The sequence below is a fragment of the Bos grunniens genome, chromosome 8 (genome assembly GCF_055505025.1).
Source record: "Bos grunniens cultivar Pamir isolate PY7600 chromosome 8, Bosgru_T2T1.0, whole genome shotgun sequence".
In the NCBI taxonomy this organism is placed as follows: domain Eukaryota; kingdom Metazoa; phylum Chordata; class Mammalia; order Artiodactyla; family Bovidae; genus Bos; species Bos grunniens.
This window is the reverse complement of record NC_141172.1, coordinates 74,530,775-74,667,937: the sequence shown is the minus strand read 5'-3', so window position 1 is coordinate 74,667,937 and position 137,163 is coordinate 74,530,775. Positions and strand designations below refer to the sequence as shown.

At 46.2% G+C, this 137,163-nt stretch overlaps 1 protein-coding gene and 1 long non-coding RNA gene across 3 annotated transcripts; one reads left to right on the top strand and one right to left on the bottom strand.

Annotated features, from left to right (window-relative positions):
• Positions 1-32,332: 32,332 nt before the first annotated feature.
• On the bottom strand, positions 32,333-71,684 carry LOC147367441 (uncharacterized). Of its 2 annotated transcripts, none has more exons than XR_015170095.1 (5): positions 71,495-71,684; positions 67,543-67,697; positions 57,941-58,083; positions 53,869-53,959; positions 32,333-32,821 (listed from the first exon to the last, which is right to left on the bottom strand). It is a non-coding gene; the product is annotated as an uncharacterized LOC147367441 (long non-coding RNA). The 2 variants fall into 2 exon arrangements; XR_015170094.1 differs by lacking the exon at positions 32,333-32,821 and adding an exon at positions 44,154-44,295.
• A 179-nt stretch (positions 71,685-71,863) lies between these two features.
• On the top strand, positions 71,864-127,565 carry B4GALT1 (beta-1,4-galactosyltransferase 1). Its single transcript, XM_086416585.1, has 6 exons — positions 71,864-72,485; positions 101,327-101,562; positions 113,721-113,908; positions 120,992-121,114; positions 124,108-124,212; positions 124,702-127,565. The coding sequence occupies exons 1-6, from the start codon at positions 72,062-72,064 to the stop codon at positions 124,832-124,834; spliced, it is 1,209 nt and encodes a 402-aa protein (XP_086272711.1). The 5' UTR covers positions 71,864-72,061; the 3' UTR covers positions 124,835-127,565.
• The last annotated feature ends 9,598 nt before the right edge of the window (positions 127,566-137,163 follow it).

Sequence of the window (137,163 nt, the reverse complement as noted above, 5' to 3'; positions counted from 1 at the left end):
TTGCAGCAAGAGGGGGCTACACTTTGTTGCAGAGGGCTGGCTCAAGGTGCAAGGGTTTCAGTAGTTGAGGCTCTCAGGCTCTAGAGCACAGGTTCAGTAGTTGTGGCACACAGGCTTAGTTGCTCCACAGCATGTGGAATCTTCCTGGAGCAGGCATTGAACCAGGGAAGTCCATAAACTTTTTTTTGGAACTTACTGACCTGTATTGAAAAGGAACTGTGGACAAAGATTCACCACAAATAATCTGAACAAGTGAGAAAATATAGTTAATATTGCTGAAACTTACTAAAAAAAGTTCCAGGACATACAGCCATAAGCTTTTAAATTAAAGGAACTACTTTACAACTCACAACTCTGTGAGTTGTTTTATTTGTACGTCTCCTTGCAAAGTGTGTAGTGCTCTTTGTGATGTTGTTTAAATTTACAAAATAGTACTGTTACTAAGATTTGGATGTCCAAATTGATAATCTTGGATTTTCTTCTACTGAATAAATTTCTCCTGATTCTTTGTGGTAAGAGAGCTGAATTTATGTAACATCCTAAAGGTTTATTACAGGTGATGTCCTAGGAAAACTCTGAAGGTTTCTCAGCTGTGTCTCTGTTGACATTTTGGGCCTGATAATTCTTTGTTGTAGGGAGCTGTCCTGTGCATTATAGAATGTTGGACAGTGTCCCTGGCCACTGCCCACTAGATGCCAGTAACATCCCTTCTCCCTGGTTGTGACAACCAAAAATGCTTCCAAATGTTGTCACATGTCCAATGACGGGGGCAAAAACACCTCCAGTAGAGAACCACTGATTTGTGGTAAACAAACTCTGGAATTCACTTGGGACCCTTTTACTAGACTCTCCCTTCCTTTTTGTCAGTTTATTTCAACCCTAACCTCAACTATGGGCTTCCAAGTGGCTGGGTGGTAAAGAATCTGCCTGCCAAGCAAGAGAGGCAGTTTCGATCCCTGGGCCAGGAAGATCCCTGAAGAAGAAAATGTCAACCCACTTCAGTATTCTTGCCTGGAAAATCCCATGGACAGAGGATTCTGGCGGGTTGCAGTCCATGGGATCACAAAAAGAGTCGGACAGGACTTAGCAACAAAGAACAACAATCATCTCAGCTACAGACATGTATTACACGGTCCTTTTAAAAATGTCCACCTCCACTTTCCAACTGGAATAAAGCTCTGCCTGGAGAAATGTACCAGAACTTTTAGTCTCTTAGTGGACTGAACACCAGGCAGTCTTCTCTAGGTTTCCTGGCCTCCCTCTCTCAGACACTACAGTGCACCAGAGGAGGAGGAAGGAGTCAGAATTCTCCTGTGTTCCCTTCCCTGAGGAATCCAGAGGAGCAGGAAGAACCCCACAGTGGCTGACAAGATCTTGAGTCTGGTGACACCAGTCTGCAAAGGGAACAGAAAAGTGGTGTCTGTTTTTTCAATTCTCACCTCCACTCCCCACATCTCTCTAGATCTCCTTTGAAACTTAATTTTTATTTACAGTCCTTGGATGAGCACCCGGAGTGATGACTGTCACCTATATTTCTCAGAACTATAAAATAAGTCTCTGGAAAGTTCTCTGTGGTCAAATAAGTGAGGGCAACACTGCCTATTGAAGCTCTCTCTCGGACACTAGCAATGACCGTCAGTTTATTAAAGGTTTTGAAAAGCTCTTCAGAAGTGTGTGTATGTATGCTCCTCTGTCCATTACTGTTTGAGAAGCACTGTCTTGAAATGAGCGCACTCTCTGACAGGCATGTAAACAAAACCAAATGCAGTTCTGTGTGTGTCTCAGCCAAAGAGCTGACCCAGCCGCCTCCAGGCCAGGCCAGTCAGACAGAACAGGAAGGGAAGGCTGGCGGAGGAAGCAAGTGGCTTCTCTCCTCTCCTCACCCAGCAAGGGCTGACTCAGCAGGTCAGGCTGCAGGCATGTCATCCAGGAGTGAGGACAGGTAATGAGGCCGTACCTGGGGGTCCTTCCTGCCTGGATATCTGCCATGACTGGGAGGCATAATGGGTCTGACTGGGAGGAAGGGAAAGAGCAAGGTTTGGAGGGGAAGCAGATACTTCCCATTGCCCTCCCAGAGACACCGTCTCTGCTCTGGACCAGACAAATGGCCAGCCAGAGAGCCCAGGATTCAGGGCTCTGTATGGAGAACTTTCAGCTTCTTCCTCTTGATCCTCAACATTGCTTAATGGAGGAGATACAGGGAGGGTTCACTGCAGCCTGACCCATAAACAAGCAAAGAAGTTTCAGGGCGAGTGCACCTAGATGCTGAGCAGGTGGCCTAGTTTTGAAATCTCTTTCCTTCTGCAGGTCGTGCGCATGTCTGGGTGTCGCCCTGGGCCCTGGTGAGGTGAGCTCTGTGGGCTGCAGTGAGACTGCGGGCAGGCCGGGTGAGGGCCTGGGGGAGCTCCTCCCACAGACTAGGCTTGTGATGGGTGGAGGGTTAACTAGACCAGATGGCGGTTAACTAAGGCAGAGGAAACTGAAAATCACAACACTGACAACCACAATGAAGGGTAGCAGAATATGCTACCCCAAAATGAATGCTTTGATAAATTGAGTATTTTGAATTGTAAGCACTTGAGAAATAGCAAAACAAGGAGAGGCTTTCTCTGAACTCTCCTTATTGCCTAAAGATAGATCTTCCAGGAACTTCTTTGGCAGTCCCATGGTTAAGACGCTGCCTTCTAATGCGGGGGTATGGCTTTGATCCCCGGTCAGGGAGCTAAGATCCCACATGCCTTGGGGCCAAAAAACCAAAACATAAAAAACAAAAACAAAACCAGACATAATATTGTAACAAAGTCAATAAAGACTTTTAAGAACGGTTCTCAGGGTTCTCTAGTTGTGGTGTGATGCCCTCTCTTGTTTTGGAGTCTGGGCTCTAGGCATGAGGGATCCTCTTGGACCAGGGATCGAACCCATGTCTCCTGCACTGACAGGTAGAATTTTTACCACTTAGATCACCAGGGAAACCCCAAGACTACTTGCTATTCTACCTAAATACTCCAAAGGTGAGTCAGGCAGCAATAGACCAAGATTGGACATGGAGGTAGCATTTGAAGCAGAGGGAAGGGCCCACACAATGCCCCAAAGGCCCAAAAGGTCCTGGGTGGGAAGAGGGGTCAACTTACATGTCTTCATTCAGTCCTGATGAAGCTGGCCCTATTGTGTTTTCCACTCTCCAGGACACCATTGGGCTTCCCTGGTGGCTCAGATGGTAAAGAATCTGACTGCAATGCAGGAATCCTGGGTTTGATCCCTGGGTTGGGAAAATCCCCTAGAGGAGGGCATGGCAACCCACTCCAGTATTCTTGCCTGGAGAATCCCATGGACAGAGGACCTTGGCAGGCTACAGTCCATGGGGTCACGAAGAGTCAGACACAACTGAACACACACACACATACACGTGCATATATGTACATGTTTCACATAGCTGAGATCATACTGGCTATGAGTTTCTTGCCTTCCTTTTTCACTTGGCAGTACATTATAAGCTCTTACTCGCTTGCTGTGATCATCATTAATATTCCATCCTACCCTTTTATAATTTAGTTAGCCACATCCCTGTAGTGGTTACAGATTTATATCACACTTCAATTGGGAATATATAGAAAATTTGATTATAGAAATGCGATTTCTATACTTTTTGTATGGAGAATCCCAGGGACGGGGAAGCCTGGTGGGCTGCCGTCTATGGGGTCACACAGAGCCAGACACGACTGAAGCGACTTAGCAGCAGCAGCAGATCTCGTCTCCTGCACTACTTCCTACATGCTTAATAGGCAAAATTAGCAATGATTCTAACTAAAGAATAATCTGAAGAAATAATTTGAATAGCCTGCCTTTAAGGCTTTCATCCTTCTATGTGATCCCATTTTGCATGTCAGAAACCTCAGTCTTTCTCTTTGCGTCCTTCTTTCTCTCTCTCTTTTTTTGGCCATATCATATAGCTTGTGGGATTTTAGTTCCCCAACCAGGGATTGAACCCAGGCCCCTGGCTGTGAAAGTGCAGCGTCCTAACCACTGGGGAATCCCCATTCTGCATCTTTTCTATAACAAATTCTAACTCCTGCTTCTTTTATCTTCTCGTGGATATAGAATCAGCCAGGGTCTCAGCAGAAAACTGATAGCTTACTCAAGGCAGACACTCGAGAGTTTCATGGAGGGACTATCTAGAAAGGTGCCAGCAAGGCTAGTTTAACACATAAGAAATGGTGAAGCACCCAGACCAGAGATGTGCGAGGGTATTAACACCCTTAGTCCTGAAGGAGCAACAGCAAAATCTGAAGCTTGGAGAGGTGGAAGGATACTGCCATAGCCTCCCTATGGTCTGGCTGAGAGGGACTTAGGGGAGTAAATACTCTGACATCTCTCTCCAGCTGCCTTCTACCTGTTTCCAGTGCCTCCCATTAACCTGACTGAATGGGAAGACAGGGAACAGGTATTCTGCACAGGTCAACCTCCCAGTGCAGAGGGTGTGGCATACAGCGAACAATGGATTTGAAGGGGCAAATGAACGATAACTATCCTGCATGATTTGCGCCAAAGAGGAAAACACAAAAGTGTAAACAAGCACATTAATACTTTCCAGATCATATCTATTATTGGACTTCCAAGTTGCTTCTTATTTTCACTTTTATAAATAATGTTGTCTCAAACAGGGACATCTCTCAAACTCTAAATCTTCTACTGAAGTTAATATATGATGAGAAGAGGTGCAGTCTCTCTCAGAGTCAGACTCTATTGTTAAGTCTTTCTTGCTCAATATATATATATATTTTTGTGTGTGTGTGTGTGTGTGGGAGATGGGGGGTGCCCACAAGGCTTATGGAATCTTAGTTCCCTAACCAGTGATTGAACCTGGGGTCCTCAGCAGTGAGAACAGAGTCCTCGTTAAGAATTCCCAAGTTAAGTCTCTTTTGTTTATAAGCTACAGAAACACACTAGAGCTAGATTAAAGTGAAAAAATAAAAGAGGTGCTTCCCTAATGGTCCAGTAGTTAAGAATCTGCCTTGCAATGCAAGGGACACCAGCTTGATCCCTGGTCTGGAAAGATCTCACATGCCTCAGAGCGATCAAGCCCGGGGGCTACAACTACTGAGTCAGTACTCTAGAGCCTGCAAGCTCCAACCAGAGAAAGCCGGCATAGCAACGGAAACCCACTCCAGACAACAGATAAATCTTTTGAAAAAAAAGTGGAAAAAAAGGGCAACCTTAATTATCAGGACTATTAGGATACTAGGGAGTCTTTGGAGGTCCAGTGGACTTCAGGAGTAAAGGAACAGCAGCTCCAAAGAGCAGCCGCTCTGCCTAGGGCTGAGGGATTGCATCTGAGGCAGCCCCCACTCCCATCCCACGCTCAAAGCTGAGATCCAGACTTTGTAGGTCCAGACTATGTGGAGCTGGGTTCATGGGATGGTAGAGATGTCACTATGGTGCTGTAATGGCAGAATGTGCTGGAAATCCACCCTCTAGAGTGCTTGGATTGCATTCACGGGGGTCCCACCTCTACAAAACCGCCTGCAGCAGTAGCGCCAGAGGAAGCTGGGGCATTTGGATGATGCTGGCCACTAGGTGCTGTAGGAGCTGGATGCCAAAGAAACCATCTGTCCTGCAGGAAGCTGATATAGGAGAAGTTGCTTGCATTGCAGGTGCTGGATACCAGAGAAACAGTCTAGGTTGTAGGAACCAGGCGCTGCTTGCCACAGGGGCATGCTGAGCAGAGCACACCGCAATCAGGAAGGAAAATTCCCTCCCACAGTGTCTCTCCAGTGCCCTCTACTGGACAAAGACAAAGTTTAACACCCATCAACTGGCAGGGGAAAATAATTGAGATGATCCACTACATTTTTGCAGCACAGACAATGAAGATTCAATTTGAAGTTGAGAGACAATAGATTGAGAAGTAGCACGATCCCAGGTCCATATACCCAGAGGAGGAAAGATGACTGGTCTAGCCAGTGCTACCCCTGGGTTGGTCAGTCACCTGTGCTGAAAATGGAACTGCATTCATAAAAAGAGAAGCAATAAGCATGGACAGGCAGGTGCAAGAAAGCTAACTGATCACCAAGCAGCCTTGGCTCTCCAGGGAAGAGAAACACCCATCTCAGTTGCTAGAGAAATTGCCTGTCCAACACATCAGGGACATTCCATCAAGCCTCACCACGGTTTGAAAAGATACTCCTCAAGACTACCCGTTTTATTTTATTCAAACATGCAGCTCACCAAGAAACCTGATGTCTCTTCCTGCCTAACCAAAACCAGATGAGAGATAGACTTGAGTGGTGGCTACATATTCTGCTGTTTGAAAAGGGATATCATCCACCATAATCTAATAAATCAGTGTTTGATGTTAACAGCATGGGTGTCATTAGAGAAAGTTGACAGACCAAGATTCTGCTTTCATGTGGTACAGTAAGAAGTCAGATTCTCACCCTGAGGAGCTAAGAACCAGGTTTTGGACTCAAGGGACTCAAACAGGGTGTTCTCCTGAAGGACCTGCAGCCTACACCCTAGACGACATCACTGCTAGCACATTCCCCAAAGAGAAACCCTGCAGAACATATAATTGTGTATGGATAAGTCATATTCTATTAATATAAATACCCAACCAACAATCATTCTTTAGTTCCTGGACTTTTGGGCTGTTTCCAGTCTTTCACTAATATGTGTAACCCAGGGATAAATATCCTTATATTCAGTGTTCTTTTTGCTATTATTGTTTTGTTTATTATTATTTATTTTTGTATTTCAAGTGATTCCTTTAGGATAGATAGTCAGAATTGGAAATAAATTTGTATCAAATCACATCCTCCTCTTTTGGGAGGGATAGTATGAATGTTTTACAGACACTTGAGACTTACATACTGCCCAATGATTTCAGAAATGTACCAAATACAGTCCCACCAGAGGCCATTTCAGGACATCCTGACTTGGAGGATTACATTTTGAAATGTGTGTATCTGTGTGCACGCATACGTAAGAAATCTTGCTTTCTTCACGCTTTTTTAGTTATTATTGGGGTTGGATATTCATCCCACATTTGTCCTCTTTTGAGAGCATTCTGTTCAAGTCATTCACAATTGAAAAGTATTTTATTTTATCTTGGGGGAATTTCATGTCCCAGATTCTCCATCCTGTCCTCTTTTCCCACCTGTAAATCCTTTGGAAATTTCCCTCTGAATTCAAGTTCCTTTGGCATAGGAGGATGTGCTTGGGTGGCTAAGAGCTTCTTTGGGGCTGGAAACAAGTGTATGGAAGTCTGAAGTCTGCAGAGCCTGCTGAACTTTCATCCCCAGTTGGAGAGTTTTCAAAGGGAAGGAACTGGTCTCTATGTAATCTTCTTTTCACTTTCCATTTTTAAGCACTCCAGAGGGGCCCTGGGTGATTTTTCTTCTTCCTGCAAATTGAATCTCTAAATAAACTATATCCCTCTTAGGAGCCTAAGACATATTTAGAGGAAATGTGTCATTTGGAGTGCTTTTTTGTGAAGTCATGTGAGGAATTATCAGAGCAAGAATGTCCTCACCACCTTCTGAGCTCTGCACCTTCTTTGGCACAGAGGCAGGAGGAAAACTTTCTCTTCTTCCTCCTCCTGCTCCTTTTCCTCTCTGAGCCTGACACAGAGAACATGGCCTGCCCTGACTGCACACAGGTGGGGAGTAAGTGGCAAGCCTAAGATAGTCGTGTTGAAGTAAGAGTGGCATGTGTGGGAGTGTGAGAGGTGATGTAATTCATTCACATGGGGAGTGAGGCTGAGCAATGATATTTAAGGGAGCTTTGGGGAGGAGGGGTCATTTGTGGTCACCTTAAATGATAAATAGGGTTTGGAAATATGGTAAAAGAGTCAACTAAGTTTCTATCAGTTTCTACTCTGGCTTCACTGGTACCACCAGGAAGCTGGTTCTCTGTGTTGGTGCCAGAGACAGTTATCCATTCATCCACCCACCATCCATCCATTATTCGTCCAGCCATGCACGCATGCATACATCATCTTACATTTTATTCATTCATTTATTCTTTCTTCCAATGCTCCTTCCGTCCTTCCATCCATTCTTTTTTTTTTTTTTTTTAATGTTGCTCATTTTGAAAGTCTTTATTGAATTTGTTACAATATTGCTTGTTTTGTTTTTGGCCATGAGGCATGTGGTGTCTTAGCTCCCTGACCAGAGATTGAACCCACACTCCCTGCATTGCAAGGTGAAGTCTTAACCACTGGACCACCAGGGAAGTCCCTTTCTGTTCCTTCTTAGGTTATCTATCAAGGCCCTACTCTCTGCAGCATGCTGAAGGCACAAATATTAAGAAAGATGTTAGCTTTCAAGGAGAACATAGTCTAGTATTTAGCTGGACAACTTAAAAATAGATCATAATATTGTACTATAAGTCCATGCTATAGGAGTTTGTTTAAAATACACCTGTATACATCCCTTTTCCCTGTAAAGCCTTACCAGACCATTCAGTCTAAAATAGGTTCTTGTATACATACCAGCCCAGGGGAACTACCAGGAAGGTGGTATTTCTCAGGACGAGGTTCATCCATTGCACTCTGGGTATGTTGATTGTTGAGATTTCCACAAACGTGATGTTACCAAATCCAAGCTTGGTTTACTTGCCCCTTGACAGGCCAATTAACCGAGAGGCTGGCTGACTGAGAAGATGGCAAACTGATGTCTCAAAATAACCATCTTGTTGGATCTGGATACCAGGTTCTTTTATAGGACAGAGAGGAGGAGGAATTGAGGAAGTGAAAATCATTATCTTGTAGATATCTCCTGGAATGGCCACTCTTACTTCAACACAACTGTGTTAGGCTTGCCACTTACTCACCACCTGTTTGCACTCAGGGCAGGCCATGTTCTTTGTGTCAGACTCAGAGAGGAAAAGGAGGGGATGTGGAGCAGGGTTTCCTGAGGCAGGTCACTATGTATGATTACAATAAAAAAAGCGTTGAAAAACAAAGTTTAAAGTCAAACAAACAGGGACTTCCCTGGTAGTCCAGTGGCTAAAATTGCACACTCCTGATGCAGGGGGCCAGAGTTCGATCCCTGGTCAGGGAACTAGAGCCCACATATCACAACTAAAGATTCTACATGCCATAATAAAGATCGAAGATCTCAAGTGCCCCAATGAAGACTCAGCACAGCCAAATAAATAAATAAAAATATATTTTTTTAAAGTCAAAGAAACAGATCCATTATGGAGTCAGAATTGGTTCTTCTCTGCAACACTGGGAAACCCAGTTGCATAATTTGTGATAGTGATCTCAGGTGGCCTTGGCCTGCAGAGGCTTGAAGCAGGGTGTTCCGGCCAGAGATTAAGGATGAGTCTCAGCAGTGAGAGCGCCACATTCTAGGCACTAGACCCGTGGTCATTGACAAGGCCTTGGTTCCTCGGTTTTGCAGAAAAGAATTCCCACAAAGATGAAAAGTAGTGAGGCAAGCAAAGTGTTTATCAGGAGGAAAAGAGTACAGTACATGTGGATAGACACACGGGGTGAGGGGGGACTCAGAGAGAAAGTCGTGGCCTCGTTGTAGTTTGAATCACGTTTATGGGGCATGTGTTTCAGGTTTCCTTTGCCCAATCATTCTGATTTGCCTGGTTCTGAGTCCATATTTGGTACTTCTCAGGATGCAACCCACTCCAGTGTTCTTGCCTGGAGAATCCCAGGGACGGGGGAGCCTGGTGGGCTGCCGTCTATGGGGTCGCACAGAGTCGGACACGACTGAAGGGACTTAGCAGCAGCAGGATTCTCTCATGTGTGTGTCTGTGTGTGTACTTCTCTCAGCCAAGATGGATTCCACCCAACAGGCCTTTGGGTAGATTAGGTGTCACTCCCCTTTTGATAGGAGAAGGCAATGGCAACCCACTCCAGTACTCTTGCCTGAAAAATCCCATGGACTGAGGAGCCTGGTAGGCTATAGTCCATTGGATCGCGAAGAGTTGGACACGACTGAGTGACTTCACTTTCAATTTTCACTTTCATGCATTGGAGAAGGAAATGGCAACCCACTCCAGTGTTCTTGCCTGGAGAATCCCAGGGACGGGGGAGCCTGGTGGGCTGCTGTCTATGGGGTTGCACAGAGTTGGACACGACTGAAGCAACTTAGCAGCAGTAGCCCCTTTTGATGTTCAAGGAGCTTTCTAGCGGTGAAGGTTTCCTTGACTTCAAGAATGAGAAATATGTGGTCTCTTATCTTCTATCTGGGCAGGGCCCAGCCTCCCCTCTGGATTGTCCTGCTACTGATATTTTGGAATTTCTGTCCACAGGGAATGAACTCAAATTGCTTTCCCTGGGGAGGGTGGTGGTGGTGGTGGGGGATCTACCTCCTGTCTCAGTAGTGGGGCAGCTGCAAGAAGAGTAGATCCCTGCACCAAAGCTCCAAAACCTTCAAGTTAAAGGGACTATAACTGGATTCATTCCTATATTCAGCACAAAAGTCTCAACAACACCTTTCTCTCTCAAGGCTGTGACCTTGAAACAGCTCCCACTGTGGGAAAGTAGGCCCAGCGAACATGCCAAAGATAGAGGGTGGGGGAGAAGCCTGCCACTGCTTTGGGTCCAGCTGGAAGGTCAATCAGGGGTCATGCCCTCTCCATTCCTCCTCCAACTCCACTCCAGACCAGTATAGAGGCAGAAACTCTGGAATCAGCAGTCTGTGCTTTAACAGGCCTTCTGGGTGATTCTGATGCATGCTGAAGTTTTCAAATACTGTACCAAAGTGATAAATGGACATTCTCATCTATCTTGGACATCTATGCACAGAGACAAGAGGAATTATGTCTGGACTGGGAAATTCGTCATGGAGACAGTGACAGTTTATAGGAAGCCCCAGGCTAGATAAGCGAAAAGCAATTCAGGCAAAGTACTGTGTAGCCAAAGGCACACAGGCATGGATTAGCCTGGCCTTTGGAGGGATCTACCAGTCTATTCTGTGGGATGGTCCCTGGCAAGGCAGGGAGATGAGCATGCAGAGGCAGGGAGGGGCCTTGAATATCATGTTTCAAGCGGTGAGGTAACACAGTACCCATTTCCCCTCTCCACGGCTGTCCAGACTGGCCTGAGTCAGACTTTGGTGGACCCATTTCCCGTCCCTGCCTGCCTTTCTCCTCGCTCTTCTCCCAATTCTCTCACCTCCTCCCTTCCCCTGGGGGTGGGACGACGGTCGGGTTTCCAGGCCAACCCCACCTCCCTCTCCTCCCCCATCCGGCCAACTCGCTGATGTCAGCCAGGCCGGGCGTGTCTGGCTTGCGGCTTTGGAGGCTGGCCTGGCTGGGCCTCCCGGCTTTGGGGGAAAAGCCAGGGTGAGGGTCTGTGGGCAGGGTGCTGGGCAGGGTGCCGCGCAGGCGCACCTGCTGAAGGACGCAGCGGGGCTTTCAGAGCTGAAGAGAAAGAGTGCCTACCTCTGGAGACACCTTGTTTCCGAGGGAGGGGTCTATGATGTCAGTGTCGGTTGCTCAAGACCCAGGCTGGCGTCACTCAGCACCACAGCCTGGGGAATTGGCTCCCAGACTGCGCCCTCTTCTCCCTGACCTACGGAGCTAGTGACTCACATCGGGTCTGGTCTCCTAAGCCCTCAACACAAGATACCTGAAGGTGATGAAGGGTGATAACAGCTTCCTAAGAATCGGTACTGTTTACCGAGCACTTAGATTGCTGGCAATGAGTCACCTACTCCTTGTAGTTCTCAACTTTATGCCAACCAGTGCCAGTTTCTTATAATACTTTTAAGTGTCACTCAGCATTCATAGATAATGTAACCAACCTACCTGGCAGTTTCCTAATATTAAACCATAAAATGCCACAATTACTGTAAGTGAAAGTGTGAAAGTGTAAGTGTTAAGTTACTTATTTGTGTCCAACCCTTTGCAACCCCATGGACTATAGCCCATCAGCCCCTATGTGTGCCATGGAATTCTCCAGGCAAAAATACTGGAGTGGGTAGCCATTATCTTCTCCAGGGGCTCTTCCTGACCCAGAGATCGAACCCAGGTCTCCTGCATTGTAGTCAGATTCTTTACCATCTGAGCCACCGGTGAAAGTCGCACAGTCATGTCCGACTCTTTACGACCCCATGGACTATACATGGGAGAAGGCAATGGCGCCCCGCTCCAGTACTCTTGCCTGGAAAATCCCATGGACGAAGGAGCCTGGTAGGCTGCAGTCCATGGGGTTGCTAAGAGTCGGACACAACTGAGCGACTTCACTTTCACTTTTCACTTTCATGCATTGGAGGAGGAAATGGCAACCCACTCCAGTGTTCTTGCCTGGAGAATCCCAGGGATGGCAGGGCCTGGTGGGCTGCCGTCTATGGGGTCGCACAGAGTCGGACACAACTGAAGTGACTTAGCAGCAGCAGTAGCAGCAGCAGGACTATACATACAGTCCATGGAATTCTCTAGGCTAGAACAGAGTGGGTAGCCTTTCCCTTCTCCAGGGGATCTTCCCAAACCAGGGATCAAACCTAGATCTCCTGCATTGCAGGCAGATTCTTTACCAGCTGAGCCACAAGGAAGCCCTTACGAGAACTGCCAAGAAGGAAAAAAAGTTTTTCTTCTACCCTTCTCAGCTCTTCTGACTAGTCTGAAAGTTAAATTTACATGAGACAGACTAACAGGAAAAAATCAAATGTAATCACTTAGGTTCAAGAAATCCACATTAACATGAGAGATTCCAAAGACACACAAAAATAGCATATATAAGTCATTCTGGGCTAAAGAGAAGGGGGCGCTGCCCAGGACTTCAAAGGGAAGGAAGGCAATTTATAGAAGATGAAAAAAGAGCAAATGTTTAGTAAACAAATGTTTGCTGGGCCATGTAGAAACAATACTCACAGAAAACTAGTCAATCTAATCACACTAGGACCACAGCCTTATCTAACTCAATGAAACTAAGCCATGCCCGTGGGGCAACCCAAGATGGGCGGGTCATGGTGGAGAGATCTGACAGAATGTGGTCCACTGGAGAAGGGAATGGCAAACCACTTCAATATTCTTGCCTTGAGAACCCCATGAACAGTATGAAAAGGCAAAATCATAGGATACTGAAAGAAAAACTCCCCAGGTCAGTAGGTACCCAATATGCTACTGGAGATCAGTGGAGAAATAACTCCAGAAAGAATGAAGGGATGGAGCCAAAGCAAAAACAATACCCAGCTGTGGATGTGACTGGTGATAGAAGCAAGGTCCGATGCTGTAAAGAGCAATATTGCATAGGAACCTGGAATGTCAGGTCCATGAATCAAGGCAAATTGGAAGTGGTCAAACAAGAGATGGCAAGAGTGAATGTTGACATTCTAGGAATCAGCGAACTGAAATGGACGGAAATGGGTGAATTTAACTCAGACGACCATTATATCTACTACTTCGGGCAGGAATCCCTCGGAAGAAATGGAGTGGCCATCATGGTCAACAAAAGAGTCCGAAATGCAGTACTTGGATGCAGTCTCAAAAATGACAGAATGATCTCTGTTCATTTCCAAGGCAAACCATTCAATATTACAGTAATCCAAGTCTATGCCCCAACCAGTAATGCTGAAGAAGCTGAAGTTGAATGGTTCTATGAAGACCTACAAGACCTTTTAGAACTAACACCCAAAAAAGATGTCCTTTTCATTATAGGGTACTGGAATGCAAAAGTAGGAAGTCAAGAAACACCTGAAGTAACAGGCAAATTTGGCCTTGGAATACGGAATGAAGCAGGGCAAAGACTAATAGAATTTTGCCAAGAAAATGCACTGGTCATAACAAACACCCTCTTCCAACAACACAAGAGAAGACTCTATACATGGACATCACCAGATGGTCAACACCGAAATCAGATTGATTATATTCTTTGCAGCCAAAGATGGAGAAGCACTATACAGTCAGCAAAAACAAGACCAGGAGCTGACTGTGGCTCAGACCATGAACTCCTTATTACCAAATTCAGACTTAAATTGAAGAAAGTAGGGAAAACCACTAGACCATTCAGGTATGACCTAAATCAAATCCCTTATGATTATACAGTGGAAGTGAGAAATAGATTTAAGGGCCTAGATCTGATAGATAGAGTCCCTGATGAGCTATGGAATGAGGTTTGTGACATTTACAGGAGACAGGGATCAAGACCATCCCCATGGAAAAGAAATGCAAAAAAGCAAAATGGCTGTCTGGGGAGGCCTTACAAATAGCTGTGAAAAGAAGAGAAGCGAAAAGCAAAGGAGAAAAGGAAAGATATAAACATCTGAATGCAGAGTTCCAAAGAATAGCAAGAAGAGATAAGAAAGCCTTCTTCAGTGATCAATGCAAAGAAATAGAGGAAAACAACAGAATGGGAAAGACGAGAGATCTCTTCAAGAAAATCAGAGATACCAAGGGAACATTTCATGCAAAGATGGGCTCGATAAAGGACAGAAATGGTATGGACCTAACAGAAGCAGAAGATATTAAGAAGAGGTGGCAAGAATACACAGAAGAACTGTACAAAAAAGATCTTTCATGTCCCAGATAATCACGATGGTGTGATCACTGACCTAGAGCCAGACATCCTGGAATGTGAAGTCAAGTGGGCCTTAGAAAGCATCACTACGAGCAAAGCTAGTGGAGGTGATAGAATTCCAGTGGAGCTATTCCAAATCCTGAAAGATGATGCTGTGCAAGTGCTGCACTCAATATGCCAGCAAATTTGGAAAACTCAGCAGTGGCCACAGGACTGGAAAAGATCAGTTTGCATTCCAATCCCAAAGAAAGGCAATGCCAAAGAATGCTCAAACTACTGCACAATTGCACTCATCTCACACGCTAGTAAAGTAATGCTCAAAATTCTCCAAGGCAGGCTTCAGCAATATGTGAACCGTGAACTTCCTGACGTTCAAGCTGGTTTTAGAAAAGGCAGAGGAACCAGAGATCAAATTGCCAACATCCGCTGGATCATGGAAAAAGCAAGAGAGTTCCAGAAAAACATCTATTTCTGCTTTATTGACTATGCCAAAGCCTTTGACTGTGTGGATCACAATACACTGTGGAAAATTCTGAAAGAGGTGGGAATACCAGACCACCTGATCTGCCTCTTGAGAAATTTGTATGCAGGTCAGGAAGCAACAGTTAGAACTGGACATGGAACAACAGACTGGTTCCAAATAGGAAAAGGAGTTCATCAAGGCTGTATATTGTCACCCTGTTTATTTAACTTCTATGCAGAATACATCATGAGAAACGCTGGGCTGGAAGAAACACAAGCTGGAATCAAGATTGCCGGGAGAAATTATCAATAACCTCAGATATGCAGATGACACCACCCTCATGGCAGAAAGTGAAGAGGAACCAAAAAGCCTCTTGATGAAGGTGAAAGTGGAGAGTGAAAAAGTTGGCTTAAAGCTCAACATTCAGAAAACGAAGATCATGGCATCCCATCACGTCATGGGAAATAGATGGGGAAACAGTGGAAACAGTGTCAGACTTTATTTTTCTGGGCTCCAAAATCACTACAGATGGTGACTGCAGCCATGAAATTAAAAGACGCTTACTTCTTGGAAGGACAGTTATGACCAACCTAGATAGCATATTCAAAAGCAGAGACATTACTTTGCCAACAAAGGTTCGTCTAGTCAAGGCTATGTGAGAGTTGGACTGTGAAGAAGGCTGAGTGCCAAAGAATTGATGCTTTTGAACTGTGGTGTTGGAGAAGACTCTTGAGAGTCCCCTGGACTGCAAGGAGATTCAACCAGTCCATTCTAAAGGAGATCAGCCCTGGGATTTCTTTGGAAGGAATGATGCTAAAGCTGAAACTCCAGTACTTTGGCCACCTCATGCGAAGAGTTGACTCATTGGAAAAGACTCTGATGCTGGGAGGGATTGGGGGCAGGAGGAGAAGGGGACGACAGAGGATGAGATGGCTGGATGGCATCACTGACTTGATGGACGTGAGTCTCAGTGAACTCCGGGAGTTGGTGATGGACAGGGAGGCCTGGTATGCTGCGATTCATGGGGTGGTAAAGAGTCGGACATGACTGAGCGACTGATCTGATCTGATCTGTAGAAACAATGGGACACAGAGAAGAAGAATTTTAACAGATTTTGCCAGTTTCCACCCCAAGTACCACACCTAGTTTGTATTATAATGTAGATATATCTCTGGTGGTAGTTCCCTTCCTGGAGAAGGCTCTCTCTCTGAATTCTTTTTAGACAGTTAGCAGGGAGGTGAAAAGAAAACACTTCTCAAATCTTTTGTTTCTTCCTCTTGGCAAAGAGACATATTCTGGGGTGGCAAATTTTGCTCCCCTACAGAACATATTACAGGGTTGTGAGAACATATAAGCTGAGAACTGAAGGATGGGGCAGGAGTTGGGTAGAAAACAGGGGAATTAGCATGTCGAGGAGGGAAAGCGTCCCAGGCAGGAAGAAGAGTGTTGAGTGATGACAACACCCTCATGAAGCAGCATCCTCTGGAACAAAGGAAAGCTCCTTTCCTAAAGCAAAGCTCCAGCTGAGTTAGACCAGCGGAGGAGCCTAGTATCTAACCTCCCCACATTTTGGGCCCTAGCTATTACATTAGAAAGAAGCTCTTTCCTTTCCCTGAAAGCAGCCTACCAGGGACCATTCCTTCCTGTCCAGACTCTTCTACTCCTTACTGAACTATTGCATGGGGAGAAACACAAAACAGTTCCAAGAAGGCTTGACACTGAATATGATCTGTATATGCATTCTTCCCTTTCATTCATGCCCCTTTTGGCAAGGAATGTAACTTTTATCCTAATAGCCTTTATGCCACCTTCCTTACTCCCATGTTGGGGGCAGCATGTATCTGGGTAACAAAAACACTTTCCCAACCTTCCTTGCAAATGGGAATGGCTAATGAGAAGTCCTAGTTCTAACTGTTGCTTCCTGACCTGCATACAGATTTCTCAAGAGGCAGACCAGGTGGTCTGGTATTCCCATCTCTTTCAGAATTTTCCACAGTTTATTGTGATCCACACAGTCAAAGGCTTTGGCATAGTCAATAAAGCAGAAATAGATGTTTTTCTGGAACTCTCTTGCTTTTTCCATGATCCAGCGGATGTTGGCAATTTGATCTCTGGTTCCTCTGCCTTTTCTAAAACCAGCTTGAACGTCAGGAAGTTCACGGTTCACATATTGCTGAAGCCTGCCTTGGAGAATTTTGAGCATTACTTTACTAGCGTGTGAGATGAGTGCAATTGTGCAGTAGTTTGGGCATTCTTTGGCATTGCCTTTCTTTGGGATTGGAATGCAAACTGATCTTTTCCAGTCCTGTGGCCACTGCTGAGTTTTCCAAATTTGCTGGCATATTGAGTGCAGCACTTGCACAGCATCATCTTTCAGGATTTGGAATAGCTCCACTGGAATTCTATCACCTCCACTAGCTTTGCTCGTAGTGATGCTTTCTAAGGCCCACTTGACTTCACATTCCAGGATGTCTGGCTCTAGGTCAGTGATCACACCATCGTGATTATCTGGGACATGAAAGATCTTTTTTGTACAGTTCTTCTGTGTATTCTTGCCACCTCTTCTTAATATCTTCTGCTTCTGTTAGGTCCATACCATTTCTGTCCTTTATCGAGCCCATCTTTGCATGAAATGTTCCCTTGGTATCTCTGATTTTCTTGAAGAGATCTCTCGTCTTTCCCATTCTGTTGTTTTCCTCTATTTCTTTGCATTGATCACTGAAGAAGGCTTTCTTATCTCTTCTTGCTATTCTTTGGAACTCTGCATTCAGATGTTTATATCTTTCTTTTTCTCCTTTGCTTTTTGCTTCTCTTCTTTTCACAGCTATTTGTAAGGCCTCCCCAGACAGCCATTTTGCTTTTTTGCATTTCTTTTCCATGGGGATGGTCTTGATCCCTGTCTCCTGTACAATGTCACAAACCTCATTCCATAGCTCATCAGGGACTCTATCTATCAGATCTAGGCCCTTAAATCTATTTCTCACTTCCACTGTATAATCATAAGGGATTTGATTTAGGTCATACCTGAATGGTCTAGTGGTTTTCCCTACTTTCTTCAATTTAAGTCTGAATTTGGTAATAAGGAGTTCATGGTCTGAGCCACAGTCAGCTCCTGGTCTTGTTTTTGCTGACTGTATAGAGCTTCTCCATCTTTGGCTGCAAAGAATATAATCAATCTGATTTCGGTGTTGACCATCTGGTGATGTCCATGTGTAGAGTCTTCTCTTGTGTTGTTGGAAGAGGGTGTTTGCTATGACCAGTGCATTTTCTTGGCAAAATTCTATTAGTCTTTGCCCTGCTTCATTCCGTATTCCAAGGCCAAATTTGCCTATTACTCCAGGTGTTTCTATCCCATGGACGAAGGAGCCTGGTAGGCTGCAGTCCATGGGGTCGCTGGGAGTCGGACATGACTGAGTGACTTCACTTTCACTTTTCACTTTCATGCATTGGAGAAGGAAATGGCAACCCACTCCAGTGTTCTTGCCTGGAGAATCCCAGGGATGGGGGAGCCTGGTGGGCTGCCGTCTACGATGTCGCACAGATTCCAGCACGACTGAAGTGACTTAGCAGTAGCCAGGTGTTTCTTGACTTCCTACTTTTGCATTCCAGTCTACTTTTTGCATACATGTCAAGGCTGTATATCGTCACCCTGCTTATTTAACTTCTATGCAGAGTACATCATGAGAAACGCTGGACTGGAAGAAACACAAGCTGGAATCAAGATTGCTGGGAGAAATTATCAATAACCTCAGATATGCAGATGACACCATCTTTATGGCAGAAAGTGAAGAGGAACTAAAAAGCCTCTTGATGAAAGTGAAAGAGGAGAGTGAAAAAGTTGGTTTAAAACTCAACATTCAGAAAACGAAGATCATGGCATCCGGTCCCATCACTTCATGGGAAATAGGTGGGGAAACAGTGGAAACAGTGTCAGACTTTATTTTTTTTGGCTCCAAAATCACTGCAGATGGTGACTGCAGCCATGAAATTAAAAGATGCTTACTCCTTGGAAGGAAAGTTATGACCAACCTAGATAGCATATTCAAAAGCAGAGACATTACCTTGCCAACAAAGGTCTGGCTAGTCAAGGCTATCGTTTTTCCTGTGGTCATGTATGACTGTGAAGAAGGCTGAGCACCGAAGAATTGATGCTTTTGAACTGTGGTGTTGGAGAAGACTCTTGAGAGTCCCTTGGACTGCAAGGAGATCCAACCAGTCCATTCTGAAGGAGATCAGCCCTGGGATTTCTTTGGAAGGAATGATGCTAAAGCTGAAACTCCAGTACTTTGGCCACCTCATGTGAAGAGTTGACTCATTGGAAAAGACTCTGATGCTGGGAGGGATTGGGGGCAGGAGGAGAAGGGGACAACAGAGGACGAGATGGCTGGATGGCATCACTGACTTGATGGACGTGAGTCTGAGTGAACTCCGGGAATTGGTGTTGGATAGGGAGGCCTGGTGTGCTGTGATTCACGGGGTTGTAAAGAGTTGGACACGACTGAGCGACTGAACTGAACTGAATGAGAAGTCAGTGGAAGTGACTGGGTGGGGTTTTGAGAAAGCTATTCAAAGGAGTAAACTTAGCAAGGTCTCCTTTTCACTTTCTCCCTATTCTTCCTTCTTTGTCCCTTGGACATGAATTTGATGGGTGGAGCTCTGCCTGGAGTCATTTTTCATGCATGAGGTGATCTTGAAGATTGATGTCATGTACCAAGGATGGCAGAGCAGATGACCAATTTCAGCTTCTGAGACCTTCTATAGTCCCCATACCAGCTTGACCTGCCTGAAGACAGTTTATCATGTAAGAGGAAAATAAGTCCCTATCTTATATGCGTGCCTGCATGCTCAATTGTGTTCTACTCTTTGCAACCCTATGGATTGTAGCCAGCCAAGCTCCTATGTCTATAGGATTTTCCAGAAAGAATACTGGGAGTATATTGCCATTCCCTCCTCCAGGGGATCTTCCTGACCCAGGGATTGAACACAAGTCTCCTGTGTCTCCTGCACTGGCAAGCAGACTCTTTACCACTGAGCCACCTGGGAATACATCTTACATAGGCCATTGCTGTTTTGAATCTCTTACCAGGGACTGGACAAAACTCTTCGTTGGTATAACTCTGAAAGCACTCTCATAATTCAATTTTTCTCCACTAAATAGTTCTCAAGTCATCCATTCATTTATTCACTCAAGCACTCTCTGATTGAAAATAACCCCATATTCTAGAATCAGATGAGATTTATGTAGGTATAAATGTGAGCATATGTGTGCTCAGTTGTGTCCACTCTTAGCGACCCTATGGACTTTAGCCCATCAGGCTTCTATGTCCATGGGATTCTCCAGGCAAGAATACTGCAGTGGATTGCCATTTTTCTCCTTCAGGGGATCTTCCTGACCCAGGGATCGAATTTGCATCTCCTGCATCTTCCGAATTGCAGGCGGATTCTTTACCACTGAACCAACTGGGAATACACCATGTGGATATAAAAGGGCATTGTAAATACCAAAGCATCAAACATACATTAGATTGTGTTGTTAAATATTTTATTTAATATTGTGATTTGTTGTTGCTCAATTAAGGAGATTCTAGTGTATAGCAATTTGGAGACTGCTGCACACTAATTCTAGTGTGTAGCAATTTGCTAGAGGGAAATTCCCATTGTTAAGTGATGGGAAACGCCCATTAAGTGGTGTGAAATTTAGTGCTATTTCATGTTGTAAAAAGAAGCAATTCAGTAGCTCGGTCGTGTCCAACTCTTTGTAACCCCATGAACTGCAGCACGCCAGGCTTCCCTGTCCATCACCAACTCCCAGAACTTGCTCAAACTCATGTCCGTCAATTCACTGATGCCATCCAACCATTTCATCTTCTGCCGTCCCCTTCTCCTCCTGCCTTTAATCTTTCCCAGCATCAGGGTCTTTTCCAATGAGTCAGTTCTTCCCATCAGGTGGCCAAAGTATCAGAGCTTCAGCTTCAGCATCAGTCCTTCCAATAAATATTCAGGACTGATTTCCTTTAGGATTACTGGTTTGATCTTGCAGTCCAAGAGACTCTCAAGAATCTTCTCCAACACCACAGTTCACAAACATCAATTCTTCAGTGCTCAGCTTTTTTTATGGTCCAGTTCTCACATCCATATATGACTACTGGAAAAACCATAGCTTTGACTAGATGGACTTCTGTTGGCAAAATAATGTCTCTGCTTTTTAATATGCTGTCTAGGTTGGTCATAGCTTTGCTTCCAAGGAGCAAGCGTCTTTTAATTTCATGGCTGCAGTCACCATCTGGAGTGATTTTGGAGCCCAAGAAAATAAAGTCTGTCACTGTTTCCTTTGTTTCCCCATCTATTTGCCATGAAGTGATGGGACCAGATGCCATGATTTTCATTTTTTGAATGTTCAGTTTTAAGCCAACTCTTTCACGCTCCTCTTTCACTTTCATCAAGAGGCTCTTAAGTTCCTCTTCGCTTTCTTCTATAAGAGTGGTGTCACCTGCATATCTGAGGTTATTGATATTTCTCCTGGAAATCTTGATTCCAGCTTGTGGTTCATCCAGCCCAGCATTTTGCATGATGTACTCTGCATGTAAGTTAAATATACAGCCTTGACATATTCCTTTTCCTATTTGGAACCAGTCTGTTGTTCCACGCCAGTTATAAGTGTTGCTTCTTGACCTGCATACAGATTTCTCAGGAGGCAGGTAAGGTAGTCTAGTATTCCCACCTCTTAAATAATTTTCCAGTTTGTTGCGATCCACACAGTCAAAGGATTTGGCATAGTCAATAAAACAGAAGTAGATGTTTTTCTGGAATTCTCTTGCTTTTTCTATGATCCAACGGATGTTGGCAATTTGATCTCTTACAGTCCATGGAATTCTCCAGGCCAGAATACTGGAGTGGGTAGCCTTTCCCTTCTCCAGGGGATTTTCCCAACCCAGGAATCAAACCCAGGACTCCTGCATTGCAGGCAGATTCTTTACCAGCTGAGCCACCAGGGAAGCCCATAAAAAAAGCAAGGGGAAACTTAATGCAAGTGCTTCTCCCACCTTAAATTGCACAAGAAATACTTGAGAATCTTATTAAAATGCTGATTCAGACTCCGAAGGGCTTGGGGTGAGGCATGAGATTCTGCATTTCTCATAAGCTCCTGATGAGGCCACTTACTGCCCTGGACCTTTGAATAGCAGCGACCTGGGAGATCTTTCGGAGAAGGCAATGGCACCCCACTCCAGTACTCTTGCCTGGAAAATCCCATGGATGGAGGAGCCTGGTGGGCTGCAGTCTATGGGGTCGCTAGAGTCAGACACGACTGAGCGACTTCACATTCACTTTTCACTTTCACGCTTTGGAGAAGAAAATGGCAACCCACTCCAGGTTCTTGCCTGGAGAATCCCAGGGACAGGAGGCCTGGTGGCCTGCCGTCTATGGGGTCGCACAGAGTTGGACACGACTGAAGCGACTTAGCAGCAGCAGCAGAGAGATCGTTGGGCTTCCCAGGTGGCACTAATGGTAAAAAAAAAAACAAAAAACCTGGGTGCCAATGTGGGAGATGCAAGAAACATGGGTTTGATTCCTGGGTTGGGAAGATACCCTGGAGGAGGGCGTGGTAACCCACTCCAGTGTTCTTGCCTGGAGAATCCCATGGACATAGAGTCACAAAGAGTCGGACACGACAGAAGCAACTTAGCACACACGCAGATCTTTCTCCGTGCTAGGGAAAGAAATGATGAGAGAGGAGAAAGGAAAGATGAGAGCAGAGAGGAGAGCATTTCAGAAAATGGGGAACAGGTTCTTTCAGAGGCTTTATTTTCAAGCAGATTGGTAACTTAATAAAAGATAGGAACTATGCAGACCTTATTTCACTGAAGTCTTAAAACCATGTATAAAAGGAATTCTAATTCTTAATTTGCAGTTAAGAAAGCAGGAAGCTCAGAGAAGTTAAGGGATGTGATCAAAGCCACACAGCAGGTAGTGGCAGGGATGGGATTGCCAGAGAGGTTTTTCAGAGGCCAGAGCCCAGGTTTCTTTCCAGGCCCTGTGCTAAAATTCCAGGGTGGGGGAGCGGGTTTCTTCCTTTTGCTAAATTCTTTCTCCTCACCCAGAGAAGAGGAGAGGAGGACACTGCTGCCCTAGGGAACCAGTCCCCCAGTATTTATACATTTGGCTTGGCTCTAATCTATCTGAAAGGCTTTTTTGGCAGCTAAGCTGTGTATTTTTTGAATACTGGGGTCTTGGTAGTGGGAAGAGGGGTGGGGTGAGGGTCCGGTGGGATGTTTGTAAGTTTCCACTTCATAAGCCTGGTCTCCTTTCTGGAGGCTGCCATGGTCCAGAGCAGCAGGAATAAGTCCTGGGAGGAGGAGGAGGAGGCCACAGAGGTGAGAGCAAACCCTCCTCTGGTTCTGACCCGTGAGACCCTTGATTTCTTCCTGGGTACCTTTGAGGGACGAATAAACCTGACAACTTAGCCAAGCAATCAGCAAGCCAGCAAATGCCAGGCCCCAGTGAGGAGCTTTGTGTCCTCCCAAGAGAGGAGATAAATGGGCAGTTTGTGTCCCCATAAAGGTCCCACCATGCAGTGTGGAACTCCTGTCATAGGCTCCCCCTCACACTGCTGTCCCCCAGGACTTGGGTATAAATCCCAGCCACTTCCTTCTACAGTTTCCCATAGCGACTAGCCTTTGTCTAATTTCACCACCGTGGGGGGCTGGGGAGGGTTTCCTGCACAATAAATCTTTCACCAGCACAGTGGTTTTATCATTGGAGAGGACAATGCTAAAAGAAGAGTGGGACTTCCCTGGTGGTGCAGTGGATAAGAATCTGTGTGCCAGTGCTGGAGACACAGGTTCAATCCCCGGTCGGGAAAGATTTCCACATGCCAAGAAGCAACTAAGCCCATGTGCAGAAACTACTGAAGCCCAATGCCCTAGCCTGTGCTCCGCAACAAGAGAAGCCACCACAGAGAGAAGCCCAAGCACTGCAATGAAGCATAATAGCCCTTGCTTGCTGTAACTAGAGAAAGCCTGCACAAAGCAATGAAGACCCAACACAGCCAAATAAATTAATAAAATTGAAAAAAAAAAAAAAAAAGAAGAGCGGATGTAAGTGGCTAATGTATGATGAAAAGGAAGGCCTCAAGGTGACAAGAAAAGGATAAGCCTGGGATGACAGAGCAGAGTTGAGGAGGGGTGGATGGAGAGTCATGGAGGCATGCCAGGAACGTCCACCTAAGGTCTGATTGCAGAAGAGTGTGGAAGAGCTTCCAGTGAGAAGAAAAACCAGGACATATAGTGTGGGTTCCTCTCCTCTTGAAGACAAGCAGTTGTCTGCCTGGACATTAGCTCCACAGATGTGCCAAGGACGTTGGATGCACTGCTGTCAGGTCTGGAATCCAGCCTTCTGGGTGCAGAGGGGACAGTCTTCTCATTGCAGGACACCCAGAGGCACCCTAGTGTGGAGTGTCTGAAGGGGAAGCATCTACTCTTGCTGAGCTCAAACCATCCTCCATTATTCCTTTAGGGATGTTTCCTCCTTCCAGGCTCCCTGTCAATGCTCATTTCTGAGACAGCATCAGCATCTCCAGAGCAGTGAAGGTCTGTTAGGCTGCAACACTGAGCGGCAGTGGAGATCCCAGATTACCCTCACTCTGGCTGGTCTAGTCCTAGAAACAGAGGAAGGCCAGGAAAACCCTCCCCGGAGCCCCTGGCCTCTGCTGTCTCCTGGTCACCACCACCTTTGGGGCCAGGCTACTCAACATGGTTGACAATGCTTGCTGCCTCCACTTTCTTGGTTCTCATTCTTCCAGCACCCTACAGTGTAGCTTCTGTCCCACCCCACCCCACCCCACTGCAACTGCTCCTACCAATGGCATCAGCAATCTGGGGCCAAATCCAGGGGCCACTTCCCAGTTCTTAGTTTTTCTTTGACTTCTCATTTACTTGATTACAATCATTTCTGCTTGAGAAATCTCAGCTCTAGGGCTTCCTAATTAGGGATCCATGAGTCCCTAGATTGTCTTTAGGAAGAAACAATGTGCAGTCCCTACAATTTTTACACAAAGTTTGTACACAACTGCATTTTTTTAGGGAGGATGGCCCAGGGCATTCATTGAATTCTCAAAAATGATCAACGATCTGCCAAAATGTTAAGAACCAGTGGCCTTGAAATCTGTAGTGGTTAGAACTAGGTTCTGCCGGGAGTGATCCAAGATAGCAAAGATCAATTTGATCTTCTTGCAAACAGAGTCAGTCATCAGAGTTGGAGGAGTGACTCTTCCTAGCTCTGCCAACACCAGGTGTAATAGTCCAAGGTGGTGCTCCAAACAGCATGTTGGAGGGAGGGACAAAGAACATCATAAAGGACATGCATCTGCTATCTCTCAAAGAGTCCCAGGAGCTGCTGTATGATCCTTTCACTTTTGTATTATTGGCCCAAACTTAATTACATGAGTCATATTTATCTGTAGAGAGGCTGGGAAATGTTATTCTGAGCAGTCTCTTGCCATGGATGAAGGGGAGAAAAGATATTGAGGGGCAGATATCAGCCCCTGTCAGAGCTTCTGTGACATCACCAGTGGTTGATACTGTGGACTGATTCACACATCAAAGCTGGGAAGCCACACTGCCTAGACTCCCTTAAAGCTGGCATTCCAAATGTGATTTAGGAATTACCAATTAAATGGACTTGCACAAGACTTGAATCTGGAACCAAGCTAAGGGGGGAGAAGGAGCCAGTGAGGTATCAATTTTGCAGAAGTGGATGATGCAAACTTGTTTCATGATCACCATCTTCCTGGGTCAGCAGCTTCCTGTCATGGCTTATTTCTTGATCTTGAAGACAGAGGCATGGTGATCCTGAGGGCTTACAGTCATCTCTGGAAGCTCCATTTAAGTCTACTCTTCCAGGTCCTCCACCAGCAATATTGTGAGCTGAAGCATCTCAAATTTCAATGTTCATATTGGCCTGAGGATTCAGCTAAAGGGTAGAGTCTGATTCAGTAGATTTGGAGTGAGATCTCAGATTCTGCATTCCTAACAAGCTCCTACGTAATGTCTGATGGTTAGGATGAATTTTTTTTTTTTTTTTTTGGCTGCAGGATTTTTAACTCCTGACTAGGGATTGAAACCAGGCCCTCAGCAGTGAAAGCGAGGAATCCTAACCACTGGACTGCCAGGGAACTAGGACGGACTTTTAGTAGCTCAGTCCGAACGTGTCTTCTGATAACCTACATCTAATCATAAATTCCTTTCTTCTTTGTCTGCTGAATGATGGTTTCTGATTCTCCTAATTCTGTGGCTGATTCTTCCTTGTCTCTTTTAGGGGGTTTTCTTGCTGTGTTATTGATATTTCTCCCGGCAATCTTGATTCCGGTTTGTGTTTCTTCCAGTCCAGCGTTTCTCATGAGGTACTCTGCATAGAAGTTAAATAAACAGGGTGACAATATACAGCCTTGATGAACTCCTTTTCCTATTTGGAACCAGTCTGTTGTTCCATGTCCAGTTCTAACTGTTGCTTCCTGACCTGCATACACATTTCTCAAGAGGCAGCTCAGGTGGTCTGGTATTCCCATCTCTTTCAGAATTTTCCACAGTTTATTGTGATCCACACAGTCAAAGGCTTTGGCATAGTCAATAAAGCAGAAATAGATGTTTTTCTGGAACTCTCTTGCCAACAAAGGTTCGTCTAGTCAAGGCTATGGTTTTTCCTGTGGTCATGTATGGATGTGAGAGTTGGACTGTGAAGAAGGCTGAGCACTGAAGAATTGATGCTTTTGAACTGTGGTGTTGGAGAAGACTCTTGAGAGTCCCTTGGACTGCAAGGAGATCCAACCAGTCCATTCTGAAGGAGATCAGCCCTGGGATTTCTTTGGAAGGAATGATGCTAAAGCTGAAACTCCAGTACTTTGGCCACCTCATGCGAAGAGTTGACTCATTGGAAAGACTCTGATGCTGGGAGGGATTGGGGGCAGGAGGAGAAGGGGACGACAGAGGATGAGATGGCTGGATGGCATCACTGACTCGATGGATGTGAGTCTGAGTGAACTCCAGGAGTTGGTGATGGACAGGGAGGCCTGGCATGCTGCGATTCATGGGGTCGCAAAGAGTCGGACATGACTGAGCGACTGATCTGATCTGATCTGATCTTGCTGTGTTTGCCCCTTTATATTGGTGTTTCCCAAGACTCTGGCTTAGAGAGCATCCTACAAACTCCTCCTGCATGATCCCCTTCATTCTCCAGACTTCAATGAATATCTGTATGTTCTCAAATCTTTATTTCCAATTTGTACTCTCCCCTGAGTCCAGATTCCAGTACCCACAGCTTACCAAAATTGAGTTCTACAGACAAATAGGACATGAAAGAAAGCCTTTATGGTCAAATAAGTTTGGGAAATACTGGGTTAAATAAAATGAAATTGACCATTTTGCTGAGGTGCTCCTAGAACAGTTAATGTGCTAAAAGGCATTGCAAACATATAAGAGGAGGTATGGCAACCCACTCCAGTGTTCTTGCCTGGAGAATCCCAGGGATGGGGGAGCCTGGTAGGCTGCCATCTATGGGGTCACACAGAGTCAGACACGACTGAAGCAACTTAGCAGCAGCAGCACGTAATACTCTGTATTACTTAAACTTATTTGACGTCTGTATAGGACATAATCAGTACATTTCCTCAGATTCTCCCAGTCCTGCCTGAGCCCTGAACACCTGACTTTCGCTTTTCCCTAACTATTTTACTGTAGCCAATAGTGTAGTTCTGTGGCCAACCAACCGCTCCTCCTTGCGTCTTGCATTATTTTGCATCCCACCCCTCTTCCCTTTTATATCATTCTTGAGGCTTTGGGTTTGCGCCTTCATAAAAAAGCCTGAGCATATAATCTTTGCCTCAAGTTCTGTTTTCTAGGGAACTTGGGCCAGTACAACCTGCAACAGAGCCCCACCCTTTTTCTTAGAATATTAATATCTCCCAGAACTTGGGTTCCTAGAACATACTTTGGAAATTCAAGTTGGTTATCTTTCCCTGTATATCTGCAGGCCCCTGAGACTCAGCATGTCCTAGTCTGAATCAGTCTGTTTTCCTTTATATCTGTTTCTCGTGGTCTTTTCTGTCTTAGTGACTGCACCACATTTGCCCACCATGCAAGTAACCTGGGTGTTGTTCTTGAGTTCTTTTCCTCTTCCATCCAATCTGTTCACCCTCTCTTGCTTCCTCCTTTCTTCTTCTCATCTGGCTAATGAATGATTATTTGTCCTTTTAAAGAATTATTCATTTATGTATTTTTGGCTGTGCTGGGTCTTCATTTCTGTGTACAGGCTTTCTCTAGTTGCAGAGATCGGGGGCTACTCTTCCATTGAAGTGTGCCAGCTCCTCATTGCAGTGGCTTCTCTTGTTGCAGAGCACAAACCATAGAGGGTGAGGGCTTCAGTAGTTGTAGAGCTTAGTTTCCCCAAGGCATGTGGAATCTTCCGGAACCAGGGATGGAAACTGTGTCCCTTGCATAACCATTGGACCACCAGGAAGTCCAACAATTACTCCTTGTTCTTAAAGAGACAGTGTAGGTACCATCTTCTTACCCTGTCTCCTCAGTCTGGTGGGGTCTGGGTGTTCTCAGAAGTTCTCAGAAGCCTCTGAAATTGTCTCTCTTACAGCACTTATCACACTGTATGGTAATTGATCTTTAAAAAATGAATCTGTCTCCGCCCACCACCATCTTTGGTATCTTATTCAATTCTTAATCCTTAGCACCTAGGATAGAGAATTTACTGACTTACTGATAGATGGGAGTGGGTGAGGACTTCCCCGGTGGCTCAGCAGTAAAGAATCTGCCTGCAATGCAGGATTTGTGGGTTTGATCCCTGAGCTGGGAAGATCCCCTGGAGGGCACAGCAACCCACTCCAGTATTCTTGCTTGGAGAATCCCAAGGACAGAGGAGTCTGGCAGGCCACAGTTCATAGGGTCGCAAAGAGTTGGACACAACTGAAGCAACTTAGCACATACACATGCGTGGGAGTGGATGAGGCAGGAGGGAGAAAGAGAACTCCAATTTGTAAGCCTTCCAAAGGAAGAAAAATAATTTCCCCTCTACCTTTCTGAGTTCTTTGCTTAGATCTCTGCAGTAAAACACAGATTAACAAGAGAAAAGCAAAGAGAAGTCTACTAACATGTATACCTTGTGCATATATGGGCGATGTCCAAGGAAAAATGAGTAACTCTCTGAGTTGGCTTAGAATTCAGGATTAAATACCATCTTAGTAGAGAAAGAAGAGTGAGGATGTTAGGACTCTCTGCTGCTGCTGCTGCTGCGTGGCTCAGTCGTGTCAGACTCTTAGTGACCCCATGGACTGCAGCCTACCAGGCTCCTCCATCCATGGGATTTTCCAAGCAAGAGTACTGGAATGGGGTGCCATTGTCTTCTCCATTTAGGACTCTCAGGGAAGAGAAAATGATTTTTAGGAAAGATGAATGGGTTCTTCAAAGACTAGATGGAAGATATGATAGTTTGTGACCAAGTTTGTCTGCGTGTTGTGTCAACTTCTAGCCTCTTCTCCTGTGATAAGTCAATCTCCCTGGGTTAATGATGCCTCTAGGGAGGATATTTATGATAAATGAGTTCCTTTAGGAGGATCTATCTTTAGGCAGATAAGTGGGGTTCAGAGAAAGCTCTACCTGCATCTGCCACTTTTCAAGTGCCTACAGCTCCAAACAGTTAGTACACCAAAGCAGCATATTTTGGAATGGCATGTCTTGAACTCCTGGAGAAGGCAATGGCACCGCACTCCAGTACTGTTGCCCGGAAAATCCCATGGACGGAGGAGCCTGGTAGGCTGCAGTCCATGGGGTCGCTAAAAGTTAGACACGACTGAGTAACTTCACTTTCACTTTCCACTTTCATGCATTGGAGAAGGAAATGGCAACCCACTCCAGTGTTCTTGCCTGGAGAATCCCATGGACGGAGAAGCCTGGTAGGCTGCAGTCCATGGGGTCGCACAGAGTCGGACACGACTGAAGCGACTTGGCAGCAGTCTTGAACTCCTGCAGTCATCTAATGAGGTGGCATATTCTGCTACCCTCATGACCCACCTTTGAAAATTCCCCAAGTTTCATGGTCTAGAAGCTGAGTTGGTAGATCTCACTGAACCAGTCTCTTAATCTTGAGAATAGGTCAGTGAAACAATTGTGTCTCATTCCAGGAAGTGATATTGCAGGTGGGATCCTACCAAAGTTAGAATGTATATGGTACAAGTAAGCAGGTATTTGATAAGAGGCATTTCTTTGGAACCAAAACAAATAATGGTTGGAACACACTGTAAGTCAGTTTCTGAGTCCAGAGGGCAGTCTTGAGAAGATTTCTATATATTGGGCTGGAAGCACCTTTTGAAGTTTAATATTAATATTTTTGATGATGTCATTGGGTGTTCTGGTGAACTTTCTGAGCGACCTAGACAGCAACAGACATGAAGGTTGTCCATACATGATCTGTTGTGATGATTTCTCTGAGGTTTATATCAAGTCATCCAGCTTCAGCTTCCAGGGCTTTGGGAAAAGGGCAGGTTTGTTTTTAGGAATTTCAGAGGGGTGAAAGAAAATTGCAAGCATTAGTTTGGAGAATTTTAGTCAGATATTAGAGAAAACTAGAATTTAAGATCCAGTCCAGTTTGCTAGAACCTCATATCCACAAAGATGTGTTATAATTTTCTACTGAAATAATCTTTTGCTGTACAATCACTCCCATTTCTAGAAAATATAATCACAGAAAAGCAAATTTGTTCACAAAACAAGTTTGGGCTCACAAAACTTGACCTGATTATTTACATAAGAGCAGCAAGAATAACAATTGACCATGTAGATGCTTTTAAAATCTGCTTTGTTGGAACTTTCATAAGGAATCTCAGATTGGACTTTTAAAAGACTTTCAAGGCTAGGAAGCCAAACCAAGAACTCATTGTCAGAGTTCACATGCATATCTATACATTTGGGTTAATTCCTCTCTGCTCAAAGTCCCCCCAAAAATCCTGGGACTGGTAGGAAGTGATCTTCCTTACTCACTTGGTAAGGCTGGAAAACCTCAAGTCAAGGAACCAGGAAGTTTCTTAGAAGGGGCTTAATAAGCATTGGCTCTGTAAAGTCAAGCTTACTTCCTTAAAGCTGTCTGGTCATATCTCATTCTACATACATCATTCTCCAATTTGATATCCTAGTCAAGCCTTAGTAATATAACTGTTTCCAACTCTGTCCTGTCACAAGAAGAACAGATTCTTCTCCAACTTAGGCAAATAGCTATGTTGCTGTGAAAATAAGAATACACATTAAGAGTATGAATTCTGGAGGGATCACATAGGGAGAAAAGATAAATGCTTCAATTCTGTTTATGAAGGTATACTATACCAACTGCAGTAAGTCATAGATAGCTTAAGAGAAAAAAGCTTTCTTTTTTTTTTTAATTTAATTTTATTTTTAAACTTTACAATATTGTATTGGTTTTGCCATATAGAAAAACGAATCTGCCACAAGTATACATGTGTTCCCCATCTTGAACCCTCCTCCCACCTCCCTCCCCATACCATCCCTCTGGTCCCAGTGTACCAGCCCCAAGCATCCAGTATCGTGCATCGAACCTGGACTGGCGACTCATTTCATATATGATATTATACATGTTTCAATGCCATTCTCCCAAATCATCCTACCCTCTCCCTCTCCCACAAAGTCCAAAAGACTGTTCTATACATCAGTGTCTCTTTTGCTGTCTCGTATACAGGGTTATTGTTACCATCTTTCTAAATTCCATATATATGTGTTAGTATACTGTATTGGTGTTTTTCTTTCTGGCTTACTTCACTCTGTGTAATAGGCTCCAGTTTCATCCACCTCATTAGAACTGATTCAAATGCATTCTTTTTAATGGCTGAGTAATACTCCATTGTGTATATGTACCACAGCTTTCTTATCCATTCATCTGCTGATGGACATCTAGGTTGCTTCCATGTCCTGGCTATTATAAACAGTGCTGTGATGAACATTGGGGTACACATGTCTCTTTCAATTCTGGTTTCCTCGGTGTGTATGCTCAGCAGTGGGATTGCTGGGTCATAAGGCAGTTCTATTCCCAGTTTTTTAAGGAATCTCCACACTGTTCTCCATAGTGGCTGTACTAGTTTGCATTCCCACCAACAGTGTAAGAGGGTTCCCTTTTCTCCACACCCTCTCCAGCATTTATTGCTTGTAGACTTTTGGATCGTAGCCATTCTGACTGGCGTGAAATGGTACCTCATAGTGGTTTTGATTTGCATTTCTCTGATAATGAGTGATGTTGAGCATCTTTTCATGTGTTTGTTAGCCATCTGTATGCCTTCTTTGGAGAAATGTCTATTTAGTTCTTTGGCCCATTTTTTGATTGGGTCATTTATTTTTCTGGAATTGAGCTGTAGGAGTTGCTTGTATATTTTTGAGATTAGTTGTTTGTCAGTTGCTTCATTTGCTATTATTTTTCTCCCATTCTGAAGTCTGTCTTTTCACCTTGCTTATAGTTTCCTTTGTTGTGCAGAAGCTTTTAAGTTTAATTAGGTCCATTTGTTTATTTTTGCTTTTATTTCCAATATTCTGGGAGGTGGGTCATAGAGGATCCTGCTGTGATGTATGTCGGAGAGTGTTTTACCTAAGTTCTCCTCTAGGAGTTTTATAGTTTCTGGTCTTACGTTTAGATCTTTAATCCATTTTGAGTTTATTTTTGTGTATGATGTTAGAAAGTGTTCTAGTTTCATTCTTTTGCAAGTGGTTGACCAGTTTTCCCAGCACCACTTGTTAAAGAGATTGTCTTTAATCCATTGTATATTCCTGCCTCCTTCAAAGATAAGGCGTCCATATGTGCGTGGATTAAAAGCTTTCTTAAATCTAGAAAACAAAGCATGAAAGAACTAGCAAAATTTCAAACAAAAAGTAATACAAACTGTAGGTGTGCTCATCAGTTTATTCAGTTCCGTATGATTAAATCTTATTTTGCTTGATCTTGAGCTACTAGTTTTATGAATCATTCTGTTTTTCCATTACAGCTTTGGAAATTCTTACCCAGTTTAATGATATGATCTTAAAGTTATTGGAAACTGATATCTTATCAGATATCAGAGTCCTTTCCATGAATCTGAAGACAAAGAGTTTTTGCATCATAGGTACTTGCAAAAGCTTTCAGGAAACAGCAGAGTAAAACAATAACTGTCTGTGACTGACAAAACGACCATGGTTAAAAACTTGATGAAAGTTCATTTAAGCACAACTGACAAGGAAATTTGGTTATTTCTGTGTTGTACAACAGTTTAGGATAATAACTAGAATTATGACTGATAACATTGTATGAGGATGTATCAGATTCTAGGAATTTCATATACTTTCTGGAACACACACTAATAATATACATCCTTACAAATATAACAGGAAGGTTAAACGTTACTTCCTTAAAAAAAGAGAAGAACTCTATTTTTTATTGGCATATAGCCAATTAACAATGTTGTGAGTTTCAGATGAACAGTAAAAGGATACATATACACGTATCCTGCTGCTGCTGCTAAGTCACTTCAGTCATGTCCGACTCTGTGCGACCCCATAGACGGCAGCCCACCAGGCTCCCCCGTCCCTGGGATTCTCCAGGCAAGAACACTGGAGTGGGTTGCCATTTCCTTCTCCAATGCATGTGTTAATTCTAAGTCGCTTCAGTTGTGTCTGACTGTATGACCTTATGGACAGCACCCCACTAGGCTCTTCTGACCATGGGATTCTCCAGGCAAGAATACTAGAGTGGGTTGCCATTTCCTTCTCCATTCTCCCCCAAATTCCCCTCCCATCTAGACTGCCACATAACACTGAGCAGAGAGCTTCTATGTGCTATACTATACAATAGGTCCTTATTGGTTATCTATTTTAAATATAGCAGTGTGTACATGTCCATCCCAGACTCCCTAGCTATCCCTTCACCCCATCTTCCCCCCCAGCCATCATAAGTTCATTATCTAAGACTGTGAGTCTCTTTCAGAGTTAAACATTACTTTTTACTTGACAATATTTCCCATGTAAATTAACATTGGGTATAAGCCTAATTAGCTTAACATCTGTCTTTTTATAAGGAGAGAGAACAATCTTTTGAAAAGTTCCAGCCCCAGCCCTTTAGTTGTTAAGTCACTCAGTCGTGCCTGACTCTTTGTAACCCCACAGACTGCAGAACGCCAGGCTTCTCTGTCCTTCACTATCTCTCAGAGTTTGCTTAAACTCATGTTCATTGAGTTGGTGACGCCATCCTACCAGCTCACCCTCTGTTGTCCCCTTCTCCTCCTGCCTTTAATCTTTCCCAGCATCAGGGTCTTTTCTAATGACTTGGCTCTTCACATCTGGTGGACAAAGTATTGGAGCTTCAGCTTCACCACCTGTCCTTCCAATGAATATTCAGGGCTGATTTCCTTTAGGATTGATTGGTTTGATTTCCTTGCAGTCCAAGGAACTCTCAAGAGTCTTCTCTAGCATCACAGTTCAAAGGCATTGATTCTTTGGCACTCAGCCTTTTTTATTGTCCTGCTCTCACATCTGTACATGTACTACAGGAAAAACCATAGCTTTGACTATATGGACCTTTGTTGGCAAAGTAATGTCTGTGCTTTTCAATACACTGACTAGGTCTGTCATAGTTTTTCTTCTAAGGAGTAAGCATCTTTTAATTTCATAGTAGCAGTTACTGTCCGTAGTGATTTTGGAGCCCAAGAAAATTAAGTCACTGTTTCCATCGTTTCTCCATCTACTTGCAATGGAGTGATGGAACCCGATGCCATGATCTTAGTTTTTTGAATGTTGAGTTTTAAGCCAGCTTTTTTACTTTCTTCTTTCACCTTCATCGAGAGGCTCTTTAATTCCTCTTCACTTTCTGCCATTAGGGTGGTGTCATTTGTGTATGTGAAGTTATTGATATTTCTCCCTGCAATCTTGATTCTAGATTGTGCTTCACCCAGTCCAGCATTTCACATGATGTACTCTGCATATAAGTTAAATAATCAGGGGCCCTCTGGGAAATCCCAAAGTTAGTTCAAGGTCAAAAAGACTTCATTTAGAATTTGATTTTTGGTAAGTTTTCCAAACTTTTTAAGAGATTAAAAAGAGGCAGCAAGAATACACAGAGAAACTGTACAAAAATGACCCAGATAATCATGATGGTGTGGTCACTCACCTAGAGCCAGACATCCTGTAATCTGAAGTCAAGTGGGTCTTAGAAAGCATTACTACAAACAAGGCTAGTGCACTGGAAAAGGTCAGTTTTCATTCCAATCCCAAAGAAGGGCAGTGCCAAAGAACGTACAAGCTACTATACAGTTGCACTCATTTCACTGGCTAGTAATATTATGCTCAAAATCCTTCAAGCTAGACTTCAGCAGCATGTGAACCGAGAACTTCCAGATGTGCAGGCTGAGTTTAGAAAAGGGAGAGGAACCAGAGATCAAATTGCCAACATCTGTTGGATCATAGAGAAAGCAAGGGAATTTCTGAAAAACATCTAATTACGCATCATTGACTAACTAAAGCATTTGGTTGTGTGGATCACAACAAACTGTGGAAAATTCTTAATGAGATGGGACTACCAGGCCACCTTACCTGCCTCTGAGAAACCTGTATGTAGGTCAAGAAGCAACAGTTAGATGGAACAACAGACTGGTTCCAAATTGGAAAAGGAGTATTTCCCAATACAAGGCTGCATTTTAACTTATATGCAGAGTACATCATGCAAAATGCTGGGCTGGATGAATCACAAGCTAGAATCAATATTGCTGGGAGAAATATCAACAACCTCAGATATGCAGATGATACCATTCTAATGGCAGAAAACGAAGAGGAACTAAAGAGCCTCTTGATGAAGGTGAAAGAGGAGAGTGAAAAAGCTAACTTAAAACTCAAAATTTAAAAAACTAAGATCATGGCATCCAGTTTCATCACTTCATGGCAAATAGATGGGGAAAAAGTCAAAACAGTGACATATTTTATTTCCTTGGGCTTCAAAATCACTGCATATGGTGACAGCAGCCATGAAATTAAAAGACACTTGCTCCTTGGAAGGAGAGCTATGACCAACCTAGACAGCATATTAAAAAGCAAAGACCTCACTTTAATGACGAAAGTCTGTATAGTCAAAGCTATGGTTTTTCCAGGAGTCATATATAGATGTGAGAGTTGGACCATAAAGAAGGCTGAGCACTGAAGAACTGATAACTTTGAATTGTGGAGAAGACTCTTGGGTCCCCTGGACTGCAAGGAGATCAAAGCAGTCAATCCTAAAGGAAATCTACACTAAATATTCATTGAAAGGATTGGTGCTGAAGTTGAAGTTCCAATACTTTGGATTTGAAGAGCTGACTCATTGGAAAAGACCCTGATGGTGGGAAAGATTGAAGGCAAAAGAAGAAGAGGGCAGCAGAAAATGAGATGGTTAGATAGCATTACCAACTTAGTGGACATGAATTTGAGCCAACTCTGGGAGACAGTGAAGGACAGGGAAGCCTGATGTGCTGAAGTTCAAGGGTTGCAAAAAGTCAGACACGACTTAGTGACTGAATTACAAAAATAAGTTTTTCAAAAATATCAAAAGATTTCAGAACACTTGGTTAAACAGTAGCATAGGTCACTGTGAAATAACACTTAGTTATCCATTTAACCAAAATGACAAAGCTCTCAAAGGCAAATATGGAAATTACATAGTAGTAAAAAGAAATTTAGCTCTTTCAACATAGAAGATTTGCTTTTCTTTTCCTTTTACTTGTGTTGAGGCATAGCTGATTTACAATATTATGTAAATTTCATGTGTACAACATAGTAATTCACAAATTTTAAAGGTTATACTCCATTTACAATTATTTTAAAATATTGGCCATATTTCCTATGCTATACGATGTATCGTTGTAACTTTTACATATAGTAGTTTGTACCTCTTAACCCTCTACCCCTATCATGTTCTGTCCCCCTTTCCCTAACCCCACTGGTTTGGTCTCTAATGTGTGAGCCTGTTTCTTTTTTTGTTGTATTCAGTAGTTTATTTTTTAGATTCCACAAATAAGTGATAACACAGTAACTGGAGAAGACTTATTTCCTTAAGTAATCAAAGATCTGATAAAACAACATGAATCATAAGAAATTATTTCCTTAACAATGTTCACACATAATTACAGCAGTGTTAATTATATTGATTATGTTGTGCATTACATCTCTAGTATTTGTTTCTCTTATAATTGGAAGTTTATACCTTCTGATTGAAAGTCAAGTAGCTCAGTTGTGTCCGACTCTTTGCAATCCCGTGGACTGTAGCCTACCAGGCTCCTCCCTCCATGGGATTCTCCAGGCAAGAATACTGGAGTGGGTTGCCATTTCCATCTCCAGGGGATCTTCCCAAACCAGGGATCGAAACTGGGTCTCCTGCATTGCAGGCAGACACTAACCTCTGAGCCACCAGGGAAGCATACCTTCTGATTACTTTCCTCCAATTCCACCTCTCCCCTTTGTCCTTTATTCTTGTCTTTCTCATTCTGGAACAACCAGCTATTCTATTTTAGGACAAAATCACTCTCATTTTTTTCTTAACAAAAATATGTCTCCATACCTCATACTTTTTATTACTTAAAATCATACCCTACATGCCTTGTATACTTGGCATAGTTTTTTTCCTACTGCTTTTAATAATATGCATTAGAATTTTTAACTCTTAGAGACCTTAATTTCTAGTAAAAACTAAGAAAAGCAATTGGATCTGTCACACCAACACTCTAGAGGTGGCGAACTTGTGACTATGTCATTTCATAATATCCAGAATCATAGGCTTCCACGTTGTACACTTTTTAATGGAGCAAAAGGATGCTTACTACTAGAACCAATTTTTTTTCTCTCTATAATTAGAGACCAAAAGTGAGCAAAATTAGACTTTCTTGTTTTCTATCTGTAAAAATCAAGCATTTTATTTATATAGCAAGAAAGCACTCATTTATTCTCTATTTCAATAGCATACTTGAGATTTAAAATCATGTTTGGCAGTGTACTGCAGGATGCTATAAAAGACTTCATCCATATTGCTTTGGATTTCTTGACATCTTGTTGTATGTTTTCCATCATCCATTGCAACAGTTAGTTCAGCTTCCTTAACCTGAACTGGACACTTTAAGGATGTAAAAGCTACATTTATGTTTAGCAAAGTTTCAGAATATTATTTAGAAATTATCTAGATAGTCAGTGGACATTTCAAGGGACCAAAAAGATTTTGGAAACTATTATAAACTACTTTATATTTTATAAAACATAATTGTTGAAAAGTTCATTTATAATTTATTTTTAAAAATTTATTTATTTAAAAAATTTTTGGCTGTGCTGGGTCTTTGTTGCTGCATGATGGCTTTCTCTAGTTTCAATGAGCAGGGTCTACTCTTCGGTGTGTTGCGCCAGGCTTCTCATTGCGGTAACTTCTGTTGTTGCGGAGCACGGGCGCTAGGTGCCTGGGCTTCAGAAGTTACGGCACATGGGCTTAGTAGCTGGGGCTTCTGGGCTCTAGAGCGTGGGCTCCGTGGTTGTGGTGCATGGTCTTAGTTGCTCCGAGGCATGTGGAATCTTTCCAGGCCAGGGATCAAACCTGTGTCCCCTGCACTGGCAAGCAGATTCTTATCTACTGTACCAAGGAAGTCTGAAAAGTTCATTTATAAACTTTATTTCATCTACATTTAGTTAATTCCTTTGTTCTTAACAATTATGTTTGGATAAGTGGTGACAATTTCATGAGATATTATACAAGTTAAATTATTTTAAATTATGTTTCTTCCTGACTAGTAAACCCAGGTAGAACAAAAGTTGTATATATGTATAATATCTGATACTAACAACCCTGAAGACATGCCTATTTTTGTTTCACTAAACCAGTGATATTCTTATTTGCCAAAGATTACCTGTCACGTGAGCTTGAAAAACATTGGGGTTAGTTTCTATATTTCTCTGAGAGAATACTTAATTTATATAAGTATTTATTTTCCTTTAAGCCAATTAAATACAGTTCTTTTACAAATTGGGGCTGCCCTGGTGGCTCAGTGGTAAAGAATCTGCCTGCCAATGCAGGAGATGTGGGTTTGATCCCTGGGTTGGGAAGATACCCTGCAGGAGGACATGGCGATTCACTCCAGTATTCTTGCCTGGGAAATCCCAGGGACAGAGAAGCCTCATGGGCTATAGTCCATAGGGTTGCAAAGAGTGGGATGCAACTTACTGACTAAGCAGTATAGGCATACATAAACACACAGATCAGATCAGATCAGATCAGTCGCTCAGTCATGTCCGACTCTTTGCGACCGAATGAATCGCAGCACGCCAGGCCTCCCTGTCCATCACCAACTCCCGGAGTTCACTCAGACTCACATCCATCGAGTCAGTGATGCCATCCAGCCATCTCATCCTCTGTCGTCCCTTTCTCCTCCTGCCCCCAATCCCTCCCAGCATCAGAGTCTTTTCCAATGAGTCAACTCTTCACATGAGGTGGCCAAAGTACTGGAGTTTCAGCTTTAGCATCATTCCTTCCAAAGAAATCCCAGGGCTGATCTCCTTCAGAATGGACTGGTTGGATCTCCTTGCAGTCCAAGGGACTCTCAAGAGTCTTCTCCAACACCACAGTTCAAAAGCATCAATTCTTCAGTGCTCAGCCTTCTTCACAGTCCAACTCTCACATCCATACATGACCACAGGAAAAACCATAGCCTTGACTAGACGAACCTTTGTTGGCAAAGTAACATCTCTGCTTTTGAATATGCTATCTACTACTACTACTAAGTCACTTCAGTCGTGTCCGACTCTGTGCGACCCCATAGACAGCAGCCCACCAGGCTCCCCCGTTCCTGGGATTCTCCAGGCAAGAACACTGGAGTGGGTTGCCATTTCCTTCACCAATGCATGAAAGTGAAGAGTGAAAGTGAAGTCGCTCAGTTGTGTCCGACTCTTAGCGACCCCATGGACTGCAGCCTACCAGGCTCCTCCATCCATGGGATTCTCCAGGCAAGAGTACTGGAGTGGGGTGCCATTGCCTTCTCCATGCTATCTAGGTTGGTCATAACTTTCCTTCCAAGGAGTAAGCGTCTTTTAATTTCATGGCTGCAGTCACCATCTGCAGTGATTTTGGAGCCCAGAAAAATAAAGTCTGACATTGTTTCCACTGTTTCCCCATCTATTTCCCATGAAGTGATGGGATGCCATGATCTTCGTTTTCTGAATGTTGAGCTTTAAGCTAACTTTTTCACTCTCCACTTTCACCTTCATCAAGAGGCTTTTTAGTTTCTCTTCACTTTCTGCCATAAGGGTGTTGTCATCTGCATATCTGAGGTTATCAATATTTCTCCCGGCAATCTTGATTCCAGCTTGTGTTTCTTCCAGTCCAGCGTTTCTCATGATGTATTCTGCATAGAAGTTAAATAAACAGGGTGACAATATACAGCCTTGACGTACTCCTTTTCCTATTTGGAACCCGTCTGTTGTTCCATGTCCAGTTCTAACTGTTGCTTCCTGACCTGCATACAAATTTCTCAAGAGGCAGCTCAGGTGGTCTGGTATTCCCATCTCTTTCAGAATTTTCCACAGTTTATTGTGATCCGCACAGTCAAAGGCTTTGGTATAGTCAATAAAGCAGAAATAGATGTTTTTCTGGAACTCTCTTGCTTTTTCCATGATCCAGCGGATGTTGGCAATTTGATCTCTGGTTCCTCTGCCTTTTCTAAAACCAGCTTGAACATCAGGAAGTTCACGGTTCACATATTGCTGAAGCCTGCCTTGGAGAATTTTGAGCATTACTTTACTAGCGTGTGAGATGAGTGCAATTGTGCAGTAGTTTGAGCATTCTTTGGCATTGCCTTTCTTTGGGATTGGAATGCAAACTGATCTTTTCCAGTCCTGTGGCCACTGCTGAGTTTTCCAAATTTGCTGGCATATTGAGTGCAGCACTTGCACAGCATCATCTTTCAGGATTTGGAATAGCTCCACTGGAATTCTATCACCTCCACTAGCTTTGCTCGTAGTGATGCTTTCTAAGGCCCACTTGACTTCACATTCCAGGATGTCTGGCTTTAGGTCAGTGATCACACCATCGTGATTATCTGGGTCGTGAAGATCTTTTTTGTACAGTTCTTCTGTGTATTCTTGCCATCTCTTCTTAATATCTTCTGCTTCTGTTAGGTCCATACCATTTCTGTCCTTTATCGAGCCCATCTTTGCATGAAATGTTCCTTTGGTATCTCTGATTTTCTTGAAGAGATCTCTAGTCTTCCCATTCTGTTGTCTTCCTCTATTTCTTTGCATTGATTGCTGAAGAAGGCTTTCTTATCTCTTCTTGCTATTCTTTGGAACTCTGCATTCAGATGTTTATATCTTTCCTTTTCTCCGTTGCTTTTCGCTTCTCTTTTCACAGCTATTTGTAAGGCCTCCCCAGACAGCCATTTTGCTTTTTTTGCATTTCTTTTCCATGGGGATGGTCTTGATCCCTGTCTCCTGGACAATGTTACAAACCTCATTCCATAGTTCATCAGGCACTCTATCTATCAGATCTAGGCCCTTAAATCTATTTCTCACATCCACTGTATAATCATAAGGGATTTGATTTAGGTCATACCTGAATGGTATAGTGGTTTTCCCTACTTTCTTCAATTTAAGTCTGAATTTGGCAATAAGGAGTTCATGGTCTGAGCCACAGTCAGCTCCTGGTCTTGTTTTTGCTGACTGTATAGAGCTTCTCCATCTTTGGCTGAAAAGAATATAATCAGTCTGATTTCGGTGTGGACCATGTGGTGATGTCCATGTATAGAGTCTTCTCTTGTGTTGTTGGAAGAGGGTGTTTGTTATGACCAGTGCATTTTCTTGGCAAAACTCTATTAGTCTTTGCCCTGCTTCATTCCATATTCCAAGGCCAAATTTGCCTGTTACTCCAGGTGTTTCTTGACTTCCTCCTTTTGCATTCCAGTCCCCTACACAAGACAAACACAAACTGAAATCTTACAGCTTTTATTTAAAAATTTTAGCCATATGTTAGGTATATTAATTCACAAAAGAATAGTTGGATCCAAATTGTGTTTCTGGCAGATTAATAGGTTGATTACCCACTACTTGGCTAAGGTTTTCACTTGTATTCAAGGAGAAGACTTTTAAGAGATTTCACTTTCTCAGATTCCAAAAGCTCCTAGTTCCTTTTCCGTAGTTGCTTTGAGGGGTGTTTGAACCCCTTGAAAGCCCCTGATGTGGGGTAAGGGACCTTAAGTTCAAGGGTCTGTAGGGAGTTGAGGGGCCAAAGTGGGAAGAAAAAAGTCTGGTAGGGTGGACAGAAGGCTGGAGGAGGTAGGAGTTGATGGGGCTTTGTATAGGATTCAAGGGAGCTGAACGGAAAATGCAAGGTGGCAAAAGGAGGAAGGAGGAGCAGAGAACATGGAAAGGAAAGGGTCTTAGAGGAGTCAGTTTGGTGAGATCCTAAGTTTTCCCAATGAAGTTTCAAATTATCTGCAGTAAAATCATGCTGACAAAAAGGAAGTGGAGGGATTTCCCTGGTGGCCCACTGGCTCAGAATCTGCTACCAGTGCAGAAGACACAGGTTCAACCCCTGGTTCGGGTACTAAGATCCCAAGTGCTGCAAGTCAACTAAGTCCACATGTCACAACTACTGAGCCCATGTACCACAACTACTGAGCCCATGTACCGCAACTACTGAGCCCATGTACCACAACTACCGAAGCCTGTGCACCTAGAGCCTGTGCTCTGCAACCAGAGGAGCCACTGAAATGAGAAGCCTGCGCACTGCAACTAGAGAGTAGCCCCTGCTCTTTGAAACTGGAGAAAGCTGGCACACAGCAATGAAGAGCCAGTGCAGCCAAAAATAAATAAAGAAATAAATAAAAATTTAATTAAAAAAAAAGGAAGTGGACAAAATTGGTGGAGAATGTAATCAGCACAGCTTTGAGAAGAGGGTTTCAGTTGACTGGAAAGTCCCGGGAGGAACACTGTCAAATAGAGAGGACAGAGAAGTCTTAAAACAAACAAACAAACAAACTTCTTTAAAGTCTGAATATCAGCTTCCAATTAGGAAGGGCATCTTCGGACCATTGTTTAGTCGCTAAGGCGTGTCTGACTCTTTGCGACCCCATGGACTGTAGCCCACCAGGCTCTTCTGTCCATGGGATTGATTTCCCAGGCAAGAGTTGCCATTTCCTTCTCTAGGGGATCTTCCCTACCCAGGGACTGAACCCACATCTCATGCCTTGGCAGGTGGATTCCTTTACCACTGAGCCACCTGGGAAGCACCTTCTAACCATAGAGTTCTTTTTTAAAAAATTCTTTCAATATCTTATTTTATCATATTTCAGCAAGTACAAACAGTAAATATTTCTGGCAATATTGAGTTGCTTTTTAAAAATTATCTCTTTGCCTTTTCTTTCAAACCAAGGTATAACTACCAAGTGACTTGAAACCAGACCTTTCATGACTTCACTATGGACACAAGAGCTGTCCTGAAAAAGGGTACAAAAGGTGCAACTCTCCTAAGACCCAGAAATACGAAGATCACTGAAAGAAAAAAAGGCTTAACTCCCCTGCAAGCTGGCAACAGTCAGTAGGAGAGCTGCACATGGGGTGCGGCCCACATTCCTGTCTGGCTACATTCTTGGGGCCCCCCAACCTGATGGTTGAGCCACCTGTACACACAAGAACCAATAGCCTGCCTTCAAGCTGAAGTGTCAGGACACAACATGAGACAAATAAAAAAGTAATAGCTGTTTCTGGGAGGGAAAGGATAGATAACCAAAGTGTTGTGTTAGTTGTTCAGTCATGTCCAACTTTTTGCAACCCCATGGACTGTAGCCTGCCAGGCTCCTCTATCATGGAATTTTCCAGGCAAGAAAATACTGGAATAGGTTGCCATGCCTTCCTCCAGGGGATCTTTCTGATCAAAGAGTACCCCAAAAATAAAATTCATAAGAGTCACAATTCACAGAATGAATTCTTTTTTGGGGGGGCTAGGCTGGATCTTAGTTGAGGAACACAGGATCTTTAGCTGTGGTATGTGAGCTCTAGTTCCCTTACTAGGGTTCAAACCTGAGTCCCCTGTGTTGCAAAGAGGAGTCTTAACCACTGGGCAACCAGAGAAGACCCAAAGAACTTCAGTAGTGTTTTTCTCCTGCTAATTTGAAATTAGAAAGGAAGGGCCCGCATAAAATTTTGCCTTTCTCTCTTAACTGAGCCATACAGAGAGTTCCAGGAGCACCGACTTTGGGATGAAGTCTTACCCTTCTGCCAATGTTCCTAGGATTCCATCTGAGGAGGGTAGCTCAGTGGTCCCTTCTCATCCTCAGAAACTGTAGAAGAGGGAAAATAATTTTCTCTGTACCCTTCTGAATTCCTGTCTGAGACTCGTAATAGAACACAGATTAACAAGAGCAAAGCAGACAGAAGTTTGTTAATCTGTCTCTCTCATACATACATGGGAGATACCCAGGGAAAAAATAAATAAAATTTCCTAAGGTGGCTTAAGAATTCAGGATTAAATGCCATCTTAATAGGGAGAGGTGAAGGGTTGGGGGTTGGGGGCGGGGGGAATGTAGGCCTTAGAGGAGTGCAAGTGTGCTAAGTCACTTCATTCATGTCCGACTCTTTGTGACCCCAAGGACTATAGCCTGATAGGCGCCTCTGTCCATGGGATTCTCCAGGCAACAATACTGAAGTGGGCTGCCATGCCCTCCTCCATAAGATCTTCCCGACCCAGGGATTTAACCTGTGACCTGGGGATCAAATCGGAGTCTCTTACATCTTCTGTATATCGTCAGGCAGGTTCTTTACTACTAACGCCACCTGGGAAGCCAGCTTCACAGCACCATTCAAAGACTTTAGATCAAGGATTCCAGCAGGACTACTGTCACACAGTCTGGCATAGCCAGAGGTGCCCACCTCTTAAGCAGGCACCTGCCGTTAGGATCAGCCCTTGCAGGAACTGGAGACTGATTGCCCCCGGAAGTGGGGGGCCCTGCCACACCTGCCACACCTCACCCTAGGCCTTGACCCTGTGAGCGCTTAAGCTGGGAGAGTCACTGACTCGCGACGAAAATCAGAAATTTAGACCTCTTATAAAATATAGTTCCGTCTAGGGGAGTGTATTTGTTTCCTCAGGTTGCCATAACAACGTCTCACAAACCAGGTGAGTTAGAACAGAAGAAATCTATTTTCTCACAGTTCTGGAGGCTAGAAGTGTGGAATCAAGGTGAGGGTGAGATTAGCTCCCTTTGAGGTTCTGAGTGAGAATTTATTCCCTTGTTTCCCCCACTGGCCTGCAATCCTGGCACTCCTTGGCTCATAGTTGGGTGCATCGCTACCCTCTCTGCCTGCATCTTAAAGTGGGCTTCTCCCTGAGTCTTTCTGTCTTCACGTGACTGCCTCCTTCTAAGGACACCAGTCAGATTAGTGGCCAATCTTACTCCAGTATGAACTCATCTTAAGTAATTACATCTGCAATGGCCCTATTTCCAAATAAGGTCACATTCTTGGGGTTAGGAATTCCACTTACTTAAAAAAAAATTATTTACTTCTTTATTTGGCTGCATTGGGTCTTAGTTTCAGCATATGGGCTTTTTCACTGTGGCGCACAGACTCTCTAGTTGTGATGTGTGGGCTTAATTGCTCTGAGGCATGTGGGATCTTAGTTCCCTGACCAGGGATCAAACTTGTGTCCTTTGCACTACAAGGCAGATTCTTAACTACTGGACCACCAGGAAAGTCCCAGGACTTCCACTTACTATTAATTAATTTATTTATTGAGAGAAGATGACACAAATGAACCCATAATAGGGCAAAGAAAATAAATAAATAAATAAGAATTTTATTTTACATCAGTTTTGAGAGCTGCTTTGTTCTAAGTATCCTTATTTCTGTTTGGAGCAAGGATCACAACCTGGTGATTCAGGGCCAAATTTGGCTTCCAGGAGTGTTTGTTAGGTCAGTGTCTCCACCATTCCCTAGTATGTTAAGCTGGCCACTTCACAAATTCGCTTACCTGAGTGTCCTTGAAGGCATCTGCACATGTGACCCTTGGTTTAGAGCTTGCTGAATCAGTGCGCCTTCATATTTTACCATCTTAGCATCAGAATTACCCTGGGAAGCAGAACAAATGTGTTCCCACTTCGATGAACAGGACACAGAGGCTCAGAAAGTAAAGGGGATCTGCCTGGATCACACAGTTGGAAGTAGTGGAGCTGAGTCTCCCACCCAAGTCTCCAGCCACCCCGATGGGGCTTGTACCTGATCAGGACATCTCCACGTTTCCAAAGCTGTAAGGCTGCAGTGGGCTCTCAGGACCCGCCCTCTGCCGCATTTCTTCAGCTAGATTTTCAGAGTAGCAAATGCCACAGAGACTTTTTAAACTCAGGCACATTCCTGGAGGAAAACCTTTGCAGATGTTCCTCTGAGAGAGAAGAAAGTATAATAATATGCTGTCTGAGTTAAGGGCAGGCTGGTTTTGAGCTTGGTTAAAATTTTCCTTCTCCAAATATGCAAGAAAATGGAGTGAAAGGGACTACTCCTTCTTTTCTCTTATTCTGGAATTCCTATTAAATAGGATGGCAAAAATTTTGGACCCACCCTCCAGGCTTCCTAACCTTTCTTTTTCTTTTTTCCCCCATATGCCAACGTGGTATTTTAAAATTAAAGATCCAGATGTGGAACAACCTTTGAGGGAAGGTCTTGCTTAGGGGTCAAGCCCCTCCAACCAGCCCCCCTACCCCTTTGAAGGCATTGCCTTCTTGGAGAAAGTGGTTCTTCAACTTGCTTTTTGGTTGCTCTTTTGAGAACTGGATATTTGTTCTGGGTCCTCCTAGAAATATGCACTTACAGATGTAAGGAAATGGGATGAAATTGCTTGGCATTTCCTTTATGTTTGGTATTTTGAAATTTCATCATAATTAATCCAGGTGTTGCTGCTGTTGTTCGGTTGCTAAGTCGTGTCTGACTCTTTGCAACCCAGTGGACTGCAGCACGCCAGGCTTCCCTGTCCTTCACTATCTGCTGGAGCTAGCTCAAACTCATATCCATTGAGTCAGTGATGCCATCCAGCCACCTCATTCTCTGTCGCCCTCTTCTCCTCCTGCCCTCAATCTTTCCCAGCATCAGGGTCTTTTCCAATGAGTAGGCTCTTTGCAACAGTTGGTCAAATATTGGAGCTTCAGCTTCAGCATCATCAGTCTTTCCAATGAATATCCAGGGTTGATTTCCTTTAGGATTGATTGGTTTGATCTCTTTGCTGTCCAAGGGACTCTTAAGAGTCTTCTCCAGCACCACAGTTAGAAAGCATCAATTTTTTAGCACTCAGCATTCCTTACGGTCCAACTCTAACATCCATACACGACTGCTGGAAAACCATAGCTTTGACTATATGAAACTTTGTTTGTAAGGTAATGTCTCTGCTTTTTAATACATCGTCTAGGTCTGTCATAGCTTTCCATCCAAGGAGTAAGCATTTTTTAATTTCATGGCTGCAGTCATCGTCCACAGTGACTTTGGAGTCCAAGAAAACAAAATCTGTCACTGTTTCAACTTTTCCCCCATCTATTTGTCATAAAGTGATGGGACCAGATACCATGATCTTAGTTTCCTGAATGTTGAGTTGACTGAATCCAGGTGTAGGTCTTTTTTTAAAAAAGTTATTCTTCGTGCTCAGTGGGCTATTTCACTGTGAAAGCTTATTCCTTTCTTCACTTCTAGGAAACAATATGTCATTGCTTTATTTTTTAATTATTCCCCTTCCATTCCCTCTGTTCTCCCTTTCTGAAATTCCTATAAAATAGGATGGTAGAATTTCTGGATCCATCTTCCATGGATTCCCCACTTTTTTTCTATGCCAACATGAGGTGTTTTTTATTAAGTAATAAAAATAACTAAATGAAATCCTCCAAGTCCCTTTAAGACTCAGCCTTGTTGTGTGCACAGTAGGTGCTGAATAAACATGACCTCCTTCTTCATTCTCAGCACCTACATCAACAACCACATTATTATCAACAGTAACATTTATTGGCTCCTTATTGTGTGAAGGCAGTGAGCAAAGTACTTGACACAGAACCCTATTTAATTCCCAGAAACCTATGAAGTAGGTATAATTATTGTTTCCATCTTACAAATGAGAACACTGAAAGCCATAAAGCAGAGAGGTTTGGAACAAGACCTTACCTCTGGCCAAAGAGCCTGGGTTGAGGTGAATCTCCCCCATAGCTGGGTGATCAGTGTAGGTGTGAGGATAAGGAAGGGGGAAATTTCATTAGATACTTCAAATGCAGTTTCCAAATCAACAATCCCAAGGAATGGCCCAGGTTCCAGTAACGCTGAAATTTTGAAATTCAAGTTCTTTCTTAACATTTCTACTTTTGTGCCAGACTTCTTTGCATGATTTTTTTAAAAACAGTGTCAATTTGTTCTTTATTATCTGCCTTTGATGTTGAAGTTAGAATGGTCTTCTCTACTCCCTTCCACTCCAAAATGATATTAATAAATATTCATCTATCTTCTTCTTTTACTATTTTGATGATTTTACGTTTTACATTCAAAGGTTTCAGCTATCTGGAATTTATTCTAATCTCAGCCATGACTCGGAGCTCTAACTTAATTTTTTTCCCTAATGGTAAGTTGTACCCACCATGCCTTTGGCCTTTTAAAAGGCAGCTCAACTCCCAGAGCTCCATAAAAGCCTAAGAGTTAAGAATAGAAAAGCTAGGACTGTAACTCAGTTAGATCGTAATCTCTGCTGCATCGCCACTCACTCTGGGACTCTGGCAGCACTCTGTTCTCCTTAGGGAAAAAGCTCTGGCCAATGATGTAAGGCCAAGAGGGCTGAGGCAGTGAGAGGAGGATTTGCAAAGAACCCTCTGGAGGAGGTTAATAGAGGCTGTGTCCATGCCACCAGGCATGGCCTTAGGAAAAAGAGTTGGTCAACCTTGCAACTGTTGCAAGTGGCCCCAAGCTCTCCTCCTTAACTGTATTCTTTTTCTTAACCCCTTTGTCCTTTCTTGACTCCAAGCCCAGTTCATGCTGCTTCTCTGTGAAGCCTAGGTGCTCCTTTGTCCTGGACCTCACTGCATTTGGCACTAATGCAAACTTTGCCATTGTTTGTTGACACGTCAATGAGTTAACAAATAAACTAAGTTTCCAAGTTCAAAGGATGCTGCCTGCCATGTACAGGAGACAAAACCCCAAACACCAGAAGATAGAAGATGTGGCCACCCCTGTAATGTTCGCTGGGGCTCCAACCATTCGTGGCACCGTGGTTGGCACCATGGAGTGGCTGTGACTCGGATCAGACCGCCAGAAGCTAAGGAGGCCATTCTATTTGGCGAGTGTCAGGTCCCGGAGAGAGCAGGAAGAGTCAACTTTCTCTCTTTCCTTGGGGAGCTGATAACTTATGTGTAAGTGTGTAGAGGGAATCTTGGAAGAAACTTCAGGAAAGAAAGAATCGAGCCCAACAAAGCCTCCTAAGAGAATAAGGGATACAGGTGAGTTGGAGAATGCTCCTTCATCTTAAAAAATGTGCACTAATGGTTCTTGTGGCTGAATGTGTGTGAGGCTCCAAACTCTTAACATACTGTGTCTCATTTGATCCCCATGAACCCAGGTGGCATTTTGTTGATGAGGAAGCTGCATTTTGTTGATGAGAGGTGAGATGACTTAACTATGATCACCTCGAGGGGGCCACAACCAGAAATCCAGGTGAGCAGGGGGTTAACTTCAGAGAGGAGAAGGACCCACCCTTGGCTGTTCATACTTCTTTTTCTCCTTCTCCATCTGCTTGGAAGTACCTGGTGGGGCTGAACGGAATTTTCAGTCTTGTTCTCTGGGCCTTTGTACTGCAGTTTCCTCCGCCTACATTGCCCTTCACAGCACTTTTCCTCTGGTGAAATTTCAGCCTTCTTTGAGAGGCCAGCTCCCATGTCCTGGCCCTGGTAGGGCCTCCTGCTCCTCCTCCTCCCCTTCCTGGAGCCCCTTCCTGGAGCCCTCAGGCACGGTCCAGCCTGACTGTAGTTCATGAAGTACATGTCTCCCCTAGGCCTGCCTCCCTGCAGGCCGCCCTCACTGAGGACAGACGAACTCTTTTTGGTCTTTCCAGGGCCTAATATAGGGCCTGGCGCGAATGCTTGTTGAATAAGTGCAGGCAGAAAACCAACGTTTTTTTGAGCCATGTCAATGCGTCAGTTTCAGAGCTTGTTCCTGTTTATCCCTCTAAATCCTCCCCTGAAGATTATGTGAAACTTAGCTGAGAACCACAAAAATGCTCATTCCTTTGAATTGTCTTTTGCACTATTTCCTTGGGAATTATTCTTTTTTTTTTTTTTTCCCTCTAAAAGATATTTTATACTTTGAGAATTAACAAAGAGAAAATTTCTTAAAATATACATGTATTACAAAATTTATCATCGCACCCCTTTTCAAATGCACAGTTCAGTAGTGTTTAGTATGTTCACAATGTTTTGCAATATATAAGATAAACTTATGCATTTTGCAAAATTGAAACTCTATACCCATTAAACAACTCCCCATTCCCTACTCCTCTCAGCCCCTGGAAACAACCATTACACGTGTCTCTATTAATTTGACTATTTTGGATACCTCATGTAAGTGAAATCATTCCGTATTTGTGTTTTTGTGACTGGCTTATTTCAGCACAGTGTCTTCGAGGTTCATCATGTCATATCATAGCATATGTCAGAGTTTCCTTCATTTTAAAGACTGAATAATATTCCATTCAGACGTAACTTTTAATTTGTTTCTTTTTATTTAACTTTCAACTTTTCTATTGCTTTTCAGTCTCAGATTTTGCTATTACTTTCTAGTTTTACTGCATTGTGATTAGAGAATGTTATCTATATTCATCCTACTTTGAAATGTACTGAGATTTCGTTCGTTTGTTTTTCTCAGCCTGTCATGTGGTCATTTGTTAATGATCAACAGGCACTAACAAGAGTATATTCTAGGTTTTCAAGGTATGGAGCTTGATATCTTTTAATTTGATCTGTCTGACTAAGTTAACAAATCAAGTCCTCCATATCCTTCCTTATTGTGTGATTTATTGATCATGGACTAAGAGAGGTAAGTGAGAATTTTCTACTCTTACTATATTTCTGTCCATGTCTCCAGGTACTTCATCTTTTTTTGCATTATAAATTCTGATACTTTATTTTGGTGCATAAATATTTATGACACATCTTCACTGTGGCTCTCAGCCTTTATCATTACAACATTTTCTCCTGTGGCTTGTTTTCTGATTTTCTGTGAATTCAGCTGTGTCTGATATTAAAATCATAACTCTTTTTTGTTGTTGTTGTTACCTGTATTTGCATGTGTGATATTTGTTCTGTTTTCTATTTTTTCCTTCTCTTCTCCTTTCAATCTGTCTGAGGAGCACTATTTTAGATATGTCTCTTACACATGGCACTACCTAGGTTTTATTTTGTGATTTCATGAGCTGTTTCTAAAGAGTGGGGTGATCAGGTCAAAGTTAAAGAAAGCTTTTAAAGCTCTTGACCCTCATGGCCAAATAATTTTTTCACTGGTTGGATTTGTCCTGTTACCAGCATTTAGAAGCAAGCCATCTCCCCACCATTATCAGCATGACTATTACACTGCTGCTTAAATATTTAATAGGTGAAAATGGGACCTCATTGTTCTTTCATGCTTTTCTTGGCTTCATCTAATTCTACTTTAAGTAAATAAAGATGGAAGAAAAAAAGAAGTTAAAATGGAACATTCCTTTTCAGATATCTTCAGTGAGATTTAAATGGGTGGTGGTATTTCTTATTCCAGATTTCCATGACATTGGACCAATCTTTCCACGGGCTCCTCAGCCCAGGCCTTGGATCTTTGCAGGAGAAACTGTCCAGGTTTCTTTCTCATAGCCCTACACCGTGCTTTCTTCCCTCTGAAGTGAATAGGCAAAATAACAGAATAGGAAGATATTGGGTCTGAAGCTAGATTGAATAGCTTCATTGCTATTTTATTGCAAATAGCAATGCTATTGCAATAGCCAGATTGCAAAAGCTAGATTGAAGCTAGAGTGAATAAATCTCAGCTCCATCTCTGCTGTTTACCAGCTGTGTGTTCTATGGCAGTTACTCAACCTCTCTGTACCTTGGTTTCCTGAGGTAATAATTCTTAACGGTAACAATGACTATAATAGTAAATATAGTAACACCTGTTGGGGTTGTTGTGCAGAATAGTTAATTTATGCAAAACACCCAGACAGGATTGCTGTTGGCTCTTCCTCTGGGAAACACATGGTTTCCACTTCAACTACGGTGGTTTTGGTGGAAGCATTTCCTTCTTCCAAGACCCTGCTCTCTTAGCCATTGCATTTAGTCTTAGGCCAGGGGCAGGCTCCTCACAAGAACAGAGCCAATCACAGTCCTTTCCTGGGGACTAAACCTGGGACAGGAGAAAAGAAGCCTTTAGTGCCTTTCTGATAGGGAAACTCCCACGGTGTGAGACCCAGGCTCCTGGCAGCCATGTTTCCAGCCAGTGAGGGGAGCCCGGCTTTGAGAGTGAGGCTAACTGACCAGTGGAGAAAAGTTGACATTGGAAATGAAAAGAGATGGACATTACTGGAACCCTTAGTTTTGGCTGTCTCCTCGCAAAGAGTCGGACACGACTGAGTGACTGAACTGAACTGAAAGGCACCTTATGAGCCAATAAATATCCATTTTCTCTAAGATTGCCCTCATTGAGTTTCTGTCACTTGCAATCGAAAGAGTCTGAATACATTTCCTAAGGCACCTTAGTACAGTATAGATCATGGGGTCTCCTGTCTGTCCACCTCTCTGAAAAGCCCTAAGACACACACACACATATTCGCGCGCACACACTCACAGCAATTCCCAGCCTCTAGATATGAACTGGCGGAGAAGGCAATGGCACCCCACTCCCTCTTGCTTGGAAAATCTCATGGATGGAGGAGCCTGGTAGGCTGCAGTCCATGGGGTCTCTAAGAGTCGGACATGACTGAGCGACTTCACTTTCACTTTTCACTTTCATGCATTGGAGGAGGAAATGGCAACCCACTCCAGTATTCTTGCCTGGAGAATCCCAGGGACAGGGGAGCCTGGTGGGCTGCCATCTGTGGGGTCGCACAGAGTCAGACACGACTGAAGAGACTTAGCAGCAGCAGCAGCAGATATGAACTGGTGTTCTTTCCCCTCCTGCGCTGCCCACACAGACCTTAGCTTCTCTACACACACCAGAGACTGCTGTGCTCATGCCTGGCCTAAGGAACTGCACTTGCTAAACAGGATGTTATCCCGGAAATCTGTGCCCTTCTCTGTAGGCCCCTTGTTCTTTTTTTCACTGCCCTATTCAGTAACTTCGCAAATATCTAATGAGCACCTGCCAAGAACCATGTCAGGCCTGGGGCCCCAGAAAGGCAGCAGACAGTTCCTGCTGTCAAGGAGCTGCAGGCCATGGGGGCCATCAGGCTGTCAGAAGACAGCTCCAAGAGAGACGGCAGAGCGAGTGTGGAGCAGATGTCTCTGCCAAGTGCTGCAAGAGCTCAGAGGGGGCTCTGTCACCGGCTGCTGAGGATTGTCTGCTGTGACTCTGTTCTATCTGCCTCCAGCTTCTCCCCACCCCAGCCCACCCTGCCCACTGCCACCAAAATGTCTTCCCTAACAGCTCAGTTCAGACTGCCTCTGCCCCCTTCCCAGCCTTGAGCCCACAAGCCTTAGCCTGGCAAGACCCTAATCCAGATATTACCTCAACCTACTTTCTCAGCCATGTTGTTCCCTGGTCCTCAGGAAACTTACCCACGCCAGGTCACTCACCTTCATCACATATGTCTGTGTTTCCCCACCTTGGTGTCTCCGCTTGCCCTGTTCCCTCTGTCTCCCATCCCTGCAAGTCCCAGTTGTACATACCTTCCAGGGTAAGGGATGGCAAATGTGAGCCACATGCCTGCTCCGATCATCTGGCTGTGTTGCCGTGTTGAGAAGGATTCTGTGGACATACCTGTTTTCAGTGAAAGAATAAGGGATCAGGGACTTCTCTGGTGGTCCAGTGGCTAAGACTCCAAACTCCCAGTGCAGGGGGTCTGGGTTCGATCCCTGGTCAGGGAACTAGATCCCACATGCCACAGCTAAGACCTGGTACAGTCAAATAAATTTTTTTTTAAAAAGAAAGAGTAAGGGATCAGTCAGCAAAATCAGCCATGGGCACCAAATCGGGTGTGTGCTGGGGCTGGGGATCAGGGAGAGGTGGAGGGTTGGAGGGAGTAGGTGGTGATGAACAGCACTCTTGGGGTGCAAGGGTACTTTGGTCCAGGTTGAGGTTCTTATGGATTGCCCCATCCCCATGAAGACTTCCTTGCTCCTTCAAGTGAAATTAACCTCTTTCTCTTCTGAATTTTTATCGCCTTCTCTCTGTGCCTCAGTGAGAGCATTAGATTGCTGCTATCTTTTTATGGTACCTCTGCTTTTTTTTTTATTCTATTTGAGGAGACAGATGGTACCCTATGGAGTATAAGTACAAGGGAGAGATTCAAAACACATTAACCAAACGGATGGAAACCCGGTCAGTTCCATGTGATGGAACTGTGTGGAAAGCTAATATAGATATACAAAGAGCCGCAAGGGGCCTGTCCTGAGCGGCCGGCCTTCCCCATAGCCTTGGGCAGAGCTGAGGATTGTTACAGCTCCGTTCTGACTCCTGAACCAATGTCCTGCCCTGCTGCTTCTGCCTGACTTGTCACCTGCTATCTTCCTGGGCACCTGTGACCACCGAGGTCTGAGCTCCCAGCTTCTCTAATTCATCCCTTGACTCAGTAAACCAGGGTTGATGCTTCCTCGGCATCCTTCTCCTCTTGTGCTCGCCATTAGGAGCCCAGGGATGATGTCCTGTCTTCAGTCTGATCACAGGCTGGGAGAGAGTAGGGCAGAGGTGGTGGAAGGATGGAGACCTGAGTCACAGGATTCAAGAAGTGATGTGGGCCTTAAGATAGGAGCAGAGAGGGTGCTGAGGAGGGATAATAGCGGTTTCTGGGGTGGGGTGGAATGGGGGTGGAAGTTCTTGACACACCCACACCCACCAAATTTCCTCTTCCTCCACGCTCTGCAGCACATCATGGCTGGGTTGCCTGATTGTCACTGCAAGCTCTGTGCCCCCCAGTTCCCAGGCAGCCTGTAAAGATGGAGCGAGGAAACATTTAAACAGCCTCAGAGCCTCCTACCTCTCCCTGTCCCACACAAACACTCAGACCTCAGCAGCCCAGCCCTAATGACCACTCCAGGCCCGAGAGCTTCCAGCCACTCCTGGACTCTCTTGAATCTCCTTAGCTGCTGTTCACACCTGGGATTCTGGGCCCACGTAACCATCTGGGCTCCCGAGCCACATGGAGGCCTGTCCCCAAATTATTCTCGGGGCTCCAGGATGACTAGCAGGTTCACTCAGGCTGCCCTATCCCTCTGTTGCTCAGGGACTCTGGTGCCACCCCAGGCACCTCCCTCACCCTTTTACCCACTCCCCCTCCCTGCTTCCCACTCCACACACATGTTTCGGCTGGAGACCCAGCTGCAGAGCCGTGCAGCCCTGTTGGCAGGAGATGTGCTGGCTTGAGAGCTGCCTGGAGGGGAACGTGGCAGATCACATTTCTTCAGCTCGTGCCAAATATTATTCAGACACAGCTTTTCAGACAGACACAAATTGCTCATCCAATAAACACAGAAGGGCTAATCCCAAGACATTTATCAGAGTGGGGAAAGATGAGAGAAAAGGGAGACACACAAGAGGCCTTTGAGAGCTGGCCTGGTGTGGCTGGCCTGAGGGGAGGTGGGGAGACCCGCAGGCACTCCCAGGGTTTTCTCCTTAGAGGACCTGAAATCCAGCACCAGGGCACCGGGGTTTGCTTTCACTGTGACACACAAAGCCAGGGTTGGTGTGTACACTTCCCAGAACAGAGTGGAGGAAATGAACGCAGGCCAGGGTGACTCTGTGGGCAGTCACCCCCACCTCCAGTTGTCAGTGGTCGTGGGGATTAGCCGTCTGCAGCAACTCTGTCACTTCTCAACCATGCACACGTAGTAAGCCCTCAAGGCGTGCTGTGATTGTCGGCAAAGTTGTCAGGAGACAACACTCCTGGACTGGAATTTCTTATTTCTGGCTGACAGGTGTGAGAGCACAGCTGCTGAGAAACAGGTTGATGGACTAGGCCGACCACGATGGCAGTGGACTGGAGACACAGGGGCCTCTGTCAGTACCAGAGGGCTGGCCAAGCCTTTGAGGTCCTGTGCTCATCCCTTCCTGCTGTGCCTTCCAAAGGGCGCCTTGAGTGTTCCTCTTTAGGGATTCTGCCCAGAAATGAAAGAAAGCAGGCCCTCCTCTGACACCCCATCTTGAAACTCAGGGAGAAGAGGCCCAGGTGAAGTCTCTAGAGACAGCCTGGGTCCTCCCACGGTCTGTGCCATGCCACTGGGACTCTGGTGTGTGCCCAGGAAGAGGTGGGCATGTGCCCACTGGAGGGAGGAGGCACTAACTAGATCAGAGTGAGGGCACGGAAGTAATTGCCAGCATTTATATAGTTGGGCACTGTTCTTACTTTTCTCACAACACCATGGCACAGTAGATGTACTATTATTGATACTATTTTTCCGGTGAGGCACTGAGAGGTTAGCTAGCTTGTCTAAGTTCACCCAGTTCATGAATGAGAGGCTTTAGCATCTGTGCTCTTAACTCGCCATACGGCCTACAGTGATTTTCAGAAATCAGCTTCAGAAATGCCAGTTGTGTGGGAGTACTTAGGAGAGTAGGAGGCTGGAGTCCCCAGACCTGGGATGGTGCCTCTGAGGCCCAGTGTTAATGCAGGTTTCCACTGAGGACCTGGGGGCGTCTATAATTAGGCTGATTAACCCTCCTAGTTTTCCAAGAACTGAGAGGGGTCTTGGGATGCTGATTTTCACTTTTAAAACTGGAATAGTGGTTCAGTGCTAAAGAATCCACCCGCCAAAGCAGGAGACCTGGGTTCAGTCCCTGGGTCGGAAAGATCCCCTGGAGGAGAAAATGGCAACCCACTCCAGTATTCTTGCCAGGAGAATCCCATAGACAGAGGAGCCTGGCGGGCTATAATCCATGGGGTCACAGAGAGTCAGACATGACTTAGCAACAGACTTTCATGTTCATGGGCAAGTAGGGGTAAGTTGACCATCCTGCCTGTAACATAAGGGCTGGTCTTGGATTGCTGTCAACAACTGCAGGTCCAACCAGCAGGCCACCTTCCCCCTCACATTCCCAGGCTAGGGAATAACAGAGTGGTGTGCTGACTGGGAAGAGGAGCAGAATAACAACCAGCTGGCAGCAGCTCTTCCCAGATACTTAGGAGGTGCTGTGCTGTGCTCAGTAGTGTCCTACTCTTTGAGACCCCATGGACTATAACCCACCAGGCTCCTCTGTCCATGTGGATTCTCCAAGCAAGAATTCTGGAGTGGGTTGCCATGCCCTCCTCCAGGGGATCTTCCCAACCCAGGGATCAACCCTAGGTCTCTTGAATTGCAAGCAGTTTCTTTACCATCTGAGCTACCAGGTAAGCCCAAACTTAGGAAGTTCAGACTGTAATGACAGGCAGTAATAAAACAGGGACACCTCAGCCCTCAGAGCTTAGTGGGAACAGGTGTCTTCTGGCAAGGCCAGTCTTACACAATTAGGAAGACTGGGAAATTCCCAGGGGAGGACTGGCAGGCAGCCCAGGTGGCTCCCAAGGAAGCCGGGGGAAGCCCCCACCCACCCGGCCTGCCAGGAGCAAGTTTCTATTCTGGATCCTGAAACTTCATTCCTGCCAGGAATGGCCTCTCCTCTACCTACCTGCCCAGTGATCCACATTGACCTGTGTGCCTAGGCTAAGCATCCCTTACCCTTCTCCTTCTCTTATTTTGTCCCTGCTCGGTACATGACCTATTTGTCAGTCTCTTTGACTGTAAAGTCTGAACTTCACTCATGCAATACCTGGAAGATTCCAAGAGAAGGAGAATGGTACAGAATCCATGGGTAGAAATGCTGTTGGGTCTCGGGAGCGACAATGGGGCAAGAAGCTTCAGGAATGTAGGCAGTGCTCGCTCTTCAATTCTGGGCTCACTTGTCTTTGTGGTCTGTAAAATAGAAGACATTGCAAGAGTTCATCCAGCTGCTCGAAATAAATTTGTTTCCTGTCCAAATGAAGTCAATCCAAGACACTGAGAAAACTTTCAAGTGAGATTGCGCAATCCCTGTCAGAGGGTTTTGGAGGACGAGTGCAATAGGAAGAAGTTTGGAACACTGGTCATGTGCAAATGATTTTCCAGTTTTGAAAAAGGAGGGGTGGTGATCGGTTTCTGTTACTTCAAACAGATCTAAGGGGGAAAAGGGAGGGGGGATTTGCCAGTTCACATTACTGATGAGTCCAGAGCAGTCTGATATGGCCATGGCAGGGCACACTCCCACCTCCTTTTCGGCTTCTTGGGCAGGCTCTTTCCACGTGGTAGTTCTAGGGGGTTGAATAGTGTACCCCCCAAATTCATGTCTACCCAAAACCTCACAAAAGATCTTTTTTTAATAAATAATTTATTTATTCATTTATTCTTGGCTGTGCTGGGTCTTTAACAAAGAGTGGCTGTGTGGGCTTTTCTCTAGTTGTGAGTCAGGGCTACACTCTAGTTGCAGTGTGCAGACTTCTCATGGCAATGGATTCTCCTATGGAGAATAAGCTTTAGGCGTGTGGGCTTCAGTAATTGTGGCACATGGGCTTGGTTGCTCTAAGGCATGTGGAACCTTCCCAGATCAGGGATCGAACCTGTGTCTCCTGCATTGGCAGGCGAATTCTTTATCACTGAGCCACCCGGGAAGCCCTCAGAAAAGATCTTTTTTGGAAATAGGGTCTTTACATACGCAATTGGTTAAGGCAAGATGATGTCATACTGGATTAAGGTTGGGCCCCTTTTTCTAGTGATTGGTGCCCTAGTCAGAAGAGAATACATCGGCAGAAGAGCGAGATACACACAGAGAAGGCCATATGGTAACAGAGGCAGAGTGGAGGGATGCAACTAGAAGCCAAGGAAGGTCAAGGTTGCTGGAAGCCACTGAAGGTAAATGAGCCAAGGAAGGATATTCCCTAGAGCTTCTGAAAATGCTAGGGAAACATCCTGTCTTTGGACTGCTAGCTTTCAGAACTGTGAGAGAGGATATTTCTATTGTTTTCAGTTGCCAAGTGTGTGGCAATTTGTCACAGGAGTCCTAGAAAACTAATACAATACCCTTGTCAACTCCGGGTTGGCCATCCTAGAGGAAGGGAAGAGGCTTTTTCTCAACACTTACCAAAATTCTGGAGAGGAGGGGACCTTTGCTTCCTGAACGAATCACTGTGACTGGAGGGAAACAGCACTCTGTTTGGACTGATATGAATTCCACATTCACTGAGGGGACTGTGGTGAGGTTAGACTATCCCAACCACGTGGGGAAGAGTGGACATCTTTTATCACAATGAGGAATGAACACAGGGGAGACAAAATTAACACCTGTCCATTACAGGGAGGAAAACTGATTCTGCAAATTATGCTCTCATCTAAGAATAGATTTTTAAAAAATGATTTTACACATTTGAGTATGCTGGGTCTTTGTTGATGCATGGGCTTTTTCTCTAATTGTGGTGAGTGGGGGCTACTCTCCAGTTGTGGAGCTTGGGCTTCTCATTTTGGTGGTTTCCCTTGTTGCAGAGAACTGGCTCCAGGGCACAAGGGCTTCAGAAGTTGAATTGTGGCATGTGAGGTCAGTAGTTGCAGCTCCCAGGCTTTAGGGAAGCAGGCTCAGTAGTTGTGGTTAGTTGCTTAGTTGCTCCACACATGTGGAGCATGTTGGAAGCAGGCTCAGTAGTTGTGGTTAGTTGCTTAGTTGCTCCACACATGTGGGATCTTCCTGGACCAGGGATTGAACTTGTGTCTCCTGCATTGGCAGGCAGATTCTTTACCACTGAGCCACCAGAGAAGCCTAGATGATAGTACAATTAAGAGGAAAAGTAATCTGCTAAATCACTGGGGTGAACCTATGTCACTACATTTGTTCATTCAGCATGCAAACCCCTTTCTTATTTTGGAGAAATTTTCCAACAATACCATTATTGTATTGTGCTTAGTCGCTCAGTCATGTCTGACTCTTTGCAACCCCACGGACTGTAGCCCGACAGACTCCTCCATCCATGGGATTCTCCAGGCAACAATACTGGAGTGGGTTGCCATGTCCTCCTCCAGGGGATCTTCCCAACCCAGGGATGGAAGCCGGGTCTCCCACATTGCACGCAGATTCTTTACTGTCTGAGCCACCAAGGAAGCTGTCCTGGCTTCCACAGAGGCAGAAAGGGAAAGACTTTCCTTTTCACTTCCTTGCAGCCAGGGGTCAATCACGTGAATTAGGCTCAGCCATTCCCACCAGGGACTTTTAATTTTTAGGAGGTGAATTTAAGAGGTGGATGTAGTGTAGGAAGTAGTCATGACAACCGCAGCAGCAGCTTGAGCCGTCCTGAAGTGGTGATGCTCAGTGTTTACCGGCAGTAATGGCTATGGCAGAGGAGTGGTGTAATTGACTGTCTATGTATTCAAAAACACTGATTGGTACAAAGACTGTATTTAAAAAGTTCCAAGTCAACTTGTAGGGGGCGTTTCCACTGTTCCAGGGTTCTGTCTTCAGCTCTGTCTCTAACATGAACATCAAAAAGTGAAAGTTGTATTAGAAAGCATTGGTGAAAGTGTGGTATATGGGACTATGGGGGTGAGTGATAGTCCTGCTCTCTTTTGTTCCTGAGACCCCATCTGGGATGTTGAATTCAGACCCAGGTGCTGCTCTCTTATGGAGGAAAATGACAGGCTAGAGTCTGGTTAAAGAAGAATGATCATGATGGGGAAGGAACTCAACCATGAAGCATGAAGAATAGTAGAAATGACAGATATGAGTCAGCCTAGAGAGGAACTGCCTTTATGTTGGAAGAAGGCATAGGTCTGACCTTTTAAATCTTTTTTCACTTTCTATTAAGTGAAAGAAGATTCAGTTTATTCTCTGTGGCTCCATGGAACATCGCTGCTACTAGTGAGTTTCAGCTTAACATGAGAAGGGTTTAGTAGTTGGGTCTGTGATATCCACAGTGGAACAGGCTGGCTCATAATATGATGGGCTCCCTGACACTGGAGGTGTGCACACAAAACTGGATGAACTCTCAAGAGTGTATTGTGTGAGAAAATCCTATTGTGTGTGGATGAAAGAACAGCTGGTGTCCTTCCAGTTTCTCTCCAGTTCTGAAATCTGACCAAATCCATAGGCCAGGTTGGGAAGGGCAGGAAGCTGGAGGTAGGAAGATCAGGGGAAATGCAAATTGTGAGTTGTTATTAAAAAAAAAAAAAAAGGAATGGAGGATTGCATTATTCTCCGTTCCTCACCACTCCCTGTATTTCTCTAGAGATAGAATACATTTTCCTATCCTGCTAATGTTGGGTTGGCCAAGTGATTTGCTTTGCCTCACAGTGTGAGCAGAAGTGACCATTCCAAGCATGGTCTCAAAGGGGCACTGGATTTTTTTACTCACTCATCTTGTGCTTTTGCCATTACCATGTGAAAATACATGCCCTTGGTAGGTAACACAGAATAGAGACTCATGGAGTAGACTCACCTAGCCAACCAACAGATCTCCAGCCTTAAGCAGAGCTGCCCTAACCAACCTATGGATACGTGAGAGAGAAATATATGCTTTATTGTTGTGAAAAGTGAAAGTGAAAGCTGTTCAGTCGTGTCCGACTCTTTGCAACCCCACGGACTATACAGTTCATGGAATGCTTCAGGCCAGAATACTGGAGTGGGTAGCCGTTCCCTTCTCCAGGGGATCTTCCCAACCCAGGGATCGAACCCAGGTCTCCCACATTGCATATGGATTCTTAACCAGCTGAGCCACATACAGCACTTAGATTTGTTGGTTATTTGCTATGTAGCATTATTATGGCATTTAGACAGATAGGATATTCCAACAGACCTTCAGATACATCATTGAGAGCAGTTCCCAGGCTTCTGCTGGCCTTTCCAGGGTATGAGAAAGTAGCACTTGAGGAAAGAACTCATTCCAACAGACTGTGGACATGTTCTTTTCTGGGTATAGATACTTCTGGGAATGGATGGCTAAGATCACTTCATGGGGCACAAATCCAGCATTAGGGGCACTTTGTGGGTTTGGGGGAAAGAATGTGAGGAGGAAGCCAACCTCGCTTCAGGTCATGGGAAGAGGCCCACCTGGGCACTCAAAACAAGTGTGGATGGGAGTACCATCCTGAGAAACAGTTTATTTATGTTATAATGACACAAATTCTTTACCACATCTCTCATCAAGAGATGAAGTCTACTTCCCCTCCTCTTGAAGCTGGGCTGGCTCTGTGACCTGTTCTGACCAACAGAATGTAGTGTCACTGAATAACTTCCAATACTTGGTCTTAAGAGATCTTCCACTCCCTCCTATGTATTTGGGATACTCCTTCTTAGAGTCTAGCTGCCATGCTGTAAGGAAGCCCAAGCAGGCATGTGGAAAAGCCCCACGAAGGAAAACTGAAACTTTTGGCTAACAGTTCCAACTAAACTCCCAGACAGCAACCAGCACCAACTTTTAGCCATGTGAATGAGGCCATACGCCAGCCAACACTATATGAAGCAGAAAACCACCTAGGTGTTCTAAGAAATCTTAATCCCAAACTGCAAAAACAGTTTACTCAAAGTAAACTAAAACCCAGAGGCAGGATTAATTCTAGGACACTCCCAGTAATGTTTGGTTTCAAGGTCAAGGACATGACTGTATAACTCTTGACATAAAATCTCATAAAGGTTTCAAGCAGTGCCTTATGGACTTCTTATCTAGATGAAAGTGCTTCTAAGAATCTTAAGGATTTGTCCGATGGTACCCTGACTCACAAAAGAAGGGAGGAACTTGTGTTGAGACTTAGGGATGTAGTTTTTGTCGAATGGAGTGAAACTCAATTTCATGGGAAATACACAAAATTTTTTATTATTTTCTCCTCACCTAACAGAATTGTACCAGTATAAGTACCACTAGCTTGAACTAAAATAGACAAAGACAGTTCAAAATGAAATGAGGGCACTGGGCACCCACTGAAGCAGCCTGAACAAACCGCTCTGCTGCAAACCAAGGGAAAGGAGGAATGACCCAGAGGATGGAGCCAAGAACCCAGAGGGTGAAGAACCACAGAGAATCACATTTCTGGACTCTGGAGCAGGGGGAAACTGTGACATTTGCACCGTGGAATCCTAGATTTCCTAAAGACTTAAGGACTGCTATGTTTATTACCCCCTTTTAAGTGGGAGTTTCTATTATGATTTTCCTGTCCCTGTCTTCCTGTTATATGTTGGATATGAGGGGAAAAGACAACTTACAGAAAAGTTGCAAGTTTAGTACAAATGCTGTTTTTAACAATTTGAGAGTAAATTTTTGACACGATGCCACATTACCCTGAAATCTTAGGTGCATTATTTCCAACATAAGTTACTGTTGGTGTTCAGTTGCTCTTTGCGGCCCCATGGACTGCAGCACACCAGGCTTCCCTGTCCTTCATTATCTCTAACATAACTGCTGCTGCTGCTGCTAAGTCGCTTCAGTCGTGTCCGACTCTGTGTGACCCCATAGATGGCAGCCTACCAGGCTCCTCTGTCCCTGGGATTCTCCAGGCAAGAATACTGGAGTGGGTTGCCATTTCCTTCTCCAACACATGGATGCATGCTAAGTCGCTTCAGTCATGTCCAACTCTGTGCGACCCTATGGACAGCAGCCCATCAGGCTCCTCTGTCCACGGGATTCTCTAGGCAAGAATACTGGAGTGGGTTGCCATTTCCTCCTCCATTGTTAAGCTCAGGTGTCTGGAACCCCCATCTCTCTCCAAAACCCCGTCCCAAACCGCATTTTATTTTAGATTAGGTTGGGACTAGATGAAGCAGTAAAGACATAACTACAATCATCAAAATCAAGAAATTAATATTATGTATTACCATTATCTTACCTTTAGTCCTAAGTCAAGTTTCACTGGTTGTCCCCAAAATATTCTTTATGGCAGAAGGAGCCACTTCAGAATCATGGTAATGCATTTGGTTTCCATTTCTCTTTAGTTTCCTTCAATGGGGAACAGTTCTGCATCTTTTCTTGATGATCATGACCTTGACAATTTTTTTAGGATTTCAGCATGGTTATTTTGTAGAATGTTTCATAATTTGGATTTCTCTAATGTTTCCCATCGAAATTACAAGTGTTTTGTAGGAGAGGTACTTTGAAGTTATGTAAATATATCATTAAAGTTTCTTTATCGTAATTAAGCTTAAAAGCTTATGCACAGCAAAGGAAACTATAAACAAGATGAACAGACAACTCACAGAATGGGAGAAAATATTTGCAAGCGAAGCAACTGACAAGGGATTAATCTCAAAAAATATGTAAGCAGCTCATGTAACTCTATGTCAGAAAAACAAACAACCCAATTAAAAAATGAGCAGAAGATCTAAATAGACTTTTCTCCAAAGAAGACATACATATGGCCAAAAAGCACATGAAAAGATGCTCAATATCACTAATTGTCAGAGAAATGCAAATCAAAACTACAATAAGGTATCACCCCATACCAGTTAGAATGGTCATCATTAAAAAGTCTACAAATAGGAAATGCTGGAGAAGATATGGAGAGAGGGGAATCCTCCTATACTGCTGGTGGGGATGTAAACTTGTAAAACCACTATGGAGAACAGTATGGAGGTTCCTTAAAAAACTAAAAGTAGAACCGCCATATGATCCAACAACCCTACTCCTGGGCATATACTCTGAGAAAAACATAAGCTGAAAAGATTCATGCACCCCAATGTTCACTGCAGCACTATTTACAACAGCCAAGAGCTGGAAGCAATCTAAATGTCCATCAACAGAGAAATGGATAAAGAAGATGTGGTTCATATATACATTGTAATACTACTCAGCAATAAAAAAGAACAAAATAATGCCATTTGCAACAACATGGATGGACCTAGAGATTATCATATTAAGTGAAGTAAGTTAGACAGAAAAAGACAAATATATCATTCATATATGAAATCTAATTAAAAATGATATAAATGAACTTATTCACAAAATAGAAACAGAGTTCCAGACAGTTGAAAACAAACTTATGGTTAACCAAAAGGAAACATTGCAGGGAGGTGGGGGTTTTAAATCAGGATCTTGGGTTCTTTTTTACCTTCTGGCATAAGATTTTCCAGGCTTATCTTGTAATGTCCCTGAAATCAGCCTTTCCTTCTAGGATACCTAGTTCCTTTTATTGGAAAATCGTATTTAGAAACTAAGATTTGGGTGCTAGGTTGCTTCCCTCGTGGCTCAGAGAGTAAAGAATCTGCCTGCAATGTGGGAGACCCAGGTTTGATCCCTGGGTCAGGAAGATCCCCTGGAGAAGGAAAAAGCAACCAACTCCAGTATTCTTGCCTGGGAAATCCCATGGACAGAGGAGCCTGGCGGGCTACAGTTCATGGGGTCACAAAGAGTTGGACACAACTGAGGGACTAACACTTTTGGGAAGCTTCTGCCCTCAAGAATTCTCCCAGGTATTCACTCATATTTACATATAAACACACAGCTATATTTATTTTATTATCTATGTATTGAAACTATGCATTCACAGCGATTTCCCCAATTTCAGTAAAGTATCAGAGTTCCTTTCAGTTTTCTACTTGTCTATACTTGTAACTCCCTTCTCTGGCAGTCAGAAACTTGGGTGACTCTCATTACCTATATACAGTTACTTTTAATCAGTCTCCCTGTATTTGACGATCTCCTCACCCCAATGGGACTCCAACTCCTTGCAGTGGGCTGACTTACTTCACAGAAATCCCCCAATAATCCATGGGTGCCCTCTTTACTCTGCTCAGGCTTTGATATCCTGTGCTGGGCTGCCACTCCCCTCCCCTTATTCCTTCCCCTTGTTCACTTGGGCTCTGACACACACTCAGAGAATGCAATGGCACCCCACTCCAGTACTCTTGCCTGGAAAATCCCATGGATGGAGGAGCCTGGTAGGCTGCAGTCCATGGGGTCACTAAGAGTCGGACATGACTGAGCGACTCACTTTCACTTTTCACTGTTATGCATTGGAGAAGGAAATGGCAACCCACTCCAGTGTTCTTGCCTGGAGAATCCCAGGGACGGGGGAGCCTGGTGGCCTGCCGTCTCTGGGGTCGCACAGAGTTGGATACGACTGAAGCGACTTAGCAGCAGCAGCAGCAGCTGACACATTATCCACACCTATGACATGTGGACTCCTACCTCGTTCATCCCTGCCTAATGGCCTTTGGACTCAACTATTCAGCAACAGGAAGAGGAAGAAGACAATTTGTTTTATAGTTCATATGTTCTTGAACCTGATGAATCATACTTAATATAAATGATACAATTCTGGACTTGAACCTGAAGTTATAATGGGATGAACCTTTGGAAAATTTGGAGTGGGGAAGATTAATGTATTTTACATGGGGGAGGAATTGAAATAATTTGTGGTCTCTGGGCAAACTGCAGTCAATTAAAAAGGATGGCTGCCAATTCTTTACCCCTCCTCTTATCAAGTGGTAGAGTCTATTTTTACTCCCCTTGAATCTGAATTCTGCTGTAATTTATCTAAAATGCTCACACGGACTTCACTGGTGGCACAGTGGATAAAAATCCACCTGCCAGGTCAGGGGACACAGGTTTGATCCCTGGCTGGAGAAGATCCCACATGCTGCAGAGCAACAAAGCCCAGTGAGCCACAACTACTGAGCCTGCACTCTTGGGCCCAAGAGCCAGAAATACTGAGCCTGTGTGTCACAACTAAGGAAACTCATGTGTCCTAGAGCTGCAGCTACTAAAGCCTGCATGCCTGGAGCCTGTGCTTCACAAGAGAAGCCACCATAGTGAGAAGCCTGCGCAGCTCAAACAGTAGCCCCTGCTCACTGCAACAAGAGAAAGCATGCGTGAAGCAACAAAGACCCAGCTAGCCAAAAATAAATACATAACATGAGAATAAAGAAAGAAAATGCCCACAGACCTGACGCTTAAGGCTAGGCCCTCTGGGATGTGCATCTTCTCCCCTTGTTCTTGAAATGCTCATTCCAGGAACACACAGTCAAGTTTGTGAGAAAACCCAAGTAGCCACATGAGAGGCCCTTGTGGAGAGGCTCATGTGAAGAACCGAGACTCCTGATCCATGACCCATTCTGACCCAACCCCAAAGCAGTGCCAGCTGCCAGCCATTGTGAATGACACCATTTTGGAACTTCCAACTGTGCCACTGCCTCAGCTGACACCACGTGAAGCAGAACTGCTAGTTTACCCACAAAACTGTGATAAAGAAATGGTTAATTTTAAGATACTAACCTTTGAGATGGTGTGTTATACAGAAATAAATAACTGAAATAACTATCCACCATGTGCCAGGCACTACTCTATGCTCTTCTCACCTACTAGGGTGAAAAAAAATGTAAAATGACAGGTGCAATGAGGGTACTATAAGAGGGCAGAGGAAATCACTAACCAGTTGAAGGCAACCTGCAGGGAGAAGCAGTCAGCTGGGTGGTTCTGGGAAGATCAGCATTGGATGGGTAAACATCAAACCCAGATTCCAGCTTTTGTCCAATCAGCACTGCAGCTTCTTCCTTCTGGTATCTCTTCATGGTATTAATTTTTCATCTGACAAAGTCAAGAGTGAAAAGAACTGAAGAAGGTTATCTTGGGTCTGTTTCTGTCTCTAACTCTATTTCAGGTTTAGACAGCTGGGCAATGTTGTCCTGGGTGGCTTTTGACTTTCTGGACCTTTCTGAAGCAAGAAACTGACCAATTCTAGGTACCTTGGGATGGGGGAGCTGTTGAGGCTGTGTCAAGCCTCAGTGGACTCTGTGTGTTCCCAAGAGATGGACAGTAAGCAAGTGTTGTTCCTTTTTCTGCTTTCTGGCCACAGAGAGGGTCTTTGGGTAGGTCTGTGACCCTTAACCTCCGCTCGATTCTGTCTCTTGGTCATTTTCTGGACATATAAAAGAGACACCTCCATTTTCCCCTCCTCACCTTTTTCAGAAAGGGGACTATTCTGACCCATCCTCACTCAGTAGCCAGGCATTTTTCTCTAGGCATAGACAGCTGGTGCCAGCTTTACCCTTACCAGTTCCCTGGTGAACAACTCTTGACTTCTGTGTTTGAAATGCAATAGTTCCTCCCCTCTCCCGTTCCCACATTATCAAGATGATCATAAGCATTCATTAGCAATATTTGTAAAATATGCAAAATATTTAATATACTTAGTAGTAGTTTTAGTCACCCAGTTGTGTCTGACTCTTTGCGACGGAATGCACTATAGGCTGCTAGGGTCCTCTGTCCATGGGATTCTTCCGGCAAGAATACTGGAGTTGGTTGTTGTTACATTCTCCAGGGGATCTTCCCAACCCAGGGGTTGAACCTGGGTCTCCTGCGCTGCAGACAGATTCTTTATCGTTTGAGCTACAGGGAAGTATACTTACAAATACGTAAAATAATATATTTAACAAATATTCTAGGTATTTTAACAAATGTCTATTCAGTGCCAACTATGTCTGTGGTCCAGTTCTAGAAGCTGAGGATATAGTAGTAAACAAGAGAGAAAGTTCCTACACTCATGCATCTGATCTCCTAATGAGAGAGAGAGAGACAACAATAAATTAAATGTTTAATTTGGGGTAGTGATAACTACTCCGAAAAAAAATCAAGCAGGTTAAGCAGATTTGGGTGGGCGGAACTATTCTACATAGGTTAGTCTGAGAAGCCCTCTCTCATAAGGTGACATTTGAGAGATCTGAATGTAAAATAGGGCTAAGTAGTGGGCTTCCCAGGTGGCTCAGTGGTAAAGAATCCACCTGCCAATGCAGGAGATGTAGGAGATGCAGGTTCAATCCCTCAGTTGGGAAGATCCCCTGGAGAAGGAAATGGCAACCCACTCCAGTATCCTTGCCTGGAAAATCCCATGGATAGAGGAGCCTGGCAGGCAGCAGTCCAAGGAGTTGAAAAGAGGCAGACACGACTGATTGGGCACAGGAGGCATTTCCTAGGTGTTTCAGGTTAACTGAACAGCAAATACAAACATCCCGAGGCAGGAAGAAACAAGGTAAGTTCAAGGAATAGCAGCAATTAGGTTAGTGTGTTAGTGTGGTTAAGCAGGTAGAGCATGGTACAGGATGATAGCAGAAGAAAGTGATAGGGGAATAGAGATAGAAATCAGATAAGACAGGGCTTCTACAGATGTGGAGTTTTTTCTAAATACATATTTTTTTTCTAAATACGTGTCTGACTCTTTGCGACCCTATGGACTGCAGCCCACCAGGCTCCTCTGTCCATGGGATTCTCCAGGCAAGCATACTGGAGTGGGTTGCCATTTCCTCTTACAGGGAATCTTCCTGACCCAAGGACTGCACCCACGTCTCCTGCCTCTTCTGGATTAACAGGCAGATTTTTTACCACTGAGCCACCTGGGAAGCCCTTTTTCTAAATAAAGTGACATGAATTGATTTATGATTACAATGATCTCCCTACATGCTTAGAAAATAGATTGGGGAGGGGGCATGGTGAAGGTAGAAGCAGGGTGACCAGTTTGGAGTCTACTTTATAATCCAGGCCACCACGATGGTGGCTCGGTCTAGGATGGTTATAGCAGAGTTACGAAGTGGTTGATTCTGATAATTTGAAGGTAGCACTGACAAGACTTGCTGAGGGGCTGGAAATGGCCTTTAAGAATAAGAAAAGCACACCAAGGACACCTTTTAGGTTTGGGGCTTGGGGAAATGGATGAACAACAGAGAGATGAACAGTGGAGAACGCCATTCTCTGAGGCGAGTAAGAATGGAATGGAGTGTAGGGAGTAGGTTGTTGGGGGCAGAACGTGTTGAGTTTGAGATGCCAGTAGGAGAGGCAATTGAATATGAGTTGGTTGGTCAGGGCTTGGGATAGAAAATTTTGCAGTCATCAGCCTGCAGATATTATAAATCACCCCTAGGGAGTGTACACAGAAAAGAACATTCGTGGACTATTATGGGCTGGGGCCTTCAACAACCAGGAAAGAGGAGAAGCCCATGAAACAGAGTGGCGGCCAGTGAAGTGAGGAAAGCGTGGTGTCCAGGAAGCCAAGTGAAGAAAGGAGATTCTGTGTGATCACAACCACGTGTCAACTCCTGAGCCTCAATTTTCTCATCTGTGAAGTGGTGAGAGTAACAACTGCCTACTTCTGGCATTAAGACTGAGGCAACATACGTAAAGCAGTTACACTTGTGTCTGACTGGCTGTAGGAAACTCTTTCAGTGTATGGTAGCACTTTAGAGTAGGCTGCCACAGCCCCTCAGCTGCCCCATCCACCAAAGTGATAGCACCTCCATGAGTCCTCAGGAATGAGGTGCCTGCCCACTGAGGCAATCAGGTGGGCCCGGGTCAAATCTGAAGCAAGCGACTTCAGCGCCTAAACCTCTCACCTAGACAGCTTCCCAGAGAAGGCAATGGCACCCCACTCCAGTACTCTTGCCTGGAAAATCCCATGGATGGAGGAGCCTGGTAGGCTGCAATCCATGGGGTCACTGAGTCGGACACGACTGAGCAACTTCGCTTTCACTTTTCACTTTCATGCATTGGAGAAGGAAATGGCAATCCACTCCAGTGTTCTTGCCTGGAGAATCCCAGGGACGGGGGAGCCTGGTGGCTGCCGTCTATGGGGCCACACAGAGTCAGACACGACTTAAGTGACTTAGCATAGCATAGCATAGACAGCTTCCAGCCCTTATCTGCAAATCAACAAGTGGGAAATAATGGTTTCAGAGCCAGATTTCTGCCTCTGCCACACACCAGCTGAGCAAGTCTTAAATTTCTTGAGCCTTGAACTCTATCTGTAAAATGGGAACAATCCCCTACTTCATGGCACTGAGTCCAGGTCCGTTCATACTGTAAATAAAGCCAGCTGCTCTTCCTGTGCATGGCAGCGTAGGAGTTACTTGGGCTCCAGGACATCCTCCCATGCAATGCATGGTGTGGGATGTGCTAGAACAGGCACCCACACACTCCCAATCCGAGCTGGGTGGGTCTCCGATATCCCCTAGCCTGGGCTGTCGGACAGTGAGTCCAGAGAAGCTTTGTCCAGAGAAGCTTCGTCCACTTTCTTTTCCGCAGGATGCCAGGTGAGCCACGCCTCCTTGCTGGGCCCCCCACCTTCCCAGCTTGGTAGAGGGACCTAGCTCCGCCTAGGGAGGGGGTTCGAACCTCCCTAAGAATCCTTCCGCTGTCCTACCTCCCGCTGGGCATCGAATCCGTTTCTAGAGCAACCTTTCTCCGCCCTATTCGTGGACCGCCCCCCCCCCGCCCCAGATCTACCGAGGTCCACCGTTCGGGAAAGCTGCCTCGGCCCCAACCCCTCCAGACAACCACCAGCCTGCCCTCTTCTCCTCCCTCTTCTCTGACGCCGCGCCGCAGGCCCAGGCGCGTACCCCTGCTCTTTAGCCCCGCAGGAAGTGGCGGCGCCTCTCGGGGGCAGCTCGGAGGAAGAGGAGGAGGAAGCGAGGCTTAGTAGGGACCGAATCCTCACGGTGCGGGCTTGAGAGGAGGGCAGCGTGGGAACCCGACAGCTCAACGCGGAGCCTGCGTGCTGCCAACCGCCTGCCCGAACGGCTCCGCCCCGGTAGCCCGGGTAGCCCACCCTCCACAGGCCCCGCCCCTCAGCTCGACCACGCCCACCCACTAGGCCCCGTCCCAGGAGGCCCCGCCCTCCAGCTACAGTCCCGAAAACTCTGCTTCTACCGGGGCCCTGCCCCCGCCCCGCTGGCGGCCCCGCCCCAGCCCGCGCCCGCGCCTTGGGCGCACTTCTGCTGGCTGGGCTGCTGAGCCGGCCAGAGTCGCCGAGATCCGCCGCCTGCCCGCCGGTGCCGCTCCTTCGCCTCCCCCCGCCTCCCGTCCCTCCCCCAGTTGCTGCGGTCTGGCAGTGCCTGGCTGGCGGCCCGCGGGCGGGCCGCCTTCCTCGCGGTAGCCCACCCCCCTCTTAAAGCGGCGGCGGGAAGATGAAGTTTCGGGAGCCGCTCCTGGGCGGCAGTGCCGCGATGCCGGGCGCGTCCCTGCAGCGGGCCTGCCGCCTCCTCGTGGCTGTCTGCGCCCTGCATCTTGGCGTCACCCTCGTCTATTACCTGGCCGGCCGAGACCTAAGACGCCTGCCTCAGCTGGTCGGAGTCCACCCACCGCTTCAGGGAAGCTCTCACGGCGCCGCCGCTATCGGGCAGCCCTCCGGGGAGCTCCGGCTGCGAGGGGTCGCACCGCCGCCGCCTTTGCAGAACTCTTCCAAGCCGCGCTCGCGGGCCCCCTCCAACCTAGACGCGTACTCTCACCCCGGCCCTGGCCCGGGCCCGGGGAGCAACTTGACTTCGGCCCCAGTGCCCTCCACCACAACACGCTCGCTGACCGCATGCCCTGAGGAGTCCCCGCTGCTCGGTAAGATCCCCATGGAGGTTCGCCCATGCCCTCTTCCACGACAGACAGCCCCCCCTGTTCCGGATCAGAGCCCCTAATCCGCAGACAGAGGTTCCGGGCTGGATTGGGGTGAGAGGTTGGGAGGTGAGTCCCTTCGGATTCATGGAGGCTGAGTCGGGCACGGTTTTGGAAAACCTTTAGGCCCCTCCGACCCCAGAACCGGAGAAGGCCTTGGAGACTTCCCAGCTGTGGCCCAAACCTCAAAAAGTTTCGGGAGTTTGAGTCCTACTAATTCGGAGCAGCCTTCGCCCTGCTAACTCTGCTTAGGGACTACCAGGCAGCTCAGAGTAACCCTCTTTAGCTTAGAAAATTGATGATGAGGCCTCCAGCAGGGAAGGGAGCAGACCTCCCAGGTCACATCTCTGTCTTCGGTAGACCCATCGTCTCCTGAGTGTGGATTAACTTTATTCCTAAGCGTTTGGGAACGTGACTTGTCCCTAAACCTCTGGTTTTTCATCTGTTAAATGGGAATAAGAAGGGTTACCTGTTTCAGGGGACTCTTGGAAGATTAGACGAAGCAGTGTAAACAAGAGTTTAGTTTACTGTGGGTAAGCCCTCGGTAGATTGTCACTATTGTGTTCAGTTCCTCCTCTCTATAGATGCCTGCCCTGGGGCCCTCCTCCCCAGCTTCCTGCCCATGTAGGTTCCCAAAATGTCTGTGAGCGGGGCCCTCCCAGGGGCGGAGTGTATTTGTACCAGTGTAGTGTGTGTATCCTGGGAGCTGGAGGGCTACAATGTAACCAGTTAGTACCATGTTGTCCCTTCCTTGGTAGCAGCCTGGAGTCTCAGGTATCTTGCCCAGATGATCTGAACTGGCGCCTACAGCCTGTGTTTCAGTGGGAGCAGAGAGCTTGGGTTGGTGGGTTTGCGTTCCTTATGTCAGGAAGAGGCTGAGCCCGTGCCCATCGGAACCTCCCCTAGACCTGTAATCCACTGGCAGTGAAGCTTAAGGCAGCCACAGGTTGCTCCCAAGATTACCAGACAGGTGGCTGCTCAGTTTCAATGCCAGGATGTCGAGAATGTCATTCTGAATGAGGGACCCAGCAGAAGGGCAGGCATCTTGCCAGTAGGAACTGTCACTTTTTCGAAGAGCCCTGGCAGAGCAAGCCTCCTACATGCTCTTGCTCAATTTTTCCAATAATTACTTCAGTATTTTCATATCAAGTTTGGGAGGATGTTCTTGGAATTGGTCGGACATGAATTGAGGTTTTGTTTTGTTGTTTTTTTTTTTTAAACCAGAAGCTTGAATTCCTTTGGACTTGATGGTTAGTCTGGGTGACTAAAACTGGTCCTGGAAATGAAATGAAATCTTGGCCATGCTGCTGTGTGTCTGACCTCAGACATGTTATGGGGTCCTCAGAATCCCTTTCTCATGTGTAAAATGGGCTTGTCCATGCCTAACTCACAGGGTTATTTTTAGGACTATATGAGATTGTGTTTGTTAAGTACATGCAAATAGGACCCAGGATTTGAAGTTCCATTTTGTCAGCCTCTGGAGATGGCCCTGAACAGCACAGAAAGGGGAAGAGAGCTGGTGAGTCTTCACACCCCAGAGGGACTTCCCTAGTGGCTCAGACGGTAAAGAGTCTCCCTGCAATGCGGTAAAAAAAAATCTGCCTGCAATGCAGGAGACCCGGGTTTGATCCCTGGGTTGGGAAGATCCCCAGAAAAGGGAATGGCTACCCATTCCAGTATTCTTACCTGGAGAATTCCATGGACAGAGGAGCCTGGCAGGTTACAGTCCATGGGGTCGCAAAGAGTCGGATACAACTGAGCGATTAACATGCCAACGGAGGCCAGATTTTGACCTTTTGTTTTTAATTGTTGCCCAGATATTATGTAGAAAGGAAGAGAAATCCTCTAGCAAATTAAAGGAACGTAACCCAGAGTTCATTAGAATGGTGTTTGAAGTATGGGACCTTCTCAGTGAAGCGTGAGGGGCTGCAGTGGCCTGTGTTCTCTTTGTTTTGTTTCGTAATGATGTTGCTGGTGATGGGTGGCCAGTCACTTGTTTCTGAGTTGACTCTGACGGCACAAACAGACTTCCTGAGAGAGAAAGTTTTGGAGAGCACAGGTTTGGGGTGGGGAGAGGCCCTGGGCCTTCTCTAGCTCGTCCACCTTAATGTAACATGCATGGGACCCTGACGTTTTGGCTTCTGCCGAGGCAACTCTGGAAGGTGAGGGCAGAGGGTTTCTCTTCACTGTTATTGAGCCCTTAGGTTCGAGGACTGGATGCTCGCAATGTGGAGGTTCCTGGTTAGGAGAGGGCCTTGAGAAAGCTGAAAGTCTCCAGGGACGTGTTTGTGTGGGTTGGGGGAGTCAAGCCCATCTGTTCAGCTGGGCAGGTGTCAGCTAAACGCCTAACATGGTGGTTTTGAGGTCGTTGGGAGAAAGCACCCTCGGGGTTTGAAGCTGTGGCCTTTTCACTACTTGCAGTTCCTGTGCACAACTGGGCTCTGCTCTCTGGCATCCAAGGGTCTATGCCCGATGCTTGGCTCTCTCCTGGCTGGTGGGTGATGGGTGACGGGCATGTCCTTCCTGCTGGAGCCAGGCACCAGGCTGGGCTGCTCACAGGTCCCTGTTCAGTCTGTCCTGGGTTGTCAGAGCCTCAGCCAGACTTTGCACCCCACTCCAGTACTCTTGCCTGGGAAATCCCATGGATGGAGGAGCCTGGTAGGCTACAGTCCATGGGGTCATGAAGAGTTGGACACGACTGAGTGACTTCACTTTCACTTTTCACTTTCATGCATTGGAGAAGGAAATGGCAACCCACTCCAGTGTTCTTGCCTGGAGAATCTCAGGGACAGAGGAGCCTGGTGGGCTGCCATCTCTGGGGTCGCACAGAGTCGGACACGACTGATTCGACTTAGCAGCAGCAGCAGCCAGACTTCAGTACACTTCAGAGTTGGAGTCCTGCGTCTGTCTACCCTGTATATCAGGGCAGGTTGCAGTGTTTGGAGCCAGAGTAGGCCCTGTCCCCAGATCCCTGCTGGGTTGAGGTGAGGCTTTCAGGAATGAGAGCTATAGGGGAGAGATGGGTCTTTGCTAAGGATTCCTGCAAGTTCCCAGGGAGTCCTCCCAGGGAGTCCAGGCTTGTAGGTGCTGTCATCTCAGCCCTTGGCCTGGCTGTGCAGCATCTCACTGAGCATGGCATTAAGGCTCTCTTTTCTGGCTGCCTGGGTGTTTGCCTGAGATATAGTCAGCCTGGGAAGAGTAGCGGCCGTGTGCTGAGTTACTTTTCCGGGAATGTTTATCTCTGCTTGGATTTGGCGGCAGCACAACATACTTGACTGGCACTGCCCGCTCAGAGAGGGGCTGGCTGAGGGGTGGGCAGTGGCTCAGGTAGGACTGGTTAGGGGAGGCCAGCCTGACCTGGACAGTTGGTTTCAGCCCTTGGGGTAGTGGCGGGAGGGTATGAGTATAGGACTGCCCAAACCTGAGGCCCCGCTTGCCCAGCTCCCCTTTGGCAAGATCCTCTTCATATGTTTAGATGAAGACTCTGATCTAGAGGTGGGCACCAAAGAGGCGTGGGCGTCTGGGCCAGCCAATAGCTGCAGGTTGCCAGGGCCCTGAGAGAACACTTGTCCATGAGCCCTTTTCCCCAGGTTTCATGGGGGCTGTCAGCCAAACCTTTGACATGGTCTGTGCCCTTGGCAGAACAGAGCACTTGCTGGGCTTCTCCCTGGCTTTTAGCTCCCAGGTGTTTCTTCAGCAGCACACAATTCCCACTCCCCCCACTCTCCCATCATCACACGTGGGACATAGTGTATCTAGAGGACATGTGGCCTCAGCTCGGGAAAGGGCTGTCTCTCTCCTTTGGGGATGAGTCCTGGAGCCTCGTAACCTTCTGGCTTGGGGTGGAGCCTCATCCTGGGGCTTGGGGAGGCACCAGGAACTTCCCCTGTGTCCAGACCTTTAAGCTTTGGGAGGTTCGGTAACAGTCTTTTAAACCAGTTTTATCCTGTTGCTTTTCCTGGGGAAAATAATTTCCTAACATACACATAGACTTGCTTTCTTGTCTGACAGTCTGAGAAGGAGAAATGCCCTCCATGACTTTTTGGCTCACTATTTTCCATGCAGCCTGATGGTCGCAGAAGTGTATCCTGTCTGTTATAATTTGACCCAGATTCTGTGAAAGCACATGGGTGCCTCCACCTGATGAACCAGGTGAAAGTTCCATGGATTACAGGGTGCCTGAGCCACGCATAAGATGGGACTCAAACTGTGGCATCCTGGAACCACAACATCCCAGGATAGGTCTCCAGTTTCCTGACCCCTGTCATGCACTGTGCTAAAGGGGAAGGATCTTGCCTCAGGCCACTCAGTCAGGCAGTAGCCAGCTGGGGCTAGAAAAACTGATATCCTGCTTCCCAGTCTAATGCTTTTGCTTAAAAGTTATTGCCCAGTAGACCCTTAGTGCAGAGGCTCAGGGCAGCCTAATGTGGCCTTGAGTTTGGGAAGATCCCTGCTAGGTTTACAGGTGGGTCCATCTGAGAGGTCTGATATGGTAACAGTTTGTCTGGATTTGACGGTGTGCCTGTTCCTAGGCTGAGTGCTAGAGCTATGGAGAGGGAGACAACAAAATGCCTCCTCCTTTGGAACTCACAACTTAGGCAGAGGTACATGTGCTAAATCACTTTAGTTGTGTCCAACACTTTGCGACCCTTTGGGTCGTAGCCCTCCAGGCTCTTCTGTCCTTGGGATTCTCCAGGCAGCAAAACTGGAGTGGGTTGCCTTGCCCTCCTCCAGGGGATCTTACCAACCTAGGGATTGAACCCGCGTCTCTTACATCTCGTGCATTGCAGGCAGAGTCTTTATCATGGAGCCACCTGAAAAGCCCCTTTAGGCAGAGGAGACATAATTAAATCATACTGATGTCACTTAGGGAAGCCACAGTGTGTCCAAACACGTTTAGTCTTTCTGCCTCCCTGTCCATCCCCTTTCCTTCCTTCCTTCCTTCTTTCTTTCTCTTATTCAGAAACCCAGAACTGGGACCAAGTTTTCCAGTCCTGGTTTTATCTGATTGTGTGAAAATGTTCCTCTGATTTCTGAAGCCTTGCATTAGCTCTGCTGGGTAATTTTTAACTTGTTGCTTTATAATGACTATAATGATACATCAGTGGCCGTATGGTTGGATATTATGGTCTTTGGTTAGCAGCAGAGTAGGGGTTTCCAGGCTGGGGCTAGACAAATTTATGGTTTGGGGAAGACAAAACAGTTAATCCTGGATCTTCCATGGATTCCAGCCTGGGGACCCTCTAGATCCTGGGGGCAGGGCCAGGAGTCTCATCCCCTTCAGGCTCAGCTAGGCTCTGGCCAGTGTGTGAAAGGGGCCCAGGCATCCTGTGGTCAAGACAGACCGGGTGATTTCTTCACTGACCCCCTTCCACCTTGCCTCCCATGCCTGACTTCCTGATCATTGTTCATGAAGTGGAGATGGAAATTCTGCTTGAAGCCACGTCCACCTGGAAATTCCAGTTCTTATCTGGTTAAGCAGCATTCCAGTTGTTTTAGGATGGTGGTCCTCCCTAAGCTAACTCCCTCGAGGATCTTTTTACCTTTGCCTCTAGCACTGCCCATGTGGACCAGGTGATGAGATCACTGTAAGCCAGACCCTGACATCTGAGGAGCTAACAGGGCGTGCAGTTGGATTCGGTGACATCCACAGGGTTCCACCTGACTCTTAACTTGGTGAGGGACCGTGGCTGTGATTGCAAAAGCCTCCGTTGTGGGGCCTCTCTGTTTACCTGGGCCTGCGCAGTCGCTGGCCTAGGAGAGAGATCTTCGATCGTGTTCTAAAGGCCAGACCTTCAAGTTGGAAGGTCGTGGTGGCCTGAAGGATAGGGGACAGGGCCTGGCAAGAAGCTGGTTCTGGGTGAACGTGGCCTGAAGGGATTCGTCCTTAGGAGGCAGAAGGGCTGAGTCACACGCTCAGTGTTTCAGGTTCCACTTTTCAGCCTGGCCCTGCCCGCCCCTTCCCTGTACAAATGCAGGCCAGGGGCTGTATTATTGGCTGTTGCTGAATTCTTTGGCAGGGATTTTAATGTCTGGTCTGGGTGTGTAACATAGCGGCTTCTCTTTCCCCCTGCCGCCTCTCCAAGCCCCTCACAAAGCTCAGAGAGAGAGGTGGAGAATTTGTCTCACTAGGATACCAGAGGCCAGGGCCGTGGGTCTTGGCTTTGCCTGTTTTTTTTCTTTGAGGAGAGAGTAATCTTTTTTCCTCCTTTTTGTAAAAGGTAATGTGGGCTCATTGAAAAATATTTGAGAAGTTAAAAGAGGTTGAAAAGCACATGTATATTCCTATACCTACACCAGGCATATTGGCAAAGTTTGTCTTATACATGTTTAAGAATTTAGCTGATAAATTTTTACAAATGGACAGATAGATTGGTACAGATAGATCTAGATAGCCTGATGGCCAGGATTTTTTCACTTAAAATTCTATCACGGGCTTGGTCCTATACCTTTAAAAACAACAAAGGGTATAACTTGTATTTTTCAACTGTTGCTGAACACACATACAGTTTTTGGTTTTTCTTAGTGGTTTGCTGAGGCTCATGCATAAAACTTTACATACTTTTTGGATTGTTTCCAAAGTGGAGTTTTTTGAAAAGGAAGAAAAGGGGATGAACACTTTTTGAAAAGGGCTTGGTTTAAAAAAAGAAAGAAAGAAAAGGGCTTGGTTTTTAAACTGTTTTTACTAAAGGATAGACTCATTGAGAATTTCAGGTTTTCTTAGTGGTGGCAGATGAGTACCACTTACTGCTGAATAAAGGCTGTGTCTAGAACTCTGATTAAAAACTAGGTGCAGGAAGTAAGTGCCTGGGGTGGGGGCAAGGGGCCAGGCTGCAGGATGACTCTGTGGTGGGTGTGATGTCCTAGGAGTCTGCTTCCTTAGTAATATCTCCATCTGTCTCCTTAGCAGCCAAGTCCCTGGACTGGGCCTCGTGGCCCTGGGGCGATGGTGCTGGGTGAGCACCAGTTAGCTAACCCAGTTCTGGTGACATGACTGAGATAGAACTGTGTCCGCAAGAGGTGTGGGAACAAACTAGTGAACCAGCACAGCTCTCCCACCTCCCCTCTCCAGAGGGTCCTGAGATCTGAGAGGGACCAGGAAGCGAGAATCTATAGGTTCCCACAAAGTCCTGTCAGGAGAAGCCTCGGAGACCAGCAGAGCGTGACACTCAGGCTCTTTGCAAGGTGTCTGCTTTGAAGTCAGTCGACTTTGAATGTCCTCCCTGGAGCTAAATTCTCTTCTGAGGCACACTTTGGATTTGGGACTTTGCCCAGGGTCATTTGGCACAGAGCCCGGCTATCGAAGGAGAGGCTGCACTGAGGGAAGGGCAGGGTTATGTCAGACCAGTGTGACCACCAGGGTGTGAGGTCAGGCTCCTTCCTGCCCCACCACATGGGTCTCCAGGTCACGAGGTGGCACCCTGGCAGAAGTTTCAGTGACTGCCTGACCTCATGACAGGTTGCGTTCTGAAAATGCCTTTAAACATTTCTTTAAAAATGTCCTTCTGTTTTGCATACCGTCCTTTTGCCTTTGACATCCTGAAATGGCACCTCTGCCGTCGTGTTTCAGGATACTGTCAGCTTGAAAAAACAGGAAAGGACTCCCAGTTAGGGCTGACCCAGGGTAACTGGTATTTGCATTATAGAAGGCTCGGACACTGGCGAGGAGGTGTTGGGTAGCTCTTGGCATTCAAATGAGCACCTTAGGTGGCGTGGCAAGGTCCCTGCCTGGTTCAGAATGGGCAGCCTTGAGTACTTACCCCAAAGGCAGGAGGCCCCCTGCCCAGGAAGAGGATGAGTGGGGACTCCTTTGCTCATTCAGCAAACTCGTACTGGTAACTACGCTCTGTGAAGCACAGTACACGGACATGAACAAAGGCTGGGCCCCACCCCGGGGGCATTCCTCAGCGGTGGACAGACCCCGACAAAGATAAGAGGAGGCAGGGGTGCTCCCAGGGCACTGAGAAGGTGCAGGGACCCGGATGGGTGGTCTGGGCCAGGGCTAGAGTCAAAATGAAGATCTCTCAGCATGTTGAACGGTCTCCCTGGTTGGGAAGGGCAGGAGTCTGCTGCCTGTTGTCATCGCTAGTTGCTTTCACATGGGGAGAGTGCCATAACAAAGTCCCAGCTGTGGCAGGCTGTCCCCGGCAGGGCAGGAGAGGACAGGAAGTTGAGGCATGGTGCAGGGAAAATGATAAAAGAGAGAGAAGGCCGTGCAGCTGGAGTGTGTGGACAAGGGCAGGCCCAGGAAGCTAGACTGAGGGCCCAAAGGGAGGAAGGAGAAGGGGAGAGGTGCAGAAAAAGGTGCTTGGAGTGTGGGGAATTCAAGGGCCTCTGGAGCAAGGATTCTGAATTCTGGTTCTTCTAGTTCATATCATTGCGAACAAATCCTGACTGCCTTGGTCCCTTCTCCTCTCTCTGAAGTGTGTGTGCTAAGTTGCTTCACTCATGTCCAACTCTGTGACCCTATGGATTGTAACCTGCCAGGCTCTTCTGTCCATGGGGATTCTGCAGGAAAGAATACTGGAGTGGGTTGCCATGCCCTCCTCCAGGGGATCTTCCCAACCCAGGGATCGAACCCGAGTCTCTCACATCTCCTGCATTGGCAGGTGGGTTCTTTACCACTAGCACCACCTGGGAAGCCCACCTGTTGGTCCTTAGTGAGCTTCTTCCTCTTCCTCCTGGAGTCTGGGTTTTTAGGGGGGAACCCTGGTTCTATGTGCCACGCGACCCCTCTGTGGGAGCTCCTGAGGGGCTGAGGGGTCTTGTGATGAGGCCTCTGTTGAGGACTCTGTCATCTCTGTCTAAGCAGGCATAAAGCTTTTAGGTGGGTGACCTTTGAAATGGCACGGGAAGTGTTTCTTTCCATCATGCTGGTTAGCTGTGTGCTTTGGGAAAGTTGTCATTCTCTCTGTACCTCACTGCTCTCACCTGTAAAATGGGGATAATAAAAGAATCTACCTCATGGATGCTGTGAAGTTAGTAGGCACAAAAGGGCTTGAAGCAGTGCCTAACACAGAGTAAGCTCCAAATATATGTTCTCTCTTACTGGTAGTACTGTTAGTGGCTCAATTGTGTCTGACTCTCTGTGACCCCATGGACTATAGCCCCTCCAGGCTCCTCCTCCCATGGAATTTTCCAGGCAGAAGTACTGGAGTGGGTAGCCATCTCCTTCTCCAGGAGATCTTCCCAACCCAGGGATCGAACCTGGGTCTCCCGCATTGTAGGTGGATTCTTTACTATCTGAGCCACCAGATAGATATAGATATGTTATCTCTTATTGGTAGTACTAATAGTTTTTATTTGTGAAGATTTTGGCTTTTACTTTGTAATATTTCTCCTTCTCTTCTTCCTTCTCCGAGTCATCTACTTCCTCTTCCTCTCTTTCCCCTCCTCTTCCTTCTCCTGCTTCTTTTCCTTCTTCTTCAGTTGAAAGTGCAGTGTCACCACATTCAGTGTTTAAATATGCATAATTCTACCCCTTCCCATTGTAGTAAAACCATACATCTACTGGCATACTTTGCAGGTGCATACATACTTTTTACTCTGTTGCAACCATAGTGGGAACTGTTTTGCCTTCTACTATATTTGTTCAGCATTATCTTATAAACTATTGCTTATGTTACCTGAACTATCTTTTGTGGCTCCTTTCTGAAATCCTTAGGGCTTATTCCCTTAAGGTTAAATATCCTGTGTTTCCCCATCATAGATCATCTTTGCTGCATGTTGCTTCTTGTTTCAGTTGAATTATTTCCTGGGGATAAATTCCTAGAGGGGAATTTCTAGGCCAGAGGATATGGCCATCTTTACGACACTGGTTCACACTGTCACTGTGCTTTCCAATAGGGTTGGAATAATCCACAGGCCCTAAATTCTATTGGGTTGGCCAAAAAGTTGGGGTAAGATGGTATGGAAAAACCCAAATGAACTTTTTGGCTGGCTCAATAAATTCCTGGGCTGGGGCTTCCCTGGTGGCTCAGATGGTAAAGAATCTGCCTGCAATGTGGGAGACCCAGGTTTGATCCCTGGGTCAGGAAGACCCCCTGGAGAAGGGAATGGCAACCCACTCTGGTATTCTTGCCTGGAGAATCCCATGGACAGAGGAGCCTGATGGGCTGCAGTCCAGGGAGCCACAAAGAGTTGGACATGACTGGGCCACTAACACTAGGGATTTTAACTTCTAAAGAGTGTGGGTTCCCAGGGAAAGTCAGATTTATCTGGAGTCTCACACATAATGCTCTCAGCTGTGTGTGTGTGTGTGTGTGTGTGCAGTTTCCTGTGTAGGACCCTGCAGGTGCTCTGGATGTGAGGCTTTTCCTAGAAGCCGTTTCCTGTGGGCAGTTCCTACTGAGGTTACTGGGTATCCACAGAGGAACCTTACACGTGGCTCTTTCTACACTTCACACACCTTTGCCAAAGAGTTGATTTACACAACATAAGGACCTTTTCTTTATTTGTGGAGCCATACCTGTAGATTGGGGGCAGATCCCAGCTTTAAAAGCCTGGCTTTACAATGATGTTGATCTCACACATTGCAGGTCGGTTGCTGGAAATACCACACGCAGAACCCATGTTAGGCTCTAATGGCCTGGGCACCTGACCATTAGCCCATCTGCACAAACTCTGCTCTGACAGCCCTGGTTTATGGGATCCAGACACGGGGCCCAAATGAAGAAAGACTTCAAATTAGATTGGATATAAATAAGTTGATCAGAAGCCCGAGGTCTGCAAACAGGAATTGCTGTTTCTGACCCTGTAGCCACAGCCCTACCCCATACACATGTCTTTTCTGTAGACAAACAGGAGCCTGCCAGCCTACCACTTGCACAAATGTTCGAATGACTTTAGTGATGTCACTGACCAGAGATTTACACCAAGTAGACGAGGTGGCTTCAGCCTGTGACAGCTGCTTCCTTAGCCTTGCAGCCCCTCCGCATGTCCTCTCTTCTACTACATTCCTCAGCAATCAGCTGTGTCTCAATGGGGTGCTCCCAGGATCCGTTTGGAACTGGGCTGGAGCTGCTGTGAACATCTTGTTCCTGTGGGACCCAGGGCAAGACCTCCTTCCTGTGTAAAGAGGAAAGATCATCCTTACCTCAGAGGGTTGATAAGAGGATAGGATGATCTGAGGTACTTGGTAATGGAATTCTGATCAACGCACAACACATCCCCTAGGCAGCAAAGGTGTACGTTCCACACAGTAGGCTGCCAAGTAAAATGTTTTTCAAATGCAGTTTTTTCTCTCTGCTCTGGAGCAGTCAGGAGAAGGAGACTGAGGCTGTATCCACAGTTTAGGAACAGAGTTTAGCCATTTTGGTAGAGACGGTGGCCTGCTTATCTGAACAGACCTACCCCAGGCCCCAAGGAGAAACTTCCACCTTGTTGGATCTGCAACACTGGGAACCTGGAGCGTGGGCTGCCATGTGTCAGGTGTGCCAGGCTTCTATGGTCATTCACAGTGTTCCCTTCTCCAGGTGATCATTGTTTGTCAGTGTCCTGGGTCGAGGCCATCACAGACTACACCGTAGCTGGGTGGTCAGGGTAGAAGCTGGAGGGAGCTTTGGATATTTGGTGGAGTCTCAGGAGTTAAGGCTTTTGAGCTGTGGTGTTGGAGAAGACTCTTGAGAGTCCCCTGGACTGCAAGGAGATCCAACCAGTCCATCCTAAAGGAGATCAGTCCTGGGTGTTCATTGGAAGGACTGATGTTGAAGCTGAAACTCCAATACTTTGGCCACCTGATGCGAAGAGCTGACTCATTTGAAAAGACCCTGATGGTGGGAAAGATTGAGGGGAGGAGGAGAAGGGGATGACAGAGGATGAGATGGTTAGATGGCATCACCGACTTGATGGACATGGATTTGGGTGGACTCTGGGAGTTGGTGATGGACAGGGAGGCCTGGCATGCTGCGGTTCTTGGGGTCGCAAAGAGTAGGACACGACTGAGCGACTGAACTGAACTGAACAGGAGTTAAGAATGGCTGTGTTAAAAAAAAAAAACAAAAAAACAGGCGCTGGGCTGGACATAGGTGGGCTCAGGCTGGGCCACCTAGTGGCCTGTACCACTGTCCTGTTAGAAAACTAAGACACAGGCCTAGACAGCCTGTGTCTACCCAGGGGCTGGAAGCCAGAATACCACACCCTGAAGTTCCGTTTTGGCACCAGCCTACTGAGTGATCCGAGAGAAGTCACGTTCTCTTCCCCAGGCCTCACTTTACCCATCTGTTAAATGAGATAAGGGGTTGGCCTGGATATTCTCTGGTGTCTCCTCCTGCCTGGGGATTCTGATGTAGCCTTGAACTCCTGCGTAATACAGTTGAATGTCTGGGCTGCAGGACAGCTAGCCATGTAGACCTGGGTGACTGTCAGTGCACCCTGAGCCAGGATTGAGTCAGTTACTGGCCAAATCCACACCCAGCTGACCCTCCCAGCAATTCCCATAGCTAGGCCCCAAATCACAAGTAAATTGGTTAGCTTGAAAACCCAATCAGTGGGAGTCGCTATGAATCTAGGGTTCTAGGTTCCAGCAAAAACCACATCAACCACACCCACAACAGATAATCTTACTTAGCATCTTACTTACATGCCAAGCATGGGAAAAGTACTACATCTGCATTATTTTCAGTGATTCTCACAGCAACTCTTTTTTTTTTTTTTTTGCCTATTTGTCCTGGTTTGAACTTCCAGCACATCGTCGAATAGATGAGTAAGAGAGGACATCCTTGTCTTGTTTCTGATCTTAGGGGAAAAACATTCAGTCTTTAAGTATGATCTTAGCAGTGGGATTTTTGCAGATGCTTTTTATCAGATGAGGAAGTTCCCTTCTGTTCCTAGTTTATTGAATGTTTTTATCGTGAATAGGTGGTGTGTTTTGTCAAGTGCTTTTCTGTGTCTGTTGAGATGATCATGTGGTTTTTGTCATTGGTCATTCTATTGATGTGGTATATGATACACCGATTGCTTTTCCAGGTATAAATCAAACTTGAATCCCTGGGATAAATCCCACTTGGTTGTGGTATGTCATCCTTTTCATATACCTCTTGCTAATATTTTTGTTGAGAATTCTTGTTCATAAGAGTCATTGATCTATAGAGTTTTTCCCTCAGCTTTATTGAAGTATAATTGGCAAATAATCTGTAGTTTCCCTTTTCATCCTTCTCCTGATGTCTTTGTCTGAACTTGGAATCAAAGTAACACAGCCTCACAGAGTAAATAGGGATGAGTTCCTTCCTCTTCAATTTTCAGAAGTTTGTGAAGGGTTTGTATTAATTCTTCTTTAAATATCTGGTGAAATTGACTAGTGAAACTGTCTGGGCCTGGACTTTTACTTGTAAGAAGCTTTTTGATTACTGGGTCAATTCCTTTACTTGTTGCAGGTCTATTTGGATTTTCTTTTTATTCTTCAGTCAGTTTTGATAGTTATGTCCTCCTAGGAATTTGCCTACTTCATCTAATTCATCTAATTTGTTGGCATGGTTGTTCATAGTATTCTCTTATAATCCTTTTTTTTTTTTTTTTCATTCCAAAGTTGTTAGGAGTATTTCTGTTTTCATTCCCAAGTTTGGTAATTTTGTCTCTCTCTATCTCTCTTTTTTCCCACCTTGATCAGTCTAGCCAAAAGTATGGCATTTTGTTGATCTTTTCGAAGAACCAACTTTGGCTTCATCAATTTTCTCTGTTATTTTTCTGTTCTCTATTTCATTAATTTCTGCTCTAATCTTTATTATTTTCTTCCTTCTGTTTTGCTTTAGCTTTTTGTTTAGTTTGTTTTTCTATTTCTTAAAAATCTTTTTAAGGTAGAAGGTTAGGTTATTGATTTGGGTCTAAAGATCATGTACTTTCAACATTTTAATAAATACTGTTAAATTGTCCTCTAGTTTACATTCATCAGCAGTGTATGGAAATTGCCTGTTTTCCACACTGGATATTTATCATCACTCTTTCTACATTTATCAATATGATGGTCAAATGTGGTATCTTGTTTTAGTTAGTTTCTCTGATTACTGATGGTGTTGAGCAAATGTTAATGTATTAGTTGGCTGTTTGTATTTCTTTTGTAAATTACTTGTTAATATTTTTATCCATTTTTCTAACAGTTTTAAAATATGTTTACAGGAGTTTTTAAGACTATGGATATTACTCCTTTATAATATATCATTTGCAAATATGATCTCTCCATTTGTCATGTGTCTTTTAACTTTATCTCTGGTATCTTTGATCATATAAAGGTTTCATATATTTAAGTCTGTCTTTTCCTTTATGACTTCAGGTTGTTTTGGCACTTAGGAAGTTCTTCATGTTTCCAAGATTGTAAAAATTTTTTTTGGTATTCTTTTCTAAGCTGATTCTTAAGCATTTTAGTACTTGTCCCTGACAGTAAAAACCAAATAGAATCATATGTTGTAAGAACCCTTATATCATACCCACAGAACCCTTTGAGCTCTTAATCTATCATCGATGCTGGTGGATTAGAGTAGAAATGTGAAATTTCAGCCACTTGTGATTACAGAGTTGTAATAATCTGTATGCTTTGAAGTTCTAGGGAGTCAGGGGAGAAGACGAAGTAATATTTATTGAACATCTGTTAGTACGAAGTAATATTTATTGAACATGTATTAGTGCTAAGCACTGTGGTAAGACTGTATATGTGTTATCTCATTTACCATGTGGAGAGAACACATTATTATCTCCACTCCTTAGAGGAAGAAATTGGAACAGGCTGCACTCAAAGAGGTCCTGATGCCAAAGAGGTATTGTCAGGAGTGCATGGCTGGCTGACTGCCCAGGTGGCCTGTAGGGCAGCAAGCTTTCCATAGTCCAAGGTCTGGTTCTAGTTGGAGAGGGAAGGATATACTGGTAACTAGCACTGCAGATCCAGAAATGCAGTCAAGGCTCCAAAACTGATCAGAAGGTCAGCTGACTCAGAAATAAAACCCCCATGAGACTTATTTACATGCTGGAATGCTAAGCTGTGCTGTGCTACTGGAAGATTGAAACTGTTGTCAACTGGCTTAGCATTCTCTGGCTGCTGGCAGCACTATAAGGGAAGCCATAGTGTAATCAGGCAGCTGTGAAGTCAGAAGTCGGAGCAGAGCAGTGAGTTGTTCTCAAGTGTTGGTTGGAGTCAGGTGGTCAGGCTGATGAACCCGTCCCCGCAGAACTGCGGAAGCCCTTCAGGGACCTTGGTCTGGTCCAGAGGTCAGAACTCCACTCTGTGCAGCCCTGGAAGGCCTCATCCTGCGCCATCCTCCACCACTCGCCTATGTATTCCCTTGTGTACTTTTTTTTCCTTTTCTTCCCTTCCATCCAGCCATCCAACTTTTTATTTCATAGCCTGTTATTATCAAGGACTCTCTTGCCTTATTTGTTCTCTTTGATCCTCATTCCCACTTCCATTTTCCAACTCCACCATGGGCATTAAAGTGTTTAATGTGTATCTGTTTTTTGCTCTTACCAGATGGGAGCCACTGCTTCATATATGTGCAATTTTTAATTTAATTTTTTAAATTAACATACATAAAATTGGCCTTTTTGGTTTATAGGTCTATGAATTTTTATATGTATATATACACATATGTATAAAACTACCACAATCCAGATGTAAAATATTTTTTCACCCCTCCCCCCAGAATCCCCCTGTGGTCATATTTTCGTCTCACCCTTCACCCCTGTTAATCACTGATCATTACTGTTGTTTTATTTTTTTGAGAATGCCGTGTAAGTGGATCATATAGTGTATGTGTGTATATATATATATTTTAACTTATAAACCATTTTATTTTTTGCCATGCCATGTGGCATATGGGATCTTAGTTCCCCAACCAGGGATCAAATCTGTGTGCCCTCCTGCACTGGAAGCTTGTAGTCTTAACCACTGGACTACCAGGGAAGTCCCAATGGTATTTTTTATAGCTCATTTTGATTCTAATTTTTTTTTTTACCCACTTCTGCTTTTTCTTTCTTCTTTTTTTCTTCTTCAATTTTTAAAACGTTTGACATAACTTCAAACTCATAGAAAAGTTGTTAAAATTATGCAGAGAATTTCTGGATAGCCTTTGAACATGAGAGTGGCTCAGTCGTGTCTGACTCTTTGTGACCCCATGGACGGTCCATGGAATTCTCTAGGTCAGAATACTGGAGTGGGTAGCTTTTCCCTTCTCCAGGGGATCTTCCTGACCCAGGAATCGAACCGGGGTCTCCTGCATCGCAGGCAGATTCTTTACCAACTGTCAGGGATAGCCTTTGGATCCCCCTGAATTCCCCAAATGTTTACATTTGCTGTATTTGCTTTTTTCTTCTTTCTCTCCATGTATGTGCATGTGTGATATTCCAAATCATGCCCTGTTATCCCTAAATATTCAGTGTGTATTTCCTAAAAATAAGAATTTTAAAAATATAACCAGTTAGTACAATGACCAAATCAAGAAATCAACATTGAAAATTTTCTATTATCCCATCTATTGACCTTATGAAGATCTTATTGCTTGTCCCAAGATTGTCCTTGTACTAAAAGGAAATTGAAGAGTAGGCATTTTATTCCATGATCATGTCTCTTTAGTCTCTTAATCTGGAAAAATGCCTGACATTTCTTTGTGTTACATAACACTGACATTGTTGAAGAGCACAGACCAGTTGTTTTATAAAGGCCCCTCAATTTGAGTCTGATGTTTCCTTGTGGTGAGGTTCAAGTTATGCATTTACAGCAAGAATATTGGGTGAATGTTGCTGAGTTCTTCTTAATACGTATTATGTAGAAACACATGCTGTTAATTTGTTCCTTATTGGCCAAGTGAACTTTGATCTTTTCATTATGGTGGCATCTGCCGTTTCTCCATTTTCAAGTTTGTTATTTTACCCATTTTAATTAAAATGTGTCTTACGGGCATTTACTTTGAGATTATGTGAATATCTTGTTATTCCTCAAACTTCCATCCATTGGCTTTTAGCACCTATCAGTGATTCTTACTGGAATCGATTACTTTTACGGTGTTTGGCGATCTAATTCTATCATTGCTTCTACATTTATTAGTGGGCATTTTCTTATGAGGAAGAGCTTTCCCTTCTTCCCATTCATATATTAGTACAGAGTTAGAGATCCTTCTTTGTTCAGTAGTTCATAATTCTTCACTAACATTATTTATTTTAATGTTCAGACTCTCTCGGGTCACAAAGAATCAGACACGGCTGAGCAACTAAGCACGTACGTCCCAGATTTGGCCGACGAGATCCCCGTCAGGCTAGCTCCTGTGTCATTTGGGCACATCCCTCTGTTCTTTGAGCATTGCCTTCACTTTTAGACAAATCAAGATGTTCCAGCCCCCTCTTGTTCGTTTTGACTCAGCCCCGGAATCAGCCACTTCTCCGATGAGCTCTCGTTCTTGTTAGTAGAGGATGGTGTTTAGAAACCAGGAGCTGGGCTCCAGGCACTCACCCTTGATTTTAAGGTCCATCCACGTTGCCATGTGTAATCTAGTGTCTGTGGTGTTCATCCCAGTTTTCTCTCTCCATTAATGACAGACTCCCACACTACCTTCACATCGTGACGTAAGGAACAAACAGCCTTCTCCATAGACCTGTGTGTGAATTTATGCTGCTCCCTGAGTGCCAGATAGGGCTGCAGACCGGCTGCCCCCGTTTACATCTCCACCAGCAGAGCGCAGAGCGTCTCTGTACCTCTCCACAAATACTTAGCCTTAACGAACTTCCTCATTTTTGCCAAACGATTAGATATGCTGGGTGAGCTCTTGTTTTAACTTGATTTTCTCTGATGACAAATGAGCTGGCGCATCTTTTCGTATGCTTGATGGCCTTTGGGAGTCTTCTTTGGTAAATTGCTTATTCATAATTCTTCTTTGGCTGGGGCTCTTGTGGTTTCGTGATGATATGTAAGATTTCCTTATACATCCTGGATACTAATCTCTTGCTGGTCTCAGACATTGCAGGTCTCTTCTCTCAGTCTGTCCTTTATCTATTCACTCTGACCATGCTATCTTTTGTTTGAAGGGAAGACTTTCCCCCCCTTGGTTTTATGCTTTCTCTCACCAGTAGCCTTTTTCTATAACTATGTGAATACCCTTAGTCCCTCCACATTTTAAATGTGCTGGTATGACTAAGCTCTGGTGATTCTCCACAACAGTCTGTCTTATGACTTCTTAGCCTCTATTGAATTCTGTTAAGAATGACTTTGCCTCTTAGAATGTAAGGTCCGCATGCAGGTATTATTCATATATTTATTCAGTAAATCTGTGTTGTAAACCCACTATCTATTAGGCACTGTGCTGTATCACAGATAAGGTTCAAAGAGGGTAAAACATGCCTGTGGCTTTTCAGAGGTAGAGTAGGGATTTTTTGCTTTTTTATTAAATTTTATTATTAGAGTATAATTGCTTTACAATGTTGTGTTGGTTTCTGCTGTACAGCGAAGTGAATTGACTATAAGTATACCCCCTCCCTCTCAGATCTCCCTCCCAGTCACCCCCATCCCTCCCCTCTGGTCATCACAGAGCACCGGGCTGAGCTCCCTGTGTTATCCAGTAGCTTCCCATAGCTATCTGTTTTACACTTGGTAGTGTATGTTTGTGAATGCCATTCTTCCGATCTGTGCCATCCTTCCCATTGCCCTCATGCCCACATGTCCATTCTCTACTTCTGGAGTAGGGATTTAAACCTGGTCTTTCCCCCTGTGCTGCTTCCCTCAGAAATTGCATTTGATTCCTATAGAACCGTGTGTCAAATTTCCACACCTTTTGTAACAAATGGCCTAAGAAGGCAGAAAGCAAAGTGCTCTCCCCCGGCATCCAGGGAGGGGAAAGTCATCAGGAGAGGAGTGGAGGGAAGTGTGGCTCCCGCCTTCCTGGGCCTGGCAGACCCTGGGCTACCCGCTGGTGACTGGCTCCAGGCTGATAGTGTCAGACCCAGAGGAGACTGGGAGGCTGCCTCTGCCTGCAGGGGAAGGTCTTAAAATAACACCCAGACCTGTATCATCTAATCCTTTCTGAGAAGCTCAAATCATCCCTTCCAGAAGTGCCCTGATTCTAAGAGGAGAGAGATATACAGCTGGATCATCCTGGGGGCTAACATAGAATTTCCAGGCCCCCCAAGCCTTTCCTGGTAGTAATAACGGTGAGCAGGCGCAGTTTCCACAAATTCCAGCCCGGCAGGAGAAGGGCTGGGTGAGGAGGAAGTGTGCGTTTGGGCTGGAACCAAACAAAGCAGAAATTCCTCCTGGGACAGTTTTTTCCCAGAGGACAAATGGGGGAAGCCTGTTTACTGGGCTGTAAAAGCCTTGATTCCTGGGTACTGCTTCCTGATCTCAGGCCTTGCATCTCTGTGCCTGTAGAAACCTCTTTGGGTTACCCCAGGACAGATGTATACTGTTAGGCGCCCAGTCCTGGGGTCTCCCAGGGCTTCCTAGTTCTCTATCCTTGTTTCTACTGCCCACTCTGAATTCTGAACCATGACCATGTATGTGTGGAAATACACTTGAGAAGGGTTTAGATCAGCGATGTTACATTGGGTTCACTTTTAGGCTCCTTGAGTCAGAATCCCCATGGATTCTGAACCCTGGAGTTCTGAGATGGACTATCCCCCTGGGCGCAGTGGAAGGAAAGCAAAGGGCCACGTGAGCTATGATCTGCTGCCCACTGTGTAGATGTAGCCATGATCATCAGAACCTTAAAGGATTAATAAGGAGATGATAAAGATGACTTTTTTGCAAATCTTAAGTGTCCTTGCAGAAATCCGTCAGGCTCTCTGTCCTTTGTTTAACACTGGGGTTAAAATATAATTCTCAAGGTCCCTCCAGCTCTGGTCTGCTAGGATTATCCAAGGGGCCTGTTTCAAGGTGGATTCTGACCCTTCAAGGTGATGGAATCTGACCTTGACTTCACTCCCTTAGGTTTAAGCCTTGGTGTCTTTGGTAATAGGATCCTGGACCAGATGAACATCCAAGGCTTTTCTGATGATTTTACGACCCATGTTACACTTTGAGCTTTGGAGTTATTTTCTCAAGGAACAAGTAGTATTTGGGGAAGCACCTGTTTGATGTGGCAGTGTGAGGTTTAGATGAGGAAATAGCAATATATTGTTTAGAAGATGAGGCTATACACTACCACTGTGTCTAATATTATAGGGCTAGAATCTGGAGGAAACTCATTTTAAAATGTAGGGTGGGGGATATGCCCGTAGGTCATGAATTAGGTGCTATACCTGGAAACCAAAGGCATCTTTAGAGCTCAGAAGGGAGAGTTTTCTTGCCCTTGGTCACCTTGGGTGTAGGTGTGTAATTAGGACAACAGTCTAGATTCTTAAGCATCATATAGGCAAGATGGCTCCCAATTCTGCTAACTCAGCTTCTTAGTTCATAGCTGAATGTGTTGTGGGGGTCACCAACATTTGTACAGCCTGTTCTTTCAGAAACTGTTCCAAGTTCAAAAGGAATGGTATACAGCCCCTACCCTCAAGGAGACTAGGGTCTACTAGAGGAAGCAGGTAGATAGACTAGCACCCTCCTCCCAGGAGGCTTGGATGTGGGCTTGTAAAGGTTGAAACATTGGTAGGTGAAGAGTGTTCGTAAGGCATCTGGAGCACGGACCAGTTGGCCTGAAGGATCCTGGAAAAGCTTTGAAATTCAAAGTTTGATCTTTGAAGGATTGTTCCCTTGCCTACTTCACAAAGGTTTTTGAGATAGCATAAGAATGCTGCTGCTGCTGCTGCTAAGTCGATTCAGTCGTGTCTGACTCTGTGCGACCCCATAGATGGCAGCCCACCAGGCTCCCCCGTCCCCGGGATTCTCCAGGCAAGAACACTGGAGTGAGTTGCCATTTCCTTCTCCAATGCATGAAAATGAAAAGTGAAAGTGAAGTCGCTCAGTCATGTCCGACTCTTAACAACCCCATGGACTGCAGCCTACCAGGCTCCTCCGTCCATGGGATTCTCCAGGCAAGAGTACACACTGTAAAAAAGGATCAACATAAATAAAACAAGAGAAAGAGAAAATGTGGCTTAAAAGTTAAGATTCAGGCAGAGTTAAAATGTAGATATTCAGATGCGGCAACCCAGCACAGCCATTTCATCTGTCGCTTTGCAAAAGCCACAAGTGAAACGTCAGAGAACAACGATATGTAGTAGTTCCTGAGCCTAAGTTGTTTTTCTTGGTGCTTCACTCTTCAAGATCTTCATGGGGGTGGGAGGGAGGTGGTGGTTAGCAGGTGAGCCTGCAAACCAGCATTCCTCAAAACATACTCTAGGGACCTATGTTAATGCTACCTAGAGTGCTTGTAAAAGGCAGAGTCCTGGGCCCCAACCCCAGACCTACCAGATCAGAAGCTCTGGGCAGGAAGATCCAGGAATCTGCAATTTTACTTGCTTCCCCAGATGACTTTCTATGTACTCCACAACTTGAGAACCTCTGCAGTAGATGGAAACCTGAACAATATCTTGAAAGCACATGCAGTAAAGCAAACGTGAAGGCTTGGCCTTTGTGTGAAGGCTGGGTGGGAATTTAGTGGGAGAGAGAGCAGGGCATAAGAATAGGCAGTTCCACTGAGGTTCATTCCTGGCCAGGTCACTTTCAGGTCATATTTTAGAAGAGGTACTCAATGTGGTAATTCAGGCGCGTGGCAGGGACACTCCTCAGCACAGAGATGGATGGCAAGCAGCTGGCCCCACTGTGTTGTCCGGCTTGTCCAGCTTCCCCTTGCCCTCTTGGGCTCTCTTCTGTAGACCTGCTCTGGCAGGCTCTTTTATTTTTTTGAGCAAATACTTTGTTTTTCTCTGTGCCCCCAAATGCAGGGTTCTGAGACCACAAATGTGCTCAGCTTCCTGTTGAAAAAGTGTTTTTCCCCTCAGGGTCTAATAGCGACTTGGATGATGAGTTGGCAGAAAACAAGTGGGTGTTGAAATAGCGTCCTGCGTTTAGTGTGTCTGAGACTCAGCAGGCCAGCCTTTAGAGTAAATGATTCCTGTTTTCTGGTCACGGAGTTGTATGTTGTGAAGTCTTTATTTTGGAAGACACTTCTTTATTGGGAAAAGGATGAAGAAGGGGGGGTGGTCACACTTCTTGTCCTCGGGTTATATTTTTAGATAGTTATTGTTCGATTTTAAAGATATACCCAAAAGTATAAAGAAAAGGAGCATGAACATCTGATTTAAGAAATGATTTCCAGTACTTTGGGAGCCTTTGTGGTTTGGATTTTAAAACCCAGTGAGACATAGTTACTATGAACCATGAGCAGTCCCATCTGGTGGCTTTCTGTCCTGTCCTCCTCCATCACGTTCTCTCGTGTTTTCTTGTACATTGAACCTTCATCACGTTTTCTCAAGGTTTATTGAAATCCTCTTCGTTTCTTGTATTGGTGGCAGGGAGAAGAACTGCGCACCATCCATTCAGCTCAGGTTTGTTGGCATACTCCATGCCCACGGCAGCCAAGTGGACACTCATGACTCTTCTCCCGGGGTGGAGCTGAGGGAGCCAGTAGAGCTCTCTGCAGAGCTTTCCTTGACTCTGTTCCCTGGCCTCAGAGTTGACTCCCCTTCCTTTGTGCCATTTCTGCTATTCTCACCACTATCACCCTCAGCATTGTGTTTGCATTGCTAGTCTCCCTCCTGGCCAAGGGCAAAGACTTCTTCTTAACCCATCCCCCACTGCTTGCATGCCTGGCACCAACTGGCAAGTGGTGTGTGCTAACTAGGTGCATGCTTAAATGGACATGGTGCTACGAGTCCTTAACGAAGGAAGAGGAAGAGTAAGAACCAACCTTGAGTGGTGAGAAGGCTTCCGAGGAGAGGTGATGTTTGAGCTGTGGCCAGGCAGCTGTTGGATTGGTGATAATGAAGTTGTTGGAGAGATGGTTTAGTGTAAGCCCCTTGCAGGAAACGTTGGTTCTCACTTCTAGTCTGTAGTCACAAGGGGCACCGTGGGTTGATAAGACCACTGCAGACAGCTGTCATTCCTGTGCCTGGGGATTTGATAGTGCCTAGTTCGGCTTCCAGCCTACATCAGGTCTTTGGAAGGTTGGTACAGAGGAAAATGGTTCACCCCCAACAAGAGTCTGAGGAGCAACACCTCAGGGGAGCTGAGGGGTGGGCTGCGGGAGGGATGGTTTGAAGAGGGGCTGTGCCATGTTGTTAGGTCTGAGGCTTGGCCAAGGAAGAGATTCCAACATCTCAGCTGGTTGAGTCACAAAGTTGTGGGCATTGGCTAGTTCCCGAAAATGTGAATTTCGTCACTCAAAATTTTTTTTAAAACTGGGGAGTCCTGACCCCTGGTTTCCAAGTAAGGGTTTGTTTGTTTGTTTAAATTTTATTTTATTTTTAAACTTTACAATATTGTATTGGTTTTGCCAAATATTGAAATGAATCCGCCACAGGTATACATTTAAATTAAAAAACAATCAATCCAACATTAAAATCCACTGTGATCATTTCCTAAAAGAAAGGAGATCTTAACATTTAATGAGTAAGAAGCACTTCCTCTTGGAAGAACGGCATTCTGATATATTGATTGCTTTGAGCTTAATGAAGGACCACCTACATTATCTTTTGTTGTTGTTCAGTCGCTCAGTTGTGTTGTGACATGGACTGTAGCCCCCCCAGGTTCCTCTGTCCATGGGATTTTTCAGGCAAGAATGCTGGAGTAGGCTGCTGTTTCCTTCTCCAGGGTATCTTCCCTACCCAAGAACCTGTGTCTCCTGTGGCTCCTGCATTGCAGGCAGAGTCTTACCACTGAGCCACCTGGGAAGCCCCACATAGTCCTTACATTAACCATTTTGTCTTGGGCTGGTGAACCGTTGTCATCACCCCACTTCAGGCCGAGGACTGTCTTGACCAATCGGTTGGTCAGTTGGGAAGCCGTGACTGGATGTTCCAGCCTCTTTGGCTGAGGCCAGAGGAATGAACCAGTGGCTTGGCTGGCAGGGTGGCAGGGTGTCCATGCTGGGCTGGCTCTTGATCTGTAGGGCTTCTGACGAGGGGCGCGTGTGTGTTTGGGTTTGCTGTGCTGGGCTCGGGAGCAGTGGAATTTGTCTGAGTTGAGCTCACACATTGAAGTTATTGAGCGACTTACACGCTGGGCCGTGACCTGGACTCCCAGCTGAGAGGCCCACGTGGCAGAGCTTTAGCAGGAGGAGCTGAGGACAGGCTCACATCTGCTCATCTGCTTACGTAACCCTGCCTCCCGGCTCTCAGAGCCAAGAAAACACACAAGCCGACCCAGCGGGGCCAAGGGTTTGTGGTAGCACCGCCATGCGCCACCCAGCAAGGGGGCCTTGGCTCGGCCTTCTGCCTCCTCCTCACACCTCTCCCTGAGGCCCCCACGGTGTCTCTGAGACTGGCTGGCAAGTCCCTGAGGTTCCGGGCAGAGCTGGTCACTGCCCTCCTGGAGTCTGAGCGCTTAGACTTTGTCATTAGGACAGAGCCAGGTGTGCTGCCCAGGACAGCCCCTGCCGCGTAGCAGGAGGTGTGCAGGGCACATGGGGAGGCTTCCCACCTCGCGCCAGACCCAGGAAGGCATTCGGCTCCAGATCGGGAGCCTCCACGGCTGCCGAGCCCTGACCCATCTCAGGGTTGTGAGCTGGAGGGTTCTCAGAGCAGTGGCAGCTTCAAGGAGAGAAAGGGGGGGGGGGGAGAATTGTCAGATTGGGCAGGAAGGGCCAGGATTCACTCTTCCCATCCATGTGGGAGACACGGCAGGGCTGTAAGAGGGGCACAGGGAGGAGCAGCGAGCGGGAAGAGGCTGTTTGGTGATCAGGCTCTGCGTGGAGCCGCTGGGACAGCCAGTCCCTTAGACAGCCTTGAGCCAGGGTAGTTTTCACATGGGTCCTGCCCTTTTCAGCAGGGAGTGCCTCGAGGTCAGGAACTGTCGTGTCTATCCCATCATCACCTCCCACCTCCCCGACCTGGTTCACAGTGGATGTCCAGAAAGTATTGATTGAAACGAATTGAAAGTGGCCTTGACACACCACAGGAAATGTTTACATTAAACAAACACTTCAGAAAAGACTCTGGCTTGATGCTTGAGTAGGTTCCCATGGATGGGTGGTCACATGCTATTAATACCACACTCTGGGATGAAAGGAAGGGGAGGAAGGTTATCAGCTCCCATAACTGGGTGGACAGTGTTATCAGTTGCTGAAGGAACTCTGGAGCAGAAGCTGGTTGGCCCTAGGTAGTGGTGGTGGTGGTGGTGGTTGGTGGAAGTAATGAGGTTAAGTGTTCATTTGAGTTCCAACCCCTGGAATTTACAACTGGAAACCAGTATCCTGAGAGTGGATGGTCGTCACCCAAAGATCATCCAGTAAGTCACCGGCAGAGCTGAGCTAGGGCCCAGGCAGCCTTTTCCTGACCAGGAAACTCTGCCTCACCGCTGTCTTCCTAGAGCTGCCGAAGGGACGAGATTAAGATGCTTTAAGCCTGCAGGTGTCTGCTCCAGGGAGGCCAGGCAGCCCAAGTGTAAAATACCTCTTTCCTGGGTTGGTTTCAGAAGTTGTGAGAAAGTTGGTAGAGTGACAGTCCAGATGCCCTTTGGGTTCCCGAAAATGAAGATATGTTTAGCTGCATCTTCCGAACCAAAAGTGGGGCAGGCCGTGGATGGAGTGCAGATGTCATGAGGCCTTCTGAAGTGAGAAGAACCTGAGCACCGATCTTTTCTTCGTGTTTTTCACAAGTGCCCTGTGCAGCAGGGCCTCCCAGAAGGCTGTGCCCACGGCTGGGGAGTCGAGTAACCCGGGCCTATGGGACCTCGTGGGAAAGGGCTACTACCTCCCCGAAGGCCCCAAGCTTGTGAAGATGCGCAGGCTGGCCCTGTCCGCTCCCCACCTCCCAATTTGTCCAGAAAGAGTTGCTTGGGCTGCTTGTTATTTACGTGGGTCCTTCCTGAGATCTGACGAGTCAGACTCCCTAGGGCAGAGGCCTGAGATTCCATGTTTTTACTGATTGCCTCACTTGATTTTGATGATCAGTGTGGATAAAATGGTCACACCAACCCCTTACTTAGCTCTGGGGCATAGGACCTACTCACTGGAGGGCACCATGGGAGTTTGGGGCTGGGGCAACAGGCAGTCGTGGGAGGGACTGGTCTGTGAGGCCTCTGTTCCTCCAGAGACCATGTGCATGGCCAGGGAGAGACCAGGGCTTTTTGGTTTTGTTTTTGTTGCGCAGGGTCTTTGATGCTGCGTGAGAGCTTTCTCTAGTTGTGGCGAGCAGGGGCTTCTCACTGCAGTGGTTTCTCTTGTTCCAGAGCACAGGCTCAGTAGTTGTGTGCGTGGGCTTAGTTGCTCCACTGCATGTGGAATCTTCCTGGACCAGGGATCAAACCCATGTCTCCTGCATTGGCAGGTGGATCCATATCCAGTGTGCCACAAGGGAAGTCCATGACCAGGGCTTTTGATCCCTAAAGATCCCCTTCTGCCCAGGAGGTCTGCCATCTGAGCTCTGTGGGAAGGAGTAGAGATAAAGGACAAGGCCAGATTGGGGCTTCAGTTTGAAGATTCTGGTCTCTCAATGCCATTAGAGGAAAGAGGGAAGGGCATTTCTGGCAGAGAGGAAAGTGTGGGCACAGACACAGTTTATAGGGGCGGGAAGGGAAGGGGAGCTAAGAGGCTTAACCCTACATGGTCCAAGATCATGGCCTTAGAGCCATTGGAGGGTTTTAGCAGGAAAATGACAGGATCAGAGCTGTGTCTTGGAAGAAAATGGACTATTGGGAGCAGGTCCTGTGAGGATGGAACTGGATCATTGTCAGAGGGAGGGAAGGGGTGAGGAGTCCCAGGGATCCAGGAAAGGTGAGAGGAAGAAGAGACGGCAGGTTCACACCTGCTGACAGGCCAGAGGAGCGAGAGTCATGGCTTCCTTTCCTTGGGCTGCCGCATCTCGGGAGAGTGAGTGATCCATGAAGACGAGAGGTGCTCAGACAAAGTCACATGCTACTGACAAGCCAGCAGAGGCCCACACTGGCCCTCGGGTGGTCCTCACCAGCATGTTTCAGGTGAACTCGCTCTGAGCTTGAGATCAGGGTCTGGCCTCTGTTGTGTTGTGTGTAGTTTCCTTCCTGTGGATGGTTTGCTCCACAGGTAAAGTTGGTTACGCTAGAGTAATGGTTCCCAAAGCATGTTCACTGATAAAATGGTTCTGTGGCTAAGTAAGTTTAGGAAGTGGTGGGTTAGATAAAGTGAATGGGGTTTCTTTCTCTTTTTAAAAATATTTATTTGTTTATTTGGCTGCTCTAGGTCTTAGTTCTAGCACCCAGAGTCTTTGATCTTCATTGCAGCACATGGGATCTTTAGTCGCATCCTGGGAACCCTTAGTTGTGGCATGTGGGAGCTAGACCAGGGATCGAACCGGGTCCCCCTGCATTGGAAGCATGGAGTCTTAGCCACTGGACCACCAGGGAAGTCCCTGAATGGGGTTTCTTGACTGCACAGCTCCTCAGAGCTTTTGGTGTGCCTTATGACCTTCCAGAAGCAAGATTTAGTTTGTGGGGTTCCCAGACTTCTTTGACCAGGGGAACCTGTTTTTCCATTGAGCATCTTACTGGGACTAGTGCTTCCTGGAATCCACTTTGAGAAAGTCTGGCCTACCGGGAATACTGGGGACCTGGTTTGAAATGTTGACTCTGTCCACCATCCCCTGTCTGTCCCTGGGCCTCTTTCTCCTGCCCTCCCCTTGTGTACTGTGGCAGAGGCAGTCCTCACACTTGGAGTCTTCTCTCGGCTCCACCTGTTTCTATTTAGGAGGCGGGGACGTTCATTCCTGTATCTGGATCTTGACTTTGACCTTTTCCTCTGCTCCTAACCTGCCACTACCTCAGAATCCACCATCTGGATCTCATCAGTTTTTCCTCTAAGCCCCAAGCTCTCTTACTTTAATGTGCTGTACTTAGTTGCTCAGTCGTGTCTGACTCTTGGCGACCCCATGGACTGTAGCCTGCCAGGCTCTTCTGTCCTTGGGGATTCTCTAGGCAAGAATACTGGAGTGAGTTGCCATGCCCTCCTCCAGGGGATCTTCCCAATCCAGGGATCAAACCCAGGTCTCCCTCATTGCAGTAGGATTCTTTGCCATCTGAGGCACCAGGGAACTTAATTCTCTCATTTGGAGCCGTGTTCTTCCAGGACAGAATCTTTGTGGAGTCTCCCCCAACTTCTTCTCCCTTCTTCATCCGCTACTTATTCTAAGCATTCTTCTTTGGTGTTCTTTCTGGCTGTTCCTTCTGTTTCCCCAGTTCCTCCAGCCCCTCCCCATCAAATTGGTTTCATTCATGCATCACATCCCTTCCCCAGACATGGGTAACCCATGCCACTCGCTGCTGCCTTCTGACTTCAGGCCGATTTCCTCAACACTGAGCTCCTCAACACATATGCACGCTTCCCTTCCAACTAGGTTAGGTTCAGAGAGATGATGTAAGTTGTTTGTCCAAGGCCACACAGCTGGGAGGTAGCAGAGTTAAGTTTCAACGTCCGGATTTCTGAGAAAGTGCTTTCTCAACCATGCTCTCTGATCCTTACAACAGCTTGTCCGGAAATCTGAGCAAGAATTACTCTATTTCCATTTTTTCAGTTGAGCAACGTAAGAGTCTGAGTGGGTCCTGGGGTTAGGAGAGTGCTTCAAAGGGTGACCAGCTGTCTGGGTTTGCTGGGGACTGAAAGGTTTTCCGAGATGGTTGGTCACACTGGTGCTGGACATGGTACCTAGTGCTCGGCCTGAGAGCCTTTTCCATGGCCACACTACTTCCCCAGGGATGGCTTCCTGAGGCAGTCCTGGAGCCTGATGTCTTCTCCTTTCCCCCACCTCTCTAGTCGGCCCCATGCTGATTGAGTTTAACATACCTGTGGACCTGAAGCTTGTGGAGCAGCAGAACCCGAAGGTGAAGTTGGGTGGTCGCTACACCCCCACGGACTGCATCTCTCCTCACAAGGTGGCCATCATCATTCCATTCCGCAACCGGCAGGAACACCTCAAGTACTGGCTGTATTACTTGCACCCAATCCTACAGCGTCAGCAGTTAGACTATGGCATCTATGTTATCAACCAGGTGAGGTCTGGGGGGGTGGAGGGAGAGAGGGAAGGCATGCATGTCATGTGTGTGCATGTGCACACTTATGTACTTAAATATGTGAGTGATGAGGGGTGAAGGAATAGAAGTAATCTTTTAGACATCTGGCATTTTGAAATTCTACCATTACCACCCTCAGGTGCAAATGAGCTAAATGCTGTATAGTTACCCCTACCCCCACCCAAGAATTTAACTTTGGTATTTCAAGTTTAGCCTGAATACTTAAATTCCCATCTTTAGACTATAATCTCCCAGGTGGAATAACACATCTAACTTATCTGTCTACTAAATTCCATTGAAATTCCTTTGAAGAGACAGAGTATATACATTTCCATTTCTAAAAGGCCCAGTGTCCATTTCACTTCAAGATAAACTATGGATCTTTTTGTAGTAAGTTAGTTTGAATAGAAAGATTGTTAGCAGCTGACAGCTTCCATCAAAACTGAGGGACTCTGTGAGTGTTCCTTGGACCAGAAGAAAAGCTAGAAACAACAATGTGTCCATCAAGCATTTCTGAGCACTGCCAGGACAAAGCAGAGAGATACTAAAGAAACGACGAAGTTTCCTGGTTCTACCTGTCCTGAAGCTTCCATCCTCATTTATGGCAAGTGGGACCCTTCCAAGGAACAATTTCTAATAATCTCAAGAACTGAATCTCAAAGTGGGAGAACAGGTGGTAGGCAAAACCCCTCAGGGCTGTTGGAGGGCCTTGGCCAAGTGAGGCACAGACCAAGGCCCCAAGAAAATCTGCTTGTAAGATAGCCAGGCAGTTAGGCTTTATCATGGAAGAATATTTGTATTATGTAAGAGAGAATAGGTATATGCCCTGCAAAATCCAAGCCACTTCAGTCCAACGAGTATTTGTTTAAAAAAAGCCCTGCCGTCAAGGAACACTTGTCTGATGTCAGTGTGCACATGTCGATCATGGTAGGATTCAGGAGCCCGTTATTAAAGCAGTGGCTCTGAGCGCCTGGAAGAGGAAGCCACGGTTACCAGGCCATCAGGGATTACTAAGCACAAGCCACGCCAGCTGCCTCTCCTTTCCCTCATTGATAATTGTTATACCAGTAGATGAGTGATAACACGGTAGACACCGTGGCAGATTGTTTCATCAGGGTGTCTGATAGCCTCCTACAAATCTGACTAAACAGAAGTTAGACAGCTGTGGTCTGGGTGGCATATAAACTGTATAGATTAAAATGCATAACTTGGGTAAAGAGTGTTAAAGAGAGTGAGTGATGATGCCAAGTGTTTGAATTTAGGTGACTGATCGAGGAAGACTTGGGGGCAGGAGTGGAGAATTGCTAATGTATAGAAAGGTTGTATTTTAGGTAAATGTGAGATTGCCTCGTTCAATTATGAAGTCAAACATATATTGGACCGGTAAAATTTAGCTGCTGTCCTAAGTTCCTATGGCAGGATTTATATAGATATTACCCAAGTTTCAAACAACAGATTTCCACATGTCTTACACCAGCTATTTCCTCCTGCCTGCCCCAGTCCAGGCTGGCAGAACAATAAACAGGCAAGCCAGCTTGGACCAGCGGTACTGCTGTGCCAGCTCACCCCGGTCACTGCCCAAGACGGGACTTCTCCCCAAGTGTGCTCTCCGAAATGGAGACCTGAGGTCATGTGCATTTGAGGGATGCTGGGGACAACGTGAAGCAGGTTTTGTTCCTGCAGAGGCTTCAGTGTCCTGGTGTACATGACAGCCTCCAGAGGGAACTCGGCACGTTTCCTGAGCTCATCTGACTGGAGGAACCGCCTTCCAAGAACCATCTCAAGTGACAACTATTCTGTGAATTGAAGGCTGGGGGAAAGCAGGCCTCCTCTTCTCCCACCTCCTCACTTTCCCTAGGATGCTGAGAAACATCCCCAACTCCTGTCTTCTCCCACATGTATCTCAGCATCGGAAGGATTTTATTTTTCATTTTTCAAACCTTTACATCTCTTTTTTTTTTTCCTCTAGTCTGGTCAGTATAATCATCTCCCCCTCAACACCCCACCACCACCCCTACCCTCTGCTCTAGTCCGTCAAACCTTTACATCTCTTTTTTTTTTCCTCTAGTCTGGTCAGTATAATCATCTCCCCCTCAACACCCCACCACCACCCCTACCCTCTGCTCTAGTCCGGGTCTTGTGGTTTCTTCATCTTTTTCTGCTCTCCCAAGGGTTAACTTTCCGCCTTGAGAAAATCATTTCCTTTATCTCCCTCTCCCCCAGCTAATCTTATTTCTTCTGCTCCAGCTCCACCCTGATTATTTCTTTGGGAAAATATGATCTGACTTCCAGGTAACCAAGTCAAAAAGAAACCTGAAATTGCCCCTACCTTTCCAGCAAAGAACATCTTGTAGGGTATCTATAAGAAACCCATAATAAAGCAATGATAGGAAAACCCAAGCCTTGAAAGAGGTGGGAGGGGAAACATTTGGAGCGTGCCCTCTCTACAACTTAGAACTCCCGTGTTCCCTGTGTTACAATTAGATGCTCCGGTTCAGAGCATCTGGCTTGGGTTTTGTGTACCATTTGTTGAGCAGCTAGGCCTCTTAGCCTCTTCCTGTCTCAGACACCCTACTGTCATCTTGACATTCATTCACTGCCCCACCCCAACACACACACCCGATTTAAGAAGAGAAAGTGCTTAAAATAGGAGGGGCCCCTGAGACATCTAGCCCTCAGGTTCTCGGGCAGGTTTTTAAGAACAAAACCTCCCCCTGCCACGTTGAAATGCTGCCTAGCCCTGCATCCACAGTGGGTCACATTGGGTCACAGCATGTTCTGCCTGAAGTGGGGGCTGTGTTCCCACCTCTATCCCTGACTTCCCCTTCATTCTTTGCCGGGATTCACCTGTACCCCTGAGGTACAGAACAGAGAGTTCTGTTCTCATCTGTTTTGCCGATGAGGAAACTGAGGCTCAGGGATCGGGGGAAGGGACTGGTAGGAAGGCACATAAGCCACAGTAGGGCTGCAGCTCCGAGCCCAGCCCCGTGCCCTAGTGCCCTCTCAGCACATTAGCACCAGTTCCCTTCTCAAGGGCACTTAGTCCCTCCTCCTCAGAGCTGGGCGTCCAGGACTGGCAGTGAGCTCCAGGCTCAGACTGCCTGGGTGCTGGCTCTGCCCCTTCCCAGCTCAGTGACCTTGGACTCAAGTCCTTCACAGCTCGGTTTCCTCATTCATGGGAGGGGAAGCCTTCAGTCCTTTGCACGCACGGGACGGGGCTGTGACGCACACACCTGGCACACGGGAACCCTCTGTAAACATTAGCTGCTTTGAGTTCCTTCTCCCCCCGCCCCTCACCGTCCCCCATCTTCCTGCCTGTTTTCTCTGCCCAGGACTATGGTGATAAACTCTGTACTATTCTCCCTGCCTCCTGTTTCACCCCCTGTCAGTACCAGTATCGAGACCCTCCCTCCCATTCTTGGGTTCTCTGCTTGAGCAGAAGGTCGTGGACTTAGGGACCATGGCCCACCTGCCAGCTTCTTCAGAGAAGGGTTGTGTCTCTGGCTCCACCCACAGGGGTGAGCTTGCATGGGTTTCTATGGCTCCTGCTATGGATCCTCAGCTGTTGACCACTTTCTTTTGGTTCAGTCCCCTCCAATCCCCATCATAACTTGCATCTCACAAGAAGAGGGGTAGAGGGTTGAGTGAGTCCTGAGAAGCAGCAGCATTGCTGTCTGTCCTCAGCGTCCAGCCCTCCTCCTGCCTTCTCCCACTGGTGTCTGAATATCCTATTAGGGTTCTGGCGGGTCCGGCCTGTCAGAGCCAAGGGTGCTACTCTGAGGCTCAGATATCCTACCTGAGGTCCAGCGCAGGTACAGAGGAGGACAGTAAGGTATTTTAGCAGATGGGAGATGGGGTGCACACCTCACTTCCTTATACTTTCATTAAGAAAGGAAACTGTAAAACCATCAAGGGCAGAGGGAAGGCAGATCACCACCTGGCAGCCCTAACTCTAATAAGAAATACAGGATGTTTGTGAGATAAGTCACCAGGGGAATTACCAAATGGATGACAAATGCAAGTGGGTTCATAGTAGCTGTGACAGCACCCTGCCCCAGAAAGAGGGCCCAGGATCCGTCTCTGATTCAGTTTGTAGGTCTTCTGGTGCCTCTGCGCTCATTAAGTTTTTCTAGCTCCGACCATGGCATGCCCTCTCTAAACTCCATTATGTCCTCGCCCACAGGCGAGGGTCTGAAGGGCATGGAAGCCTGAGCTTGGCACCCGGACTGAGACCTGCCGCCACTTCCCCTCAGGTCTCCTTCACACGCCGCACTGGACTCACCACCATCCCTGAGACACGCTCCCTCCTGGACCTCTGCTCATGCTGCATCGAATACCTCTATCCTGTGTGCCTCCCTTCCCTCCCCTGGTTGCTTTCTTTCTGGCCACCATGGAAGGCCCTCCCCTTAGCTCTGCAAAGGCTTGGAGTGGAGCTGTGCTGCCTTCTCCATCTGGGCTGCTTCCAGGCCGCATAGTGCTTTCTAGTGAGGGGAGAGGAGTGCTTGCCTGTGTGCGGGCTCTCCCCGCCCCTGTGGCCCCGAGACCCACATCCCTCAGGCTTGACTCCCTTGTCTGCCTGACCACCAGGCTCCATGCTTCATCCACTGCACGGTTAGGGTGTGGAGCCAGAGCTGCTTCCTGTGGATCCATCAGCTCTCGGGACAGGACCCTTTGCTCCTGGCTTTCTGGCAAGTGAGAACCTGAGACGTGAAGCCTCCTTTCCCCTCCAGGCCAGGTCATGACCCCTGGGAACCTGCATGGCCTTCTCCCCTCTGCCCCGTCAAAGCTTCCTGCCCAGCAGAGACCCTACTTTAGTCCTGTGGTGGTTGATGGTCATAATACATGATGGTCTTTTGGACTGAGCCTCTTTCATGGTCTCAAAGTTTGAGTTTTGACCGTGACAGCCCCTACTGAGGCAATCGGTACCCCTCCTGCACACTGTTCCTGCTGAGGGAAGACTCCCAGAAGGGAGCAGCTTGCTGGGGGTCTCGCGATGGCCGGGCAGCAGAGCCAGGACAGAAATCACCTGCAGCCCCTGGAATGCCTCACCTTGCCATGTGTCTGTTCCTCACTGAGGAGCAGCTCCATTTCCACTTGGCAGTGTCCCCCGTGAGTCCCACTGGGTCACAAGAAGAGGACAGTGGCTTGGGAGTAGCAGCCTCAGAACCCCCAGGAGGCTGGCCCAGTTGTCATGGTTATGAGTAAAACCTGGCCTGAACGGAGGGCCCAGCTCCCATCAGAAGGGTCTCCGTCCAGCTTTGGAGTTTTTTCCCTCTTCCTTCTCATCTGTGCACAGTCGTGAAGTGGTTCTAAGCTGCTTGTCTGAGACCAAGAGTGGGCAGGTTTGGAGACAGCCCCTGGCACCCTCAGTGAGTGAGAGCCTCTGTTACCCTCCTTGGCTGCTTACCTGTGTCCCTGGGCCAGGCAGCTGATTCCTAAATGAGGCCAAGACTGTTAGAGTGAAGCAGGCTCCTGCGTCTGCCCCGCTCCGGTGGACAGCTGCCTGGGCCTGAGGCATCCCCCTGGGTTGGTTTCCATCTTGATTGTCTGTTTGCCACCCGCCTCCCTGCCTTGCATTTCCTGCCTGAGCTGTCAGCACCCAGATTGAGGTATGCAGGAGTAGGGCTGCAGAGGGGTGGGACCGGCCCCATTCTGCAGCAGCCCCTTTCTCTGGGCACTGGGACCTTTGGTGGGATAGCTGTAGATATCCGCATCCCACCGCTGCTCATGTGCTGCCCCCGTGACTGGTCGTTTCCTTTGCCGTGTGTTTCCCCTTGCTCTGTCTGTGGCTCGCTCCAGCCTGCAGGGATCATGTTGAAGCAGCACTTACATGTACTTGCCTGAGCTGGTGAATTGCCTCCCTGGGCATTGTCCTGGGAAATGTCATTCCCCCGTGACTTTGTGATGGGGACTGACCACTTATTAGGAATGTGCCTTTGCCTTGGAAACCAGGGTGGCCACAGCCCAGACCCTTGCCTCTCTTCCTCACGTCTCTCCCTTGGAGCCATCCTTGTCTCTCTTTTCTTTTTTTCCTTCTAGTGGGGGCCCTTTGCTTTTCCTTGTTAATCCTGTTTGTAGCAAAGCAAGCTGAAGGAGGACCTCCTCTCTGTGATCTGCTTCTTGCTCTCCACCTGCTCCTCTTCTGTGCCCTTCACCTCCTAGAGAGAGAGAGGAATGCCGACCTTACTACCGCTGCGACTGCTGCCGCCGCTGCCACCACTGCCGCCACCCTGGTAATGTCCACATGCCCCCAAATCCAGTCCAGAGCCCAGGCGCTGCTGGACAGGGGGAAGCTGTGTAAATGATCCTGAGCATGTGCCATCCAGGGCCCTGGGGTTTCCCAGGCAGGGCCCTGGCCCCTGTGGGCTCACTGAGAAATGCTGAGGTTGGTGCGAGCCCGCCTGTTGTGCAAAGGTCAAAGAGACTGCATTAAAATCAAGCCGGAGTTGAGCTCATACTGTATGTATGTATACTTTTGTACCTTGCTTTTTTCCCTTAAATTGTATATCATCAGCATCTCCCATGTTATTTCATAGTCTTCATAATCATCACTTTCCATGCCTTCATAATAGTTGAGCATGTAGTTCTACCATAATTAGTGTAGACATTCCTCTGTTAGAAGGCCTTTAGGTAATTTTCACTTTCTCAGTAGTGTAAATAAGACTGTAATGAACATCTTTCAGTTTATGGCTTATTCTGTGCTGTTTCTTCCATATTTAGATTTATTTCTCTAGGCTAGATTTTCAGATACAAGACTATGGGTTCAGAAATGGTGTAAACATTTCTATGGTTTGTAGTATAAGTGGCCAAATTGCTTTCTTGAAAATGAAGCCTTTATTTTCTGAGTGTTTTTCTGCAGAAAATCTCATCTCAGTGCCTTAGGCCCTGGGAGAGAGGCAGACATCCTGCTGTAGAACTGAAGTTTTAAAATTATTTTCTGTTTACCTTACCCAGAGTCCTTGCTTGGCTGTTCTATTAGCTCTGTTCTCTCTGAAGGGACCTTATGGCTCTGACCTGTGTTCTGGTCTGTCAGGGGCCAAGGATATGCCCTCTCTTGTGAGTAATGACTGTGGCAAACAAGAGGACTACCGCCCACCCCCAACGAACCCTGGAGGGCACGTTTCCTTCACTCACTGGGAGAAGAGCTTAAGTCTCTGATCCAGGTTTTATTGAGGGCCTTGTCTGAACTCAGGGCTCCTGTGTTATTAAGGTTCAAAGCCAGAGACCCAACTGCTGTGAAATAATGGGTCAGTGGATATTAGCCTGCCACAGACTCAGCGTTTGTGTAATCCCAGCAATTCTCTGGAGATCCCCTCACAGCCAGCCTGTCTACCCTCCGGAGGCTTGCCGGTCAGTCCTGCTACATGGCTGCCTGGCCAGAGCTTCCTCTGCTTGTCTGCCACCCATTTGTCCTGGGTCTTTCCTCTTGGAGTCTGAGGGGGCACAGAGAAGCATGCAAAAGGATATATCTGCAGAGATTTCCACTGCCTGCAGACCTGCCTCTGGAGCTGTGGGCTCGAGAGCCTGTGGGTTACTGTAGCTATTGTGAAGGGGAGGAGTGGTGTGATGGGCAGGGGGTGTGTATAGGAGCAAAATTGTTTCTCCCGTCCCATAGAAATTCTGATTATTTGAGACTCTGGGCTTAGGGTTGGTGTTTCCAACCTCTTTGCTGCTGTGTTTTTGGTGGCGGAGGGGCCAGGTAGTCAGCCCCCATGCCATCATGATCAGGGGATATGTGTGCTGTGTACACACGAGGGCCTGACATCCAGGGAAGCCAGGGTGGTTTGGTGGGTCTTCTAGAAACTGTGAGAACTTGGGCAGTTGGCGCTGTGGCTTTCGGTAGTTGGTCATCTGTCTCCTCTTACCATCAGGGAAAGGCTGCACTTGCCTTAACCACAGGATTTGCCTGGTGATTAGACCAGATTCTGGTACCTCTCCTGGAAACCCCACGAAGGCTGCTCGCAGGTGCAGCACACAGGCCTGGGAACAAGTGAGGTGTGAAATGGGGAAGTGGAGTCCCCACCTTAGCCCTTCCGGAGAGGCATTCTCTGCTTGCCCCGTGTCATTGCCTAGTCTCCAGTAATCATGCCATAGCTTGCAGACTGGTCTTGCTGCCCTCAGTTGGCAAGTAGGGCACAAATTCCTCCTGGGCTTGCAAAACATAATTCTCATTTAAAACCTCAAGAGCTTCCTATGGCCTGAATAAAAAAGAGAAAGTCTTGATTATTTTAGCAAAGTTCCTAGCCTCCCTTTCCTGCCTCATGTTTTGGTCCACATCTACCTTCTTGTCTTAGTCTGGCTTCCCCAGTCTGTATTTCTGTAGTTCCTTGAATGCTATCTTTTCTCACAGGCTTTACAAATGCTGCTTGCTCATCTCAGAATATTCTTCTCATGCCTCCCAACTAAATTTGGCTAGCTTCTTCGAGGCCTTCTCTAATTTTCTATGATTGGGTTCGTGTTTCCACCTCTACTTCTCTGTATGTGCTGGGCTAGGGAGCTCCTTTCTCCTCCTTCCCCTTTAGCTAGCTGTCCACCCTAAAGAGCTCATCACTCCATAAAAATACAATTGCCTGTTTAACTTGGAACTTCTCAAAAGCAGAGCTTGTGTCTTTTCTTTTTCTGTATCCCTACTGCTAAGCAAAAAGTAGATACCCAATAAATGAGCAGAATCAATACAGAAAAAGAGGGAGAAACAGGGCCCTCTGGTCCTCTCCCATCTTCGGAGCAGGCTTTTCTTTTTTTATATAATTTAATTGAGATATAATTACATATCATACAATATACCTATTTAAAGTATATAATTCAGTAGCTTTTAGTATATTCAGAATTGGGCATCCATCAACCATGATCAATTTTAGAACATCTTTATTAAGCCAAAAAAACTCCCCTACACTTCTTAGCTATCAGTTAACTCCTCCATTCTCTCCTGCCCTAGTAGCTACAATTCTATATTCTGTCTCTGTGGATTTGCCTGTTCTGGACATTTCATATAAGTGCAACCTTATCTGTGATCCTTTGTGACTGATTTCTTTCACTTAGCATGATGTTTTCAAGGTTCATCCAATTTACAGCATGTAGCAGTACTTCATTCTTTTTATTGCAGAATAATGTTGAATTGTGTGCATATACCATATTTATTTGTCCATTTATCAGTTAATGGCCATTTGGGTTGTTTCCACTTCTTAGCTATCTAAAAAGTGCTGGACAGTGCTGCTGTGAACTTTATTTGAAAGTTTTTGTGTGGACATGTTTCCATTTCTCTTGAGTATATACGTGGGAGTAGAATTTCTGGATCACATGGTGACTCTTTGTTTATCCATGTGAGGAACTCCAGACTGTCTTCCAAGATGGCAGCACGATTTTGTATTCCCACCAGCAGTGTATGAGGATTCTGAGTGGACATATTACTTGCTCTTATGTTTAGGGTACATGTTTAGGGCTCTCAAAAAAAGGTTTTAATGCCTTGGAGAGCCATCTGACACTGCTTGAGACATTTGTCCCTGCCACCCAGATCTGCCCAAAGGGCATTGGGTTTGCTGCATGAAGCGTCTGGAGAGCGTAGACTCTGCCAGGCCTCCCACCTCATGTGTCCTCACTCTTCCCCAGGCCAGCACACTGACCAGGCCCAGACTCCTGTCCCCTCTAGACTGATGGATGTTGGCCTCTCTTGACTGATACACCCACTTGTCAGTCACCCCACACATGGGGAAAGGGGTAGAACAGGTCTGCTCTTTGGGTTTCTCCTCCAGACTGCCATTGGTCCTGGGGTTGGCACCAGCGGTGCCCATTCATTGTTCCATATTTCTAGTTCCTGTGGGAGGAAAATGCTTAGGGTAGTCTCAGTCAGGTATCTGCTTAGGTCAATCAGTCATGGCCAACAGGCCAGGTCCTATGCTTCAGACAAGGCCACCAACACCCTGCTCCTGTCACTGGGGAGCAGACCAACAGAAGGGAGCACTGGGCAGCGACTTGGGTGGGAGTCTGCTCCACAACTGGGAAAAGGCTTTGTTGGAACATTGCCTGTTCACTTGTTGGAAACATGTTCAGTGGGGCTGAATTTTATCTCACAATATTCAGAGAAAGCTAACTCTCTGAGAATCTTAATGGGGCTGGAGGAGGAAGATGGAAACCACTAGATGCAGGCCTCTATTTCCAGGAGGTCGAAGGGTGTGGGAGAAGGAAGCAAATCAGATTTGGGGGTGAAGGTTGTTAACAAGATTGTTGAGATGATTAAAGGACACACCATGCTTGTAAAATACTTCCCTGTGCCTGGTGTATCAGATCCCCCCGAGAATATTAGCGGTGTGTTATTATAATAATAATAATGACAACAACTTCATATGCAGTTCCTAAACTTTGGTCTTTTTTTTTTTTCTTGGTCTCAGGACTTACACAGAATTAGTTGAAGGCAGAATTCTAAATGGTTCTTAACTGGCGTGTGTGCCTGCATGCGTGCTCAGTTGTGTCAACTCTTTGCAACGCCATGGTGCCTCTCTTTAACTGACAGAGCAGCCCAAGTACACCCCGAGTACCACAGGGCACAGCCTTCTCCCTTTACCACGCATGGTTAGAATGCTTTGTCACAGGCTGAAGAAAGGAGCTCTCATGTAAAATGTTTCATTTACTCTTTTGGGCTGCTCTTTCTGACTTCCTGGTACTTGTCTTTCTCAAGTGGTCTGTTGCCCTGAGTCACCCTCCTGAGACTGGGGGCTGTGGCACCATCCGGGCACTCTGTCCTCACTTAGGCAGCCTGGTGGAGAGCCAGTGTCCGGGCCCTATCTTAGAGTCCTGGAGAGAAGATGTGCAGCACCCCACCTTAGAGACGGTACAGATACTGTAGGCCCTCGTGAGGCACATTTTCCCCCAAAGTAGAGGTCATTGATCTTGTTGATCCTGAGAAAGACTGAAAAGTGAGGATTCTAGAGGGTTGGGCTCCAGCACCAGCTGTGTCATTTATGTGGCCTTAGTTTCTTCATGACACTGGTGGGAGAATTCCAGCCAGGATGAGAGTATGGGTATTGAAGTGCTTGTGAATTAAGTGTAAGCATGATTGTGTCGATGATGTTACTGTCCTTACTAACCTGGGGTCTTGGTAACTGGTAAGAGCAGAGACCCATGAGAGGCCCCTTAGGTTGGAGTCTCCCCAAAGGGTTGCCATCTGCCATAGTATGTTGAAGTCCATCCATTTGTCTACTCATCCAGCCATCCATCCATCCATCCATCCATCCAGTGGTTATATACTGAGCTCTTACTGTATGCCAGGCTATGTTCCAGGCCTGTTTCCAATGGGTGAAGAAACAGCAAAAAAAAAATTCCAGCGTTCATTGAGCTTAGGTTCTAATTGGGGAGACTGAAAATAAACGAGAAGTAAATAAAATATGAAGTACCTTTGCACCAACACACTTAATTCTTGTAGACCCCGTGGTTGGCATCCTGAAGGGGGTGTCCTCCTCTCTCATACACACTATCTCTACTGTGCCCTGTAGCTCACTGGTTCCACTCTACACTGTGAGCACTGGGAGGGCAGAGACTGACTTGAATTTGCCATATTTCCTGGTGCCTGGTTTAGTGACAAATACCTGGACCCAATGTGATGATCAAACCCTAGTCAACCACACAAAAGCAGGTAGAAGTGAAAAAGTCCCAGTGTCAGCAGTTTCCTGATATCCTTCCTGCAGTTAGCCTATATGTACTATAAGAATAAATAACACATCTGTTTAAACACCTTTCACCTAACAATACTATCTCAATGATCATTTCCTTTTAGAGCTTCCTTTTTTTTTTTTTTAAACAGCTCTATTTCATTATATGGATGCATCATGGTTTATTGAAGCCGTTTCCTGATCATGCTTACGTCATTGTTTGCAGCCTTTTGCGTTGGTGAACATGTGGTGAAAAGAGTGAACACGTTGTTCACCTGTCATTTGCACACTTGCAAGTCCTACAGAATAACTCCTAGAAGAGGGATTGCTGGTTCAGGGAATGCTATTCAGGATTGAGTTGTAAAGTGAGGGTAGAAAATGAGGCCCAGGAATGGTCTAAGGGCTACGTGAAGCAGACAGGTCACCAGTCCCCATGAGTGTTTGGCTGAAAGGCCTCATGGCATCTGATGGCACTTTTTTTTGTTTCTGCACCAGGCTGGAGAGTCCATGTTCAACCGCGCAAAGCTCCTCAATGTTGGCTTTAAAGAGGCCTTGAAGGACTATGACTACAACTGCTTTGTGTTTAGCGATGTGGACCTCATCCCAATGAACGACCATAACACCTACAGGTGCTTTTCACAGCCACGGCACATTTCTGTAGCAATGGATAAGTTTGGATTTAGGTAAGAGATGTTTACTGGAATCTGCAGAAAACATTTTTGTGTCTTCCATGACAACCAGGGAACACAGTTCCTCTAGCCCAGGAGTAGTGCCTCTTAGGCTTTGGAGGAGAATGCCTTTTGGGAGAACTGGGTGCTTTTGAAGCACATGTGTGTGAATGCTGTGTTAAGTCTCTTCAGAGTGCACGTGTGCTGAATGCTGTGCTAAGTCACTTCAGTCGTGTCTGACTCCTTGCACCCCTATGGACCGTAGCCCACCAGGCCCCTCTGTCTGTGGGATTCTCTAGGCAAGAATCCTGGAGTGGCTTGTTATGCCCCACCTCCAGGGGATCTTCCTGGCCCAGTGATCGAACCCATGTCTCTTCCGTTTCCTGCATTGGTAGGAGTTCTAGACCACTGGAGCCACCTGGGAAGTCCTTTGAAGCTCATCAGTTCAGTTGAGTCGCTCGGTTGTGTCTGACTCTTTGCGACCCCATGGACCACAGCACGCCAGGCCTCCCTGTCCACCACCAACTCCTAGAGTTTACTTAAACTCATCTCCATTGAGTTGGTGATGCCATCCAACCATCTCATCCTCTGTCATCCCCTTTTCCCCCTGCCCTCAATCTTTCCCAGCATCAGGATCTTTTCAAATGAATCACCTCTTTGCATCAGGTGACCCAAGTATTCAAGTTTCAGCTTCAACATCAGTCCTTCCAATGAACACTCAGGACTGATCTCCTTTAGGATGGACTGGTTGGATCTCCTTGCAGTCCAGGGGACTCTCAAGAGTCTTCTCCAACACCACAGTTCAAAAGCATCAATGCTTCAGCACTCAGCTTTCTTTAGAGTCCAGCTTTCACATCCATACATGAGTACTGGAAAAACCATAGCCTTGACTAGACGGACCTTTGTTGGCAAAGTAATGTCTCTGCTTTAGTACGCTGTCTAGGTTAGTCATGACTTTCCTTCCAAGCAGTAAGCATCTTTTAATTTCATGGCTGCAGTCACCATCTTCAGTGATTTTGGAGCCCAGAAAAATAAAGTCTGACACTGTTCCACTGTTTCCCCATCTATTTCCCATGAAGTGATGGGACCGGATGCCATGATCTTAGTTTTCTGAATGTTGAGCTTTAAGCCAACTTTTTCACTCTCCACTTTCACTTTCATCAAGAGGCTCTTTAGTTCTTCTTCACTTTCTGCCGTAAGGGTAGTGTCATCTACATATCTGAGGTTATTGATATTTCTCCCGGCAATCTCGATTCCATGCTTGTGCTTCATCCAGCCCAGTGTTTCTCATGGTGTACTCTGCATAGAAGTTAAATAAGCAGGGTGACAATATACAGCCTTGACATACTCCTTTTCCTATTTGGAACCAGTCTGTTGTTCCATGTCCAGTACAGATTTCTGAAGAGGCAGGTTGGTGGTCTGGTATTCCCATCCCAGTTCTTTCAGAATTTTTCACAGTTTATTGTGATCCACACAGTCAAAGGCTTTGGCATAGTCAATAAAGCAGAAATAGATGTTTTTCTGAAACTCTCTTGCTTTTACAATGATCCAGCGGATGTTGGCAATTTGATCTCTGGTTCCTCTGCCTTTTCAAAAACCAGCTTGATAATCTGGAAGTTTGTGGTCCACGTATTGCTGAAGCCTGGCTTGGAGAATTTTGAGCATTACTTTAGTAGAGTGTGAGATGAGTGCAGTTGTGTGGTAGTTTGAGCATTCTTTGACATCGCCTTTCTTTGGGATTAGAATGAAAACTGACTGTTTCCAGTCCTGTGGCCACTGCTGAGTTCTCCAAATTTGCTGGCATATTGAGTGCAGCACTTGCACAGCATCATCTTTCAGGATTCGAAATAGCTTCACTGCAATTCCATCACCTCCACTAACTTTGTTCATAGTGATGCTTTCTAAGGCCCACTTGACTTCCCATTCCAGAATGTCTGGCTCTAGGTCAGTAATCACACCATCATGATTATCTGGGTCGTGAAGCTCTTTTTTGTACAGTTCTTCTGTGTATTCTTGCCACCTCTTAATATCTTCTGCTTCTGTTAGGGCCATACCATTTCTGTCCTTTATTGAGCCCATCTTTGCATGAAATGTTCCCTTGGTATCTCTAATTTTTCTTGAAGAGATCTCTAGCCTTTCCCATTCTATTGTTTTCCTCTGTTTCTTTGCACTGCTCACTGAGGAAGGCTTTCTTCTCTCTCCTTGCTCTTCTTTGGAGCTCTGCGTTCAGATGGAGAATAGTTGTAGTTGGTTGTTATTTAAGGAGGGCAGTGGAGTCCAGAAGCACCTATGCCTCTGCACCTCCAGGTGAGAAGTGTTTATGTTCGGGATGGTACTTATCTTCAGGCTCCAGGTGGTTGTATTACTTGATTTTCTTCTCCCCTTCCCCTCACAATTTGGGAAGCAAATTGGAGTCATCTTCCCTCAGTAATTTCTTAGACTTGGGTAATTGAGCAGATCTTCCTTGGCACTTTAAGAAGGAACACGGTTCTCTTTCCCTGCAAAGCACAGGCTTCTGCTTAAACACTGGGGCTCAGACTTGCCCACCAAAATGCCCCTTTGCGAGGAAGCCAGCTGATGCCTGTCCCCAGGAGCAGCAGTGTAATTAAAGCCTATTGTCATAGGTGGAAAATAGTCTTGTGGTCCATTTTTTTAATCTTAAAAAGTAAATTTGCATTTAATATAATTTGTCCACGTTTGTATCAACATAAACTTAAGGCACCTGTCAGTTGGGTAACCTGACCTCTTCCTCCATGTTCTAAGTCAACCTGGAAGCTCCAAGAAGGTGTGCTGTGGGTACCTCGTGTGCTGAGCATCCCTGGCTCAGGCTTGACTACCGCAGTACTGCAGGCCTGTGTGCCAACTGGCAGTCCCTCAGTATAGATACAACAGCTTTCTTTCAGACTCATTTTATTTATTTTGTAAAGTTTATTTAATTTTTTGGCCGTGCTGGGTCTTTGTTACTGCACATGGGCTTTCTCTAGTTGCAGGAAGCAGGGGTTACTTGTGGTGCACAGGCTTCTCATTGCAGTGGCTTCTCTTGTTGTGAGCACAGGCTCTAGGCACGAGGGCTTCAGTAGTTGTGGCTCACAGACTTAGTTGCTCTGCAACACATGGGATCTTCCTGGACCAGGAATCAAACCAGTGTCCCTTGGATTGCAAGGCAGATCCTTAATCAGTGGACCACCAGGGAAGCCCCAGACTCATCTTGCTCTCATCATTTCTTTCTGTCCTCCCTTGCTGGGGGCATGAGGGTTGTGAGATGAACAGAGGATTCTCTGAAGTCCTTCCCCAAGATTAAAGCGTTCAGACCATAAACATCCTGTCTTAAAGGATATAAACAGAACTTTGTACCCTCCTATCTTCCCCATCTCCCTCCCTGTTTGTGCATCTTCTCCTCTTTGAGACACACCGGTTCCTCTGAACTCTGCCCTTCAAGTGTGGTGGTGCTTACCTAATTCTTTACCACAGCATCATGTGTATTTCACCCAGAACTAGTTAGGCTTGGGAGACGAGGCAGGAAGGTAAGAGAAACCAGCAGAGACAGCAAAACCAAATCTGGTCAGAATAGCATATACTTCCCCTGTGCAGTGGCTGAGAGTCCACTTCTATAAAAACACTGATTATGAAAAAGCCTTAATGGCCTGGTCACCTCTGGTTTTCAAACCCTCACATTATAAGTGCAGACTATAGTGTGCAGAATCAAAGGGGGATGACTTGATGCTTAAATGATGATACCTAATTACAAGTGGATTATAGCTGTGAAAAGAAGAGAAGCGAAAAGCAAAGGAGAAAAGGAAAGATATAAACATCTGAATGCAGAGTTCCAAAGAATAGCAAGAAGAGATGAGAAAGCCTTCTTCAGCGATCAATGCAAAGAAATAGAGGAAAACAACAGAATGGGAAAGACGAGAGATCTCTTCAAGAAAATCAGAGATACCAAGGGAACATTTCATGCAAAGATGGGCTCGATAAAGGACAGAAATGGTATGGACCTAACAGAAGCAGAAGATATCAAGAAGAGATGGCAAGAATACACAGAAGAACTGTACAAAAAAGATCTTTCATGTCCCAGATAATCACGATGGTGTGATCACTGACCTAGAGCCAGACATCCTGGAATGTGAAGTCAAGTGAGCCTTAGAAAGCATCGCTACAAACAAAGCTAGTGGGGGTGATGGAATTCCAGTTGAGCTATTCCAAATCCTGAAAGATGATGCTGTGAAAGTGCTGCACTCAATATGCCAGCAAATTTGGAGAACTCAGCAGTGGCCACAGGACTGGAAAAGGTCAGTTTTCATTCCAATCCCAAAGAAAGGCAATGCCAAAGAATGCTCAAACTACCGCACAATTGCACTCATCTCACACGCTAGTAAAGTAATGCTTAAAATTCTCCAAGCCAGGCTTCAGCAATATGTGAACCGTGAACTTCCTGATGTTCAAGCTGGTTTTAGAAAAGGCAGAGGAACCAGAGATCAAATTGCCAACATCCGCTGGATCATGGAAAAAGCAAGAGTTCCAGAAAAACATCTATTTCTGCTTTATTGACTATGCCAAAGCCTTTGACTGTGCAGATCACAATAAACTATGGAAAATTCTGAAAGAGATGGGAATACCAGACCACCTGATCTGCCTCTTGAGAAATTTGTATGCAGGTCAGGAAGCAACAGTTAGAACTGGACATGGAACAACAGACTGGTTCCAAATAGGAAAAGGAGTACGTTAAGGCTGTATATTGTCACCCTGTTTATTTAACTTCTATGCAGAGTACAAAATGAGAAACGCTGGGCTGAAAGAAACACAAGCTGGAATCAAGATTGCTGGGAGAAATATCGATAACCTTAGATATGCAGATGACACCACCCTTATGGCAGAAAGTGAAGAGGAACTTAAAAAGCCTCTTGATGAAGGTGGAAGTGGAGAGTGAAAAAGTTGGCTTTTAAAGCTCAACATTCAGAAAACAAAGATCATGGCATCCGGTCCCATCACTTCATGGGAAATAGATGGGGAAACAGTGGAAACAGTGTCAGACTTTATTTTTCTGGGCTCCAAAATCACTGCAGATGGTGACTGCAGCCATGAAATTAAAAGACGCTTACTCCTTGGAAGGAAAGTTATTACCAACCTAGATAGCATATTCAAAAGCAGAGACATTACTTTGCCAACAAAGGTCCGTCCAGTCAAGGCTATTTCCAGTGGTCATGTATGGATGTGAGAGTTGGACTGTGAAGAAAGCTGAGCACCGAAGAATTGATGCTTTTGAACTGTGATGTTGGAGAAGACTCCTGAGAGTCCCTTGGACTGCAAGGAGATCCAACCAGTCCATTCTGAAGGAGATGAGCCTTGGGATTTCTTTGGAGGGAATGATGCTAAAGCTGAAACTCCAGTACTTTGGCCACCTCATGCGAAGAGTTGACTCATTGGAAAAGACTGATGCTGGAAGGGATTGGGGGCCAGAGGAGAAAGGGACGACAGAGGATGAGATGGCTGGATGGCATCACTGACTCGATGGACATGAGTCTGAGTGAACTCTGGGAGTTGGTGATGGACAGGGAGGCCTGACGTGCTGCGATTCATAGGGTCCCAAAGAGTTGGACACGACTGAGCGACTGATCTGATCTTTGATTCATTAAAGCAGGCCCCCAGGGATCTTTGCTTGTGTATGCTTGCATTCAGAATTCTGGAACGTATTTGAAAATAATAACTGCATCTTTTTTTTCATACATTTTGTATGGTTTGGCTGACTTCCCCCTCAAAGTCTGAGTTAGAGTTTTCCTTAATTTGTGTGATGGGTTTTGGTCTCTTTGGATTCCAGTAAAAGCCCAGTTGTGGTTTGGAGGTACACACAGGGCTGTCACAGAATCGCAGCCTTTATAAAGCCCACAGGAAAGCCTTTGCTTGCCCTCTGGGCACATCCAGATTCTTAACATTTCTCGTCAGTTCTTCCTCTGTGTCCCTCAGGAGTCCACGATTCATAACCACTGAAATATTGAAATGCAGAATGGTTTGGAAGGATGAAAGCCCAGATGCCCTGCTGCTTGAAAATGGGTCAAAATAGATTCATCATCATACATTTTGCCAAGTCAGGATGTGGTAGAATTTTCCAAGAAAATTTTTATTTTAGCAAATTTTGTCTTGACTGTTGGGGTCAGTGTTCAAGTCAGTATACCTTTGGAAGAATGAAAGAAGACTGTTGATGGGCCAGGGGTGGGAAGGGGGGCATGACAAGGTGGGCACAGGAGATTCTAAAGCAGTCTCAGTTTCTGGGACCTTCTGGAGAAGAATTTCTGACCCATGGAAAGCAGGTTCTCAAGCAGTGCAGAACTGGGCCTCTGTATTTGTCACTGACTGATTGTCTAGATTACCAGTGTTCTTGGAAAGTGCAAGATTCTGCTTTTTGATATCTGTGTCTTCTCTGAGATAATCTGAGTCTGATATGAAAACAAAACAAAGGAAACCCTCATAAATCCCTAACTTAAAAGTTCCAGGGAATAAAAATAACTTTAGAAGTGTTTATATATCTTTAAAAAATAATAAGACCCTGATGCTGGGAAAGATTGAAGGCAGGAGCAGAAGGGTCGACAGAGGATAAGATAGTTGGCTGGCATCACTGACTTGACGGACATGAGTTTGAGAAAGCTCCAGGAGTTGGTGATGGACAGGGAAGCCTGGCATGCTGCAGCCCATGGGGTCACAAAGAGTTGGAGACGGCTGAGTGACTGAACTGATTGATTTTTGGCAGTGCTGGGTCTTCGTTGCTGCATGTGGGCTTTTCTCTAGTGGCGGCGAATGGGGCTAACTCTTCGCCGCAGTGCGTGGGTCTCTCATTGTGGTGGCTTCTCTTGTTGCAGAGCATGGGCTCGAGGCACACGAGCTCCAGTAGTTGCGGTTCTTGGGCTTGAGAGCACAGGCTCAATAGTTGTGGCGCAGAGCTTAGTTGTTCCGAGACATGTGACGTCTTCCTGGACCAGAGATTGAACCCATATCTCCTGCATTGGGGGAATCCCAGAAGTATTTATATTTTGAGTGAACTTTATTAAAGAATAAATACTAACTACTGGTCCTCTGTGTGTGCGTGTGTATGGTTTTTTTCCCCAGCCTACCTTACGTGCAGTATTTTGGAGGTGTCTCTGCTCTAAGTAAACAACAGTTTCTCAGCATCAATGGATTTCCTAATAACTACTGGGGCTGGGGAGGTGAAGATGATGACATTTATAACAGGTAAGAGTCACAACTTAGATCTCGTGCTTCCCTGTCTCCCTTCACTTCTAGTTTTTCTATCCGTGCTTGGTTATTTTGCAAGGATTGACCCTGAGGAGAGATGCAATCCCCACTGAGCCTGAATTCTTAGGTGAGCCCTGCTGTAGATGCTCCAGGTGATAAAGAGTGTCTTAAGAGACACACCGTGAGAACCCTTAACGAAACTGGAAAGCATCTGAAAATAAGCATGTGTGTAACTCTGATGTGCACTTGAAGGTTTTAACCTACCTGCATTAGGAACAAAAACAACAAAAAACGCAACCTGTACTCACTGCTGTATTTAAATGGATAACCAGTAAGATCCTATTGTATAGCACATGGGACTCTGCTCAATGTTATGTGGCAGCCTAGATGGGAGGGAAGTTTGGGGAAGAATGGATACATGTATATGATGTGTAGCTGAGTCCCTTCTTTGTCCACCTGAAACTATGGTAACATTTTTAATTGGCTATACACCAATAGAAAAAAAAGTTTTAAAACATTAAAAAGTATCTTTAGGAAAACTAGCTTCTGTGATTTTTGCCTTAGCCTTCTGGAAAATGTAAAATGAGAAACATGTGAAGGGGTGAATCACACGACATGGCCATCCACACCCTGGGGCTCTTCATGAGTTGGTAAAACTTTATTATGTGAGTTGTCATCACAGATGGTAAAAAAAACCATCTGTCAGTGGCATTTGAAAGCACATTCTGCTTGGTTTTTCCTGGCAGTGGAGTCTTCACCCCTGCTGGATGTAGGCAAAAAGCACCTTCTCCCTCTGGGAGCCAACCTAAACTTGCCACTGAGTTTGAAACCAGAATACCCCCTGGTGCCTTCCTGAACTGGAGTACTTTAATTTCATCATTAACAGAAGATGTCTTTCAGAGCTGCATCCAAGTCACTTAAGATTAGCTTTGCAGCATAGACCCAAGTCTTTAACACAGTCCTTGAAGAAAATTTGAATTTTAGAGATTGATTATCAATATGCAGAACACTGGGCCAGGCAGGACCGGTGGGGAGGAAGACACTGAAGCCCTGAAGAGGGATTCCAGACAGAAACAGACCTCCTTTCACAGCACCGCACCCATGCGGGGCCCCTGTGACGGTGTACAAGACTGACGTGCTGCACAGACCTGAGTGATCAGAAAAGTCTCCAGGAGGGAGCCCCGAGGACGAACTCCTGAGGGTGGGGGAACAGAAGCATCAGTGGTTATGGAGGAGCTTTCTGTCCTTTCTTTAAAAAAAAGTTTTTAAAATTTTTAAATTGAGGTATAGTTGATGTACAATGTATGTTTCAGATGTACAACATAGTAATTCACAATTTTTAAAGGTTATATTCCATGTATGGTCATTATAAAACTTTGGCTATAGTCCCAGTGCTGTGTAATATATCCTTGTCGCTTATTTGTCGTACGGGAAGTGGACATGTTAGTCACTCAGTCATGTCTGACTCTTTGCAACCCCATGGACTGTAGCCTGCCAGGCTCCTCTGTCCATGGAATTCTCCAGACAAGAATACTGGAGTGGGTAGCCATTCACTTCTGCAGGGGATCTTCCCAACCCAGGGATCAAACCTAGGTCTCCTGCATTGCAGGCAGATTCTTTACCATTTGAGCCACCAGGGAAGCTATATTTATCTTATACGTAGTGGTTTTTACCTCTTAAACCCTTATGCCTATCTTGCTTCTCCTCCTGGAGCAGTTTTCCTGAAAGGTAAAGAACCTAACTCTTACTCTGTACCAGCTTGCTTTTGCTAGGCCCTAGCTCAGCACTGAGGGAGGCCAGGCTGGGAACCTTTAAGTCACCTCAGACCAGCCATTTCTGCCTCTCAGCTTAGTGTTGTATTCTTCCTGTCAAGACTTTGGTTGGTATTCCTCATTCCTTTCTCCTTCAGAACCCACACAGAATCTTCCACTGTGATCTGGCTGCCTCTAGTCTTGTTCCCCGCTTTCCATTATTATACTGCCTAACAGAGAGACTTTCCGTTGGCCAACTCTGTGTACAGTGTTGGGAAACACAGCATATAGTGAGCTCTCCATATCTGCAGATTACACATCCCCACAGATTCAACGCACCTTCAATCAAAAATATTCAGGGGGGGAGAAGAATTCCAGAAAATTTCAGAAAACAAAACTTGAAATCGCTGTGCACCTGAAACTATTTCCATAACCTTTACATTGTATTTATAACTCTACATATCATTCACACTATATTAGGTATTATAAGTTATCTAGAGGTGATGTAAAGTATATGGGAGGATGAGGACGTGCATAGGTTATATGGAAATGCTACACATTTTACATAAGGGACTTGAGCAACCACGGGGAAGGAGGTTGTCCAGGAACCGATCCCCTGGGGATACCAAGGGATGACTGTGTTATATCCCTTTCAGACATTGGCCCTGTTCTGGGAGATGCTCTGGAAGGCTTCCATGATACAGTCTCTGCCCTTCTTTCCTGCTTCACCTCTGGCCACTTCCTACCCCAAACTTTGATGCTCCCAGAGGGCACTACACTTGCTCTCACCTCCCTGCCTTTGCCTGTGCTGTCCTGACTGCCCAAAATGTTCTGGCAAACACCCACTCATCTTCAGGGCTTGGCTCTGCCCAGTCTAGATCAGGTGGACTTGGTTGCTTCTCCCTCTGTGCTGAGCATCCCCACGCCCACCTCCTCCCCTTCGTCCTGGCCCCTATGGCCCTACGTTCTAAGCATCCACATCATAAATTCCACGAGGGCAGACACCCCCAGTGCCTGGCACAAGATAGTCCCCCCACAAGATCTAGAACCAAGGGTAAAAGGTTATGAGGAAGGGGTGTGAGTTTTAACTGCTGCCTGTACACTGGGCTGGGGTGTGGGTTGGTGAGACCAGCTGGCAGGATAGGATGGTAGACGGGACAAAAGTCTTGCAGCTGGGGCTGTGGGACCTGGGTCTTGTGGCAGCTCTGTGATGACCACTTGTCCCTTTGCTCCTTACAGATTAGCTTTTAGAGGCATGTCTGTGTCTCGCCCAAATGCTGTGATCGGGAAGTGTCGGATGATCCGCCACTCGAGAGACAAGAAAAATGAACCTAATCCTCAGAGGTGTGTTCTCTTTTATTCTCTCCCCTGTGTGTGTTTCCTTCTTCTGCCTTCAGGTGGGGCTGGCTGCAGGAATGGGGCTCTGGAGTGGGCTCTGTGCCTCAAGGGAAAACAGGTTCTATCCACAGGGCAGGGTTGGAGTAGGAGGGAGGTGGTGGTGGTGGTGGTGATTTAGTCACTCAGTTGTGTGTGACTCTGCGACCCCATGGACTGTAGCCCACCAGGCCCCTCTGTCCATGGGATTTCCCAGGCAAGAATACTGGAGTGGGTTGCCACTTCCTTCTCCAGAGGATCTTCCCGACCCTGGGACTGAACCTGCATCTCCTATATTGGCAGGTAGATTCCTTACTGATGAGCCACCGGAGAAGCCTAGTAGGAGGGAAAAGGGGCCATTAAAGTACACACATTTAAAGTTTTTAGTTTTGTTTTTGCTTTTTTTTTTTACAGATTTTTGTTTTGGCTTCAAACCCTTTGTCTGTTTGTTCCTTATAGGTTTGACCGAATTGCACATACAAAGGAGACAATGCTCTCTGATGGTTTGAACTCACTCACCTACATGGTGTTAGAGGTCCAGAGGTACCCGTTGTATACCAAAATCACAGTGGACATCGGGACGCCGAGCTAGCATTTTGGTGCACTGATCAGAGACCTGAAAATGGCCAGGGACCTCTGCTGTGTCTCTGCCTGTGTGCTGGGCTGGTCCCTCTCATTCTCACAATCAGTGATAGGCCCTCTCTGCTCATCATTCAGACGCCTTTCCGGACGACCAGGACAAGTGGGATATATTGCCCCCAACTTGGCTCAGCATGTGACTTGTCAGCCCCACGAGGTGTATGTAAGCATAGAAACCATCAGCCTTTGGAGGCTCTCGGCATGTTCATGATTCACCCCAAAGAATCAAAGCTGTGCACAGCTCCAAATCTGGTGACTGTGGGACTCATCCCCAGCAAAAAAAAAAAAAAAAAAACTGCTAATTTGTTGTGATATAGGTAAGAGTTTTGCTTTAAATCATGGTATTCTTACTTTGTGAAAAATTGGAGAGTGCTGCTGAAATCGGATTGGTGTGGTGTTTTTCCGTTGTGTTTTAACAGAAAAACACCCAGTTTCAACCATTCTCATGTTATCACCCCCAACCCTCGACCCTCTCTCCATGATATGCAACTATTACAATCACTGTGTATGTGTGTCTTTTCTTAGCAAAAGAATTTTAAAACTTGAGGCTTGAATTCCAAGGCCACTTTAGCCACCAGAGCAAAAGCCTTGGGTGTTCTCACAGTCAGTGGCCTTTCTCCAAATGTCTGATTTCTGAATGTAAATCCTTTTTTTAAATAGCATTTGTAGTATTTTAAAGAAAGAACAAATCAGATCCTCCTTATGGTCTAGCTTGATTTTTGTGTTGATCCAGAATGGCATAGTCTTTAGTCATGGCAATTTATTTTTCTGAGCATGCTATATAAACTTGAATTTCCTATGTATTTTTATTGTGTTTTACATGTGGGGATGGGGATTGAGCATTTTTTAGGGGGAAAAATAACGTATGCTGTAGTGGCCCCACATGGGCCTCGGATGGAGCTGGCAGGCCAGGTTTTCTGAAGAACATAGACATCTTTGGGTCCTTCGGTGAGAGCTAAGGCGCCCCATGAGCGCTGTCAAGCTGGACTCTGCGGGGGAGGCAGACATCTTGGCCTGCCTGGCAGAGTTCCCCACCTCGCCACCTCCCTGCCCTCCCCAGGTGGGCAGGGCCAGGGAACAACCCCCACCTCAGACTGATCCCAGCAACCCTCTTAGGCCCCAGGCTGTGGAGCTGGAAATGACAGCCATCAGATTGTTTACTGGCCTTCCATCTGCCCCCGGGGGCTGCCTTCCAGGCACCGTTGGCTGAGCTGCCTGGCCCACCTTGCAGGACCGGTTTTCTGTCCTCCTCCTCTTCCTGCCTCCCTTATGCTGCCTTTCTCTTCCCTCCCTCCCCCTTTTTGTTCCATTGCCTCTTGCCTGTTTCCTAAAACTGGCCTGTGGCACTCAGGGTCAAACAGACTGTCCATTCTCCAGCATGAATGTGCCTTTTAATTAGAGATCTAGAGAGCAGTTCAGCTGAACACACCCACATTCCTCCCACGGCCACTCTGGTGCCGAAAGCGTCCCATCCCCCCTCAGGTTTTAGCAGGTGCTCCTACCCCAGAGAGGCTGACTCACAGTGGATGTCTTCCCCAAGCCCACCTCTGCTACTGGAGGTTTTATTTAGCCTGCCTGGGTGAGATGCACAAGGCAGTTCCTGCCACTGGGCACGAGTGCTGGGTCCAGGCTGGGCTGAGGGCTTAAAATTCAGCTTTCTAATCCCAGGGTTAACCTTTCAGCTGGGGGCAGCCTAGAAACCAGCCCTCAGTGTGGACGCTGAACTGGTGCCTGGCCCCAATCATACCTGTGCCTTTATTGCTTTGAGCATCTCATGCTATTACCTGGTTCTTTTTCCAGAAACCTTTGTGTTGGTTACAAATTATTTTCCACTGTAGCTGGGCTATGCAAAGAGTATTCTGTCTGTCAATTCCCCACTCCTTAATAACGATGTTGTTAAAGCCAGGAATAGCCCTGACAGGAAGCTTTGGGAAATGCAAAGAATGAAGACCTCACTTTCTGTTCCCAGATCCTGACTTTTCCAAAGTGCCTTAAAAGAAAGGAGACAAGTATCCTGGGTGGTAACCTTTTTGTTACTTTACTTTTAAAAATTAAATTCTGACTTTTTTTTTCTTTTTTGTTTTCCTATTACATTTTCTTTCATGTTCCATTGTAATAGTCAAATCTGTGGTTCATTCTCAGGACCACCGGAGACACTGCTTCATCACCCATTCCCTGTTTGCTCATCTCCTGGTGCGCTCATGGGGTCCACCTGGGCCCAGGGTTAAGCCTAGCCCTGGTCTGGTTCATCAGATGCTGCAGCGCTTACTTCCTCCCTGGGGAGTTGAGTACTGAGGGTTCAGGAACATTTCCTTCACCTGGAAGTTGTCACCATGATATTGTCACGTGCCCTTCTCTGTTTCTGTCCATTCTGTTGCTGGTGACCCTCTAAGGTGGCCTTTGGGAAAGGTCAGAGGGCAGAGGTGGCGCAAGAGGGTAAAGGAAATGCTGGTGCTGCCCCCTCAGGGCCTCTGCTGACCAGTGGTGGGGGGGTGGGCTGGAGGGAGGGGAGCCTTCCTGTCCTAGAGACCTGTGTGCTGTGTATTTTGATTTCCCATGTACACAAATGTATGTATTTACCATTGTAAGTGGGTGAATGTCTGACGTTGGTGTTCAAAACAGAACTGTATTTTTGCCTTTAAAATCCAGTAATATAACGTGAATAAATGACCCTATCTTTGTAACGGCAGGTGGTCTCTCTTCTGATGTAAGGGGTTAGGTTCCTCCAAAGCTGGAGGGCAGTGATGGGGGCTGCCTGCTGGGAGGGTCTGAGGAAAGCAGGGCTGTGCCTCCTCTGCCTGCCTCACTGTGTTGGGGGCAGAGCTGGGGGCTTGGGTGAGGGGAGGAGATGTTATCTCACCTGCCTAGGATCACACGCACCTTACTGGAATCAGCCGTTTCCCCATTTGAGTCTCATACGGATATCCGTAAAATGGGAATAGTAACACACACACTTTCTGAGGCTTAAAAGAGATGTGTCAAATACAGCGATAGGCACGTCACAGGTACTTACACATAGCAGCTGGGGACCCTTCAGAGAAAAAGTTTTCCCAGCAGTTTTCTGGCTCTGTTCTGTTTTCCACACAAGCCAGCGTGTTCTCAGAGCCGTTTACACAAGGTGTTCGCAGCTTAGCTTAGGTCAATATGCTTTCTTCTCAGCCCTAGGAAATCTAACCTGGCACTACAAAAGGCCTTAGCTGTGCCCCAAGGACTTGAGACAGTAAGCACCTTGGACACCTCCTCCAGTGCTCCAGATCAGGCACTGCGGCCTCTGACATGTGGCTTTGATTGAATTGGCTTCTGGAAGAAATGGGCCAGAGGAAACCAGTGTGCAGGAGAGGTCACCCCCACGCTGTCCAGGCTGAGGGGCCACAGGCCCTGCTGGATGGAGCTGTGATTGTGGGACCAGCTGGGAAACAGAGCCGCAAGGACAGCCGTCTGAAGCCCCACCAGGGCCATCTGGCCGTCTCCACCCATCCCTGTGACTCCTGGAAGGAGCCCTAGTAGCCTCAGGCTTGAGCAGTGGCTGGCACTCAGATCTGGCTTTCTGACCAGACTCCTTTGGACAGAGTGCTGCCTTTACAGGGCTTTGCAAGCTATAAGGTCTGTGTTAAGTGGGGGCACCCTTCCCTCTCCCAAAATACATGGACACCACAGAGTACTTAGGAGAGGCCAGAATGTCTGTCTTCGAATCCTGTTGCTGCTGCTTCCCAGTTTCACGACCTTGAGTGAGTGACTTAGCCTCTCTATGCCTGTTTGTTCATCTGTTTAATAGGATAATAGTACTTCTTTCATAGGATTGTCAGAAAGATCAAGTGAATTAATTTTATAAAGCACTCAGACCACATCTAGCTCATAATAAGCATTATGCCCTTTACAAATATTTGTTAAATTTTAAAAGTGCAGGTACACATGCATACCAACATGTACATAGACTGCTGTGTACATGGTACCCACATATACACATGAACACACCAGGTGTGCTGGGGATCTTTTTCCTCTTCTAGGGCGCATGTCTGGGACTTAACTGTGTGGCAGTTGGGTGAATGGATCTCAGGGTAAGTGACCACTTCTCTTCTGGAGACACCCGAGACCTCAGCAATGCTATTTCCCCACCCCATCCTGCCTGCCCTGACAGAAGGTGTTTGGAATGGTGGCCTTGGCAAGGGAGCGGGGCTCAAATCCTGTGTTGGTGTGCTCTAAGGCGCCAGGAAGATGGGAGGAAGAGGGCCAGGGCCAGGCTCCTGGGGTAGCCATTTCCTTGAGAAGTGCCCTTAGTCTGCTGCTTCACCTGGGACCCAAACCAAGTCTGAGCCAGGGCAGAGCCCAGTAGCCATGGGTGTGGATTTGGTGGGTACCAGTCTTGCCCCCCATAGAGTACCTCTTTTCCATGAGAGAATGTGACCTGGATGCCTAATCACTGACCCACAGATGTCCTTTAGAGGCAGGGCTGTGGTGCCCAGATGGCCGGGGTGCCCGTGGAAGTATATGAGTGAAACCTCCCTGGCAGGAGTTTTTGCTACTGGTGATAGAGGGAAGCTGTGTGTGGGGAAGATTGGGGGAAGGTGGAAGAAATGAGAAGATGAGCGAGTGCTAGGTGTTGCCAAGTCTCCACCACTCTCCTGAGCTCGCCTCCTCCTGTTTATTCCAGGAGGTGGGAGTTTGGACATTCCTAGGGGCTGATTTCTTCTTAAGAACTGGAACTTCTTACCCCATCAGAAAGGAAATGAGCTTTGCTAGCTGAGCCGGTTGTGCCAGATGAACCTCATTTCCTCCCCTGGCACGGTCCCCAGGCAGAGAACGTGGCCGCTGCCTTCATTTAGGCTCCAGGACCTGTCCCCAGGCTGGGCGGCAGAGGAGCCGGCAGGGTCTGAATGGCATGTGAAATGATAGGGTCAGTGGACCAGAAAGCAGAGGACTGTGACATTCCCAAGATACTGGCACTTGAGCAAGTTATGTGCCAGGACACCAGGCAAGGGCCAGGAGGAGGGCTGGAGGAGGCCATACAAAGAGTGGTCACTATATCTGGCCCTCTGATTTCCCACTCACTGGCTCACTCAGTTAAAGTCCGTACCCCTCCCCGGGCCTCAGTTTGCTCTCCTGTTTTATGAATCTACCCCTGGTCTCCCCATAGTTTTTCCCTCCCCGCAGAAGGAAGTGCTGTGGTCTCGGGTTTCCCCTTGCTTCTGAGACTCACCCTTCATGCTGCCTTGGAGGAAGTTATTTTATCTGAGTCTTTATTTGTAAAAATAGCAGGATCATCCCTGCCTTTCCCCTCTTCTCCCAGCATTGAGCATCACAGGATATACTTCTTTTTTTTTTTTAAGATTTTTTGATGTGGACCATTTTTAAAGTCCTTATTGAATTTGTTACTTCTGTGCTGCTTCTATTTCATGTTTCAGTTTTCTGGCCAAGAGTAATGAAAGAGGAGAGTGAAAAAGTTGGCTTAAAGCTCAACATCAGAAAACTAAGATCATGGCATCTGGTCCCATCACTTCATGGGAAATAGATGGGGAAACAGTGGAAACAGTATCAGACTTTATTTTGGGGGGGCTCCAAAATCACTGCAGATGGTTACTGCAGCCATGAAATTAAAAGACGCTTACTCCTTGGAAGAAAAGTTATGACCAACCTAGATAGCATATTGAAGAGCAGAGACATTACTTTGCCAACAAAGTTCCGTCTAGTCAAGGCTATGGTTTTTCCAGTGGTCATGTATGGATGTGAGAGTTGGACTGTGAAGAAAGCTGAGCACTGAAGAATTGATGCTTTTGAACTGTGATGTTGGAGAAGACTCCTGAGAGTCCCTTGGACTGCAAGGAGATCCGACCAGTCCATTCTAAAGGCGATCAGCCCTGGGATTTCTTTGGAAGGGATGATGCTAAAGCTGAAACTCCAGTACTTTGGCCACCTCATGCGAAGAGTTGACTCATTGGAAAAGACTCTGATGCTGGGAGGGATTGGGGGCCAGAGGAGAAGGGGACGACAGAGGATGAGATGGCTGGATGGCAGTCACCAACTTGATGGACGTGGGTTTGAGTGAACTCCAGGAGTTGGTGATGGACAGGGAGGCCTGGCATGCTGCGATTCATGGGATCGCAAAGAGTCGGACATGACTGAGCGACTGAAAAAAAAAAAAAAAAGTAGGCTCTTAACTCCCTGAACAGGGATTGAACCCTCACCCCCTGCACTGGAAGGTAAAGTCTGAACCACTGACCACTAGGGAAGTCCCACAAGATACACTTTTAAAACTCTACCCAGAAAAAGAAAAAAAAAAAATTCTACCTGGGATTTCCCAGGCAGTCCAGTGGTTAAGAATCCACCATTCAATGCAGGAGACAAGAGTTTGATCCCTGGTTAGGGAACTAAGATTCTACACACTGCAGGGCAACTAAGCCCACACACCACAACTACCGAGCCCTTGTACTGCAACTAAGACTTGACTCAGCCAAATAAATAAATATTTTTCTGAAACTTTTAAAAACAAAACAAAAATTTCTACCTGGAGGAGCAGGCTGGAATACTATTGCTTTTCTGTCTCCGTCTTCTGCCTGTGGCCCCTCCAACTTTGGACAGACTCCTGTCACCTGCTTCCCCTCGGGTGTTCCAGATTCAAGCTTCCTGATTATCCCATCGGCCCTGAGGGAGAAGCACAGGAGCCTCTGTAGTAGCCGTGTTTACCCTGCCATTACTCATAACACTGAAAACCTAAGAGCCACCATCAGTGGGGGCTGTGCTCAGTGAAATGAGGTGTGTCCAAACAAGGCGACCACTGAGCATGATGGAGTGGATCTGTACTTACTGATTGGAAAGAGGTCTGAAGGGAGAAGGCAAGCTACAGAATGGGATCTCCATATAAGACAGGAAATGCCTGAATAATTTAGTGCAAAAATTATTCTGTGATTGTTGGTGGGAGCAGATACACAAGCAATAAAATGGAAAGATGATCTCCTCTCTCTGCACCGCTTTTGCGGCCAGGCTCCAAGCCTAGGGTAACAACCTTTAGTGTTTGGGGGCTGCCTGAGGGCCGAGGCCTTTAACAGGACCAGCCTCATTGAGAGAATGAGCTGGGTTGTCCCCAGGGGAGTTGTTCAGTTGTTCAGTCGTGTTTAGGGGCTTTACAGCCCCGTGGACTGCAGCATGCCAGGCTTCCCTGTCCTTCACCATCTCCCAGAGTTTGCTCCAACTCATGTCCATTGAGTGAGTCGGTGATGCCTTCCAGCCATCTCATCCTTTGCCACCCCCTTCTCCTCCTGCACTCCCAGCATCAGCATCTTTTCCAGGGGAGTTGCATTCCCTCAAAGTGCCCAGGTGTGGAAGGGAGACAGGTCCTCTTCCTCTGAGGAGGTGATGGAGGCCTGTGCCCTGTTCACCTTGGGCAGGGTAGGGGACGTGGCACGCTGTGGGGTTGTCCATGGAGGCTGGACAGGATCAACTCAGGCTCAGAAGTTTCTATCAGTTCTCGGGTTTAGAAACATAAAAATTAGAACAGTTTGCTACTCTTTTCTGAGTGCCATTGAACATTCACACCTGTTACACTTGGGTAATTAAAATGTTAACCAACCAAAAAAAGTGGCGAGGGCGGGGAGCACTGTGCCCTTTGGCTCTGGAGGGGCAAGATTGGCCTGAGACACCTCATCAGGACCCTGGGAGGAGCAGGAAGTGAGGGGGATCTGGCTGCCTTTGGATCTCTGGCCCCAGAATCCAGGAGTCCTGTTGCTGGCACGAGAAGGCCCTGCCATCTGGATTTTCATGCAGACCCAAGCCTAGAGCTCTCAGAGATTCATTTCCGGGCCAGATGTGAGTGCTGGACGATTGGCATGTCCTCTGGGACCTCATCCTGCCTGGGAGGCATGTGCCAGGGAAGGGTGGGCACCAGGCTGTGACCAGTAAGAGTGCACTCCACTGCCTTGGAATCTCTGTCTGGTGGGGTGCCAAGAGCTGCATGCCCAGTCTTGCCCCCACTGCTGCTCAGCTCCATGGGAGCTCAGCCAGCTTGAGCTTCCTGCACTGAGAGACTGGACAGGGTGGGCCAGCAGCCATCATCCAGCTGGGGACTAGGGCCATCGGGGGGCTTTCAGAGTGCTCCCTCTCTGCGAAATGTCCTGTTGCTGTGGCTTTAGGGACTTTGCTTTTCCCTGACAACAGCAGCACAGGGACAGGCCAGCTCCCAGGCCCCAGCTCTGTGGTCTCCCACTTCACTGAGAGTCTGTAGTGATGGACAGAAGAGGAGGACCTGGCGAACTGCTGCTCCACTGTGACCCTTCACCCAGCTTCTCCCCTTTTGAGCACATCTGGCCCTTTGCCACCTCCTGTGCTGCACTGCTCATTACAATCATCCCCGTCATGAGAAACATAGGCTCGAGGCGGTCACGTAAGGACACAAGATCACACAGAGTTACTCTCTGATGCAGGAGTGCTGAGTCCCAGCCTGGGCTCTGTCCATGGAACCATGATCCAGCCACTCATCAGCTTCAGGGGCTCATCCTCCACAAAACAGATGGAAGCTGGAGGCTGGGGAAGGAGGGTGTCCCGCCTCAGCAAGAAGACAGGAGCCTCGCCTTGAGCCTCGCTGCTAGTGTCACTAAGAGAAGTGCAGTATAGACCACGGGCTGGACCCAAGACCTGGTTTCTGTTTTGTGTGGTTTGGGTTCTGTTTCATTTTCCTTTTACAGTTCAAGAGGACTTGGGAAGCCAGTATACTCGGTGGCAACAGCTCCCTATGCCAGGGATATCATTGCAGCCTCCGTCTAGGAGACACACTGGAGTGGTTAACACTGAAATCATCCATGACGATTCAGGGGGCCTGGGTCATGGGTACAGAGAGGAGGGGAGACCCTTGAGAGCTGAGGGTCCACACGGACCTGAAGAAGTTGGGACTGCTTTTTGCCTCTGGAAGCATCGCTCTGGACGGCAAGAAACAGTCCCTTGTTCACAGACAGTACAGCTCCTTCTGAAATTAAAAGACGCTTGCTTCTTGGAAGAAAAGCAATGACAAACCTAGATGGTGTGTTTAAAAGTAGAGACATTACTTTGCCTACAAAGGTCGTATAGTCAAAGCTATTGACTATTTTTCCAGTAGTCATGTATGGTTGTGAGAGCTGGACAGTAAAAAAGGCTGAGTGCCAAAAACTTGATGCCTTTGAACTGTGTTGGAGAAGACTCTTGCGAGTCCCCTGGACTGTAAAGAGATCAAACCAGTCAATCCTAAAGGAAATCAATCCTGGATATTCATCGGAAGGACTTATGCTGAAACAGAAGCTCTGATACTTTGGCCACCTGATATGAAGAGCCAACTCATTGGAAAAGACCCTGATGCTGGGAAAGATTGAAGGCAGGAGGAGAAGTGGACAACAGAGGATGAAATGGTTGGATGATCACTGGCTCAATGGACGTGAGTTTGAGCAAACTCCAGGAAATAGTGAAGGACAGGGAGGCCTGGTGTACTGCAGTCCATGAGGTCGCAAAGAGTCGGATATGGCTGAGTGACTGAACAACAGCAGCTCCTTCATCCCAGTGCTCAGTCCTGCTCTTCCCCTGGGCTAACACCTGGCATCCAGGGGGCTCAGGACTGTGTTGTCCCAAGGCTCCCGGGGAAGTGCCGGAGGGCCGAGAGGCGGGCGGCTCTGCTGAGGCCTGGACTCCTACTCATCTCTCCCTTTTCCTTCTTGCCACCCCTTCTCCTCACCGTACACCCTCTGTCCAAAGGAGAGCAGCTGTCACCCCATTCCCAATCCTCCCAAACTTTCTTATCCAATGGCATTTTCCTAAATGAAGCCAGGGGCTGTGTCCTGATGATTCATGATTTTTAGACTGTCTCAATCAAGAGTTCTAAAAAGCTCTGCTGGGTTTAACTTCATCAGACTCAGTTATTTCTGTTTCATGCAGTTTGCTCTGGATGGAAGCTGACCTGGCCACAATGAGACGTGGAATGGGGAGAGCTAACCTGCTGCTGAGGACGGAGGAAACCTCTGCCACGACCAATTTGTTGGGCAATGTCTCTCAGATGCCAGGCTGGGCCCTGCTGCCAGCTCGGAACACTCTGCCTCTGATTCAGGTGCTGGGGCTCAACTCTGTCTCTCACAGGCCCTGGACTTGGTGACTGGTGGGCCTGGCTGCTGAGCTTGGCTGTGCTGGCTCCATGGGGCCTGTGGGCACTCTCTCTACCTGGGACTTGCCCTGTCTTGCACGTTCACTGTCCACACCTTCCAGAAGATCTTTTCAGGGCTTTTCTTCATGGGAAACAGGGCCTGCCAGGCCTTTCCCTGGCTCGCTACCAATACTGAGTGAGCACATGTCTTACCACACTGCTGGAGTGACTGGCTTCAGGAGGATGAGACAGGAGAGGAAATTGAGGAAGGCCAGTGTTGACTGGAAGCCCAGTGTTGACTTGCTGGGTGACCAAGGCCATATCCTCTCTGGTCCCCATCCAGAAACCGGCTGAGAAGGATGTGAGAGCCCACTGGGGCTGCTGGCTGTGGTTCTAGGAAAACTCTTTGGGGTGGTTTATTCCTCCAGCCCTCTCTGCCTGTTTGAGGTTGCTGCTGGGGCACTTAAGCCAGAATTCAAGGCCAGAAACAAAAGTCCTTTTTGTTAGTCCAGGAACCAGGAAGGGCGAAGGTAAAAGGAAGGGTAGATCCAAGGCACCCTCAGGGTCAGGGTCCAAAGTCCAAAGGGAACTGGACTGCAAGCCTTCTCGGAGGGAACTTATGCTTTTCCTTCTTCCTTGTCTTGTCACCTGGACTGAAGCTGCAATAAATCCGAGTTCAGCTCACAAGGTGAAACACAAGACTTGTGCCCAGGGCATCTGGTGGCCAGGCTTCTGCTTTCTCACGAAAGTTCCACCAGAAAACCACCGCCACCATCACCACACTTGTTGAGATCCTGACTGAAATTATGATGAATCTATGAAACCACTCAGGCTTCCTGGGTGACTCAGGTGGTTAAGCATCTGCCCACAGTGCGGGAGACTTGGGTTCAATCCCTGGGTCAGGAAGATCTCCTGGAGAAAGGCATGGCAACCCACTCCAGTATTCTTGCCTGGAGAATCCCATGGACAGAGGAGCCTGGTGGGCTACAGTCCTTGGGGTCACAGAGAGTTGGACACGACTGAGCCACTAACACTTTCACTTTTCTTTCTATGCACCACTATAAGGAGACTTAATCTCTTTTATCTAAAAAAGATAAATGTATTATAATCCTCTTTTGGTTAGGTCTTCTTTTTATTATTTTTATTTTTTGGCCACATCATGCAGTTTGCAGGATCTTAGTTCCCTGACCAAGGATTGAACCTGGGCCCAGGCAGTGAAAGTGCCAAGTCTTAACCACTGGACTGCCAGAGAACTCTGGTTTAGGTCTTCTTTATGCTTAGGGTTCTTACACTTTTTTCCCCTAGGTATTTGGTATATTTATATTGTAATAAATAATGTTGTTGTTCTTTAGTCGCTAAGCTGTGTCTGACTCTTTGCAACCCATAGACTGCAGTGTGTCAGGCTTCCCTGTCCTTTACTATCTCCCGGAGTTTGCTCAGATTCGTGTCCATCGAGTTGGTGATGCCATCTAACCATCTTGTTCTCTGCCACCTCCTCCTTTTGCCTTCCATCTTTCCCAGCATCAGGGTCTTTTCCAATAAGTTGGCTCCTTGCATCAGATAGATAAAGTATTGGAGTTTCAGCTTTAGCATCAGTGAATATTCAGGGTTAATCTTCTTTAGGATTGACTGGTTTGGGCTTCCCTGGTGGCTCAGACAGTAAAGAATCTGCCTGCAATGCAGGAGACCCAGGTTCGACCCCTGGGTCGGAAAGATACCTAGAGAAGGAAGTGGCTACCCACTCCAGTATTCTTGCCTGGAGAATACCACGGACAGAAGAGCATGATGTTCTACAGTCCATGGGGTTGCAAAAGAGTTGGACACAACTTGACAACTAAACCACAACTTAAATAATTATCAGTACCTACTTAACTTGTTTCACTCCTATCCCTACGCTGTCTCAGAGTATTTTGAATCAGATACCTGACAATATGATATTTCATTGTCTATCACTAAAAGGTCAGTATTCTTTCTAAAACCCAAATATAATAATTAATAATAACTCCTTAATATCAAATATTCAGTCAGTGTTCAAATTCCTCCAGTTGTTTTATGCATGATCAGTCTGACTCTTTGCGACCCTAAGGACTGTAGCTTGCCAGGCTCCTCTCTCCATGGGATTCTCCAGAAAAGAATACTGGAGTGAGTTGCCATTTCCTCCAGTGGATCTTCCCAACCCAGGGATCGAACCC

Excerpts from the sequence above, each read along its gene's own strand:
- B4GALT1 (XM_086416585.1), top strand. The coding sequence starts at position 72,062 with ATGAAGTTTCGGGAGCCGCTCCTGGGCGGCAGTGCCGCGATGCCGGGC. Across the intron at positions 113,909-120,991 it reads ATGGATAAGTTTGGATTTAG|CCTACCTTACGTGCAGTATT; the intron begins GTAAGAGATGTT and ends TTTTTTCCCCAG. Across the intron at positions 121,115-124,107 it reads GATGATGACATTTATAACAG|ATTAGCTTTTAGAGGCATGT; the intron begins GTAAGAGTCACA and ends TGCTCCTTACAG.